We start from the raw sequence: 144,179 nt of genomic DNA, 5'->3' as shown, positions 1-144,179 counted from the left end.
TAGAGGTAGTAGGTAACCTAAAAAGTGCTTGTATTCCAGACACTAACTGAACAGTATTCCAGACATTAATTGAACAATAAGAAATAAATACCTTGGCTTTATTAAAAGTCTCTTGTGCTGGATGAAATTAACGTGTTATGGGATACAAGCACAAGGAGGCAATTCTGAATTTTGCAAAAGTTTTGCTAGTATTTTTGGGCTATGTGTTGATGTTCAGTCAGTCTGGCCTGAATATAAAGAGGTCATCATCAGAAAACCAAATGAAGAAAACACAAGCGGAAGAGCAATAATGTAATAATATCAATGGAATGAGCTTGAAGGTGAGTAAGTTTTGGATTTGTGCTCTTTTAACATACAATTGATCATGAGCATAAAAGATGGAAAAGATGTTAGAGATTCATCTTCATTAACAATTGGGAAGAAGTTAAACAGCAAAATAATTAAATTAGCAGATGATAATAAATCGGGAAGTGTAGTAAATGACCTTTCTACAGCAAAGGCAAAGAAATACAGTATAGAATTTCCTTAGGTTCAGCTGAATGGATAAGATGAAGAAACAAGATGAACTTGTTTTTCAAAACATGAAAAATGAAACTAAAACAGCAATAATATTTCAGGATAGTAAACTGTGAATTACACAGTAGTGTGTTGCACAGAAAGGACTCAAATATGCCTTTGAGCTGCACGTACAGAAGCATCTTGACTTACAGCAAAGAATTTAGACTAAGTATTCAATGCCAAGAAGTATAGTCCAATAGACATTGGAAAACTGAGGGGACCAAAAACATGAAAGTAACGTGAGGGTGTGGAGAGAATAATTTAGGAAACTAAGAAAGACTTAGAGTATGAAAAATCCAGGTTGATTAAGAGAAAATGCCTTAAGTAAGTTGAAGGGGTAGAAAAATGGTATTAAGGTCAAATTAGGCAGAATAGGAGGTTGGGTTGTAAATTTTTAAAGGAAATGAGATCTCTCAGGTTGTGTTTTGTTGGACATCCTTTCTGAAGTTTAGAAAACAAATTGCTGGAAACCATTTTATCTTTGTCAAGAAAAAGATGTTGATTTCTTGCTATCCCATATCTAAATTCACCTACACCAAGCAATTTCCCTATATCCTTCAATGACAAACCAAGAAAAGGCAGCCAGGTAGAAAACCCTCAAGGAAAGAACTGGAAGAATCTGAATGTCTAGCAAAGGCACCAGATTTGCAAATATGTAGTAACTCCCATTGAGTTTAGTGGACGTCAGCTCTAAAAAATCATTTAAATGAGCCTATCTGCCTCTTTAGCCCCTGACATGTATCTCACAAATTATCACTCTGAAAAGTGGCATTGGTCTTCCCTAAACAGGAAACTTCACCTACTCTGTCACTTTTTCCCAGCACTGCTTCACATCTAAGTGCAGAGACCCAGTCTGCCTCACCAAAAAGGTCACAAACTCACCATGCTGATCCAAGACTGGTCTGTCAACAGAAAAACACGTTTTTTCAAATGATCCATAAGCTAGTCTATGGACACACAATTCTAGACATTTCCTTTTCTTTCCCTTTTTCATAAAGTCTTGCAAGTTTAAAAATTATGGAACATGCTTTTGTTACACCATTTCCACTTCTCATGCTATCTCAGAAATGTTTAATTGGATAATAAAACTATTGCATGTCTATTGTGGTAAGCAAGAATTTCTGATAAGAAGATGCTGCTTAGGTACACTAAAACTATAAAATAAGCACTTTATTGCAGATTCCCAGAGAATTATTAATATTGTGCAATCATTGCATAAATATTTTAAGGCAAATTAAAATGTTTCTTGTTTAGAAACTAGCCACATTGCATTGTGCTGAAAATCTTCAAGATAAAGCTGAGATATTTATACCAAATAAATTGCTTGTTTGAGTCCCTTAGACTTCTCATTGCAGTTTAAGATGCAAAGTTAGCAGGAGTTCATTATACTTCTATAAAAATTAAACATTCACAGTCTAAGTGAAATAAGGAAATAGTCAAAGAAAACACATGCATTGAAATGTTAAAGTGAAAATATTTTTTGAGAAGTTAAACACATTTAAATCTTTCTTTTCTCCTCTGCTCCTAATCATGTCCACCAAAAAGATGGCTAAACTTAGCAGGTTTTATTTTACAGGCACAGCAGGTGCCATTAACAATAGGCTCACCATTAACTGCCAAGGCTCAGCTGATTCATTAAGCTATGCTAATTCGATCACTTTCAATCATGGTTGACTACATTCCAATGTAGACAAGAGCTCTAAAGCAAGCACAATTTTTCGTATCTATACCAAAGGGCACGAGAGAACACACTTTCAGAAGGTATATCATACAGTACTCTTAGGGTAATGTAAACTCTCCACAAGCTTGAAAACTCTATTATTTCCCTGATTTAAATCAAAGTGTGTGAGGGGGTTTTCCAATGGAGAATCAATTGAAGATTGTGTTCCATTTTTTTTCATTCCACACTTTCTCTGCTTTTGTTTTCTTCCTTCTTGCTATTTAGAATAGTCTTTCTCATTCAGAATGAAAACATGAAAATGTTAGTGCCTAAGTTTAACACCCCATGATATTTATTGCATATAAATTACAACCAAGCCTCGTGGGTGAGTACGAGACTAAACATCCCATGTCATTCAGTAAGCTAAAGAAACATACATCATATGCAGAACCAAGATTTTCTTGTTAGTCAGGCTAATTAAAGTACTGGCAATCTAATCAAAGATCCATCCACTTACAATAATACTAACACAACTCAAATTTTTACAGCTCATTGCTAGTAATGATACAGTCAAAATGATGTAAGCAAACTTTCTGCTATCTCCACCTTCTTCTCATATTATGCTCAAACTTTCCTAAGTCCCTCATGGTGTTAGGGTTGAATAGTACTAGTCTGTCTCAAGAAGGTGAAAAGTTTTCCAGTGAGCTGTCAGCACCCCAAGATCTTCACCAGGAGTATGAAACTGATAGGCGATTGGGAGATTGGGGGGGTGGGGCGGGGGGGGGGGGGTGTGAGGTTGTTCTTTGTCGCTCTTGGGTTTGCTTGTGGCTATTTTTATGCTTGCTAACGCGGGCCATTTGCTCTAATTCCATGTTATATCTGAGTTTCATTTTGTACGGTCTGTAGAGACTTCTTTGCTCTTTTTTTTTGTCCTTAGAACCAGTTTTACCCAGCTCCCAAGGTTACATTCCTTTAGTGACCTGTAATTGACTGTGATTTGTATTTATAGCCTAGGGACCTCTGTTATCTGTCCATGCTTCAACTTTTAAAGCTCTTGCTGTTTTCCTGCTCTTGTTCTTCTGTAGGCCTATGTTACAATCCTATTTCTCTTCAATGGCCTTTGGGCTGCAGCTTCCTGATAACACACTTTAAAGTTTTATTAGCATAACTTAGGGGCATTGAACAGTTTACCTCTACAAAAATAATGATTCATTAGATGTGTGTACCTACAGACACACTTAGACACAATATTCTGATCTCCACTTGCCACCAATGTCTGCTACACATAGCAAAGTCACCAATGTGTTTTCAAACAGCTTTAGAGCTGACTCAGCTGTGCTGAAAATCAAGTAAAATAACCATGTCTATTTCTGATATTAACAATTTACACCACAGCTTAAAGAATTAAATTAAACTTGAATTAATGTAATAATTTTTAATATGGGGAAGAAACAGGGAGCAGAGATTTTATTACTTGTCAAAAGATAGATGTGTTTGGTGGATGAATACAACTTTCCCTTAATTCCAGGGCAAGTGAGGCTGGAGGGTGCAGGGGAACTGCCCTGCTTCTTGTTTGCTGTAGGGAATAATGGTGTGCCACACCACAGCTATGCCAAACAGCAGTGGATGCATATCGCTTAATCGCCGTATTTGAGAAGCACAGCCCTATACAGCCCACCCTGCTAGCCTAACTAAGGCACACTGGCTTCTTTTGCCATCGATACACTACAGACTGCTATGTTAGACTGCTCCTGTCTGCTTTGAACTACCAAACCCTTGTAACATATATTCACAACTAGGTTGACTGGAATGATTTTATCTCCAATTCATGTCTCCATATCCTTCCCATGATTCATCAAAGGTCAGGGAGTTACCCCTACCCAGGGCCACATGCATTTTGGATGGGAGCCCCATATTTACACAGGCTCTATCAATTCAGGGCTGCATTCAACTGCGTATACCATTCCATGATGGACTTAGCTTGCTGCAAAACCCTAATAGACCAGAGGCACAACAGGGTTTATTGACTTATTATATAATGACTTTTATACAACTAACAAGCCACGATACTCTTATAAAAGTCTTCCCTCCAAAAAATAGGATGGATTTTTACACAGTATCAGACTTAACAATACCAGGGTAAAATTCCTTCTCCTCTGTAGAACAAGGACATCTTGCTATATAATAAAAGACCTTATATTTGAGAAAAAAAGTTTCTGACCTTCATGCTTGCTAGGAAAACAGCAAACACATGGATGAACTGCCCCATTTTTTCCAACTCTGAAATCTGAAGATGACAATTTAAAATGTCAGCATTGTTAGCTACTCCACTGCACAAAGTTCTATAGATTCAAGGATATTAAAGCCAACAGGCATTAATGGGCTAATGTAATCTGACCTGCATAATACATGTCATTGAATTCCACCCACCTGTTTCTGCATCAAATCAACCCCAGGCAAGCTTTCCTGTACCTTCAGAAAGATGTTGAATCTTGATCTGAAAATTTTGCATGATGAACAAGCCATCATATTCTGTAATAAGGTATTCTTGCTGTTAACTAAAAATAAGCCCAGTTGTGTTTCCATGAATTTGTCTGCCTTTATCTTCTAATTAGTAGCTTGTTTCCTGCAAGATTTAAATTACTTCCTCGACAAAGACATTTTCACCACCCAGAAAGCTACTAGACGTGTTTGCACCTTGTAGCTGAGCTCGGTGCAAATATTTCTGAGTTAACGGACATTCAGCAAATCCACATAGTTCACCTTCTCAGTGGGGCTTATAAATTCAGATGTAGAGCCACGTGAACACAGCGTAAAGGCCAGAAGCATTCTTCTGCCTTCTGTGTATTTCAAGAGCCTTTGGATTTGTCAAGTCATCCTGCAGCTGCAGACTTTCAGTGAAAAACACCATTGCTCTCAGTTATTGCATCAGTTTCCTCTATTCTTTATGAATTTCCTGCAATACTACGAGATTAAAAAAAGAAAGAGGGCTCGCATCCCATAATCCTGGCAATGTTATTGTAATCTTAGCTTTCCACTTTGTTCCTTTCATGAAAAGCTGAAGTAAGAACACCAACACAGTCTGTCCCTGATACGAATCCAAGGTTTCTTTCAACAGACCCAGGGGCCTCCACTCCTGGCTATCATTGTCCTAATCCTTTCCTTAAGTAGTTCAAAAACCTTGCTATTTAGGGTTAGTTCCCCAGGTTTAGCTCTCATCCTCTAAATAGTTTCTTGCACAACCTCGAATCAGCTTTCCACCATCAAGTCTATTTCTAATTAAGGAATTACGGAGCACGAGGTTTCAGAGAAGCATTAGATATGCCAGAATGCTTAGTTCTCTAATGCATTGATTCATTTTTCTACTTCCTGGTTTCAGGTTAAAAAAAAATGAAAATCAAAGCAACTTCTCTCTCTACAGTCTCGTTCCAATACACACATACTGTTATCAGTCTTTCCCAGAACAGCAGCATTATCCCTGGCAATGATAACTTGCCTTCTCTTTTTCCCTATCTTTATTTTCAATGGTCAGTTCTGCAAACTGATGCAGTTTTTGCTTACGTTGCTTTAAAATCTTATGTGGGACTTTCTGTCCAGAAAACTGTCTTTTCTTGAGGATCATTCCTCCAATGATGCTGGCTTGTTCTCTTTGTAGCTGCTGTTCTCTTTCATACCTCTCTCCTCCCTGCTGTTATTCTTACTTGACTGACTGTCACTACATTTCATATACATGCAGCCTAATCAAAGAAAAGGTCTTCTAAACTAAACTGACTCCCTAGTATGAGAATGATTTGCTGTAATTGCAGGCAGCATTCAACCCATGCACAAACATATTAGCTTTCTCTTCCTTTTGCAAGATCATCCTTCTAGAGATATTTGTCCTACTTTAAGTTGCCGCTAAGTACAAAAGAGATACATTTCTAGACTCATTCTTCCCACAAATTAAGACTACAAAGAGAAAAACAATTTGATTCCAATTGATTGTTATGTTGGAATTTACCTACAAAGCTCAACTAAATGATATTATGCCAGCACCAAAAACCTGTCATTCATAGTTTAACTGTAATACAGCTTGAACGGTCAGTTACCATAAAAGGGTAATGCTCTGGATGCAGCTGAAGCCAACAGAAAGAAAAATTAGCTCAGACAACAGCAGATTTAATAAATGCTGTGTTCACTACGGTCTAGGTTCGCTTCCTTCAGCAAATCTTTTTCTACTGTATTCAAATTACATTGGACCATGTGACAGGCCTCCAATGGAGCTAAAGCTTCGAGATGAATTTCCTACATATTATTCCTAAAGTAAGCACACCTAGGTCCCCCACCAAATCTGAATTTCAAAAGGTGCATTTTACTTGAACTCAAATTAGAAAAATTTTACATTTTAAATAGAAAAACTCTGACCTGCTGAGTGAGAAAAAATTACTTAATCTCCTGTGTACTTCATAGATCAGCTTTGTTCTCAGCCCAGCAACTTGCAATGGCTTTCTACAATATGTTCCCCAGTTCTGCATTCTACATTCTACAATACATTCCCCATTCTACAATACATTGTCCCATCCCTGGAATCATTCAAAGTCAAGCTAGATGGGGCTCTGAGCAACCTGATCTATTTGAAGATGTTCCTGCTCACTGCAGGGAGTTGGAGTAGATGACCTTTAAAGGTCCCTTCCAACCCAAAATATTCTATGGTTCTATGATTCTCTTCTGGCCCATGGTGAAAAAAACCTACTCTCCATCACAGTTTTGGCTGTGCTTCAGCCCACCTCACTTCTCAGTAACCTCCCAGTCTGGGTCCCATCAGAGCATCCTGCAGAGTGCAAGTTTCTCTCTGCAAGCTCCCTCTGCTCACCTCCATATGCAGCTGCTTAGGAAAGGGTTCTGATTTTCTGCCCTCAGAGGACTCCACCTGACAAAGGAAAAAGCCAGCCCTCCTCTCACTTCCTAATTCACAGCCTTTTAAAGAAATATATTCAACAATTAGATACAGCACATAGTGAACAAACAAATTTAAACACAGGCTGTCACAAACCAGGTAAACGTTATCCCCTGGCAAAAGACCTGGAGGACACATCTGTTCTCAGTACTGTAGGATTATAGTTGAAGCTTTTATAGCAATACTCAGGGCGAGTCAAGATTAATTCAGAACTGCCAACTTGCTCAGGCCTTAGTAATACAAGGGCATAAAAATTGCCAAACTAGGTCAGTCCTGCTTCCAATAGTAGTCTGCTAATAGATGCTTTGGGAAAGATTGTAACAGGAAGAGTAGGAATAGTGTGATCCAAGAATAGCCTCACAGCTTCCAGCAATGAGTGTTTCGGGATTTCATGAGCTGGACGTTACATCTGGCCATCACATTTAATATCTACCCAGGGAACTGCCTTCCATGAGCTTGTCTAATCTGTCTTTGAATCCATTTTTACCCATGGCCTCCACAGCTTCTTGTGACAACAAATGCAATCATTTTAATTATGTGAAAGAAAAGTCTGTCTTCGCCAGACGAAACTGTTTGCTCCTTGCTTCTCATATGATGAAGTTATCAGCCTCTATTCACATTCTCCAAACAATTCATGGCTTTATAATCCTCTACGACATACCTTTTCCAAGTTGGAGTTGTCCCATAACTTCTCCTTAATTAGAAGCTTTTTTGTGGTTCTTATTAAGGGATATTAGGAGCAGATGTTATCTCTAGCAGCTCCAGTCTGGGACTACTCCTGCCTGACCACTGGATCTCAGACCCATATACCTGAGGACCCAGAGTTTCTGCCTGGGTTTGCAGGTTCAACCAGTAGTGAAGCTGAGCACATACCCCAGACACACACACATGCACAACACTCTGACACACTAATGAAGGCACACACATGGCACTCTCCAGAATGACGCATACACACAGATTTACAAGTCCCCTGAATACCAGCAGAGACCTCTACCCACCTGATCTCCCTGCCTAGACGCAGGCCCCTGCGCTCACTGGCTGCTCCAGCCTGAGGCTTGCTAGTGAATGGCACACACAACACAGGGTTTGGGGAAGATGCAGACCTGGTTCCCCCAGCAGCTGGCACCAGGCACATGGGCTGTGACCACAGTCCCGCTCAAGCTGCTAACACTGAGCCACTCACTCACCTCACTCACGATGGTCTCCTCCAGTAGCTATTTTTTTTAGAAGACACACCCTTCCCACCCCAGTGGTTAGAGGCGGAGACTCCCACTTGCTGCTGCAGCTGAGACCCCACTCGCTCCAGTAGCTGACACCACAGACTGCGGGGCACCCACACCCCCAATGTGACTCCAGCTGCTGGCACCCAATTTGCTCACAATGATCCCCTCAGTAACTGGCACCTAGTCCTTGCAGGACACATGGCATAGCAAGTGAGATTACACAGAAAGACAGATAAGAAAGGATTTAACAAGAAGACAGGGTGGACTGTGGTGATCTGCAGACTTAGTAAAAAAAATGTACTGACTAGCCCTGTTTTGAAGGTGACCGGCCCTTTTCTGGCTATTCCCTTTGTTCTTCCCTGATCCCCTTCCCGTGCTCATTCCCCCATCAATCTACAGTCCCACCAACACCTCTCCCCCCCACAACACCCTGGACACTCAGCTTTGCATTCTTATGAGATGCAAAGTGCCAGTTTGCCTTCAGGTTCTGCACAGCCCATCAACTAGTGTATCTGAGGAGGTTTGTTCTTCTCTTTGCCTCACTTATTCTCATCTGTTAGGTTTGTGTCCCTGTATATTCCTTTTACGGCTTCCTCCTTTTCTTATTATCTCCTTTTGTATTGAAAATGTCCTTGATCAGATACTCTCAAGGGAGAAGATACTCTCTCCTTCCACATAACCTTACATTTCTTAGCCTGTTCTTCCCCAAATTCACATTTCTTCTAGGTCTAGTATGTGAAGTTTGAGCACCCCATAAACTGTTATGAAATACTGGCATAAAAGTGTTTTCTACTTGATTCTTACTCTATAATTCATGCAACTCCATTTGATTTTTAATAGTCATGAATCTTATTCCTTATGTCTTTGGAGAACTTTATGCCTCAACTCTCAGATGTTTACATTTATGACCGTGACATTTTATATGATTGTGTATCACGATGTTGCATTATTATTGTACAAAATATTATTTTATGTATTAGATAGTATTTTCCTTTCTTGCAATTATAGTTGAAAATATAGAAACAATAACTCTATTTTTATATAATACCTAAAAGTTGGGTCCAAAGAGTAATTTTAAATATGTTTGCTTTACAAAAAGATTTTTTTGGTAACATTTTCACAGAAACTGTTTATTATGTGACCCAGCTAATAAAAAAAAGGAAAAAAAAAAAAAATTATGGTGGGTTTTTTGGCATTTAAATGGCATTGTTTTGGGGACCCATATCTGACTGCCTAAATTGGGCAACATAATTTCTAATGTCACTATTTCTATCAATCACTGTATGGTCTAATTTGACTACTTGTGAGTAGTCTTGGCTAACCTTTATGCGACTTGAGAACAGCATCTGTTACTGATGACTGAGACACTGAGGAATTTCAGTCACATGGACTTTAAACCTATCTAAAATTTTGGGAGACTGGCAGAGCAGAGACAGTACCAAGATTTAGTTACTTCTCCACATTTTCAACAGTAGAATACCAAGATAACTATTTAAACAGCATGATGGCAAACAACTAGACTAAGAAAAAGATAAGTAACTAATGGTGGGTTTGCTCACATATGAGAGAATTAGGAAACAAAGGCATTATGAGATAAATTCAGGACAGTTAGAACCTTATGTTCATGTGCATATTTCTACATTATTATCAATGCTATCAATTATTATCACTGATATCATCCTTCCTACAGAAGGAATATTAGGTCAAGGATTTTACAAACAAAGATGAAGGGAGGTCCTCCCTAAAGATCTTCTAGTTCGTGCAAAACACAATGGCTTAGAGCAGAAGGTGGGGGAGACAGTATAAGCGGGGGGGGGGCAATGTGTTGATTTGCAAATATCACAAATGTTTTCTGCATTGGTTGCTTGAGTGTATTAGGGGTATATCAAGTCTCACACTTTCTGTGATGAATGCAGTTTTTCCCATTTATGTTCTCCTACTGCACACTGATATTCCTCAGTTGTTAGCAAGGCACGACAACATTTTACTCAGCATCTGTATCTTCTAGAGCAGTAGAGAAGCTGTGGAGCTGTGCTGCATTCCTAGCAGGGCTACCAAGCCAAGAAAAGCCCTGCTAAAAACACACTACCCATCAGCAGCTTTTTTTGCCTGAGAAATGACCAGCATAGGCTGGCGCCTGTGCAGTCTGACAAGTAGGATTTCCCACAACGGAGTTCATAGATCTAGATGAACAAACAAAAACAGAGAAAGGGAGAGGGAGACATTCCAGGTGGGGAGGAGTGGGAAACACCCCTGCTCTTTCTTAAGCAGAAGCAGGAGAAAACGAAGACCAGCAGAGAAGGCTGTCCAAGGCAATTCTACCTCAATGCAATCTGGAAAGCTGAGGATAGCACTTCACCAGTCTCATCATCTGTCATTGGTATAAACATAGTCACATTTTTTTGGAAGAAGTATAAATTACTATCTATTTTTAAAAAGCAAGGTTTGCAACCATAAATTATTTGGCCGGTTTGCACAGAATATTTTTTTATAGTGCTGTATACATATATATATATAAAAATATATATTAAAAAATATAGTGGGATATATATATGTATAAAAATATATACTTATTATATACATAAAAAGTACAGTGAAAATGGTAAATTACTCTAAAGGCAAAATTACTAGAAGGCATAATAATCTTACATGCATAATAACATGCATTTCTAATTAAAGTGATCATATTTTTGTTAAACTTTATGTGAAGACTATCATTCATTATATATTCAATCATATAATTTTGTTTCCTTCCAGAACAGTGTCTTGTTTGTAGTCTACTTCCCTGCCATCAATACTTACACAGGGGCACACCTATAAAATTGTAATATTTGTTTTCTATTTAGTAAACTCAAAGAAAAGAGCAAGAATGAAAAAAACTTATTTAGTAATGTATCGTAAGAGAAAATTTCTTGCCATTAATAGTTTTCCATTTCAAATAGAACTGTAGTTTAACTCTATTCTGTTTGCATTAATAGTTACAGAATTTTATTCTTTCTTGTAATTTAGTCATTACCCTATTTGTACTATTAGAATAGTCCAGAAGAGTAACAGCATGGTATCTTTCCATTACATTTTTGAAGAAAGCTATGTGTAATATAGATTGTTCTCTTACCCAGATTGACAAAGCTTCAGCTTCATTCTAACAACGATGTTCTTTTGCACAAAAATGCAGCAAAAAGCTGCATGTGTCTGATGTGGACTAAAGCAGCAAAAACCTACTACTTGATTTTGTAATTAAGTGATAAAATAAAATGTTGACATGCACAGAGGAGTATACTCAAACAAATGATATGACTGTATATACAGCAAACAGTCATTCCATTATCATCCTTTGGAGAACTGCTTTAATAGTTTATTAGGATGTCAGTCACTGGAAACCTACAGACTGCTACAGACAGGCAACAGAGGGAGTTCAGGTTTACTGCTATTTCTCAAAAGAGAAGCAGTACTTGGAGTTTCACAACGGAGGGGGATCATGAAAAGGCAGTTTCTAAACCAGTTCCATTTTTTTAAAAGTGTTACAGCAAACAGACTTTAAGGATATACACTGACAATCTTGCAGAATCTTAGTCCCTGTGCAGAAAGATCTCCTACATGATTGTAATGCCACATATGCTACTCCTCCTAGGGAGCATGTGGTAGACATGTGGCTAAGAAGCTGCCATAGCAGAAGTCATCCTGGCCTGGCCCACCCCACGTTCCCTGTGTGAGCCCCCTTCCCACGATGGTGAGTGTTCCACCACCACAGCTCAAGGTCTTCCAGGTTGGACCCCAGCTTTTGATAAGCGGTCACATCTTTCATGACACCACTTTGGAAAAAGAAGTTCCTAATCTCCAATATGTTTCTGTCTTTGATCCTGGCTTACTACAAAAAATGCTTAATTTTAAAAAACATGGTACAAACAGTAAGGTTAGAGCACGTCAGCCTGCACCATGTTAAACATGCCATTTTCCACCAAACTTGGATCCGTCAAACGTAGACGTTTAATGACTTTTCCGGCAAGACTCTTGTGTGGCAACTTGGAAAGCCCTCTGCTGATTTGACACCATTTTAACTTTTTGACTAGCTGTGTGGCTTTGTTTCCACCAGAGGATAGAAATGTTCTTTGCAGTTCCACATCACCCCATTCATTATCTCCTTGGGTAAGCCTGCTTTCAGTTTTGACCAGCTCAGGATAGGCACTTCAAGTCACCCTCCAAGTCACACTTCAAATAGGCCACTTAAGTTTATCTGAAGCTACATTGGTCCTTATCTCTGTATCATTGTGGTTACATCTTCAATGAAAGAAACAGGGAGAACAACTTATTTGTTGCTGAGGCATAATTCCTCCAGCATCTCAAAACAGTGCAAGGTTTCCTTTCTTAAGTCCCCATATCCACAGGAGTTGTCACACCATCCTCTTGTAGGAAGCAGCAACATGTGACTTTTACCTAACACCTGCATAATCTAGATTTCCCTTCTCTGTTTTTCTTCTTCAATTTTACAAAATTGAGGGGAAGAGAGGACTGAAACAGAATTTCTTTCAAGCTCAAAAGCGGGAATATGGGCCAGCCAGTTTACTTGAGCAGTTTTTCCTTCTTGTTCTACAAGCAATCTGAGGAGCCACAGAGTAAGGCTCCTTCTAGCCTACAGTCTTCTAAAAGCAGGAAAAAGAAAGAAAAATTCTCTGAGAAAAAGGACTATTTCCGCAAAATTAATCCCAGAAAGAAACCAGCAGATATTACTTTACCTGAACTGTGGTGAAAACAATTTATCCGTTTAGATACAAAAGCTGGTGACATTAATGATACACAAAAGAAAGCAGTTAATACATGCATAATTTATCAAGCGTCATAATAAGGTGGCTTCTTTCCCCAGCTGTTATCCAGTGATTATCATCAGCTCTCAGTCTGAAAATTCTGCGACCATAAAGGAAAGGAAAACGACCTTTTTTTTCCTTTTCTTTTCCTTTTTTTTATAAAATATGCCTCCATAAGTGTGAAATAGGAAAGGAGAGCTCAGTGAAGCACCATACTTTCCTCAACTCTATTTAATCCAGTCGATTTGAGCAAAACAATGAAGATTGCTTCTAATTGTCTCACCCTTAATAACAAATTTTGCTAATCCCCTTTCAGTGGGGAACTTCTCGCTATTTCAAAACACATCCTATCGCTCCATCTCATTCCTTCCTACAATATCAATATAAACGATTTTGAAATCATGTGGCAAAGGTACCCGCTCTTTTTTTTTAACTGATTTGTCAATTCTTCAAAGTCTATGTAGTGGTCCTTCTATGTCTGAGGAGGCAACTTTCAAAGAAAAAAATTTTGAAAGGATAAATAAAACTCTGTTGCATCAAAAAAACTTGAAATCCAGCGTCTTTACAGGTCATTACAAAGTATCTCCTGGGATGGTTTCCTTGCTTCTGAAAACGGTACAATGGTCAGCATGTTTGCCATTGTACAGTGTACCTCTCTTCCAAGAACTTGTCAATTGGTTTTTTGCATCCACTTGTCAGAAGCACCTTCTCTAGAGATAGTTAATTTGAAATAATGGAGCACAGCAAGTGATTTACTTGGTTTGGATGGCTCAGGGTGATCATTACCATCGCAATTGTATGTTCTGGGATTTCATCTGCTCAGAACGGAGGCAATATTAGACCAATTGCATATGAAGAAGAGGCAATATTTTTCTTCCCTATTTATCTTTTCCCCACACACAAATAAAGCAGTCTGGGTTTGCTTCTTATTCTATGGGGCTCATTTCACTAAAAAGTCCTCATCTAGATTTTGTCATAACTTTCTCCCATTTGGTCTGAGTGTGAATACTAAGAGAGAATCTCCTCTACTGCGTTCTACCCTAGATTCTAAGGTAGAATTCACAGAAGACATGATGAAAGTCTATGAAGTGTAGGATGTAATGATGAATTTTATGCTGTAATCTAACATGCAGTCTAATAGCTGGGACTGCCAATCCCAAGGGAGGAAACACAGAAAACGGAATGATTAATAAATAACAATTAAATCAACCTGATCTAGTGGAAAGTGTCCCTGGAACTAGATGATCTTTAAGGTCCCTTCCAACCCAAACCATTCTATGATTCTACAATTCTATTAAATAATAGCATATTAACCATTAGTTTTACCATACATATATACAAAGAAAGAGAGATCTTAATTCCATCCTTTACTGATGAAACTGGGACAGCTCAGAGCTCAGGACTACATGTCTAGAAATCGAACACAACAACACCCTGCCCCTGGGAAATCTCTTTTTCCTTAATTCCAGCTTGAGACTCCAGAATCCACTGTTTGCACACAGCTAATTCTTGTGTCCCCTGGCTAGTAGAACATGAGCCTGCACCTTCTCTTGCCCTTGTCCAGCAAGGACCATGGCAAGCTGCCTGTCCCAATATACAGTCATTCCTCATCTTACCCTTTAAGGACAGGATCCAAGCACCACCTGGGGGACGCACACACTCAGAAGAGAGGTATCGCACCCAGACATGCAAAGGAACAGGACTAAGTGAGCAGGACTGGCACTCAGCAACATCTGCCACTGCTGTTAAGTGCTCGCAAGTACTGGATCAATGGTCATAGAGCAAGCACATTCCTGGGCAAAAACCCTGTCTTCTCTGGTCCAGCCCCCTTTTTCCTCATTTTCATACACACTTTGTCCATCCCAGGCAAGGTTTTAAATATGTCAATCTCTGCAGAACAAGAGTTAAATCTTCAGCTTACCACTCAGCTATCTCCCCACGGTGCAATAAAATTCAATCCAAATTGACCAGAAAAAGTCAAAGGCTTTTATTTCACAGTGTCCATGTGTTGTGCTAGAATGCACTGGTTTGATTTTAAGCCAGTAAATCAACTAGCTAACACCATTCCAAACCATGGGGTTCCTCTATTTTTTCTTTCATTTGCCATTACCAAGATATACGGTGTTATTATAAACTAAGAATTGCATTATTTTTCCAGAAGGCAATATATATATATAAAAAAAAGCACTTTATTAATGAGGTGGGCATGTATCAATCATATAAATGTTTAAATAGATACAATAATTCAGAGTAGCAGGAACTGAGGGCCATTGAGTACTCAAACTGACACCATTTAGAAAGATCAGAGAGGAAATTCCTGGAGCTTTCTGAAGAAAAGATCTTTAAGATCTGTTTCTCATGTTGGGTTATCTAAATTTTGGAGGACTCCAAATTACTACCTGTAGAAGATTAGATCTATTGAGCCAGCTAAATTTTAATTAGGGAAACTAAATTAAAATGAGAAATCTGGATTCCCTGTGTAATTGTAATCAGCCGTGCTTAAGAAAGATACATTCAGACTAGAAGTGTTGCAGAGCATGGTCACTAGGATGATGAGGGAAAAGGAGATTTGTGTAGCCTAGCCTAACAGAGGCTATAATGGTATGCATTAGCAGAACAGAGGGATAACAAATTAGTATAAAGTGACCATGTCTAAATTTAGGGTGGAAAGAAAAAAAAAAAAAGGCTGTCACAAAGTAGAGTACTTTAGTAGAAAACTGCAGAGTTAATTAAATCTATCACATGATAGACTGCAATAGCAGGAACTTTTGAATTAATTTGCCTGCATCCAGAGTCAATTCCTCTTTTTATTTTTCCTAAAAGTGATATCCACCTGGCATTCAAAAGGAACTCCTAAACCTGCAAATCTTTACCAACCGGATTTTGTGGACAAAGGGCTTTTAAGTCTTACATATTCAGAATTTTCTTTGTTTACAGGACTAGGAGATACATTTAACATAATTGTTTGTGAGGTGATGTTGTATCATTCCTGAATTGTCTTTGGAAGGTTTTGTTTAGGTAGGTGAGTTCATACAATCCTGAGATTGAGAGAAATTCCGCAGGCAAAAGAAGAAGTCATGGGGAGCCATGTAAAAATCGTAGGAGGAAATAATTTACTTAAGCCTAATTTAGTTTCTGCTTCAAAACTCTTATGTCTGAGCTTGCTTTACGACTCCTCTGTTACTTAAATGTATGGCATGTTATTATAAATACGACAGCATTTCAAAAAACGTTCATTTATGGCTGACTGCTTTAATGGCTTAGTGAAAGTCAAGTGGATTATTTTTGCAATATGTTCCCCCCTATTAAGCCTTCTGTCCCAGCCTGACAAGAACCAAGAGTGTCCCAGGAGAGTGCACTCTAAACTGTAGTTTGGGGAAGTCACTAATGCTGCTGTGCTTGCTTTTATTAGCAATCTTCACTGGCTAAAAACGTTGGCAAGGAACTTGGCTTTTGTTCTTGGCTGCAATTCTGTGACAAGTGTTTCCAATCTAGTGGCAATTTTTGACCTGTTAAACCAAAAGGATTCCCCTGGTGGCAAAAGGGGAAATTCAGCCTGACATCTATTAAGCTACATTTAGTTGTGCCCTAAATGTTGTCCAGACAGAAGTTAGGAAAGTCAAGAGAAATCCAGAAAAAAGAGAAATGTATTCTTTCCTCAGTTAAAATCTGTATGGTGAGTTCAACAGGCAGCAGTAAACCTTCCTCTGCACTCTGGTTTTAATCAAGGGTTGTCAGTGATCCTAGCTTCAGAGGAAGTCTGGGGTGTAACTGGTTGTTTTTGAGGAGCAAGTGTACACCTGTGGCCCTCTGCTTTAGGTTTCAGGGCATTATGGATGAAGATGGTGGTAACACTGAGGCTTGCTGGATGCTTATAATCACCCTTGCACATAGAGATACCACTGAGCTTGCTAAGATATCACAGCCCCATGTGCAGGTTACATCAGTTTAGCTTCTCCCATCACAACTTCCTTGGAAAGCTAGTACAGAAATTTTGAAATCACACAATAAATTGTTAGAAATGAAAGCAAAATTGGCACAGTCTCCAGTTGAGCTAACATCCCCAAAGAATTGATCCAGCACCTAGACATTGAAGAAACATTAGAAACCAGTCTCCAAGAGCCAGGTGCCCTTCCCAAGATTTAGGGACTGTTATCTGGTCTCTTTCCAGCTGTGTAGTGTTTTCCTGGTTTAGAGTCTCCCTCTCGGTTTGATGCCACACACTGTTACAGTGAGCCAGTGCTTCTTATTAACTCTGTGTTGATTGATATGAACTTTGTACAACCTATCACAGCTGGGTTGTAATAAACAGAAGAGTAGCCGTCTTATTCTTGGATGTTTTTCACAGCCAAAGGCAAGCTGAGAAGTGATAACAAACTCCTCAGTAAATGAGTATTCAGGGTTTCTCATCCTCTCTTTTGTGAATATTTTAGAAATGTATTTGGCTGCTGCCAAACACTGCAGCATGTGCTAAAATTTCCAGCTCTATTGCTGCAGAAAGTAGAGAATAAAATAGAAAATATCCTTTAAAATTGCCCATGACATGACACAGTATTTTCTTCTCACTCTGAGTCAGCATGTGTAGGTCCACTGCCAGCAGTCAGACTTTTGGGGGGTTTCCATATCCACTCATATGGCTGCTAATACCATTCTAACCTCTGACTTCTTAATTATTACCTACTACTTAGATCATTCACCAACTCGGTGTGAAGACCCTGTTAACATATTATGAGACATTAATAGATCTTTTATTACCAATTATATTTCAGGATTGCTTTTCCTATAAATGCCCTATTGCTAAGTGTATGTCATCTCATTGATTCTACTCCAATGTACCAAATGCAGTAGATAAAAATGGCTAATAACTCACTCATGTAATGTTACAGGTACATTTGGTACCTTTCTCTCCTCAGATTATAGACATATCAGCTCATTAAACACTAGTGTAAGAACACTAGCTGAGACCTTCCTTTTAACAAACTACCAGTGTGAAAGTAGAGGCTAAGCCCTTCTCTTTTAATGAATCAGTAGTACTGCCTTCATAATCAGGGGAGGCTGGGAAGAGACGGAAGGAGAGCACACAATGTTTCAACCAGCATTTATAGCTACAGAGGTGGTGTTTTTTCATGTTTGATCTCAAGCATTTTTTTAAAATGTCCTCATGTGCCCTTTTCTGATTGCTTCTTTTATTAAAAATGTTGATGTTCATCATCAGAAAAGTTGCTGTACTTTTGTACATGCCACATTGAACAGAATTACTCCATACAATAATTTAGAAACTATATAGTACTACGGATATAACAACAAACTAGTATAACTGGTAAACATGTATACAATAAATAACACAACATATAAGTATGTACAACGATATGTCCTATAAGTCAGACTCTAATTTGGAACCATTAGATGTCAGGGAGACATTTGTTTCTACAGAGAATATGACATCATTTCTTGTGGTTGCCTTAATGAATAAAATCAGTCATTTTTTTGCTCCCTGTCCAATTACATACTAACTGTAAATTGTTTCACAGTTCTAATGGGTTTCCTCTCCTGAAGCTTTAAAGGGATAAAAAAGCTTTATCTTCACCCAGAATTGAGCCTGCAGCATCTGGAAGGTGTTTTACACTTACTGTAGGAAGTTAGCCTTCCTGCTATCGACATGGAAGTCCTTCCTTTCTGGGTTTATTAGTGACCAGAAGGAAAAACAGATGCAGAACTAAACGCAAAGTGAAACACTTTTCCCTTAGATATTCCCTGGTGGAACTCTCCAGCCTAAATTCAGATCAGGTCACAGGGCCCCTCTGCTCTCTGCAAAAGCACACACGAAAACAGTCACTGCAGAGACAGTTGTTTTAGAGTCCTCCCTGGGCACAGAGGTCTTGAGCCTGTGCCCTCCCCTGTTCCACTTGCTCGTGGATTCTCTTTTCCTTTTCCTTCCCATAAATCTGATTTTCTTACTGGTATGTTGGGGTAGAACTGCTTGATCTCATCACAGTTCATTAATCCTATGTTTACCAGCAGCATGTCTACATAACTGTTCACATGGCACCACTGAAAGTTATAAGAAACATTTCAGCAGAAATTTATGCCATAGCAATACAACAGTGCCCATCTGACTTTTGGCTGATTTTCATGGCCAAAGGCAAGATGAGAAGCAATAACTAATTCTACAGTAGATGAGGATTTAAGATTTCTCATCTCTTCTTTGCCGAAAATTTAGATAAAATGCATTTTATAGCTGCCAAAAAAATTATAGCACATACAACCATTTGCAGTTCCATTACCCAAGATAAATTAATACAGTATGACAAAGTGATTCAGACTTGCTCTGTTATTATTACCTGTTTCAGAACTCCTAAATAAAATCAGTCAGCTGCAATGTATGCTTTGTGTCCCAGAGCTCCATTATTTCGCTTGATACCTTAAACACGAATAACTGCAGGAAAGGGAAAGGTTATATTAATGCCTCTGAATACCATACCAAATAATTAAGTTGTCTAAAACAGAGGTAACAGACTTATTTTAAGACCTTCTCTAAACTAGCAATTTGGTAACATTAGTAGTTAATAAGACACACATCCTCAAGGGCTATTAAATTACTTTACAAATGACAGTCCAGAAAATAGCATCATTTGCATTTTGAACTGAGGAAATTGAGGAATAGAAATGCTATTAGGCAAAACATAAATAGTGAATCACCTATAAGACATGAAAGAACAGAAACAGTGACACAGATTCATTTCACAGCACTTAACTGGGTCAAGATAGTCAGACTACATTCCCTCCATTGAGATAGAGAGTAGCCCAGCAAATACAATTTTGCCATTATTGACAAAAGGCCACAGGCTTTGTATTGCCCTTACAGTGCTGGGTTTGAGGACTTGCCAGGGCTTGTCTTGGCACAGCTTAGCCATGATTTCAATTGTCTAGCAGTGAGGTAACTATTGTCAAAATTTGCTTTAGCTTGGTTTTAGTTCATAATAACGAGTAGTTATTCTATGTGGATTGGACAATCTAGGACTCTACAGCAAAAATTGGAAGGCTGATCTGAGGTCCCAGACTGCAAATACCAGTGACAATGGTTAACAAGCAGTCACTATACAAGTGCAGCCTCACGAGTAATGACACCAGCTGTAAAAAAAAAAAAAAAAAAAAAAGGCAAACATAAAACCTGAATAATCTGTAAACAATTAAAATAAGCAACATGTAAGAAGTCTCTGTGAAGAAAATATAAAAACAAATCTAAGCAGATGCAAAACTGAGGGAGAAACCCATATCATGAACAACATACTCTGTCTGACAAAGACCTCAGGAGTCTGACGAATTGCTATAGACCTCCCTTCTCCATTCTTCTTCAGAAGTACTGAAGGGTCAACCTTGGACCCAGAGGGACATTGAAAGAGTTAGCACAACACCAATGAACAAGGGGAAGATACTGGGAATCCTTAATACAAATATGTTAACAGTATTGATGAAGATCCTCTGCGTTGGTTTGGACTATTAGACTTAAAACATTAACTGGGTTAGCAATAAATTCTTAGCTCTGTATATATGATGTTAATGCCTTTCGCTCATAACTGAATTTGGGGCATAGTGAGAGAGAAAGCCTGGTCATATCCTAAAGCACATGGACTGCCATAGGCTACATGGTCCTCTCTTAACTACAGTGAAGCAATGTGAGTTCTCCAGGAGCTCGTACATTCCTGCCAGCAGTAATACCCCCATTTACAGATTCAGTTATGAATTCTTACTCTACATTTAGAGGAAATTACACTGCTTTCAACATATAATTATGGTACATTTGAATGCAAAACTTATTTTCTAATACAAATTATCAACAAACAATATCCATTTTCAGAAGAAGAAGCTGAACTCCTGGTCAGTTTCAAAGGTAATAATCTGTAAACTGCAAATAACACTTCTCCACAAAAGGGATTTCATCCTTCCTGATAATGGCTCTACTGCTTTCAGTCTTAAAATATATGGTATTGTCTCATTCTGCCCACTCTGGAATGGTTGCATTTCAATAAGAGGTGAAATAACATTCTTCCTAATACATATGCCAAAAAAACTAGAATAATATGTCATTTTTATAATTGGTCCCTTTCCAGATCATTCTTCATAATGCAGAGTTAGCACTTTTTGGCTGACTATCATATGGTAGCATATCATATTGTAGAATATCCTCTTTCTCTCTTATGTTTGGTACCACAAAATGCCATGGCAGATTAATCCTGTTCAGTAGCATGACGCCCCAGCAGGAACATTGAACAAAAAAACACACCAGCTTTTTCAAAACCATAGTTCCTGCAACAGTAGCTTTCATTTCTTTAGAATTCATGATTTCTCAGTAAGCAAGACTAAGACTAGGAAACTATTGACAACGAGTGTAAAACAAAAGGAGACTTAAATAAATTCAGTATTTGGTAAATAAAGTCATGGGCAACGGAATAATGGGGAAAATTATTTTTAGGACGCAACCAATGCAAAAATAAACAGTATTGAAGTCAAACAATTCCAAAAAGGAAATGCAGCTAGACTAATTTGTGCTCACAGGGAGCTATCTGGGTATTTTGGAATCAAAAAGGGATTGTCCAAAAAGTATAAACAGGGAAAAATTGCTTAGAGTTATTAAGAGAGTAGTACAGAAGCACAAACAGATAAAAGTAGGACTGAATAAGTGTAAATGTGTAAAATCCAGCAGTGGATAAGAAGCAAGCACAGGACAGTTAAAAAAAAATATATATACATACATATATATATATATAAAACATTAGAGGGCATGGCAAAGCAAACCGAAATGTCTTGAGCTTTATGGAGAAGGTGAGCTATTAACAGATGACACAGTAAAGGCAGAAATGACCCAGATTTTTTCACTTCCTTTTTCACAAAATGGTTAATAGTGATCAAATGCTTCACAGGATTGCTATTAACAGCAAAGGGACGCGGACATAGGCCAGACTAGAATAAGAATACTTCAGAGAATATTTAGGTATTCGGGAAAGTTATATATATTCAAGTCACAAGGCTTGAGAAAATTTATCGTAGAGCAAAGCAATCTTCGAATTGTTAGTTATTATCTTCTACGCTTCATGGAGAATAGATGAAACCTGAAAGGGGTAGGGAAGGATAAATATTGATCTTACCTTTAAGAAAAGGAAAAATAAACACCTGGTGAATTAAAGATCAGTAAACATAAATCTGTTATGCAGAATGATTCTGAAGCAAATGATTAAATAATCAATTTATAAGCTCCTAAAAACAATGTAGTAACACTAAGCATCCACTATCCATTTCTTGAGAAAAAAAACCTTTTCAGTGACCAACCTGTTGGCCTTTTCTGGCTGTCTCTCCCTCAGTAAACACAGAAGAAGCAGAAGCTGAACTGTGCTAGGGAATGTTTTTGACATAGTCACTCAGGAGAAAAAGCAGGAGGAAATGATCTGCCACGACATCAACCCAGCCATTGAAAGAGTTAATGAGAATGATCAGTGTCTGGCATTTTGGTTCTACCTGAACACAGATGCATAGTAGGTGAAAGTGCCATTTTTAGGGCAATTACCACTAGGTTGCATCACACTGGAAGTTCACATTAGGTGGAGACAACATAAGGCTGCACTACATATAATTCTAGTCAGTGTTTTCATGAACAATATGAATAGTGGAAAAGCTGCTTATGGCATTTGTGGATAATTGAGCTGGGAGGGGCTGCAAGCACTTTGGAGACTAGGTTTAGAAACAAAAATAATGGTCTGAGATCAATATGTCAAAATTCAACAACACCTATGAATTACAACAGGAAGCTCAAGTGCACACACACAACATGGGAAAAAAGTGCCTAGGCAGTTACCCTGAAAAAAAAATACCTGGGGTACATAAGGACTCAAAACTGGGTATAAGTCAACAGTGTGCTGCTGTTGCAAAGAAGAAACGTGCTTGTAGGAGTATAGCATATAAGAAATAGAAAGTAACCATCCTGCTGTACAAGACACTAGAGCGGCATCCACTGGAGTCCAGTTTTCAGCAGCACACTTTCAGAAAGATGCAAACAAGCCAAAGAAAATGCAGAAGACAGCAATAACAATGAAATAATTTAGAAAATGCAAAATGTAAAAAGAGGGTGAAAGAACAGAATATTTTTAGGCCACTTCATGGTCTGTCACAATCTTTATGGCTCAGCTGACTCCTCCTGCGTGTGTCTTTTTTCCTTGTCAGCTGGAAAAAAAATAAAATCATCTAGGCTAAATTCTTCCATATTACCAGCAAACCAATAGCTGGGTGAATTAAAACTGAAACAGCCAATTTACTTTGACAAGCCAATTGTCCCATCTTTAGACTTCCCTACCTAAATCCTGATTTCTTTCAGCTTTTCTTAATAATCCTGTGAGTTTTTCTTTACAATTCTGTGCCTGTAGTATGTAAATTAATGCGTCTTTGAAAAAGTGCAACCAGACATCACCAACTAGATTTAGTTTAGTGCACGATTTATTAATTGGGACATATATGAGCATTAATTGATCTGTCATTTTTAGGACCAGATGCTTGATAATAGGCATAATCCTTAAAATACGCAAGATAAAGATAAAAATACAGCCTGTTATCAGGAAGACGTTCTAAATCAGCTCCAAAATCATATCAATTGAAATGACACTTCTCAGCTGATTTCTGCTTCTTTGATCCTACCTTGCTCCCACAGTACCATAAACAAATTATGCATTTTCAAGGAAACAGCTCATCTGAGGCACTTGAGCACAGTAAAGTTCCTTACAAGACTTGAGGTACATGGTAACAACCCTTACATCAACTGGCTCAGTAAGTAAAGAATTTCAGCCAGAAGATCATACTCCCTCGTTTACATTGGAAGGTGAAGCTGAAGGAACGGTACCACATTAAATCATAGTGTATGTGATGAGCTAGATGTAGCCTTGAACCTTTCTTTGAGTAGGGAGAACATAAAAAAAAACCTTCACTTTCTTTTTCAGGTAAGTATCAAAAAAATTTTGGAAAATTTGCAGACTAAACCCTACTAGACATGCACAACCTACAAAAATGACTGCTCAGTCAAATAATGTTTTTTCCCTTCAGAGACTTTAAGGTAAACTTGTATTTCCTCTTCAGTTTTGGTTTTCCATTGCTGGAGAGAGTGTCTCCAGATTTCACAGCTATTTCATTTGCAGACAAGACTTCTTCTGCCTTCCTGACATCTGACTAAGACAGAGTGATGACCCACTACAACATTGGAAAGTTATTTTGGTTTAGCAGTGAATTTTGGTTTTCTAGTATTTTTTGTTTCCTCTTTGGGCTGCAATCTGACATGACAGCACAAAGTCTTAATTATTTGCTAACAAATCACAGATAGATGGATAGATAAAGAGAGAGAGAAAAGCAGTAAAGTAATTGCTTCTAGTAGGGGGTGGGAGTGGTGGTAAAGAAGGCACAGATTATAAATGCTCCTAAATCACACCCCTTGTTTTCTTGTATCAGAGATTCTCCTATTCACAGGTACCAGTGCAGCAAGCTCTACATTTTATAAGAATTTGAAACATATCATAGAATCACAGGATCATAGAACAGTTTCGGTTGGAAGAGATCTTCAAGATCATCAAGTCCAACATTTGCTACCAACACCACTAAACCATGTCCCTAAGTACAACATCTACCTGCCTCTTAAGCACCTCCAGGGACAGTGACCACACCACCTCCTGAGCTGTTCCTCATATGAGACATGCTCCAAATCCTTTACTAGCTTGGTAGCCCACCTCTGTACCCTCTCCAGCACCTCAATGTCCTTCTTGTAGAGAGGGGCCCAAAACTGGACACAGTACTCAAGGCGCGGCCTCACCATGAAGGAGTAAGAAAACTCTTGAAACAATGTAGTGCTATCAGCTCCCAGGCTTAAAGCCCAGAGTAAAAGGGATAATATTAGGAGAAACCAGGCCAGATCTGGCAGCCTGGGGGAGGTGAATCTGTTGCAGCTCCACAGCGTGGGTCCAGCTAGCAGCGCATCTGAGCATGGACTCCCAGCAGGCACACACAGAGCACAGGTATGCACCTAATATATACAAATATACACAGCTAACCACAAAGATAACATGCAAGGCACTCACACAAACATAGGCAGCACAGTGGCCTCATCCTGCTTCCCTCTTCTGGCTAAGCAGAATGAGAGACCACTAGTGAGAATGTGTATTTTTGTATATATGTGTATATATAGAGAGGCATATACACATATATATATGCACACACACATAGAGAGGGAGATACATGCAGGTGCAATGTGGACCCCTCCAACATGTGGGCTCAGATACTCATTCTGAACAGTGGCTCACTCCTGGACACCCTGGTCTCCCCAGTTGTTGGCACATGGGTACAGATCAGTCCCCAAGGCCACAGTCCCACTCCATTTGCTGGAACATATTCCCCTCACACAGACACAAACACACACAATCTGTCCATGACTCCCATAGTGTGCAGGCCATCTTTTACCACATAAACTAACAAGAAGGCAGGCAGTGACCAGGAATCACATCTAGAGATGGGAACGAAGTACTCAATTAGGCAGGAGAGAAGCCCGTTCAGGATTATAAAAGAAGGAAGGGAAATCTGCAGAAAATTGAGGTGAATTCTGAACTGATGGGACAGGGTTCTTCAATAAAAGCAGAAGAAAAGAGATGAGAATTTATGGACTTGGTTTGGTTTTGGAAGAAGAGAAAACATGTATCCAACTAAAAGTAGTTATGGATTGAGTACATGCTTGTTCACTACTGCTGTATCACAAAGTTGTCAAAACTGCAAATGCAACAATGTGCAATACCATGGACAAGTTATTTGTTTAATAAAATGTTGCCAAAGCACACAGTGGACAGAAGCTCAAAACAGTGTTTGGGAATGCTACTTACTCATCCCAGTTACTTGCACAAATATTTCATTTGGATTGGCAAAATGACATAGTGAAAAATAAAATTCTCGACCATGACTTGAAAAGAAACTCTGGGACTGTGATATTTATAGAACACGGGAGGTGCCTTACAGTTCACAACAAAGAAAGCCTGCCAGATGTTTGCCAATTTATGCATGCCTCATGCCATGGCCCTTCACGGCATTTTGTATGTAATGGAAGAGAATTCTGCACAAGAGGAAGACAAAAAAAAAAAAAAAAAAGAAAGAGTAATAGAAATGGACATTTTGAGTAAGAGAATAGGGAAAAGATGTCAAGTCCATTTTGTCAGAAACCTTCTCTATGCTAATCTACCCTGCACAAAGATACAATAACAACCCTTTTTTCTAATTAAACTTCTTATGAAAATACCAGTGAAAGGTTTATTTTAAAAGTTGTGCAGTCACCATCCTTGGAGATTTAGTCTGGATGAAGCCCCCAGGTAACCTGGTCAGATCTCAGAGACAACCCTGCTTTGTGTTTCAGGTTACAATAGAGACCTCCTGTGGTTTCTTCCAGCCTGAATTGTCCAGTAATTCTGTAATCCTAAAAACCTTTGTACTTCAGAAAGTTCCTTTTTTTATCTGAAAGCAGCCAAGGCAGCAGGCAGGTTCTGAAAAGTTTGTAAACATGTCATATCTAGGGATGTCTCTTTCCACAGGCTACCAGTTACAACTGTGGATAGATGCATGGCATAGTTTGGGGTGGTTTTACCTCGAGAACTTTTGAGTTCAAACCATAGAGTCCATTGAGCCTGAACTCAAATTCTCTTAGAAGGTCATTTTGTGACATCTGTCAGTATAAATGTCATCAAATGATGACACAAGAAGCGGGTGAGTTTCAGGGAGGAGCCATCTACTCAGAGGAGCTGTCAGTCTCTTTAGCCCGCAGGGATGAGGCAACGGATCTTGGACCTGTACCAACAGCTCCTCTCGTGACAACTGTCTTAAGAGCAGACTCATGAAGTAATTACTTTTCTGGGCTGCTGTAATAGTGTTGCTACAAAGTTCATGTTTGCACAATTTTTTTCAATTCATTGGGAATGGAATGGACTTTTCTGTCAGCTACTTTCCACTGTTCAAGCAGCATAAGGGTTATTGCTGGTAACTGTTGAGAATTATTCCTATGCCAAGGATCTTTACATTGGCAGAAAGGTAGCGAAGGCGGAGTTGCCACCTCCTATTTTGTGTAATGGATAGGAAGGAAAAGTTCACAGTAATGGTGCTGAAACAGTGCATAAAGTCAGCTGATAAATATAAACTGGACATGCTGCTTGGGAACTGTTTAACCAGAAATAGGAAGCAAAAATGAAAAGTGGTAAACATCTCACTGCACCTGGGTAAAGCTCAGATGTAGCTAAAACTCTGCTCCTGCTGTCCCTGTTTAATTTGATTAGCTCAAACAACCCTGCTTGTGAATGGTTCATATTTTTATTCTGAGTTTCTTCACCCCATCTTAAAATTTTCTGCAAATGTAGAAAAGAACGTAAAAGATACACAATAATACAAGAATTGTGAGCAATCATAACAATTACCGACAAAACGATGTCACTTCCATAAATATAGCATTATGAGTATTGACAAGAACAAGAAAACTTACTGTGTACAAGATTCTGATTTCCATTCAGGCGAGAAACTGATGCCCTTTAAAAGCAGTCATTCATAACACTGGGGAAAATTCTCACTATGCTGAACATGCAGCAACTGGTGGGATACTCAAATGTCATGCTTTCTCTGTGAGGACATGAAACTATTGAAAAGTAAATATGTTTAAAGCAAAACAGAGTTAAGGAAGGTTTTGTGGCATGGGAGATTTACACTTCCTAAATTTGTCCTGAGAACAAAGTTATTCTTTCCGTTTAAATTATGCCCATGGCAATTGAGAGCTACGAAGCAGTTGACAAAGTATTTGTTACTGGTGGACATACAAGAACCAATAAAGGATAAATACACTACCTTACTTGGAAAGCCATGAAAAAGTTGTGTATAGACTCTTTCTTGTCTTATTAGTTGCCTTCTCAGTAAGGTGGTTATAATGGTACAGATCTTTCCTACAATGGTATGGAATGTCTTTACATTTGTCTGTCAATAAGTGATTCTTATTTCCCTTCTTCCAAGAAACTATATTATATATTATTACATTTTATATAATACTATAATTTGTTTTGCAAAGATAAATACAGAATAGGGGTTAAAAATATTATAAGATGCACATACAGAACACTAAATACAGCTGGATGTCGATCATGAGCCTATTTTCTGCACAGGTTTCCAGACTTTGTATATTAACTTCTAATTAGAATCTGCTGCATGTTTCAAATCCTGTATAAACAATTTCACACCTTTCTGGAAGCTTGCCTTTAGCTAATCTAAAATTTATATTTAATACACATGGATCAAATAATGGCACATATTTTGTTTGTTGCTCAGATGTGATGATTGTTAACATCTTTAGCTAGTATTTTCCATTAACATATATTAGATTACATCAGTTCACTTCATCTCGCGGACTGAGGAGATTAACCATTGTGGGGCAAATGAACCCTCTGAGCCTCATTTCTTATGCCTTCATGAAGGACGAAAGTGGTGATTTGAACAAAAAATCCTCATTTGTTTGCTGAGCATTTTGAGCAAAATCTGCCGTAATGCTTTTGGTTATACAGTGTATTATTAACGGTCCTGGAATCTAAAAAGATCTGACAATCCACTAAAGAGCTAAGTAACATTTAGAAAAATAGTGTCCACAGATCACACTGCATGCTTCTGTCCTACAACGGAGTCATCTTGAAAGTGAAGACAGAAGACTTCATGATCATTCCACCCTTACCCTTTGTGATAAAGCTGCCTGCAAAAGGTGTTAATGATGATGACTTTGAAATACAAATCAACACTCTTCCAATAGAAATGAGTGAAACAATGAACAGATTAACAGATTTCCAAGATCCACTGGGGGAAAAAAATCCCCATGAAATGAAAAGCACTTTCTGATTCAGAGGCAGACTTCAAGGAATTAGTCTAATTTGTAATGGTTATTAGCTCAATAGTAGGCTTTTCCCTGGTCCAGGAAAGGCTTACTGGAACTACATCCAGCACACAGACAGTGAGCAAAATACTTATAGACCATCTTCATAAATTTGTCCAAAAAGCACACAGCACTGAGTACATGCATTCAAATATGCCTACTGATTCTCACCTCTTGCACAAGAACGCTTTGAGGGCCATCCCAGGTTTACTAGTAAGGTATGGAACTGTACAAAGAATAGCTACATGACGCACAGTGGAGAAGGACTCATTTTAGTGTGACAGGGATATTTGTTGGCTAAGCACACTCACCAGTCCTATGTCTCCTCTGTGAAGTCAAAAGCAGGAACCACCGGAAGAGCTTTCTGTAAGTATACTCCAACATTAATCATATAGAACCACCTTTCAGAGGGGCTGCACCAGCTCTTAGGCACCAAAGAAGCATCTGCATCACCAAGGGCAGCAATTTTTCTTGTGGAGTGGTCTTCACATACCCCAGTGTACTCCACAGCACTATCACAGCACCTACAAAGCACCCCAGAAGCAGTACAGTTCCAGGGCTGAATGCAGGCCAGAAAACTTTGGCATCTCTGTGAATGCTTATATCTGTGGTGCACATGGTGATCTAGATTTAGTCATTCATTGCAAATGCATATATTTTAATCGAAATACCTGAAAACCTGATGTATTGATACATCACAGGGGTTTTAAAGTACTGTGTGTTTAATTTATTTTCATTTCTATGGTGAGGGGACTGCTAATCTGCACTTAGTACATTGCATCTGATAAATTTTATGGGTTTGACTGTATAAGGGTTGATTTCTTTGTCAAAGAAAGTATTAATTTAAGTGCAAGCCTCTGTGCTTTCTACTTCAGGGACATAGAGTGCTATTTAATTGGCTTATGTAGATTGCTTGCTGATTTTTGATGCTTTAATAAAACCCTTTGGCATTGCTGTGTTTTCCCATTTCCTCACAATTAAGCAGAAAACAAGTTCTTAATACAAATGCAGAACTTTATTAAACTTACAAATATATGCAATAAAAAAATTCCACAGCAGTGCAGTCCAACATGCTGACTGCTACCAAGGTATAAAAGTGCTTTTTTAAATCATTAAACAATGCTTAATCTAAAAGGGAAAAAAGGAAAAAAGTTAATTAAAATTAATTCACAGTTTTTAAATAACATTTTAAAACTTCCTACAGGCAAACTGAATGGCAGTGACCTCTGTTTTCTTCCCTACACCTACCTTTTCTCTTACACACAGTGTGGACCCGTACCAGAGCTGAACAAGTCAGGAGTATTTGCCCTGTTCCTCCTACAGTTACTCAAGCTGTGCATGCCCTAAAATATATGAATGTAGCTAGTAAATCCCATGTTTGGGTACTTGCTTGTTCCCTACCTGACGGACTACCAATATCATACAGCACCTTCCGTAATTCTCTCTGCTCATACATTGAAACTTTGTGAGGAACCCAGAGCTGGTGAAAATCCAATCCATCTGCAATAGCTGACATTTCAGACTGTTGTACAGATAGAAAGACCACAGCAAAATCTCAGACTGAGGTGGAAATTAACTGCTTTTTGTTGCGCCTTTCAGCTGCAGCAAGCTATATAGGTGCATTTGGGCTGTTTGGATTAGGCCAGTTTTTTGGGCCAGATGGATTAAGCTGAGAGGCCTGACTTTGCACTATCATGGTGATTGACTGCCACTCCACCACAAAGCCAGATGGGACAGTTGCATGCCTGTTCAATAGCTTGTGAAGACTCAGTGGACCTCCAGACATGGAAGCACCTGGGAACTGGGAGACTGGGGGTTTTCATAGGCCCCTCTGGCAAATTGCAGTCCTAATCGGCTCAAAAGGAAGGGATAGGGCAGTTTGTGTAGCAATGTGGCTATGTGCACGCTTTGTGTGTTTAAGTAGGTGCTGATAAAGGCACCAGTCTCTTGCCTGTATTGATCTCTGTTGTATCATGGATACATTAGTATCTTCAAAGTTCATGCCCAGCCTTGCTACAGCCTGGGCCTGGAGTCAGGACAATCAGTGGCTGTGGCTGGCAGACTGGCAGGAGAAACCCTCTGTGTCTGAAAGCCCTCAGGATTTAGCTTCTGTTAATATTATTAGAACCTCAGACTCAAAATACAAGTTCTTCTGGAGGCCCATTTTTCAAGCACACACCAGTGTGACATTGTGATAAGGAGAAACCTGGCAGTGCTGGGAATACTCTAGCATGAATGTGGGTCACCATAAGAGAAGTTCCCAATCCACAGGCAAGCTATCTTGTACTTGCTAGTCTGCGTGTCACCAGAAGTCTTCTTCACTGATGGCGAGGCTGGTCATCTGTCCCTGTAGTGGTTGGCTCATAGTAAAGAATATCGATGTGAACAGAAGTCCTTCCATTTCTGCTGGTAATGTCAGGACTCCTTTCCTTCCTCACAGAAGAAAAAGCAGTACAGTCTAGTTTTGTTAAAACTGCAAAGCATATGTAGTCAATGAAAGGTTTATTGCAAAGAAAATGTGATTCTTCTATTAAAATAAACAAAACAAAACAAAAACAGAGGAGATCACAGCACAGAGACAGATCCCAGGGTAGATTTCAGAAAGGCAGGGTTGCTTATTACCATATTATTGATGGGAGTACAGCATTGCATGGCACCGCAATTCTGCCACCACATGGTCCACACCACAGACCCCATTACGCCTACTCCTGCTCATATCTCTGAAAAGTAAATCAGCTCATGCTGCTGGGCAGATTACTGCTCCTTCTCACATTAGCTCATTGAGAGCTGGCTCAGGCATCTCTGCAGTCTGCAGAGTGTGGACGCCCCGAAGTGCACACAGATCAGCACATTCTGCAATATCAAACTCCTCAGCTTACAGTCTTAGGCACCCACACAGTATTTTTTGTTGTAACTGTGAATGAAGCACGTTAAAATTCTAAGCCTACAAGCACCAATATTTCAACCAAACTCATTTGTGCACTTAGTGGTTGATCCACAGCCCACTAGAGACAATGGGAAGACTGCCATTAACTTCACATCAGGCTCATAAAAAATGAGGCAGATAACTCCCATTAATGTTAATGAGAGTCATGTATATAAATCACCTAACCGCTGATGGAAAAAGAAACCTTTTTCTGTTCTGCTTTTTACACAGTTTCCACAGTCTGTGATGTTCATCCTCCTCTGATAGCATTGTGAAGACAAAAGGTTGTTCAACAGCCACATCTTTCTAATGATTTTGCTTTCTGTCAACATGAGTCAAGCTTCATGTAGATAGAATACATTTAACCACACAGTCATGAAACAATTATATTTTAACTTGGTAATGAACAGACTTAAAGTTGCAGCTTTCCTAGAAGGCAAATGATTATTATTTCTTAATTATCGTATACTAACAACTGGGGTTTTTTTTCACTAAAAAAAAAAAGAAAAATTATTTTCCTAAATTATTTTCCTAAATTTCCATTTTAACTAAGATGACTATTTCCTATTTTACCCCTCTGCTCCCCAAAAGATGGGTATTTCACTTCCTTCTATGATTGCTTCATATTGCCTTTACATCATACAAAATCTCTTGCCTTACAATGAAGACATACACAGACATACATACTCAAAATTTATAGAGTCATGCCCAACAGCATTTGCTTTCCTGTTGCTGTCCTATTTGCTTTAGCTTACTCTTCCTCTCTAAACAGTGGCTATGTTCTGGTTAGGCAAGAATTACTGTAACACTAATTCTGATCAAGTATATTAGTTCCTAGTGGTCTGTTACATAGCTTAAAACTTTTTTAACACCCATTATTTCTACACACAAAGAGCTTTCAGATGTTCATTATTTTCTCTTACTATTTGTATAAATATATATATGTAAATTTTTTTTAAAACTATAAATTAATGTTGTCTTTTTTAAATAGAAGGTAAAAATATAATATGGCATTAACCTCACTAATATTTAAATTTGAGAGGAATTTTAATAGCATTCCAGAGGTTGCATTTTCCTGTACATTTCAATAATGATGGGCGGTCAAGACACAATGCAGAAAAAATGAGCTACTGTTAATGACTTGACACCAGCAGGAGATATTAGGATTCTAGAAAGCATTGCAAATGGATTTTTAGTTTTCAAGACTAGACTGCAGCTGCTTTGCTCCACCAGGTTTAGTCTTTCTTTGGCTGCTTACCCTTAACTCCTTAATGTGGCACATTAATTATAGCTCCTCGTATGTTCCATTCTTTCAGGTCCCTGTGTCTAGAAGCACTGCCACTCAAATAGCAAAGTGCAAGCTTTCCATCATTTTAATAGTTAAATAATGGCAAGGCTCTGCAATCGAAACAGCATGAAAGGTCACCTTGACAATACTCTGACTGGTAAAAAGTAACTTAAGCCATCACAGTGCTTTACTGTGAATGAGTTGACTGAGTTTATGACTATTCAGGATATTGTAATAATTTTCAAGTTTGATATAAAGTAAGAAATGCCATTTTGGAATTGCTGCAGATGACCAAATACATCAAATTTAAGGATAATATTTACAAAGCATGGGGTTTTTTATTATATTGACCAACAACAAAGGACAGGCAGGAGTTTGAAGCAATGATAAAGTTGGAACAGCTGGCAGAGGCAGTCAGTAAGAAATTTAAACCTGAGCAGAAGCCCATAAGAAGTTTCAGCAACCAGCAAGGTTTTCAGAAAGCTCTATTTTCAGGATTTAAGGACCACAGACATGGAGTAGAGACCTTGCACTGGGGCTTTGAGAGGAAAAGTTTTATGCCAAATGCCTTTCATAAATTGCCTTTGGTATGTGTTTTATGGCAGTACTAAGAGCAGGACTGAATTTCACATATTTCTCTGTTGGAGGTGGTACCAGGACCATATAACTCCCACAATTATACAGCAATATGATACCTGGTGAAACAGTAAAGATCCAGATTTTTTGTTACCTGCATTTTGTCCTTACCCAAGTCCTTTCATCTAGGTGTTCAAATTAACTGAAGCTTAATTTTCTAAACTATTTAGCTAGAATGCTTAAGACCAGATTTACCTGGAGAATAACTTCACTAAAGACAGTGGAGGCACAACTACCTTGTACTGCCTTTTGTAATTCCTTTCAGAACTGCTAATTGCAGAAATTGATTGGTTTAAGGTCCTTACGTTACATACTTTAACAAAATGTGAGGTAAGATCCAAGCCATATGGACTTGGGCAATAAACACATCATTAAGTGAACTCCAGTCAGCATTTTAGCTCCCAGTCTTCTGGTATATCTATGTTTCCTTCCAAAGACATAAAAATGGGGAAAATATTTGTTACTTGCCTTATCCATTAGGAACACTACGTAAAGGCCTGAATTTGAGATGTCCTGGGTACTTCATTGCATACATCAATACTTAAGGATCCATCTTTCAAGTAGCTATTAATTTTTCATATTAATATTACTACTGCATGAATTTCTGTATAATCAAATTTGAATCAAAGCAGAGGGCTGGATATTCTGAATGACAGAACACAATCTTACATATAGGAGCTATAACTTCCTTCACTGAGCAAGGTCTAGCTGTTTGCCTGAGAGTAATTAAATCAGTACATCTTCAAGGCTCTTTTACATCTCTGTCATCTAGTTTCTGATGCTGGCACCGACAGAATGGAAAAACCACAACATGCTAATGAATTACTTACAACCCAAAGCGTATTGTTCCTGCAGTGACTAAAAAGTCACTAACCGATCACACTATTTTAAAAGATGCCACCAACAGCTGATGGAGAGGCTAATACATATATAGCACAAATGAATAAATTGCAACAGAATGAACAAATAAGTTGCAAAATACATCTTTTAAGCGCATTGTTCAGACTGATGCAAAATAATAAAATTTTAAACTTTCACCTAATAGTAAATATTTATCCTGTAGCTGTCAGCAAAAAGAACCTGTATAGAACAATCACTGTTGCCCATACAAGACAAAAGCATGTATGGTAATGCATGTTTTCCTTCCTGCTGAGGCTTGTCAGAGCAACTGTTCTGCTCTGAAAGGTGCAGAGCAAGTGGTGCAGCTTGCCAGCAGCATACTGTGCAACCCTGACTTAGAAGAACACTACAGTAACACAGTCCAATTTCAGTAGTAATCGTGGTGGGTTGGATCTGCATTTCTGGAGGCCCCCTCTCAAGACATGACACCAAATCTTGGCTTTAGAAAGAGATATTTGCCAGCAAATACAAACACAGCTCTACCTCAAATGCTACCTAAACAGCCATTTTGTGCTCCTTTTAGAAAGGCAATGACCTAGATGGAAACAACCTGTGGACATATCTGACATTTTAAGGCTTGTAGAGGCACACTATAAGAGATGTCCATACTGTTTCTCTGTGTCTTTCCAATATCGTTTAGGTATGACATTTGATTCAGGTCCATGAAATAAGAGAATTGTTTCTTTAGGAGCTGGGCAACAACGATGTCTGCAGAAGTGTTTCTCTAGGTGGCAGGCCATACTTCACCAGCCACTGCAGTAAAGTCATGGTGTTTGCAGACATCAGTCTATCCATCTCACACCTGTCCACCGGGTAACTTCTGCTACTGCCCACCTCCACCACTGGGACTCTTTATAGTACCCCAAATGCTCCCTGTTGAAACTAGCTACATGGTCACTATTGAGTAAAAAGTAAGAAGAGAAAAAATTTACCATAAACCAGTAAGGAGTCATAAGCGTAATTAAAAAAGTATCACAGATGTCAGTGTATAATATTTGGAATTCATGTATGATCAGCTTATTTTTGCTTTATTTAACTACAGAAAGGGTAAAGAATTAAATATTAATATTCAGTAGTCATTAAAAGAGCTGTGCACTGGATATGATCCCCATCCATCAGTCAGCTGAGTTGGATGAAAGAAATTTTATCGGGTTTTTTCTGAAAAAAAACCCAAGGTATTCATAAAAGTCATTGCATTGACACTGAAATCACAAACCCACAGCCAAAGGCCTGATCCTGCCAAGAGATTTGTATGGGTGGAACTTCTGGTCATTCCTATTAGTGAAAAGATCTTACACAGCTATAGTTTAACTAAATATATGGAAATATAATGTAGGAGACACAGAGCTGACCTCAAATTAGCAGCAAAATTCCCACTAATATCCCTAAAGCCAGGCTTTAACCCATCATCTCTAAGTGTCTTTGAGTGCACTGAGATAACGGCTCCATAAATGGTGATTTCCTTATGAAGTAGGAAGAGTTTAAACTTTCTCCACTAAGTTTGCCTGTGCACACAGGTCTTTTATAATATAAATTTAAATACACAATCTGTTTTACAATGTTTTCCATCATCTCTCCTCTCCATATGTTCTCCCACTAGGAATCTAATGAGTTCTACATATGAGGGATGACAAGGGAATATGCCTGAGAAATAATTCCAGCAATTACGGCATATGGAGGCATTGTTTTTGAGTCGCTTTTGCCATGAACATTAGGCAGAGCATCTGGGACCAAATTCTGTCTACCTGCCCATGGACATTAGCAAAATCATCATCTTCCATTTGTAAATTCTGCTGAGGTAATCTGCCATACAGAGAGGACCATTTCATCAGCTTTATGATCAGAGAGCATATTGAAATACAAACCATTTATAGTTAGGACAAAATGCTTCTATTCAGACAGAATAGTTTAAGCTGGAAACCATTTTAAGAGAAAATGAGAGAGGCACATCAACTCTCTCTTTTCTCTCCAAGAACTATGAAGTGCCTGCATTCAGTTCCACTATTTATTAAAAAAACTTTTCTCATTAATACTGAAGTTTCGTAAGAACTGACTGGATCTCGGGAAAAGAATAAATGGCCAAAGAAAAGTAAAAAGAACAACAAAAAGACCCAAACTCTAAGTCAGTAAATGGAAGGATCATATTCTCTACATCCAAATATTGGCAAGGCATCCAGAATTAATCATAAAGAGAGAAACGGATTAAAAAACCTCTTTTATATCAAGACATAGTGACTAAAACAACTAGCGTACATTTTGTGAGTTCTAGGTATCAGATCTAAACACTAAGACATGAGGCTAGAGAATTCAAGTTCAGTTTTTGTCACGTTTGTTATGACAGTAAGGAGAAAAGAGATCAAGAGATTCAACCAACATGCTGATATGGGGTAAACTTGAAACTCCACCTATTCATCATATTCAAGAAAAACGTCTCAGCAATCCGAGTAACATAAGCACTTTTACATGTTGTTTTCCCAGCTGTGCAGTTGAAACAGTGAAAACAAAGCCATAAATCCCAAACTACAGGGTCTTTACGTTACCTCAGTCTTTCAGGGGAGAAAAGAATGGCCCTGCTGTTACAGAGGTTCTAACCAGAATTTCACAGTTATAGATATAAACATAATTTAAAGAGCTAATGTAGAACTTTTACAGTTAAGTTTACATACGGGCAATAATATTTCTATTACACAAATTATTTCTTGAATGAAGTTGGGCAATAAACTGGTTTTCAGAACTGAAAACCAGATATATTTCAAGTCTTTCAGTCATGGCAAATATTGATGTGATTAGTGATATTTAACAAAGATAATCTCTTATCAAGGAATAACTGGATTCATTTCCCATTGTCACACAGAATTACCTGTACAGTAGAAAGGAGATATTGAAAATAGAGGGAAGGTTCTTTAACCACTAACCTGAATAGGGATGGGCATATGAACTTTAATGAACTTCCTCATTCAGAATTTTTTGAGCAAAATGCTGAATACTCACAACTGCAGCTGAATGTCTTATCCAAACCCCACTGAAATCATCAAAGCACTTTGTCATTTCTGTGGTCTGGCTTTGGAGCAAATCCCAGAGACACATGAGACAGACCTTTCCACCACTCTAGAGAACAGGCCGAAGGACCTGCTGTCACCACCACAGCCCCAGCTTCAGGATGCCGACCATACCCCAGCGCTCCCATGCAGGATCCACATCTCCAGAACCTACATCCCTGGTGACGCAATCGTACTACAATGGGTTTGCCCACCCTGGCATCCCAATAACAGCAGTCTGAGAAAGAAGAACAGCCATTCCCTTACGCAACAGTTTCCAGCTGTCACTATCAGTGGTCCTCCTGCCAGATGGTCTTAAGTTAGTTTTGGATTAAGAGGTGTTGGCAACACTTGTCAACACCTGTCAAAACAAAGTTGTGGGAAATTCAGCCTTTTCATATACTACCTCTTGTAATCACCGCATAAGTAGTGCCAATGAATACAGACGATGCAAAATAACAGCCAGGGAAGACATTTTTGCTAAAGTATTTGCAATGACTGACTGTAAAGTGGTATCAGAAAGTTACATAACCTCTTACAGAAACAAGATCAAAGATGTAATTTGGAAATTTTTCCTCATTCTATAAAAGAATAAACAGAAAAGTTTCTCAGGGTACAAACTGTGTTATAAAGACTAACAAAGCGACTAGGTAATTCTTATCATTCAATTTAATAATGCTGAAACCATGAGAAATCATTTAATGCCATCAGATTGTTCAGGTGTGACATGTTTGATATAGAGCTATCTAACAACTGTCAAAAAGAAACTAGAGATTAAGGCAACACTTCTCTTACAAACCAAAAGTATGCTCCTTTTCCCTGCCAATATCTTGGTTAACAACAGATGTGTAAAATTCAAGGCATGAAGGAGGAGGCAGTAAATCAACAGGAAAGGATGCCAATCACATCTTTCTGTTTGGTTGTTATAGACATCGATGCATTACTTGGAAACTATAAAAGCCAGCTGTACACTTATAATGAGAAAAAAAACCCACCTTGCATATATTTTTAGGAAACCTAACAAAATAACATGCTTTATAGTAGATTTCTAGTTTCAGAACAAATCTACCTATCTGATGCACTCCATCTCCAGTTTTAAAGCGTATAGATTCTACGAGCAACAGAGCAGCATTGGCTTGGCGAAGCACTGAAATGCTACACCAGTAGCGTTCTTGAGCAGAGCTGGAGGAGCCAAGATTTAAAGATAGGGGGTAAATAGGAAGATTAAAAGCATATAGGATAACAGGTGGATTTAAAGGTAGTAACAGTGGTATCTGCAGCAGTGCTGTTTCAAAGGTTAGCACTTACTTATGACCAATAAGCCAGATACAACCAAGATACAGTCTTGAATGTTTTTAAAGTTCTATTTCGGATTGATTAGATCTGATTTGGAAATTTTTTTCATTATGACTCATATCAGGATTTCCTTTATGTTTTGTTGAACTGATCCAATATATTTCATTTTGAAAGGTTTGAACAAAGCAGTGAGCTTTCTCTCCCTGTTGAAGCACTGCCACATGGAACTGCTGAATAAGAACCCACATTCTCCTGCAGTTCAGAGTTCTTGATGATTACTGAATCCAAAGTGTAATATGGATTTCCCACTGATCATAATGCCTGATCGTCTTTGTAATCACAGGAAGCTGGGTATATCAAATAATCTGGGAAGTAGTATATAAGTAATAAAGGTGTAACTGAAGCATGATTAATCTTCACATGCCTACAACATGAATGCCCGTAGCTGATCTAGTCATCTATACTCCTTTTTCAAAGGCAGTGCTAAAACAGGCACTATGGACAGCTGAACTACAGTTCCCAGCTTGCTTTAAGATGCACAAGCAGAGTTCACTGTTGAACTGGCTTTTTTTTTTTTTTTTTTAACCAGTTCAAAAAATTACCTGAAACATTACTTTTTCAGGAATATCTACCATGTTCTGTTGCTACTGAAAGGTCTAAATGAGAATTTTTCAGGATTCCCATTTTTGAAGAAAAAACTGATTTTTATTCAGTCTGGCCTGAAAACAACTGTACGCCCACCAGAATTTCCCATGACAATGCTAGAACACTTGTGCTGGATATCAGTTTCCTTTGGAAAATGACCCTTCAAAGAGGGAGGAGATATTCCCAGGTCTACTGAGGAAATACAAAATCAATATAACCCTTGAGATTCTTATTCACTGAATAAAAAAATTATTTTGTACCATGGGTAAACAGATCTCCAAGGCGCACATCCATACAGGGAGCTCTATTTTATATTACAATTTTATTCACTGGATATGAATATTCACAACATTAATCTACTGCAGATAATCTATTCAGTATATTTGAAAACCCATTTATTTTCACTTATTGATATGCATGTGTTACACTTGTATATAATACAGTATTTTCAGTGTTGGTTTAAGAACAAAGAAACAAAGAAAACAAATATTGAGAAGCATGATGCAGATTTTTGACCAAAGAGAGGCCATATTCAGATTTTACAAAACAGCACATTTACACTTTGCACTGTCCCAGACAATCTCTTTAAGATGCTACCTTCTGTCCTGCACCTGTTAGCACAAATCCATACAATATTAATCCATCCTAAAATACTGATACCTAGTTGCTGCTACAAACAGTGTATCCTAATTAAGTTTTAATCAGAAAATAATATCTTTCCCTGCCAACATTTTTTATTATTTCTCAACAGAATGACAGAATATACTTCTATTTATTCCCAACAGTCATTTATTTTATTTAAGCTCTCCTGTGCAATAATACAGCAGACATAATGAAATGGTTTTGGAACAGCAGGGGCTACTGTGACAGGCAGAGCACTCCAGGGTGTTCATCCATCATGGAACTTAATATATAACTACCTAGCCATGTCAATGGCTTGTAATGATAAAGTAATTTCCCCCTTTTTCTGGGAGTCTGGTAACCACACAAGACTTTAAAATAAGCTTGCCTCTATGTATTTTTGACTACCATTAAGTGTGTGCGGTTTTCATTTTAGTCCATCAAGACATACAGTCAGAACCCCCTCACCCTCTCCAGTCAGCATGCTTATGCAGTGTCGCTAAAAGGAATTGCCAAATTTCTGGTTTATCAATATTACAGATGGTACAATATACATTAAATGGAGTATAAAATTATACATTCTGTAATAACTTAGAAAAAAGCTCATAGATGCTTAAGGCCTTTAAATATTGAGGATTTTTTCATGTAACAGCACATCACAAAGTTCAAAAATTGCTACTGAAACAAAAAATAAAAAAGTAAATATGATTTTGGCAAGGATCAGATCTGAATTGGATGACTGTAAGCAAGCAAAATCCCACAAACTGTAAATCTGGGAGTGCACTAGGACTTTTTTCCTTTATAGCAAACAGACTGAGCAGACGTCTACATAAGCATCCAACAGTACTTAGGGTCAAGCAAGAGATTTTATTTTTTAATAAAAAGACAAAAATTCTGAATGATTACCATCCAATTTCATAATTGCAAAACTCATTTACATCCCTGCCTACCTTCATAAAAAGGGATGAAATACTGTCATAGACTGTTTACCATGAATTTCAATGCATTAAAGGTTGGGAAAGTAAAGTACATATCAAGAACATCCATGTCCTTCAAACTGAATGGAAATGTATATCTTAAAGGTACCAAATGCCTTACAATGGAAGTGGTAATTGAGTTTTGACCACTACTTTTTTAACTGCCGAAGAGCTGCAGTAGTTGGTTAGCCTCAGGGAAACATGTCAACCTGACTATACATTCTAATATGACTGATGTATTAAGATAACTATTACTTGTCAACAATAATTATTAACAATGGATATATATTTCCATTCCTATAACAAAAGCAACTTCCAGATGTTTAAATATGTACCTTTGAGAGCTCCAAGATTAGAATACAAATAAAAATGTCTAAAACTGCGCCATGCCAGAGGACAATTTCTGCAACAGAAATTTAATTAAAGCAGTATGCAGTCCCACCAGCAATCTGAATGGTGGACAAGGGATCATTTTAGAGAGAAGAAACTAATACATTTTGGAGGTTGACTTCATCGAGATGAAAAGCCACAGGTCTGGAATGGAGAATCCGAAAGTTTGCTGCTTTTCTGCACCTTTTGAATATCAACGCTTGTGATTACAGCTGCAAATTCCTCAGCAAGTGCAATTTTACAAGTGTACACAGTTCAATCAGTTGAAAATATTTGTGACACAGAAGTTCAGAAAAACTTTCCAGTAGTTTTGATCTCAAGGCTGTTGCTGATTACAAGCCAGGTTCTCACTGAAACAATTGATTCTGAAGGATACACCCCAGCAGTATAAAATTTCACTTCAAGGATTGCCTGGAGGAATGAAATTCCTATGTGTTGTATTTACTGTTATCAGCCTTGAGACTGACTTGATTTGTCTTTAGCTATCGGGTTACCTGTAAAGAAAAAGAAAATCAGAAAATCAAAGCTGTACATAGAGAATCTACTTCCAAAGTACTGGAAACTGAGACTGAAATATAAGATCTCTGTCCTGCAAAGCCCTTTCAATTGTTTTTAGATAGGTGAATAACTCCCAATGGCATTAGATGGGATTGCTCCCCAACTTAAATTGTGCGTTTAAGTGTTTTGTTGCAATTGGACTTGACAAGGAGAAATTAAAAAGTGACCATACTTAAAAATACAGTAAAAAAGTCTGAAGGTCACAAATTACCAACCCACAAATGTCAAAAGCATTGGTTTCAAGGAAAATTTCTGTATTCTGTTCATCTTTTTTTCAAATTTAGAACTTTGATATGATAACAACTCTGCTTTTAAAATGTTAGCCATTAAATATCACAGTGACTGATGCTGGAGATGCATTCTTCCATTCTTTGCATGCTAATTTAAAACACAACCATAGAATCATAGAGTCATGGAATCGTTTCGATTGGAAAAGGCATTGTCCTGTTAAGGGCTAAATGCATCTTAGCAAGCAATAATCACTTACTGGAGAAACAGGACAAATATCATGCATACATAAACAAGAGTGAGATATATCCTGTTATTCACAAGGTATAAAATAACTACCAAGGAGTTCATTTAGACTGGTTTCACCCAGCCTAACATGAAACAAGAGTGGAACAGAAGGACCACAGAGAAAGAGTGGGAGACAAAGCATTTCACAGTAATTGGACTTTCCCTGTGTTTGATTTTGATTTTAAACATTAAAAGAAAAAAAAAACCTCCATCATATCAAAGAAACACAACTTTGAGGAATATTTCTGCTGTGTCAGTGGATACAATTAATGATCATTTACCATTTCAATACCAAATTGTGTCAGGGGACAACATCCCAACTCTTGAGGAACAACCCATTGGAATGGTCACAATAATACTTTATGACATCAAGGGGCATATGGTTTTCATTTTGATCACAGAGAGAAGGGTCATGCTCCTTAATGGTGAAGCATTCTTTTGCCCTCAGCAAAACTGTTTGCATACAGCTCTTGTCGGCTCTGCAGAGCACGAACATAGAGCAGAATATTAAAAGGACTGTTCAAGGAGTTCATTACTTCTGTTTGCCTTCTCCACCAAGGTGTTTCTAGGAACTGCACTTAAGAAGGCAATAATAAAATTGTGCTTTGTGTTTTTTATGAGACATGGGTTTATTTATTACACTGCTCCTGTTTTGTTTTGTTCTTGCTGTTGGAAACAGCCTCATGTGGCCCCTTCTATAGTTGAAAACTGCCTGAAAAAATAATGAAGAATTAATTTAAAAGTCAGGCAACATATTTCTACGCCGTGCACCAAAGCTCAAAAGGCTGACACAGCATCTTATTGTTATTTATTTTTTGCTTTATTGTAACAAGCTGGAATTCTACTCATGGACCCGGGTGCCACTGAGCTACATAATGTAAAATACACATCTTCTGATCCTATCCGCAGGTGAATTTTTATTAGCTTCACTTGAGATACATATATATTAAAAAATATATATAAAAACCTGTGGTAAATCAACTAATGCAAAGCACAATGAAGACAGATCAAAGGATGTGAGACTCCCAAAGAGGCCATGTAGACGCAGGGTCAAAGCTTCTCACTTTTTCGGAAGCACAGAGTAGACCAAAACCAAAGCAGAATCAGAGGACAGTTTCCTCAGAAGCACAACTGGACAGGCACAGTCACTGAAACTCAGCTGAATTCTCTATTCTGCCTACGTACCCACAGAGTAGACCTTAGCTATTAAAGAGTGCCAGCTGACATTCGAGAGACTAAGTTTATCATGACCCTGCAATGTGCCCTTGCCGCAAAGAAGGCTAATTGTATCCTGGGCTGCATTAGACAAAGTATTGTCAGCAGGTCGAGGGAGGTGATCCTTCACCTCTGCTCAGTACTGGTGAGCCCACATCTGCAGCAGTGTGTCCAGCTTTGGGCTCCCAGTGCAAGACAGACGTAGAGGTATTGGAGACAGTGCAGTGAAGGCAAATGAGGGACGGGAGCATCTTCATATGAGGGAAGGATGAGACAGCTGGGACTGTTCAGACTGCAGAAGAAGAGGCTCAGGGGGGAAACCTTATCAATGTGTACAAATACCTGAAGGGAGGGTGCAAAGAAGATGGAGCCATGCTCTTTTAAAGTGGTGCCCAGTGACAGGACAATGAGCACAAACTGAAACACAGGAGGTCTCCTGTCAGGAAACACTTTTTTTACTGTGAGGACAGCTGAGCACTGGCACAAGTAACCCAGGGAGGTTGTGGAGTCTCCATCCTTGAAGATACTCAAAAGCCATCTGGTCTTGGGCAACCAGCTCTAGGTAGCTCTGTTTGAGCAGGGGTGCTGGACTTCCAGAGGTCCCTTCCAACCTCAACCACTCTGTGATTCATTATTTCTATTACATCCAGCTCTGCCAATGCATGGGCTAAGGTGACAAACTGCAGCTAGGAAGAAAAGTATTTTCACACATACATGACTGCTGATACACACCTCTTTGGAAGTGCAAATATGTTCTCTTCAGTCACAAAGAAACTCAGTAAAATCATAACCTGTCGGCCTATCTGCTTCCCTTCACCTAGCTCTACAACTGTGTGGTGAAAATAAACATAAACTGTTACATAGAATAAATAGGTGATATAAAGAAGAAAAAAATCAGATAGCCACTCAAATCTCTGCTCTATAACAGGTGACTAATCATATACAAAGAAAGGTCATTTTGTTTATACCAACTGCACAGGAAGTCAAGTTGCATATTCCTAGTTTTCACGATTACATGACTGGAGTTTTTAACTGCTTGCCAGAATTTTTATTATTCCACCTGCACTCTTTTTTTTTTCTTTTCTTTTTTCTGTTAACTTACAGGTCACAAAAATCCTACTCTGAGTAACACACACAGTGGTCCACATCTGTTTCTATGTAAGAAGGTAATACTTGTTATATGCAAGCAAGATCAGACATTAACATTAATGGAAGTCGTATATCCATATACACTAGGGAGAGAATAGACCTCTTGGTTGCTAAAGGCAGTTTCATAAAGAAACAATGAAATTTTAGCTAATATCTAGTGATGGTATTCCCAGAAATACTTATTTTTTTATACAGTAAAAGCTATTTGGTTTGAGTGGCTGGGAAGCAAGGTATCGTGCCAAAGGCCTTTATAGGAAAAGGGGGACTGATAGCAATATGTGTCTGATCTTTAAAATCCTAAGAGAACAGTAACATGCTGAATGGGTACAAATCAAGTCTAATCAATTTTTCAGTTAATAATTAATATGTATGGAAAATTAACTTTGCTGCTGTTTAACAATACAAATGAAAAAAGGACATAAAATCTTTAGCATCCTAGGTGTTGATTTGAATTAATTTGTTCATTCTTGGAACATAATTACTCCCTTTATGCTAATATATTTTTTCACATGGTTGTTATATCATAAATGCAATGCATTAGACTCTTCACTTTCTTGTACTAAATGTGCAATTAAAGTATAATTACTCTGCAGTTGCAGACTTTTTAATTTAAATTAGTGAGTGGCTGCTGTAAATTGGCTGTAATTGTATGTGAACTCACATGTTTTATTTTAAAACAACAATATACAATTAAATGCAGCTGAAGTTTTCCACATTTCTTCTGCTCACTAAATGTTCAAAACAGATTCATTCTTGGGGTAGAACATTTTTGCCAAGGGAACCCAGGATGAACCAGAGATTAAAGGACCTCAAAGGCAGCACATTAGAAAAGGTACCAGCTCAAGAGATTTTCTGGACAGCCTCCACTCCAGTGTTGCTGGCAATGGCTAAAAAATATCCTAATTTGTTAAAGTCCCACAGCTGATGAATACAGCTGATAATACCATCTGTTCCATAAGAAAAGACTTCCAATAAGAACCCGACCTGATATCTTTACTGAAGACTTCCTTCTTCCTTAGAAAAGAAAGGGAGCAAAATCAAGACTATAAGATGCAAAGAATGGCTGAGTGAATATTCCCTGAATAGTAAAGCACTTTTCCTACAGAATCACAATTAAGTATAGTACAAATCTTCTGTTTCTTCAGAGAAACAAATATATCACTAATTATTTGCTAACTACAAAATAGTTTATACATGCAAATGAGGTACATAATTAATTATTATTTATTAATGTTAGAAGAAAACAGATAACAATATATGGCATGTTGAAATACATGTGTGCTGGAACATTTCATAACACGACTTTGTACATTACTATTTTTTTGACCGGCAGCTCTTTCAATTTTTTTCTATGTTTATCTCAAACCATACACAAAATCCATATTAAAACAGGATTCCTGAGTTTGTAAAGTCAAGCACTTGAAAGTTAGCATCTTGCCTTTCCACGAGTGCCCTTGCAACTCCAATTCTAATTCTTCTCCATCACGCACAGTGAAGAACATAATTTAGTGGGGGAGAAGTGTTGGAGAGAAGCCTATTATAATGTTGTCAGGACTATGTATCAATGGCAAATACAGAAAGGGGCAAATTTTTAAGCCAGTGTTTCTTCTCTCCACAGATGATTCAGCAGTATGATGGACCCTCTGTTCCAGGTTTTCACCAAAGAATATAAACACAAGAAACAGAAAGAACTTAATACTATTTTTTTTTTCTTTTTAATTAGAACTGTTCCATCAACTATATAGGACTGCGTGTGTGGTCACAGACTGAGTGTTGTCTGAGCATACTCAAGAATCATCAAGCTATATTTTTTCTTTTTTTTTCCCGAGATACGTAAGACAAAGAAAGGAAATTACTTTTTTAAGCAATTAAAGGTGTAATTTTTATTTAAGTGCTAATTGTAATTTTATAAGTGTAATTTTATAAGCTAAGTATAATTTTCTAAGACAAAGAAGAGCCATCTTGGCACCCCTAGCATTCTTCCATAAAATACTAAAGGCCCGTGGGAAACAAAAATTGTGTGGGAATTTCTAGCAAAAGTAAAAAGGGTGTCACAAATATATTTAATGACCAAAATGAGACAAGCTAAACACAGGGAATGCCACAAGAATCCCTTAAATAAATGCTTGAAGAAAGAGGCCTAAGAAATGGCTTGAAGAAATGCCTAGCTATGGATTGTCTTCCAAGACATGGAGATAAGACAAAGATCTCGTACCAAGACAGCCTGTACGCAGCACATTTCCATCCATTTCGTGTCTTTATTTTTGTATTTTTTCTTATACTGTATGCAAACAGACCACACAAAAAATAATAAAGCATGGTCAAGAAAGTGATTCTTTAGCAAACTTTTCCTAATAAGGAATGGACTTGAAGAGGGCTGTATCAGTCTTATTTTTCCATGACATAAATAACTTTGTTTTGGTAGTGAAAACCTAATACGAATATTACAATGCAAAAACAGAAGGGCCCATACAACCAGAAACAAACATCTGCCAATACATTTTTTCCACTTATGCCCTCTGCGAATGAGGTCGAGCTTGGAAATGAATCTTTTGAACAGATGGAAGAGCACTATTTCCTGGAACTTCAAAATCCATACAGTGTGTTTGCCATGCGCTATCATTCATACACAGCTTATGAAAGCAAATGACAGTTTGTGTTGCCACTTGTGCATATTTATTCACTAAAACATTTCAACTTGTAAGTTCGGAAGGTGCTTCTGATCTAATACTGCTACCTTGTACCAGTGACACTCAAAAGTACTTCGCAAACGTTAACTAACGGCAGGCGCACAATTTTGTCACAGCTTGAGAATCCTGTAATTTATTTTCTAAAGAAGTGGGCAAGCTGGACTAAAAGAGCTGCTAAGGACCTTTCTGCAACAGGGCTCCTATATGTATACGCACTTAACAGCAGATAGGCATGCATTTTGGTGTTTATGCCAGATAACTCAGTTTCTGGGGGCACAGGAACCATTTCAATAGTCCAAGAAACGTTAAGGTGATTCAACCGTATTTCAAGGGTATGCTAGATAAAGTAACTGCAGCCGAGAACTGTGAGTTAGGAAACAAGTCCAACAAGTCCTTGTTTCAGGATCACAGACTGGTATTTGACTTGAGCTAATGACAAAAGGCAATATTTCAGTGATTTGTGAGCAGTTTGGAAAACAGATATTTAATGACAACTATATGGATTTATTTACCTTCAGAGAAGGTTACATATCAATAGACATTTTTTCAAGTCTTCAGATGTTTCATTGCTGCTCATAAAACTTTGGTCCTACCTAACTTTCGATAGCAAGATTCAAGAGCTTTAACTTTTTCCCTTAATTTTATTTTAGGCACTGCACTATGAAAAGTGTTAGTCTAAACATGTTGCCAAGCCTCTAATGGAGCAATTTAGAATTCTAGATCCTCAGGTCTGCCCTTTGGCAAACATCTCTAGCTCATTCTATTAACTAAACAGAACATTTCTCAGTACACTTCAACAGCTCAGAAGTTTCCTATGTCTTTGATAATCACCAGACTCTAAAGCTTTTAATTCTTTCATACTTTTATTCACTGTGACTAATCTGAATTACATTTGTGATAATTCTTTTGCTTAGGACCTTCCATTAGAAAGAAACAAACATGTTGAAAACTCATTTCACACAGTGCCATTTGAAGTACAATTCTGTATTTCTTGTGTTCCCACTGCTCTTAATGATTTCAGCAGGAGATTTTTGGTGTTAAAGTGAAGACCTAGACAATCAGTGTTAAAAAAGGCTTTGGAAACCTTTCACATGTAAATTGAACTTTCCACCTGCTCCAAATAATCTTAAAGTTAGGACTTGAAAAATGGGTATAGGAAAAATACTTTAGAGCATGACATAAGTTCCTGAAAATGGCAGAGTTCTTCACCTTAAATGTTTTCAAGATTAAACGGACAACATCAAGCATATTTCAGGAATATAGTGGAAATACCCCTTTCCCAACATTTCCTTTTAAGTAATCCAGTATGGGATGCTGAGCTTTCAACTACTAAGCCACACCTAACTGAGTGTACCAAGACATACTTCCTTTCTAAGTGCTGTTCTCTTCTCTGGAGTATCTGTTGCTTTCACATGATAGTAAGTAAATCAAGTTCATCAACTGGGTCTACCTTTGAAAAGAGAGTGAGTGAAGAAAGATGTTTTAGGGCTCCCAGAAGCATCTGACTGACACACTTAGGCTGCTTAGGAGTGCAATGCAGAGCCTCTCCAACCACCCCCTTGAGGCTCTGCTCAAATAAGCCATGATTACTGGGCATCTACAGCAAACTAAGCAACTACAATGAGGAGTAAGGTACAACAATTCCTGTTAATACTGTGTAAACCTGTATTTGTACACACCTGCTGCTCTGTGATTGGAAATAAACCAGGGCTGGAACACATTTTCTGGAGTGGTTTGACTCTTTATTCCTCAACGAACGTTCTGGCCCTTCCTTAGAATCCGACCAAGACTAGGATTCATCACAACTAGTGCTCCAACGTGGAGCCAGAATATTTTGTGTGTGTGGAAAAATCAAAAATTGTCATCAGGCACAGCAGAAACCTCCTTTCTCTACTTCTCCATTCGGACTTGAGGAGTTTTACACGTTTGCCTAAGAAACAAACACATGTCAAGTACTACACTGTTACGGAATTAGTTACAGAAAACAAAACTGGGAAAGACGGAATTTTCTGTTACACATAAAAGTACAAAATGACAGGAAAAAACATATTTCAGAATAAGCAACTTTCTTAGCAAAAGAGCATGGTCTCAAAAACAACCCAAAGCAGTAACAGTAACCTCAAAGGAAAAATTTTAAACATATTCAAATGCAAATTCATTGATTTGTCACCAAAAAGCAACAGAAACTGATACATAACACTTATTTTTCTCAAGTATATCAGCAATCTTTAACTATGATAAAACAGTAACTGAAAAGTTCCTTGCAAATAAGTCCATGGATAGACCTGTGACACAGAAAAGAGCCATGAAGTCAGAATACAATTCCTTCTAAATGAAAGATTTGAGTGTGCTCTTTCAATAGATGTTTAAAGTAAAAAAAAAAAAAACCACAAAAAAAACCAACCTCACAAAACCAACCAAACAAAAAAACCAAAATACCAGCCCCCCCCAAAAAAAAAGCTTATAGAAAAATGTGAGCATTCTGAGGAGAACTCTACTTACAGTCATTTCTATGGTTAGTAGGTTACAGGAAACACCATAAAAGATCAGATGACACATTGCAAAAGACAATATTCAATTCAGACAGCTAGTTCGTTATTCAGATATTTGAGGTAGTTTTTGGACCTGCTGATAATGATTGCTTCTGAAAAGGGTTACACAGCACCTCAAAAGATCACCTGAATTTCTTTAAATAATGCTTACAAAATTATTATTATTTCCCTTTTTTTTCTTTAGACTTTGTAACTTAAATGTTATGCTGCAGATCACCAGAAACATACAATATTAAACTCATAACATCAATAACTTGTTGCTTTAATAAAATGTCTACACATTTAAATGCTATGAAACACATTAATATGGCTCTGTATTCATATTTCCTTGAGCTTGATAGTTTACAAAATAAAAATTGATACAACTCACTGGGACAGTTATCATAGTGTATATCTGATGGAGACATATGAGTTATGTCAAGGCTAAATCTAATTCATTAGTTTTTCAAATTTACTTAATTACTGTTCTCTTCCAAAAGGTAATGCCACTACAATCCACATACCTAAACTTTCTCAATGTTTCTGGAACTCAGCAGAGAAGTTTATAGTAGAATTGTTTTAACTTAACAAAATATTTCATTTACAGACAACAGTTTTATATTAAAAGAAGACTTAAACATAAACCTTATTTTACTTTCTGTAACAGATAATAACTGTAGCAATTCAGACAAGGATATATCCTCTTGAGGTTTTTGAGGTGATCACAATTCCATAGTGGGACTGCAGCATGGCGGCATAAAAGACTGCAAGACAATTAATTAAATAAATGTAATTTTCTTCTCTTTTACACTACTTATTCCATCTAGTCATCTCAAGTGGGAGATAAAAACAACCTCTTTCCCTTTTACAGATGAGGAAACTGAAGCATTATAAAGAGTCATGCTACTCTTCCAACTGTGAGAAAGCAAATGGAGAAGGAGGGATGGGAACGGAGTCCTTCTGTCTTTGGCTTTATCTGACCTCACTTACCTAAACAAAAGCCTACTATTGTTCTTGACTGGAAAGGAAAACTGTAACAAGCAGTTTCCTGTGTTTAATATTCTAAAAATGAAAAACTAAACAAAACAAAACCCCAGCCTTGGTTTAAAACTAGGCTGAGATTTTAAATTGCCTAATAGGTAAAATGGATTTTTGTCTTTAAATATATATTCCAGAAATTAGGTAAGATTGAACTTCAAATTATCCCCACTAAAAAATTAAGTAGTCTAAATTCATCACATTTTATATCTTTTTCCTCTTCAGATGTTCACGGTGTGTGTGTTATTTTTTCTGGGATTTTGAATGGAGAGTAACAAACCATTTGGATGAGATCAAAACAGAAATGTAAATTATTTCCTTACCTGTAATTTTATCTTCTCTATGAGGATACCTGCTGCTCTGCTAGTGCTGTACTGATGTGTTTTCTGCCTTTGTCCCAAGCTTCAGAGATTCCTCTGGTGATTTTTCCCCACTTGCTTACCAGCTTCCACTGCTGGCATTTTGAGGTAGTGCACTCACATTTGGCTCCAGGAATACTGCCACAGCTGAGGGAATATAAGACAACTAAAAAACAAGTTAGAAAACAGCAGAGCAATATCCAGGCAGGAAAAAAAAATGTTTAAAAACAATGAATCAGTCATCAACTTGAAACCCTTGGATCATTTTCCTCTCTCTTTCCATCCATTTAGAATCTCCACATGAAGAAAAGACTTTCCCATGCTTGGAAAAATTTTAGCCAAAGTAGTGGGTGCCGACAGAGTAATGGATACCCATGCAGAGAATATAAAATTATTTTAAGAGATTCTAATTTTAACTTTCTCCAGTATGAGTACCCATCACGCCATCACTGTAATACATATAAGACACAGAAGAAAGGTGGCAGATTTGGAGGATTTCAGAAAAATCCCTGTCACCCCGTCTCAAGTCTTAGTAGAATCAGGGAAAAGGAAGACTTGGGGATTTTCACCTAAAAGCTGTCATAGATGAACAATTAGAAGGATTTCTCATTGTCCAGGAAAAAAAAAACCAACACATAAAGTCTGGTTCACTAAGAAGTAGTCAAGATTACAGTTGCTGTTTCCCAACTAATAGTTGTAGTCATTTTAGTTGTAGTCTTTTTTGAGAAAAAGAAGGGAAGAGTAACTAGTACTGTCAATTTAGTAAGTAAATAAATTAAACACAAAACAGAGAGTATATCCACCATCCATGTTGAAGATGCGTATAGATGACAAAATTTCACTGTCATTCTCTTGCATTTTTACATGTAATGGTCCTAGGTTCCTATGGCATTCTTGGAAGAAGATAGCATAACACGCTGGTATTAATTCCAGAAAATGATGACTTTGATGCTTTTCCCTGGCATTTGCCTTGAATTCACAACAAACTGATGCACGTTACTAGCATCATTCCTGAACGGATTAGAAATGTCTTCTTGCTTGAGCATTATGGAGATTTCCAGGTGAAAGTTACAATCTCGTGTAACTTCTCTGTACTGGGGATCATCTTGACTTTGAATTTCACAGTACACAGAAAAGATGTATCCTGTCAAAGGAAAACATGAACTCTAGAAATTTAACTAAGAACCTGCTTCGGTATTCAATTTCATTTGTCTTTCCTAAAGAATCTGGCCAGTTGTCTTCATACCTGCATCTTCTCATTATCTCCTGATTACGTGACCCATGAAAAGGTAAGCATGAATGAATCAGAGCAGCTAATCACAATTAGACACTGGTATTCTAAAATCTCAACTAAAGAAGACCAAAAGGCTCTGAAGAGCTTGTTGCCTTCAAACTTCAGGAATGCTAAGTACCAAATACGTGTTTTAAGGCCAAAAGATAGAAAGAAGAATTAATTTCTTGAATGACCCTCCAAAATGAAATTGGCTTTGCAAGTAATCAGCCTCAAATTTGCCAAGTAGCATTCTAGGAGAAAGTCTTTTGTTTCTTTTTCATACTTTGAAAATGTTCAACATAATTATTAACAACTAGAATTAGAACGATGCCTTGAGATGATAAATTGCTATGCTCTTGTTTTCCAAGGTCAGTCTGAAAAGATAACAAGGAGGCAGGAAAGAAGAATCTCAGAATTCTAGAAAAACTACTCTGATTTTTCAGTGCCTTTGACTGAATTTGGAACAGCACAACCACAGGCAAAGTCCTTTGGTCTCCTTTTGGCAGGGACATGTTCCTGAGCCACAAAGCTTGAATTCAAGATGAAGAAACAAGCTTTTGTTTTTCTGGATGGCATCAGTAAGATATTTTCTGGCATTCTTGGACCTGAAGAGGCAAAGATGTTGTGGACCTCTTAAAATATGCAGCTCCATTAAAATTCTCAACTCTTCTATTACTACTGAGTTTGGAGATACATATTGATTAGACACAATCTATTGTTTACTTGCCATCATACCCATCTTCATAAACTGGAGACACACTTGTGTGCACTGCTGGTTTTAGAGGTCTTGCCAATATAATTCTACAGGTCACATCATATAAATAAGTCATGGTGAACTGGATATTTTGTAGCTTCACGCAGAATCTCCACTTCAGAGCTCTATGACATTTCTTAGTGCAGATATGGAAGGGGATGAATGACAGTCAGGACTATAAGATCTGAGAAGAAATCATCTGTCTTTGCTAATAATGCAGCAGAAGAAAGCTCCAAGTCCATTTCATAGAACATACAAATTCCTTTGGAGTCTTTTCTCCATATGCAGCAGTAGTGTCTTTCCTAAGATGAATGTGGTGTTCACCAAGGTAGAAGAAGGAGTAAATTAGAAGTTAAGGAAAAAATGAACAATTTTGAAATTCTTATGGAAATTAATTTTATGTTGGTCCTCTTCTTTTTTAATTTAGTTCTAGACATCAGTCTTCCACTTATTCTTGTCTGAAATACATTTTTTTCTTCATTTTGAACAGTTCTCAGATAGGAAAGGATTATCTTCATTATTCTCACAGAGAAATAAGATTCATAAACATGCTCACTTTGCTCTGCAAGGGAATCATATCTGAGTAATCCGATTTCAACTGGTTTCAGAGTTGTTCATTCCTCCAATGGTGACTGCGCATAATGCTCTGTAGGACTGACCTTCTCTGCTTGGTATTGATTATTATCCAATTCCTTCCTTCCCTGTTAGAATGCAGAAAAGCAGAGCTGTGTCGGGCAGTACTTCTGGGGTTTTCTATAAACAGCCCTAATGACAGCAAGGAAATACCTCAAGAAAATTATGGGATATTGGAGAATTGAAAAGTAATACCTTTTAAATAGCCTGCAGCTATTTAGCTAGTAGGTAATGTGAGGCATCAGAACACTCCAGTCCCTCTGAGCTGAAACACATAATTTTTGACTTGCAGAAATGATCCAAAGAAGCCCTTACAGACTGCAAAGGAGGGTGAGACAAGAAAGAAGCACTAGTTTTAGAGCATGCCAGCATGACTCACATGATACTGGCATTTGAATATCATCTTCCTATATGGTAACTTGTGAGGTAGTAGAAGCTGATAGATTTTCCAGAAAAACTAAAAAAAGACTGGTAGGTATTCAAAGAGCCCTTCTTGCACAGGCTGTGAAAGGGCAAAGATACTGGAAGAATGGAGCTGCAAATGACAGTGGAAACGTCTTTGATTTTGGTGTGAGGACTTTTCCACTTTGTGGAGAAGTGGAGAAAATCAGTAATTTACATACAGCCTTCAGAGCTCATTCTTATTTTCCATAACAGGCAGAAAATTATTCCTCAGACATGAGGTCAATATCTCAAACATGCCAGCAAAGGACAAATTGGGGGGGGGGGAAAGAAAAGAAAGAAAAATAAATCACAAGTTGAATCTTTTGGGACAAAGGCAGAAAACCTCTCGGCCGGAATGATGGAGTGGAGGATTCCCACGTGGAAGGAAGTAATGCTTGCAAAAATCACTGATTAGTTAATTAATGACATGCAACAGAAATCCATTTGCTTTTTTCTTTAAATATTGCAGAAATATTTGCCTTTGATTTCAGAGTAATTCTGTCAATTCTCAGGTTCTGCAGAAGCTAAACTTATGCTTTACAATGGATGCTAGCTGCAGTCTTACCTTAGGAAAAACTATTCCCTCATAAAAATGTATAAACCACAGCATATATTACTAACACTCTGCGAGCGTGATGAAGGAATTGCAAAAGATTTCATTTCTCATGATTCGTACAGTGTGTCTACTCACAAAAAAAATTACCCTTTTGAATAGCTAGAGACAAGACTCAGTGTATTCACAAGCAGATGCAAGGGACAGAAAAAAATAAGGAAAAATTGCAAACCCTCTAGGCAAAAGCTGCTAATAAAAACCCCCACTATTCTGGTTTTATAAATTTTCTTTCAAGTAATGCATTAACAGGTTCCCTCTTTCCAAAAGAGTTGTACCTATAAATATAACCTTTAACCCATTCTCTCTTTTGATGTTTCTCACTTTCAGTTCTTTACATCAGTATCCACAGGAGTCAAGTCAGAACAGAACTAAACAAAATTTGAGACTGAAAATGTCTTGGGAGTTGAATGTTTGGATTATCTTCACCTGCCCAACAAGTTTTACTGACCTTTCAGTCTATGACTTTGCTTATAACATTTCACACCACAACACTTCTTCCTTTAATCCTTTTCACCATAACTTGTGTTTTCCCTTTGGGGAAAGGACTATGCCTTGACTAGATTTCTGTGACTTACGAATGTACAGCATCAAGCTGTAGGACTAAACTCATATCAGATGTAGACTTGCAACAAGAACCTTTTCATAGGATAGAACTAGGCACACCAACTTCACATTAAAGAAGTAAATTTGGTATATGGCAGCTATTTTTGAGAAAAACACTGAATTGTAACACGTGTTACAATTACATGGCTGGAATAAGTTTTTTCATTGAAATGTCCAAGTGACCCAAAAGACTAGTGTTTTGGTGCCCTACAGAAAATACAGAGCTTCAATATGAAAGAAATCATGATGCTAGATCAAAACAATAATTACTAATACAAACAGTCAGCTTGACCCCAGAAGACGTCATCCTATTTCCATTACCAGCTCATTTGCCCACTGAAACTTGTATGTATTTTTAGGAAAATGCATACATACCACTTATTGCTATTTTAATGACAGATTAGATACAGTGGGTCTCTAAGTTAGCAATGAGAAACATGCTGAGACAGCTGCAAATTTCTCTTAGTGACAGATTAGCCAAAGGCATGGTAAGAGATACCATAGCAACAAAGAGGCTGTCACAAGTGCAATCACTCTCTTCCATGGGTAATATTTTGCTACAGTCTCTGCACTCTACTTATATTGTAATCACATCCTTTTTATGAACCACTGGTATTGCTAGTCACTGTATATATGTGTATTATTGCTATAAATCTTCATCTGAAATTAAGGTAGAAGGTGAGGAGTCTATAGACAGGCTCTGAAGTGAGTCAGGGGAATAGAGCAGTTTTGAACCTACAGTGAGGTTGTTTCTTAATTTATTCATACAACCCCTTAAACAATACTTGGAAAAGCACTCCTTGTCATTATTTACTACTGACACATGGCAGATCATTGATTTATCCTGTATTTCATGTTTCATAGTGGTCAAAACAACAGGCAAATTGTTTCATGTGATGGAAGTTAGTAGCAGTTTTACACTGAAACAATGTCATGTAAGAAATACATTGCCTTATTAGCACTGACTGACCACAACTACCATACATCTGGCCTATTGGAAACATCCTAGAATAACCTATACACAACATTTATATGATGAATTTCTCCTTTTTCTGATTATGCATCATTACTACTGCTGTTTTTGAAATGCCTGGAGGAGGAAGAAGAATAAAGACATGAGGGGAGAGGCTACCACAATGGCAGTATTTCTTTTCAACTCTGGCAGAAAAAAACCAGTAATACTTGTTCCATTTTTTATCCCTTTGCTGCTGCTGAAAAAGCCTATGTATCTGTTGCTCATGCGGAGAATTACATATCAACAACTAACGCAGCTGCATTCCTAACACTGATGTGGGGCTCAGTTACAAGAAAAAGGCCATTTTCTTTTCATATCCAGGGACACATTTTAGCCCTCTTGTATTATGTTGTCTAACTTGAGCAGCGGTTATTACAGCACTGGTAGTAGTAGAGTCACCACTAATGCTGCCTCCTGATACTGGGAATCTCAGTAGCCAACTGCAAAGCATTATCATGTGAGGTACCTAACAGAGGTCTCTTCATTCCTTGTGCTGAAACGGTTATGAACAGCATATTTTACAAATTGAAACATAAATAAAATTACTGCCTCTCCTTTCTGCAGCTGTAATTAATTTAGAAACAATTCAGCATCTGCAAGTGAGCAAGAGGAGACAGGGTAAAAATGTAAGCGGTATTTATAGATAGCAGCAGAACTGCATTGATTCAGAGTAGTGGCATGCACATACTGAACACCATTTGGCATCACATGCAGCCAGTTGGTGTGCTTGGATGGTACACTTTCTCCTCTTCCAAGAATGTTATTCAATTTTTAGTTTCTTTTAAACTCTGGATGCCATAATGTAAAATTAGATTAAATGGAGTATTACAAATATCTGACTTCAGGCTCTCTCCAATATTGTTTTGGAATGTAGATAAACAGTCTCAGTATGGATTTCTCTCCATCCTGGCAATATTTCTGTTCTTTTCACACTAGTCGTCTATCTCTGGTATTGATTTGGAAAGCAGATTTGGATTTGGAATGTAGATAAATATACTCAATACGGATTTATTTTGGGGCCTGTAATATTTCTTTTTTATTTCTATCTGTCCTTGTAATATTTATTTTATTTTTTTGCAGTACTCTATTTCTAATATTGGTTTGGCATATAGTTACATAGTAATATATTAGATATTGATTTCTTTCTGTTCTGCAGTGTGCTTTTCCCCACATATTAAAAATAATAGCCAGTTTTCAGAGTGACAATTGCAGATCCTTCTGGCCTTCATAAAAGTGTAGGTGCTCAGCTATTCCAGAAGTTGAATACTCATTTCCAAAAGATGGCCCTGTATGACCTGTTTGAAAAAACTATTTTCACTTGTTTATAGGAAAACATTGTTCACTACCAGCTTCTAGAGATTTTTCAGAGGATAATAATCAATACTTGCTGCACATTACATCTGATCTTTTTGGTTAATTTATATTATTAGTATTAGTAGTATTATAACTATTATACCAATGAGTCAGTTCTAAAAGGACATGCACTGGTTGCCAATTTTTGCTGAATGATATTGGATGTGTTGCTCATCACAATATGATTCACTGATTTAGCTCATAGCTGTATATTTCAGAACATGTACATTCTGAAAACTTCTCTTATATTATATCACATTTTATAGTGGTCAAAGTCCAAAGCTTCCCAAATTGATAATGAATGAAGGGGCTTTTTTGATCATCTTCCTACTGAAGACCACATCAAAGAGAGTAAAGTCTCCGAGCCAGCATCTTCCTATTCAACATTAAGTATCTAAATGTTAGGTGCTAAGGCAGTCATTATAGCTTTCCTTTGGAGTTACTAAGGAGACATAAGCACTTGGAGTTACTAAGGAGACATAAGAAGATAATTAATCTGACTTATCTTAGGACAAAATTAATTGTCCTCTGGAAATTAACAACTCCCTCCAAGACTAAAAAGACAGCCTAGAGCTTAGGATAGTCATCTCACTCTAGAGAGTCCTAACCCAAGCAAAGTCCAGTAAATTCCACTCCACGTATTTGAACCAGAACTTAAGTGTTAAACTATGCCTCATTCCACAAACAGTTCTACCAAATCAAACTAAAAGCTTAAGAACAAGGTACCATTTCATTACTGCCCAATAGTTCAAAGCTGCACCAGGGGAGGTTTAAACTGGACATTAGGAAGCATTTCTTTACCAAGAGGTTGGTCAAGCACTGGAATAGACTTCCTAGAGAGGTAGTCAATGCCCCAAGCCTGTCAGTGTTTAAGAGGCATTTGGACAACACCCTCATTAACATGCTTTAACTTGGTCAGCTGTGAATTGGTCAGGCAGTTGGACTAGATGATTGTTGTAGGTCCCTTCCAACTGAAATAGTCTATTCTATTCTATTCTATGCTATTCTATTCCATTCCATTCCATTCCATTCCATTCTACTCTATTTCATATGAAAAATATCAATGCATATTTCTCTACATTTCCATCAAACATCAGTCCAGGGACACTTCCCCACTCCAGGGCACAAGTGCACACTTCTTCAGTCATGTTGCAGCTCCAGAATCTCAAGATGAGACCCAGGATGCATCACCTTACTTGTGTTCCTGTGCTTTAGTTTCTGCAGGAAAGGCAGATGGGTTTATGGGCTGCCCAGAAGTCACAAAATGCTCCAAGCTAGTCTCAGAGCTGATGCCTGGGGAACTGGGACCCCAGGAGGCATTGCAGCATGCACTTTCATACAGGTTACGTGCACCTTCTGGTGCTCTTCTTTAAAGTCAGACTCCACTATAAAGATAACATGTAATGTACTGTTCTTAAAAATACAAGTAAAGCCTGGCATTGGGATCTGCCCTTGAAAAACTCCTACCCAGAGTCCTCTGATGTGGAATGTGCCCCATAACTGAGAGAAATACTAAATTCTTTCTCCTCAGCTCTTTTCTGACTGCAAAATGTTGTTTTCCAGTCTTTGTACAGGGCTCCATTGTTTAATACAAACCCATAGCATTTTTTTAATGTCATTGCCAATTTTATACATAATACTGCTATATTTTGTAGTTTTCAACTGATGGGAAAATTCCTGTTTTAAACATTTTTCTTATTTTGCAAAAAGGAAAGGAAATACAACTAAGACAGCTTTTTGAATGAAAATAATTATATTAGAAAAAGGCTGGAAGAAAAAATATTTCCAAGGTTAAAAAAAAATTCTTTGGATTTCTCCTTTTTTTTAAAACTTTTGTCATCATTCAAAGAGGGCAATGTGACAAAAGTTTCGTGTTTATTTATCAAAACATTGAGGCTAGCCATATAGAAAAAAAATTTCAACTGCTTCCTCTCACAACAGTTTCTCAGTCTGGAGGAGAATGCCAGCATGTGCCTGGTAAATCTCAGCTATGCACATAATCATTTCAAAATTCTCCTAAAGTGCTCCTGAACATCCTCTTTTGTTGTGGTATAATGCTTAGGATTGCAAACATGCATTTCTTTATATAAATTCAAAAAAATTACTGTTTTAGCTAAACTGTCATTGCCTTTTCTCCCCTCCACTTCCTGCAGGCTACATAGAGCCAAGTAGTCAGTTCTAAACCAGCACAACATAACTCAGTACTCAGCTTATTCATACACACTTCCCTCCCCATATTAATTCCTTTTCCACAGTTAACTCCTAATGTCAGCCCTCTCCCACTAATATGCAGGCAAATTAGGAAAAACAGTTTAATCTTTCCATAATACCTGTTTTTGCAATCTGAGGGTAATTAATTTCCACCTAACTTTTCTCAGCATTTGAATTCTGAGTACCATAACATTAGTGCTAATTCTAATTCATTATTCATCTATTATCTTATTAGATCTCCATATCTGAACAAAAGGCAAAACCTCAAGTAGACCACATTTTTAAAAATCAGTTCGCTTTCTCCCATTATTCACTTGGCCTTTTTGCTTAGTGACTGATACCATAAGTACTAAGAAGTTAGTATCATCATTTTTTACAACAGTGTGATTAAGTATGCTAACAGACGTGGACAGGCAAAATACCTCCTTCCTCCACTGGTTTTATCGCTAGCAAAATGCTTAACTATTAACAGCTTGAGATGTGGAAATGTAGGTGCCGCTTTTGAACTTGGTATCCTGTAGCAGAGAAGACAGTACTTCAGCGTTTAATTGGTTACTTTTTCTGCACATGAAGGAGGCAAACTTACAGAAAATGTTTGGACGTGAATATAGACTTTCTTATGCCTTTCAGGAAAGCTTTCATAAGGCTTTTCTGCAATACACTTAAATCACCCAGGCTGTTCAGTTCTCTTTGTTTCTTTATGCTTTTACATTATACATGATAAACACATATAGGTTATTTCATTTGACAATTAGAAACCTACTATTCACAAAAAAAGGGGAGGTTCAAACCACAGAGCACTTCAGAATTTTTCCATTTATTTTTATAGACTTTGGGGAGCAGAAAGAGGAGCTACAAAAATATTGGAGTCATTACATATTAGGTAAAAGTATGTGCTTTGTGATAATAAGCTACTCTTTTAACACAAAGAATCACTCACATTTTCCAATAGCAATGTATATTTTTCTGGGCTTCAGAATGACATCTGTTAAAATCTCAGCCCCCTGCATCTGGAAAGAGAGTGATCTTCATTCACCTGCCACCTGGTTTCAATGACTTAGACCAACTTTCAGTCAGAAATTTGAATTCAAACTTGCTATTGTCTCAAAACAGCTTTGCAGCCGCGTGGAAAATAAAGAAAGCAGGGGCAACAACATACAGTATCTGGACAGATCAGAAGGCAGAACAAATAGTGGGAGAATTAAGAGGATTAGTATTTTCCTTTCAGTGGTGGTAGGTCTGCAAGCAGGTTATGGTAGCCATTGTAGTGAATCAGTGCCTGTGGTAGCAAATAATAGACAAAAGGATTGGCTTTTTCATAGCATCACTTCTGAAGGGGCGCGAAATGAGTCCTGAGGATTGCCACCATCCATGGAGGACAAGAAAAGTCCAACTCCTGCAAAGAGCCAGACCAACAGAGGCATAAGCCCTTGAGGACCAGAGCCTCGGGCTTCTCTAAATTCCTGTAAGTGGACAGAACTTCATAACCTTGACCAATGTAGAAAAACCTATCTTCTGACAAAGCGTTAGGAAAAAAATCTCCTCAAGGTGATTCTAATTGGTATCTCCCCTTTTTGAGACCTCTTTTTTTCCTACAGAAATGTAATCCAACCCCATATTTTATTTACTGCTTGTTAAACACTCACAATAAATATAAAATGGTATGCATTCTTTAACACTACTAGCGCCGTGTAGTAGTAGCCAGGACAAATTTCAAAACACACATGCATAATTCTTTCTCTATTTCTATTACTATTATTAAATTCTATCTAGTTCCATTTGGTAATATTATACATGCACACACATTTTACATGCATATAATCAGATTTGCACTGGCATGTACAAAGTTAGGTTAGCTTCAGAAGAAACACATTTGAAAGAGGATTCAGGAGTGGAATTGTATATCAAACATTTAAGAAGTACCTTTCCTTCAAAGAACGTGAAAATGTTTTAAAGACTTATGCATACTGAAACTGAGACATGTAGAGCTCTCTGTGGAACAGAAGGAATATAATTCAGCCAGTGCACGCTACAATCAAGGTGTACCAGAAATTTAGTGCCTATGCAAGGAAAACTTCAATCAAATGACATGGACACTCAAACACCTGCACAGAGTAAACACCGCACTAGCAAATTATGGCCTGACACGACGAACAATTACTAAATACAAGCAAAACCAGTCATCAGTATGTGTGGTGAGGTGTAGGGGTGAGGGTGTTTATGCTGACTCACAGGCATGTGTGTCTTCAGAGCACATTTTAATCTGTTTTATGTTGATGAAGAACTGTGTTGACCCTATAGAGATACAACGCTACAGTTCTAGGAAGATTTGAGTGTTTAATGCTTAACTGAAGAATTTGTTATTCTTCTGTTTCTCTCAGTCATTAAAAAGCAAAGATGACAGCACGTTTACTTTGTTTTCAGGCATTGTATATGATGAATGTTAGATGTATTTCTGTTAATGTAATTTTGAACCAATAATATAAAGAGTGTCAAATGGAGAAAAGGAACTCACAGAAACTCTGTCAAAATTTATTAGTAAATCCCAGTCACACAAGACACAAAAAAACAGATCATCCTGTAATGACACATCAAATGCTTACCACACTCAGCAGTTTCTATGTAGAAACATGGTAATTCCATGTTACTGATAAAAATGCACTTGCTTGCTATCCTGTGAATGAAGAGCTTAGCAAAGCGTATAGACTTTGTGAAACAGGTTTCAGAGAGAAATACATATCAGATTATAATACATCTGATCATCACTGGTAATTGAAAAAAGGGGCAACTCTACTATCTCCACTGCTTACCTGAGAAGGTCTGGCACACTGCTTACCATGTTCAAGCAATTGCAAAGTATGCTGAGAAAAGTGTGCAGGACCAGGAAGTCCAATCCCAGTATGACTCTCTTCCCACACTTGTTTAGTCTTCTCAGGTCTTCTATGTGCACCCAATTTCCTGTGCACTTATTTTTTTAACTTGTTGGTAACATGTCAGGTTGGTATCATACCTACCCTAGTTGTTTTCACTTTATTCCCAGAGGAACAGCTCCATCCCTTACGATCTGGAAGAACTTTACATTCCTCCCCTTCAAGACACGGTTGCATGTGGCACCACCATTTCTGCTCCACTATCGAAGCTAAAGAGAGGAAAACAAAAACATTTGCTTGTTGTTGAAATGGACACCTTAATATGTCATTATTTTGCAACATTTCTTTTATTTTCCAGGAAAATTTTAAAAATACATTGACTGACTGCTAGTCTGTGATTTCCAGCCAGCTCAGAACCTTCATAAGAAATTAGGTCTTAATTTGTTCAAGGTGCTATGGGCTTCAAAGTCAATCTCTTTACTGTGTTGGGTTTTTTTTCTAATTTACTGCAGTTCAGGAACTAATTTCACAGCATTTCTTTCCAATCCTCATTTTTTCCTGCTCAGCCAGATTTCAAAGTTTTAAGTAGAATCTCTTCTTTTGAATTAGTATATTTTGCCTGATCTACTATATAGTCTAGCACATCCTGATTAAATTTATTCCCCAACGATGACGCATTTATAGCTTCTCTGACACTCACCAACATATCAACAGTAAAGAGATCACGTGAAGGAGGAATCCATTCTGCTCCTCTTTCAGAGAAAAAGATGTGAAAAGTCAGCTAGTATTTTCCCAAATAAAACACACAAGCCTATACTAGATTTGTTAAGTAAAACATTAATATTGCACTGTGACTCGGAAAAATAGTGTTGGCCTAAAAAGACCAAGAAACAGCCATAACCGTGTTCTGCTTTTTTGCTTGCTTGTTCCTGTAGGATAAAAATGAATATATAAATAAAATTTAAGACATGAAAATTATACGCTTACATAAATTTTGCGTAAACATTTTTAATTAAGTGAATTTCACACAGCACTGAGGGCAGTCTCTTAGTTAGATCAAATTTAGCTTCTCAAGAGGTCTCTTTCACTGGCATTTAATAATTTCGCTCAGCATTTCCACAGAGCAATAGCAAATAATTAATTTTTCTCATCCTCCTCCCATTCACCTTGGGCATGCCCTTCAAAATGCAGAAGCTTTACTACTCTTATTTTAAATAGTTAACTGGAGTGGTTCTCCCTGATGACATTAAGCCAGCAAAACCCCTAGGAACATGCGATGAAAGGAAGCAATAGAAGTAGTCGCACCATCAACACAAGAAGGAGCTGCCCGGGTGGTACCTGCTACCTGCCCAGGGAAGCAGGAGCACTTCACCGTCTGTGATCTTTCTTCTATCTTGTTCTTATTGCAACATCTGTGGAGTGCCACCACTTCACAGGTCCCAGTTTTAACATGGTGAGCTGCGAAAATAAGAAGATGAGCAATTTGATAACATTGCAAGGTAGCATCATACTGTTGGCGGGGGGGGGGGGGGGTGGGGGTGTTTAATTAGAAATGGATTAAACTTGGCTCTGTAAAGCAATCTGCCATGCATGAAACTAGAATTACAATACTACTAACACTAGAATGTAAAGCTGCTTTCTTTTCCAAATGTAGTAGCACTATCTCAGGCAGAAACAGAACAATTGGAGAAGGCTGCATACAGGACCGTTACAGTGCAGTGGGAAGCAGGAACATTACAAAACTAACCTAGAAACGACATTAATTTCTGGACTCCTATGAACAGATGTGAACCTCTACCAAGATTTTTTTTCTTTTCCCTGAGGGAGAAAATTTGAAATGGAAGTGTATCCATGTTAAAATATTCATACATACATATATTTTCAGAATCTGTATCTCCAGACTTTATGTCCAGGGCAGATGCAGTTTTCAATATGACATCTCAAAACCTTCCTACAGATGGACAGAGAAGAACTGGCAGGATATAGGGACAGCCCTCACACAAAACCCAGAAAAAAAATCTACTAAGGAATCATATTTTAAATCTGTCTGCCAGCATTGCAAAGTAAGTCTGGGAGCACAGGGAACCAAATTTTTCAAACATGGGAGGCAACAGGACAATCTCCATTATCCCATATCCAATACCCATTACCCCCACCCATGCTACTCCAACTGATCACCAGAATCATGCTACTGGAGTCCTATGAGAGGACCAATTTGGTAAGAGGGAGCTACAAGACTACCCTTTCTGGTTCAGCATCCAGGTACCAAAGCACCTGTAGTCACATTAACTGAACTTTCACTGGTTACTGATACAAGACTAAATATTTCTGGGGATAGTTCATTTCTATCAGAAGAAAGAAAGAAATAAATCTGAACTTTAGCTGATATTGACCTACAGCCTCATACAGAGAAGAATATTAATTATGCAAAGCAATACGTGTTTTAATACTACCCCTAAGGCCTTTATCCCTGCTACTGTTTAACATTTGTATGCAAAGCCTATGTACGGAATGCTTCAGCTACATTTTATATCCCTAATGGCAAACAATAAATGACAGCTTCCATGAGAAGAAGGCTCTACGAACAGGCTTTCAGGAGTTCAACACTGATCTCTGGATCCACTCAGTTGTTATTGCACAGTATCAGCTCCCAAAACACCTGAGCAAGGAAACCAAACTTGATGTAGGCTATGGACCCCAAGAACATGCCTAGAGGCAAAAGCCACAGGCAGCAATTAGACTTTGGGCTCTCATCAACAAAACATAAACTACTAAACATTTCATTCAGTCAATTATGCATTTTTCAGTAGAGCAAAGTCCACTGAACAGTCTGTGATCTTTGTCATCACTCACTGCATTGTACTATGTCAGGTTAGATTATACTCCATCACATCATGCTGTACTACAGTTGAAATGATATATCACAATGTGAACAATTAACCCATGACCATATTGTGATATGCTGAAATGTTACATTCAAATCAGCAATCTAGGAGAAAGAATTTTTTTTTTTTCATAAAAATGCTTTTCTTTTTTTTTTTTTAACTATTTCTCATTTTAATTCAATAGTGGATGAAGAAAGCAATTCATCAGCCTGACCTTTGAAATCTCTGGTATTTTCATATCTTTGATGACGAGCAAGTATTTTTACGGCTACTAGTAGAGTCTGCTGTAAAAATTACTTTTAATTATTTTCCAAACAATTTCACTGGTATACATGCCAATAAAACAATTTAAATAAATACATTCCTTTTTCTCAATAAAATGGTTATAAAGGTTTTTTATTTGTGAATATGGTAAAAAATTATTCTAGGATATATTTCAAAAGTATAATATATACTAAAGCAAACACATGATGCTTTTGTGAGTTCACATTAATTTTTATTTTGATAGGCCATTATACATCTTATACTCACACATGCTAACACAAATTCACTAATGTGTATTTTATGAAAGGTACATAAAAAACCCAGACACTGAATCTACAAAAGTAACTTAGTAGTAGGATGTGAACTTCATCACACTTCATTTTTCACTTTATTAGTTTTCAGTCCTTATTTGTATTCTGATGTGTATCACTGATCCCAAAATTCTGTCTCCTTCCTATCTTATTAAATAGCTTTACACTGCTCTACCAGGTCTACAGAAATGCCATAATATACCTGCTAAAAGAAAATAAAGTACAATGTGCACCAAAAGCCATCTGGAATGGAAGCCAGATAAAAGCACTGTTGTACAATTCTCTAAGGGAAATGTTCACAGTGGAATAAAACTTTTGGAAGACTTGTTTTGTAGTAATTAGGGAGAGAAAATGGAAAAAGAGTGCAATTAAATGAAATGGTCACATTCATGTACAATATAGAAAAGCATTTCAAAGAGTGAAAAGATACGTGAAAAATGGGAGAAAGAGAAAAATAATCATATACTATTGATAGTATTTGGGGTATCTTTAATAAAGCTGCTTTGGATTTTTCTAGGTATAAAACCGAAATAATGTAGAAAAGTATACAAAGATATTTCAAACATTTAAAAACTAGGCCAGCCATCCCCTAGTTTTTATTTACCATCTAGAGCATGCAATGAATATTCCTTGAGAGGAAATGTAGGGGTTTCAGCTCCTTATACTATCAAATAATTAAGTTCCATTGCAGTAAGTACAGTATCTGTCACATTCATGTGAAATGAAAGTCTCTATACAGTAGATAAAGGATTTCCCACAACCTAATACAAATTAACCTCATTAAGCCACTGAACCATTCCACGAAAGGAGGATAGTACTTTAAGAGATTCACATTTTGGTTTTGTTTCTTTTTCTCCTAGCACAGACTTCAAAGTATGCTGCTTGCTTTGCAGAAAATGTTTGAGGAACTGAATGTCATTTCTGTAATCCTACAGAAATTCATTATTCAAAACCACTGCAAACACTCAGTCCTCCATTCTCTGCTAATGCAAGTAATCCTTCCAGAAATCAATGTGAAGGAGGACTGAAGAAAGAGACTCAGCAATATCTATGTGTACAGACTGTAAAGTTTTCCTGATAATTACGCATAACTTAATATATGTATATTTTATGTTCCAGAAGATGTAACACTGTATTATGAAAGCTTAACTTGGAAAACAGACATAACCGTATCTCACCCATTAACAGTATATGCTGTAATTAACCTGCCACTTTTATGGCATTTTTCATGTAGTGAAATCATGAACAGCTATCTCATAAATCAGTGATATTGGTACACCAAAAACTTAAGTGTTCATAATCATGCTCCTGGAAAAAATAAAGCTAAGTAATTATTATTCCTCATTTTACATAAAACTGAATTCATTTAAAGAGTATGTTTAAACATACTCAGCAAAGACCTTTAAATACCTATAAATGCTACCTATTCTTGTTCCAACTCTAAACGTCTTTCCTTCAGGGGAATGACATTTCAGTCATATTTGCAAAGTACATCTAGCCCTAAGTTATGGCCCTTACTCCTCTATTTCTGTGGGAAGTTTGCTGAGGAGAAAGTTACTGTTCAAGATTATTATTTTGCAACTCACAAATAAGAATATAAGGTATTTAGCATAGACACAGTGTTATACACAAACCCAGCATTAAATCAAAGAAAGTCTTCTGAATTCCACTGTTCGTTACGATCGCCACATCCTGCCCTCGCCACTCAAACATTCATGTTCAATTCTGATGTCCATCTGCTCCGCCATTTGAATCTTTTCTTTCCTGAAAGTTGCACAGGTCGTGCATTAACACATACACTGGCCATTAACAAAGTGGAAGAAATCACGTTGCCATGGCCTAGATGAAATAAAGTCACAGACTGTTTCTGTCCTCAGGTTCCCCATCATTGCAGTAGCCATGTACAAACAGTGAAAAAATAAATCAAAAAGGCTCTATTATACACTCTCTGCAAAGATGCTGGCACAACTGGGTAATACAGCTAAACCCATCTAATGACTAACAGCTACTGGAAGAAAAAGAAGATCCTTTGTCCCTTTTCCCGCACTCTTTCATCCCTTGCTTGCATGAACACTGTCATTTGACAGTGACAATGGTAAGCCAGGGATTTAGACCGGCAGAAAAATATCCCCTTTTTTTTGTAGGGTTAGTTCTTTACTGGTTTACCTCCCAAAACTAGGTGCAGAGACTAGTGAGAAGCAGTTTCAGCCATAGGGAAGCAGCAGGAGCAGGCAGCCATGGGTACATGATTATCTCCTTCTGCAGAAACCAGCTCCTAGATCTGCTTACGAGCACTGCAGCTCTGCACTCTTACATGAAATAAATGTATGTTATTTTATTCCATTTCAGGTAATTCCTCTGAGCTCAGAGAGACTATGTAAAGTGTGCAAAGCTTTGTTTGCTTGTGTCTGTGTGGTTTTCAAAGCTTTTCACAAAAACAAAGCTTTAGTTGAAACAAGAAGCAACAGATCAGCAATAAGGAGAGGAATGGAAATTACTCTTAGCCATGAGTTTCAATTCATATTACATCTAATATTGGCCTTCTTGTCATCTTGGGTATCATAAGGAAGATGTCCCATATGAAATACTATAGTGACCCAGTCTTTCAAAGCAGGCACATAAGTAGTCTTTATTCATGTAAACCATATCCACATGAGTAATTGCATGAAGGACTATAATGGAACTACATTTTTTAATAACTATCTGCAAGGAAAACCAAACAATGTATTAGCAGATTATCAACCTGATTCATCCATTTCCCTGAGTAATTAGTCTCTATTCTATACCACAATATTCAAACAAGTGTGTGAGGGGGGGTTATTGATACCAGAAAAATAAATAAAATTAGTGGTTAAAAAGTACCATTTTCCAGATTAGGCTCTAAACTACTGTCCTACTCTTAAGTGAACAAGAAAAAAGTGGGTTTTCTTGTTCACATAGTCTATTTGCTTTGTTTGTACTGATTGACATGGAAAACAAATGTAGGTTATCTTTCTGCTACACTTCAGCAATTTCAATATGTCGTATCAGTCTCAATGTGCCACTGTAGATAGGAAGGATACAAATAAACTTGCAAAATCTCTTACACACAAAAACACACACTCACACACAGTATCATTGCATTAATAACTGTAAAAGCTGTCACATCTAAGCAATCAAAAGCTTATGCAACCACAGCTAAGCCAGGATTTCCACTAAGCTTTCTCTGTTTAAACATCAGACAAAGATATATGGAAAGAAATACACTGTTCAGTTCCTTCATTCAATTAATTTCAATTTTTTCAATATTTTCTGTTATATCCACCTAATAGCCTTGCAGAGGAAAACTAGAATTTAGTTTATTCATACTCTATCAGTAGTGGTGGTGATATTGCTGCAATTGTGTGATCTAAGAACATAAGCAATGTGACGCTTTATGTTAAAGATAAAATCTTTGATTTGACCAGCCATTAGTGTAACTGGGAAAAAAGCAGACCAGATTTTGGGAACACAAGCTTCAGTTTGCTTGTGTGAACACAAAATAAAGCACACCTTTGCTTCAGCTCCATGGGCTAGAGGGAAAACTGGCAGCACAGATATCAGGAAAAGCAGAGGCAGATCCCATATCAGTCATTATCTCGTTACCTCTGGCATGCAGCATGCCACTGACTCCCAAAGAAGCACTGGTAGATACACACTAACAGGAACCTTACTGAACACAGTCTTTAAGATCGGATTCAAAATCCCTCAAAATCAATGGTGTTGGTTTAATCAGTGTGTTTGGATCAGAATTTCAATGACAGAGTTATTTTTTTTTTATTTTCAATAAAGGTGACATCTGGATTGCAACTGAGATTTATTCTGATGATTGCATATGTAGCACCTATTACAGTGATTGAGCAAATGATGACATATAGTCTAGATATGTGACTGAAAAGTACGATGAATTAAGATTATTAAATCATGTATTAAACCACCATTAGAGTTGTCATGGGTTTTTCATTGAACAGTTCATTTACTAAAAGTACAGTATCCAAGCAGTGTGACTATTTTCGAGATCTAGTCAAATTTGGTTACACATTGAACCTAAAAAGTAGGCATCCTCAGGGGAGGCAAAAAATAACTTGTTTCTACGTTTTAGGGGTTTTTTACAATTTTTTTTATTGTGACGACAAACTTAAGCGATTTTTAAAATTTTAAAAGTTCTCAAAATAAAGCAAAATATTTTATTTTATTTGGAAAAAACCCTACTTGATATTTTTCTTCTTTTTTTTTTTTATCCCCCTGTTTGGCCAGTGAACTGAAAAATCAATTACAGACACAGCAGTAATTCCTGTGTCCTCAGTGACGACAATGAGGCATGCCACAGTTGTGGTGCATCTCAGGAAAGGCACTCACGCTGTTTAATTTTCCAGATGACATGTGGAGTTGCGCTATAGAATCAGCAGGAAAAAATGATAATTTTGTGCTGTCTTATTCAACACTATCATTACATTTCACATAGCTACTTAAAAATTTATGTAGCTATCTATTCCATTGATGCCACACACATTTAAAACATTCACGTAGTTCAAAAGTAGTGTACTAAAAACAAATACGAAATTTTACTTTTAAAGAGAGAATTTTCTGTAGCGAGAAGCTGCTTGCTAAGTCTCTTGATGATCCCATTTCCAAACACCTAGAACTGAGGATGTGCCAAACCGCCCTCACCCTAGCGTGGCCCTGGGCTAAACACAAAGACCCTTGGGCTCCAGAGGAGCCCCAGGATGCTAATGAGCATCAACAGAGCACTCTGACCTGGTGCTCCTAGCACCATCCACAGGGCATCATCAGCCCCTGGGACTTGTAGGAAACCCACGAAGATGAGTTAACACAAGAAACTGTCCCCCCAGAAAGCCTTTGAAATTAAAGGGGTCTATGACCTCTTATCAGATGAAGGGGGAACAGAATTTTGAGATTGTGTAAAATTTGCCACCAGACATGTTGTGCAAATGTGTGAGACTCATCATGGGATGCTTAGCGGAAGGACCAGGGGCAGGGAATGGGAGGGAGGGGCTCATGGCAGACTAGGAAGGAACAACCATGAGTGAATAAAGGGGGCAGGATAAGAAGGGCCAGTGAGGTATAAAGAGCAACTGATGATTACACTTGCCTGGCTGAGCCTTGTGCTCAAAAACTGCAAGATAGCCTACATTCTCATTAAATCCCGCTTCTGTCTTTTTTGTGGGTGAACTCAGGGATGAGCAAGAGCATTGGGCCATTCATGGTGTGACTGCTGTGTGCATTAATGTGGGTGTCAGGAAAAGCATGTTGTTCTGTCTGCACTGATCTGTGCGTCCGGCTCTGTGTCTACTGTGCGTTCGTGAGTCCGCTTGTCTATGTGTTCATCTATCTGTCTAAGGAGCACACATGCTCAGCCTCACCATTGGCAGAACCTGAGGATAAGGAGCTGCAGCTTCACATCTACTCAGCTACTGTATTCAGCAACCTCTAACAGATGTGAGTACTAGAAACCTTTTAGAAAGAAAAAATAAGCAAGGAAAGCAGAGGCAGCGTTTGGCAAAATCACATTTAACCCTCAACCTTTGTTTCTAAGAAATGTACAGACTGTCGAGACAATTCTCTCATATTAGGCAGATTACCTGCTAGATCAGCAGATCAATAGCTGTCAAGAGGCACCTGCCAAAACACCGCAATGACTCAAGCGGAAGAGTTGCCCTATTCAATCATAACAGTCCATCCCGCGCCAGAGGCCATGCAGATCTCTTTTTTTCCTTGATTTGGGTAATGCTGTGATGTGGACAACTCCTTCCCATGCAAAGAGAACCCTACAAACACACCTTATTGACTGGGCCTTGAGGTCTTATTTACTGCATTCACATTTCCATGCCTTGGGCCTGGGGTATTGAAAAAGTCCAGACAGACAAAGCACACACTACGCTCTACTTACACCAGTGGAGAATAAGTTCAGCTTAAAAGTACAGCATTGCTTTTAATTTCTCTTTTACTCTAATGTCTCTTGCATCATGGGACAGGTTCTCAGGTGAATTGTTAAAAAACAGAGCTGATTTCTTGGACAGATTATTTTTGCAGTGTCACCTGTAGGCAACACATACACAAAAGATCCTGCTAACTGCAGCCCCTCCCAGGCTTCTTGGATTCAGTGTGGTGTTTTCTCTCCTGAGAGAAACATTTTAAAATAACAAGAATAATTCTTGGTAAGTGTTTATTCTGCAGATGTTAGCTCAGCTCCTCTCATTGGGCTGCCTCTACCGTGTAATTAACCCGGTTAGTCCACTTGAGTGAAAGAAGGTAAGCAGAGTTCATATGACAGCACTATGCAGACAGCATCTCTGGTAGCCTTTAAAAAACGAGATAATGAATAGTTTGCCACAGTCACATTGCCTGGCATACTTTTCTGCACAGTGCCAAAGAAAAATCTCATCCATCAGCTTGTCTGCCAGCCACCAGTTACAACCATCTGTGTGGGAAAACTTTTTCCCTTTTCGAAAAAAAAATCAAGGAAAACTACAATGTAAGCATTCCCCCGAGAAGAGCTCACTAATGACCCTGTGAGATTAAGCCTCAGATATTCCCATAGCAAAACCTATGCACTGAAATGGACCGAAGGATTGAGTTATCCCCACTAAAAGAGACTTACTGGAAGAAGCTGGCATGATCCCAGCTGGTCACACAAAATTTACAAACATAAAACCACAGATGGAGCACTTCTTGTAGGCTCTCTTGTACCTGGAGAGCTCACAGCCATCTGACTTTATCCTCCTGGCCTTACTGAGGCTAATTTTATCCAATCACTCCTTTGGCAGGAGTAAGACAGTCTTACTCAAACAAGCTTATCTCCTCTCTCACAAAAGTCAGAGCCTTTTTACGGCAACGACTACAAATGACACCTTCATGCCAAACTTCTAGTCAAAGGCACAGGAACTCAAAACACAACTAATTTTCCGGTAGCCTGAAGGACAATTTAATCTTCTTCATATGACCCCTAGGTTGTTGCCCTCCCTAGGTCCTGCTTTCAATTTTGAAATCACAAAGCATTTGGAGACAAGATCACAAGCAGCGATCATTCAGGATCTTGCAGCTCTTTATATGTTCACCCACTGGAAGAGGAGGAGAAAAGGAGGCATCTGCATGTTCGCCCAGTCCTCACAGCAACCTCAGCTCCCCACCTGCAGCCGGCCTGCCAGGGTTCTCTTAGCCTACCACCGCAAGTGGCCCTGGAGGCTATGGCTGCTCGGTAGCCACCCTGTTTGCTGAGCAGCAGAACAGACAGGGGAGGAGGCCGACAGCAGCAAAGGCTGTGTGTTGTCCTGCGGGACAAAATGGAGCCGCTCTGCTTTTCACAGGCAAGATGCTTCCCACGTTTCTTCTCTAGCGGCTGCAGGCTGACACTATCCACGAGACAAGCTTGTATAGAGCTGGCAGAGAAACACCCAGGGCAAGGCGCAGTTTATAAACACTACAAGAAGTAAAAAGCCCCAGTATCTCCAAGGTTGTTATCAAACATGTTAAGCAAACGATATATTAAAGTGTGCAGACATTTTGTAAATTAACAGGCTGAGGTTTGAGATTAGTAATTATATGATTTCACAGAGAAAAAAGACCAATCCAGCTCTCAGGCACTCAAAAGAACATTTGGCACAAAGACATTTTATTCTCTCCTACTCTCTCTGTGGGCCTTCTGCCAAATATCTCGACTCAGCAAGAATCAGTAGCACATGTCTCAGAGCAGCCTTCAGCATCTGACAGAATACAAAAAATCCCACATTTTTTCCTCAGTCTCAAGGCTTCAGAAGCCGGTAGTTTACACAGTTTATGGGGAATATGTTTCCCCTGTTTCCTTAGATGACTCTCATTATTAATTTTATTTTCTTACCAGCTGACCCAAATGGTCTCAGGGCACATTGTACTAGACGACAAATTAACATGTTCTCAGGGACACATCAGGAAACAAGAAATGAAAGGTTCTTCTACCCCCACATATTTCAAGGACCCTCTGGCATACAACCCTCACCTGAAGTAACATCTTAAGAAAAGTGCTGTGTATGGGAGTCTCTGTGAAATAGGATTAATGTAACAAGGTGAGGAGGTAAATTCAATATTCCTTTTCAACAGTCTGCTTTCAGGCTTCTCATGCTTATTAGAAAACAGCTCAAGGACCTCAGTGGACTTTAGGTGCCTCTGAAGACAGCAGCTGAAGCCAAGGGAAGGACAACCCTATGCTCTATTTCCAGCCCAACACACATCTGGCTCCTTACATGTGATCTTGCTTCCACAGTTAAGTTATTTACTTATTTATTAAGGTGCAGAAACTTATTTAGGGAATAGATCTTGGTAATAAGAAGATCAATTCATATTTAAACACCTGAATGTCACTATGAATTCCATTATCAAAGTCTTTATGTTTTATATTCTGCTTTTCTTTTTAAAAAATTATGCTTAGTGTCCCTTATTCACCCCATGCTTAGATTCTTCAGGTTAGAAAAGCAACAGCACCTCCAATTTATTTGGAAAGTCTTTAATAAATTCCACCAAAAAGAGAAGAGCAAAGAGAAAACAATGACTTTCAAAGTAAGAAGCACAAAGATTTTTCTGTAAGGATGGATATGAACATCACTTGTTTAACATCTGTATTGAAGAACTACTAAGCTGATCAAACCTAGAGTACACGCTATAACAGAAGCACTCTGAGACATTAGTGATGACATAGTAGAAACCACACAGTGAGGTCAAGATGGACTTCCAAAAACTCTGCCAACTCCAAGATTCCCATTGTGCAAAATTTTTCCAAATGTAATATTCATATACTAGGTCCCTCTGTATCCCTCTTCCATACAGAAAGGCAGTTATGGACACCTGTGCGCCCATTCATCTAGAAAGGATATTTAAATGAAAATGTACCATAAGATTCTGAAAATACTTTTTTACATTCATATGTGTGCATACATTAATCACATAAACATGTGGTGAAATTTTACATAACTTATCTATAAAAAGCATTTCATTTTTGAAATTCCACATTTCTAAAACTCTCCAAGATTTTGTTTCTTGATTCCTTGCTTGGCTGGTTGGCTAGTTGTTTTTTACAGAGTTTTAGTCAGTGAGTCAATTTTTTTCTTTTAGGGTTTGTTTTGGCTTTGTTTTGCTTTGCTTTATCATGTCGTGACTGGATAGAAAGGTATCTCTGTACTAATTTAAAGTTTCTTTAATTCTGTAACATTTTTCTAATACATAACGTTCCCTTTTGCAGCTCTGTAGTGCATTTTTACTTAATCTGTCAATTAAGCCAACCTATCAAAGATACCTTGATATATTCCTTCCACAAACTGCAGGCACATATATCCGTACTCGCCTTTCTGAAAGCTACATAATTGTGTGGGTTTTTTCTTTTTCCTTTTCCACCCCAGCCTTCTAGGACTTCCCCACAGTGCTTCAGACTCCCCCACATGTGTTAAGAGAAACTCTGTAGGATGTCCCAGCACACAGTTCACCATCTGAAAGAAAGATCTTAATTTTAAGTTTCAGCTTGCTTCTGTAGAGCCCCAGGCAAGCTCTTTGAAGTGCAGAATCAGGGGAGGAACTTAACTCAGGCCCTTAGAAAAAAAATGCTAACAAGGCACATGTCTGCTCCTGTGAAATCCCCTCTTTTAGAGTGATCTCCCCCGCTACAACCTTCCCACTACATTATTGATTCCATATAAATAGCCAGTCTCTAAGCCATGGGCATGATGAATCAATAAGTATCTAGACAGTCTATGAACTGAAACTGGATGGCCTGGGAAGAGGCTGGCTATTCTTCAAGACAGAGGAAAAGAAAGCACATTTCAACAAGCAAAATAAGAGGAAAAACCGCCAGGAGAACCATTTAGAGCTGTGCAATCAGGAATATTTTTGCTCAAGGATTCCCAGAAGATAATACTTTCAGAGTCTTTTCAGATTTCAGACTGTTGCTGAAAAGGTATCTTTTAAGATGCTCCTAGCAGAATCCCTGGCACTTGTTTCTGAAGGAACTCTGGTTAATAGAAGCTGTTGATAGGAAACATATATACTAGTCTCATTGCTATCCAAAGTCAGAAGCCGCGAAAATATCACAGTTCCTGGAACTCCGGAATCCTGCTTTGTAAAAACTGTCAGGTAATGAAAGCATCTGAAGTAATTCACATCTTCAGGAGAAACCTATTAAAAAACAAGATATAGGAAAAAAAATCATAATTATCAGGGACTTATTCAGAGAATGAGGACATGGCTTCAGGCTTCGCATTTTACCCTGTATGTCCACGGAAGCTCATACAGTGCATCCAGGGATGCAACAGGCCATGCCAGGCCAGCTCATGATCCCTTTTCATTACTGTCCATCTATGAAACAAGCCAGGCACCTTTTGTATCTAGACTACTGCTGAGATGCAAGCGCAGAACACAGCAGAGCTTGCTGGGCAGCTCTTGAGCAGGAGCTTTCCAGGACCAAAAAAAGCACAGCTGAAGCAGGATGTAAGTAAATTATTACTAAACACATTTTAGATGACCCCAGACTGGTCAAGCCTCCTGCATCGGACATAAGACTCACAGACCAGCCAAGCAACTATGCCTCCTACCATGGAGCAGGAGGAAGGCTACAGTGCTGTGCTGCTGCTGCTGCAAGGGGTGGTGAAGGGGCCGCCCCTTCAGCAAGTTCAAGGCAAATTCCCACCCCTCACCAGGTCCAGCTCCCACAGCTCCTCCTCTGCCATGTTACCTAACACCCGGATCCATCCTGCCCCCACAAGAGCAGGACCAATGCTCCCTCACCTGCTGGGAACAAGGCACCCTCCAACGTGTTGTGTCAGTGCCAGAGACTGCTCGTGCCAAAGGCAGAGTGTCCACAGCTCTCACATTTTTCTCACCACTGTGAAAGGGGTAGGACCTCAGGGAGCAATGAAAATTTAAAAAAAAAATAAAAAATAAAAAATATATTGTTATGGTCAAATTTTAATTCAAATATTGCTAACAGGAACTTGCAAGGAAGCACTTAATATATGGGAAAATTACCATCTGCACATAAAATGATAGCATCCATACACTAGCTGTACATATTTTTATGGCTGCATATTCTTTGATCTTTTTGCTACTTTAATGTAGAATTTTCCTCACAGAGGTCAACATTAGAACCTCACAACTTCAACCCTCAGATCACTCTGAAGACTGAATTTTAGTTAAATAACTGAAAGATCAGTAGACTGAGAAGCAGTTGTTATCTGTGGGCTAGTTTGCATATACTCTTTCAAAAGTCCCAAGTGCAAAGCTGAATGCCATGTACAATACAGAGTAGTGAGGTGTATTTGTCTTCCAGTGGCTAACAACGTGTCAACAGTGACAACAGAAGAGTGGCCATTTAGAAACAGCCATAGAGCCATGCCTCTTTTCAAGGTTAGATGACATTGTTATGAGGAAATAACCAACTACCCACAGTTCCTTACAAGTAGCTACACTGACTCATGACAAATATTTTTACTGCTTTAGTTCTAAAATGCTCACCAGAAAAAAAAGATTAGCATTAAGTAACTGTCCAGGTCCGTGGCATTGATATGTTGTGAAGGGAGCCAAGTGTAATCTTCTCTAGTGTGTGGAAGACCGTCACAAAACAAGAATTGCCTTCCCCTTCGATTCACCACCTTAAAAGCTGAACAGCAAGGGGATACACCGTAGGATTTGACAAATGCCATTCATGAGATATCTTGTCTGATCACACACACAAATCTAGTGGGAGTTTTATCTTCACGGGGCTCACAAGTCAGGGAAATCTTGAGAATAATCCTAGTGCATATCATCCACGTGCAGCTGTAATTAGCAGAGCATTGTAAAACAAAATAAAAAGATGAGGAAATCAGAAACTGAAGAAGCAGCGGAGTGTGCCAGCCTTTCCTGACTTCAGTCGTACAGCCTTGCTTTAACACCTGATTCTTTTATGTGAAAGTGTTGCATTGCCTAGGAGTTATATTGCAATCGGGCACCTATAATTTTTAAGGAATAAGAAAAATAAAAAAAGTAAACATGGACACTGTGAATTTCCTTTAATTTCACACACAACTACTCTGATATTTGTGGTTTGTGACTGCTCTTCATTTGTATTTTTACTTCAGTAAATATGATGCATAACATGGGTGCTATCTGCTTATTTCTGATCCTCTGTCTCACCTCTGTATGGCAGTGTCTGAACCTGCAGTCTGGAGAGACTTCTGGAGTTTTGTCCCTGCTTATTTTGTTCAAGTATTATACATATGCATACATACATACATGCATACATATACAGTCAAGCACACATAAGAAAGCATCTCTAAGTAGAACGAACCAAAATATTAACACATTTGACATTTTCTGAATCTTTATACCATCATTTATTATATTATTATAACAATAAATAAATAACAATAAAGAAAGTGGGGTTTCCACTCTTCTCTGCAAAAGCAAAGACACTTGTCACCATACATTAGATGTCTACAGCTTTGGCATCTAATCTAAGCTGGACATTCCTGTATAACCAATGCAGAGATAGAGAAAGAAGCACCCCTAGGAGGTAATACCTGAATTTTAAGCATGCAAGATTAGATCCATCCCTAAGGGAAAGAGCTACATCAGCAGAGACATTACTTGGTCCCCGGCTAGTCATTTCTTTTGGGAGATTGCCCTCATGAATCTAACATGACCACAATCCTGAAACAGGCCTAACAGAAGTCAGTGCTCCACAACCATGTCTGTGCTAGGACTGATAATATATATGTATAACTAAACTAAGCTAAAATACATCCACTGATTTGTCTTCCACCATAAAGTTGACCTCTTAAGATCTCAGATATTTGCCAGGACTCAGCAGAGGAGTGACTTTCAGATCCAAATATAACACTAAAGTCGGAGGATGAAGCAAAAGGACATTTAAGGAACATATTCCCCTAGCTAGTCTTTCAGGAGCTTTTAAAATGTTACTAGTTATGGTAGCAGCATACCTAGACTGATTTTCAAAGCTCTCTTTAAACAGTGAAATTTCTCCTTCAAAGAAAAAAATACTGGGACACTTAGAGGACTCAGACAGACTTCCTGGATTTAAAATACATCACTGATTTATTTCCTTGTTGTAGACAATTCACTTCAATAAAGGGACACAGAAATAGTCTGAGGCTTATAAATCCCACCCTATAGCTTTAAAATAACATTTCCACATTTTTCTCCAGGTTGTCTGCAAGAAAAAAATCTCATGTGTCCCACCTATATCCTTCTTAATTATTCATTTTTGCTATGCATGAACCTTGGAGATTTTTCCATTAAATAAATATAGTACTAAATAAATGCCAAACATAAAAACTTCATTAAAAATGACTGAAATTATTACCCCTTAGTGATCATTGTCTCCTCCTACAATGACTTAGGATAAGCCATAATTTGGCATTTTCTCATATTTTTAGTGCGGGTCATAATGCTGCTTAAGTGTAGACTCTTGTATTCCTAGCACCCAGCAGAAGAACAAATTCGTTTATAATCACTCTTACAAATCTTTTCAGACAATAGAACATATTTTTAGGAGAGCTTTTCTGGCAGCCAAGATCAGTCTGACAAGTGGGACTTTTTAATTTTTTTCCTTACACCACTGTTCAGTGTGATACTTTTAAATGTGAGCCATTCACAGGATTTATTGTATACCCAGGTTAAAAAATGCTCATTAGACTAAATTATATTTGAAAATAGAAGCAAGAACTAGACTTGAGAAAGGTATTTGCTTCAGCAAATTCATTATTTTTATTAAGTACTTTCAGTACTTACTGTCAATAGTACCCAATAGACTAGTATTGTTTATTTCAGAAAGATGAAAAAATAATGAGAGTAAAATGTCGCCCATGATGAAATAAACCACATGAACTGCAAAAAATAAGAGTATGATTTCCATATGCCATTCAGACTACTCTAATTTAGTTTGTCTCTGACTTTCAGCAAAAAACCCTCAAGTTCTAAATGCCTATAACATGAAGATAAAATCTTGATAATCCGTTAATGGAGAACTTAATCCAAAACAATTAAATTATTTTTGTGGTTTTCTATTTCCAAAAATACCTGATGGATTCTGAACTTTTTTTGGGGTACTTCTATAACTAAAGAACAGCTGTTCTAGAATATGGCATTTTTACAGGCAATAATATGCAGTGGTCCTTCTGGTATTTATTTTTTAAAAGAAAATTTAAAATTACACCAGTTTAAAAATTCTTTCTTTTTCTCTAACACATAGGTTTTACTTCAGATTTGTGAAGTACCATATAACTAACCCCTCTCTGGTAGCTAAGCTCTTTCCTTCAGTCATGTTACTCTACACAAGCTGTTTTTCAGAGTAAACCCAGGAAAATGTAATGACAGTAACATCGTGACAGAAAGAGGGTGGGAAATATGTACTGTCAAATTGCTCAGCAAAACATGCATCTAATGAGGCAGGGCAAAAACTGGAAAGTCAAGAAACTGCTGAGCACTGTCCTTGCACCTGTGTAATGGGGATCCTCCTAACTCCCCATTTTTTAGCTGTTTACATCCCATCCCATTTTCTTCCCTAACATTAGGCAGAGGGCCTGACTGCACTTGATTCCTGCAACTGCCAAAGAGCAGCTTCCAGGGCTGGCATGACAGCAAAGAGTAAAGAAGCTTTTGCGCTCATCTAAACCATACTATGAACAAGAGTGGCACAAGTAGGATGAAAAGTTAATTCTTTTCTCAGATGTTTCCAGGGCACAACCTCTGCAGGATGCCCTTTGCCTTCTGCAACTCAGCTTTCTAGTACACTATATATTGTTATGATGAAGGACAGAATATGTAAAAGTATGGATTATTTACTTACTTAAATGAGCTTTTCTGAATTTTCCCATGTCCTGAAAAGGTAAACATAGGCATGGAAACAGTATTTTTAATCTCCTAAAGTGTTTGTGAACCAAATCTAGAAGGAGGAGAGAGATTTACACAGCCTTCATGTGCACAGTGTGCATCAGTGTAACAAGATGGCACAATATTACTCTTCCTCCTTCCTTATTTAAACTTGTATCTTCTCTCAATACAGTTATATTTGCTCTTAATATCTCTGGCAGATGTTCTGGGGTGAATGATGCAATTAAGAATCCAAAATTCTCATTTCTTCCAGATGCTTATTTTCTCTATATTCACTCACTGGAAATATATTTACTTTCCACTCTGCGGTGTCTAGCAGTTAGCACACCTTCTGGGTTCCATTTCACAAAATTTCCACAGTTAAATTGACACATGCCTATGCATCTTAGATGAATGTTTAGCAGCAGCGATCTTTTTTTTCTATCGGTAATAAATTTACATAACATAATAAAACTCAGCAAAGTTTTAAATACATATTTCACTTTTAAAATCTTTTCATTTTGTTGTTCATAGGTACAATACTTTCTTTCATCTTTTCAAAACTGGTTTTCCTTAGTCTTCCAGCTCACTGAAGGAATCTAATGATGATTTCAGTCTTTTCTATGATTCATTCTTTTCACTGAGATTGAATTACAGGCTTAACTGCTTCATCCTTGCTCCCCTCTCATCAGACACATGCATAGTCTTGGGTTTAAATTCTGGATCCAGAACAATTCTGACCTTCCCAGCAACTCTGACAGTCTCCTACAAGCCCTAGCTCTCCTCCCACACATCGTCCTGGAGCACAGACTCAGCTGAAGCAATTCTAATAAATTGCACCTAAAAATACAATGGCAGAATGCACCCAAGATTTGTGTTGGTCGTAACATAACACTTTTCTCAGGCATATCCTTTCTGCAGCTCTGCATTCACCCGGAATAACCCATGCATTCAGCTTTATACTTCAGTCACTCAAGGACACTTGATATTGAAGCCAGAAGTATTTTGCAAAAAGAATTCTAAGTCTACTGCATTTGCTTGAGAACAATTTGAGTACAAGAGTTATACAAATCTATGGGGAAAAAAAGAACAAGACAGACTTGGCAGCTCCTGCCTCAGCCTCCTCATCACTACAGACAGAATTCTTGCTCAGCCTGGTAAAAGAGAGCTGCACAAAGCAGACTGCTCTTTTATCATTTTCCTGCTTTCTGTCATCTAAACCCCCAAGCCAGCCTCCATTCTCCAGTAAGTATGCCGTGGCTTTGCTCCCATCTATGTGGAGAAGTGTTTTTTTTCTTGGTCAATTTAATAGGAAGGTCAAATTTTCTGTATTATCCCTCTGCAAATTTCAAGAATTCTTCCTGACTTTCTCTGTATTTTAGCTCAACAAGGAGAAAAAGAGCAAACACCAAATCCAGATTTTACAACCAAACCTTTTTAACACAATGGAATGACATTTGCAGAATGATATGCAGATATAAATGAATCTGTCACAGACCAAATTTCAATGGCTTCTGAACTGCAACACAAGACTCCATTTGAACAGCAGAAATAAAATAAGACCTTTACAATTTTATTTGGACATTATGACCCTCATACAGGAGAAGAGTTATTAGGCAGATAAAAGAACAATATCCAAACTGAGTCCTCCTGCTAAGAGACTTTCCAAAAGTTCCAGAAGGTTTTCAATAGGTTGCAAACTTCTTGGTATATGAATTCAGGGACATATCCACATCTACACTGAAAGCTTGACTTCCCACTTTGTGAAAACAATGAGCTCTGAAGGTGTTTCAGAGCACCTAAGAAAGATGTCTAAAACTGAATGTTGTGGAAAATTCCCTGAGTTTTCGGTTATGTTTGAAAAGCACCTAGTATTTTGTGAAGCTCCCATAAATAAATGATAAGCATTTTAAAAACACTAAAATGGTCCACATAAGCTGTTTCATCAGTGATGACCTTGCATTTTTCTCTTTCATCCAAGGTTCTCATATCTCTGCATGCATACACATGTACATATGCATGCATACAGACACACGCTTTGCTGCTTTGGAGCTGTCGTTTTGTGCAACTTGGGCTCAGATCAATTCCCTGATCTTCTGAAAAGATGAGACTCTTTTACAAAGTCTCTACTACAGTGGCAGACTGCCCCAGTGAGCCTTAAAATGGTAAATCCCTCTCAGCCCCACAAAAAACAGAACTAAAAATTTTTGTTCAGAAAGAAACTTTGTAAATTGTAATCCAAAACATATAAAGAATTTTTCTCCTGCTATTCCCCAGAATAGCTGTCTGTTTCTGAACATTTTCTTGGCACTTACATGACTAAAGAACAGCTGTTCTAAAATATGACATTGTACAAGCAATCACTTAACACTGCTATAGAGTAAATTCAGTGAAGAGTGTCAAGAGAGAAGGGCATAGACTTTAGACATTATCAGCAGAAAATTAATGCAGATGAAACTTAGATTAACATATCCCCTGAACGCTATAGAAATAATCTCCACACGGGATGCGATTTTCCAGTCACAAACCTCCCAACCTGAATATGTGAAATCCCCTGAGTCAGGCAACAGGGATGTGCAGCTGATACCAGCATACATATGGGGCAGTCATCACTGCATGTACGGAACGTATGTTGGATGTATGGAATGTGTATTGGAAAGCCTGAGGGTTAGTGCAGAAAACCCTAAGATCAGCATTGGGGTATATGGCTTCCATACCTGAAAAGAGATCTAGACTTTGAAGATAGAATTGGACGTAATCCTGGCATTATACTAATTTTACATATCTGGATACTGTTAAGGACCAGACTCTTAACTATAGTGTGGTATTGACCCATTGTATTTGACCTATGAAAATGACACAATCTTAACATATTGAATTTGGAGAAAACATAATATAAGGGAAACTGTATATTAATCAGATTTTCTTTTCAATTACATTCTTGTTTGTTAGTCACGGACATTAATAAAACTTGATGAGAGTTTCTCTGAGGAAAAAGACAGAAAAAACAATGTTGTCATACCAGTGTAAAAAAATCTGCTTCGTTTCTCTGATAAAGCAAGATGCTTTCAGGGTCTTGAACATAAACTTTGTACTAGCCATGACCTTCCAATATACCTCAAGATAATCCTACCACCTGGGCTCCAAAGTCAACAGAAGAACTGGACACAGCTCTTCTACAATGTGTATCAAAGTCCAAGGCTGGAAGCTTCAACCAGAAGGCACATTCAGAGATTTCCTGCACATAAGGATTCACACTTTTGCAGTAACTCAGTAGACTCTTGTTATCAATATTAAGTATTTATATAAATAGACAGAGAATGGCATTTCCTCAAAAGGTTTTATTTGTGTAAACTCACTCTGATATTTACCATGAAAATTTTGTAATTGTTTTCCCATTTTATTACTACCTGTCTGTACTGGAAGAATTCTCTTTAAAGACAGCGTAGCCACTATAGTCAATGAGTAAGAATGTTTCCAGAAAGGGAGAAGGGTCTGCGGAGCGGGCACAGGCAGTTGCAGCAACCCCATCGGCTCACTGTGGCGTACCACCCTGCTTTACGGTCTAGGATAGGACTCTCCGGGTTACTAAACAGTCTTTCTCTTCCTCCCTGATCACAGCTGCATCTAACATCCATTGCTTCCCTTTCCTACTCTAAGGAAAAGTTTATTTAAGAAATTATCTATGACATGATATACATTTAGGCAAATGAAAATAATTTTTTAAATCTAAGAATGCTAACATAAATATATACTACTATATGCTACAATAATTGAGCACTTAACAAGTTAATGAAACAACAAGGAAAATTCTGATCAAGAGATCGGTACTATTAAATCAAGACTAATTGAATAAAGACGACTATCTAGGAGGCTAACGATTTCTTTCACACTATTTTTATGGGTTTAGTCAAAACTGGGGCATGCAAATATAAGCACTCTGTTTTCCTAGGTATAAGGATGAAGGAATCTAGCAGAATGCATTACTTAGTATATATTACAAATCAACAGGACTAATTTGAAACCAAGAATATAAAACTGGAAAGGTAGATCTGATTCCAGTATTAGGGAAATGTCAACATTTACTCATGATAGGAAAAAGTAACAGCAGGGTAAGCATAATATCAGAGTTTTTTCAGTCCTAACATCTTCCAATATTTTACTAACAAAAAAGTCAAGGAAAGCTTAATCTTCCAAAACAGAAAGTAGCTAAAAAACAGATGACTGGCAGGGCAGCTATCCAAGGGAAGAAAACATTAGTAATAAATGAGAAGGCTGAAAATGTTAAAAAAGTTTGGCATTTCTGACTGTAAAATTAACTACGTAACTTTTACAAGAATATAATCTTTTGTGCAATCATCTCCTTTCCACTGCAACACGAAATCTGAATGTATTTAAGGAAAAGATCTAACTCACTCATGGAAAGTTACTAAAAAATTGACATTGGTATTACAAGATCAGGCCCAAAACAAAGAACTGCTAAGAACTTCCCTTATACTTGTCTTAGAAAAACATCAAGAAATCATAATACTTGCCAAATACAAACAGAAATATTTTTAAGTGATCAGTATAAAGGAAAATGTGTGATATCTCATTGGAACTCTCCAATTTCTCCCTCCATGGCTGCCTCAAGGACAGCCAAGTTTCATTGCCAAGGTGGTGGTGGGAATGGGGGCAAAAATGACGGCAGCCATGTGCTGTTATGAAGCTGGCAGCACAAGGAAGAAACAGGCAGAACTCTGCTGTTGCTATGATTTCTGCACCCATGTCCCAGTGAACCATTGGAACTATTGGCCTCAGCAATCAAAGAAAATTATTTTCCTTTATGTCCTGGCAGAAGGCCAAGGAATGTTATCTACTGTATTCTAGCAGATATTGTATTAACACTTTAGATTGCAGTGACAGATACTGATATGAAAGTGTTTGACTGACTGTCCTATTTTATCTTCAAGCAAATGGCAATTTTGGGATCAGGTTCTGATCCTGATATAACTGAAACTTTCAATTAATGCCCAAGCTAGATAAGAACATCTAATATCTTTCTTCCCCACGTCTGCTAAAATAACTATCATCTTCCTTTGTTTCTATATTTAAACATTAATTACACTCAGAATTAAGTTAGTGAAAGCTGCACACAAAGCATTCTCATTTAAGAGAATTTATCACTGAGACCAACTTCCACAAGAGATAAGATTATCCATGGTTGAGACATTTAGCAAAGATGACAAAAGAGTTTGATGAAGCAGGACTGACAGATCAAGAAGAGAGAGGTGGATGCCTCCATCTAAGATTCGGACAGACCCCACTGACATTTTCTAGCCTCACCTCGTAGCTCCTAAGGCATCCATCCACACCCATCTCTCTGCGTGTTTGCAACTTCCCTCATCTGAATATTAGACAGTTTTCACAGAATCACAGACTTACAGAATGGCAAGGGTTGGAAGGAACATCCGGAGATCATCTAGGCCAATCTCCCTGCTAAAGCAAGTTCGCCTAGAGCAGGTCGCACAGGGCTGCGTTCAGGCAGGTGTCTCCTACCTAATTCCAATAAAGAACCTAGGAATATGCAGAACAACTCTTACATCCTTTGACAGGCCCACACATCCAGAAAGTGCATGTTGAACACATACAATTTACCCATAGGGTCAGATCCCTCACCGAATGTTAACAGTACAGGCATTTCAAAAAACTGCAAGGTGAGGAAAAAGCAATACTGCTGCTGCCTATCCTTTGTATCAGAGCCCAGTTCATGGAACTGGGAGATCTACATTTGGTGCCCTCTTCAGCTCAAAGAGGTTCAAACCACATATCTTATGACCCCAAAGAATGCCATTACCTCCAATAGGACTCCTTCAGGAACGAAGGAGAACAAGAGGGAGCACGTGGCTAGCTAGTGGTTACTTAGCTGGAAGGAGGGTTGTCTTTTATCTGGTTTATGTCCCCTTCACCAAAGGTACTTACTGCTTTTAAAACTGAATACAAACACCCTCTATTTCTGCATTACGAATGCTGTCTTCTACACACTGTAAAATTCTCAACAGGAAGGACAAAGATACATTCATACTAAAACACTATAACTTCATGATGAAGGCACTTTACAGAAATACTCAGAGGTCTCAAATGTATCAGTTAGGGCTATTCTTATCTAGACACAGTGACTCTAAACACTAGGAATGTATATCTCAAACACCAAAATGATAGGCAACCCCCTGATCTTCCTGAATAAAGTAACCTGGACAGCATTATTTAGCTGTAATGCATTGTAGATATTTACCCAAGCTTCTGAACATTGTGTTACTAACCTGCACAGTCTTAATGCAATAACAAGACACCAGAGTAAAGGGCTGATACAGTCCTTCACCAGACCTTCTGAACAATCGTACCTCCAGTGTGATTCCCAGCAGTAGAAGCTGTTACATATATTCTGCAATGTTCCAGCTGATATAACATTCAAGAAGTTTTGATATGATTTTCCATACCAAATGCAATGAGACCAAAGTCAGTCAGAGGTCTGTGATGGATCTTTTCTTACAGAGTACCCTAAAACTTCAGGACTAATAATTCAAAATCATTGTTATAAACTAGACACAAACATATTTTAAAACAGAAAAATCTCATTGTTGCTGAATAAAGCTGAATTAAAATAAAAGAGCTTATAAACAAATCTGCCCTTGGTGGGATAGATGCCTGTTTCCAAGTCTGCCCTCAGACTAGAATCCTTCGACACAGTCACTTCTGGCTCCTTAAGTCCCTTTGTTTCCCTCACCTCAAAAGGCTAGCTGTCTGTCTCTTCATCAGTTTTCTCAGCTGTCCCCGAGGCTTTGCTTCTGCTGTAGACTTCCTGCAAGCTAGTCTCTCCCCTTATCTACCTGACCACCCATGTGCTCTGAAGGCTTTTTCCCAGCCCACTCAAGCCAGTTTCATTTGGCCTATAGCAAGCAGTCAGCAGAAGAAAAGCAATGTCTTCTGCTTTGCTGCTTCAGATCTAAACATACAGCAAACAGCCAATCAAGAAGACAAGCAGAACTAATCATTGGTGCTCAGAAGCATCTCCACTTAGGCATCATTGTCTTTAGTAAACTTCAAGGTACATTTACCCATGTCTGTAATATACAATACTTCTGGTAATAAAGTTTTGTCCTGGGCACCTAGGGAGTGCAAGCCAGTACTGGACTTTATATACTGACATCTGAACATGTAGTCTCATGTATGAATATATTCTGTACAAATGTCACTGGATAACTGTAAGGAGAAAGTTTGGCTAGAGGAAAATCTATTGCAAGAATCAGAGTATCAACGGTATCTTTAAGGCACAATTCACAACAGTAAGAGTTTGGAAAGCATTGCACAAAATTCACCAGCATGCCTCAGGTCCCTCGCACTGCCCTAGTGATACAAAAGAACTATAAATATGGCATAAATCACCTATTAAGCCATCTAAACAGCTGTCCTAACTCACCAGTGAATTTTACCCCCTGTGCATGAAACAGGCATGAGGGCATTGAGGCAATGCACACAGGCCATTACCATAGCTTTTAACAAAGTGCTATATTATCTCTCCTCAGAACAAATCAATTCCACAGCCCAGGGGTCAGGCAGAGCCAGGAGCCTGTCACATGCTGATTCAGTGCAGTGTTAGCATTACTGCATGTGCTAAGAAAGCCCCGCTGAATGCTACAAGCCAAAAGAACAAACTTGCACCACTCCGTTTGTCTGCACGGCCTATGAGTCCTTCCACTCGCTCTCCAGAACCAGGCATACTACTGCCCATACTGGCCTACAGTATCACATTTGATTAAATTTGTTCATTACTATGACATTTCTTCCCCTAAAAAATGTCTACATTCTCAAAGATACACACGTGGGATGTGTGTTAAGAGCATATGGATCCCTGTTCAGGGCTTGCCACCTTTTGGTTCATTTTCCTGACAGAAAACACAACACATCTAGACACAAAAGCTCTTCCAAAGCAAACAGAAATGATGAGTTATCCAAAGAAAATGACATACCCGAGGACAATGATTACAATTAAGCTGCACTTCTACTTCAGTCCTGTAGACAATTCCTCGGGCTTTCCAGGACTGTCCTGCACATTTTATTTGTACTCTTTCCACAAAACAAAAAGGAAAGCGACCTGGTGAACAGGGAAGAGGATGACCAGCTGCTAATGAAAGTACAGCCATGGACATAAACTTATCAATACCACATGAAAGCATGCCACTGATAAACACTGGGTTTCTCGCTTCTCATAGTCATACCCATTCCCAAACTCCAGACACACGTGTTGCATAGGCCATATCCTACATCACCACACTGGTGCCAGCAGTGCTTCTGCCCGGGCAAGGCAGCTGAGACAGGCAGAGTCATCCAGGAAGGGTAATCTAACCAGTAGCTTTAGAGGCTCAGAGGCTACTTCATTCAGCTGGTCTTCAGAACAGCTGCTCCTTTGCAAGGAGAAACCAAGATTCATTTTCTCCTTGTGAGCAGCGAGACATTCCCTCAGATTCTAATTTAGTGTGAATTCTCAGACGAGTAGCAGCAGATATTCTGCATCACAAACGATGAAGAGTCGAGTTTGTTTTAACTATATGATAGGCATCAGATTAGTAAGTTCAGCTTCTCAGTGAAATTTTTAAACAAATATAAATTATCACGCCTTTTCATCTAGTAAGTCCAAAAAGACTCAATTACTTTATTTGTCTACCTGGGGTGTTTTCTGGTTCCATAACAAATTCCTTCTGGCAAGAAAGCATTCATGATTAGCCATATTTTTAAACAACTCATTATTTTGTCCAGGGATTTAAAACTAATATAAAGGTTATTGGTTTGTATTTTGAGGAATATTAAACTATGCTCAGATTCAAAAGTACCCTTAATTTATTTTAGATTATCTTATTGCATTATCCATGTAAAAAAACTTAGTAATCACAAAAAGCTCAAAGAAACACGAATTTTGAAAGAGTTTTTAGTTTTAGGGTAGAAACTGTGTCTCATGGTAGCCTCTTGTCTGCAAACAAGTGCTTGTAAGGGGCTATCAGTATATTTCTTTCTCAAGAGGACCAGTCCAACACTTGAAACCGTAAACACAGGCCGTGATGCAATGGTTGCCAAATCAATTCATGTTCCCTGTGACAGAAGTAGCAAACAGGCAGTGATGCTGAACTGATGTCTGCCTGCTGTATCCATCAGTGAACACTACATGTTTGCACGTTTATTTCTTTTCCAAGTGCTAGCAATGAGTAGGAGGATCAGGATCAGTCTTATAATAAAACACCCTTATGGATTTCTTTCAGCCACCCTCAAGGTATATCAGTTTTTAGACTCACAACCTTGAAAACACCCTTTTGGAGATTTATATGGCACTCTCTACTTTTCTTCTCATACATAGCGACTGCAGCACAAATGCATCTGGTACCGTGGGCTGATCCACACATGCATGTGCTTGGGCAAGGCACATATAACCAGAGTATTGGAGTTCCCAGCAAAATGAAAAAGCAAAAGCAGAGTTCCTGTTTCTTTTCAGAAGATAGGATAAATGGAATATAAGTATGCGCTCATCCAGGAACTAGGGAGAACTCGTAATCCTGTGTGCAGCAAAAAAGTGAGCTTTGTGTTTTGGTTTAAACTCTGCGAGTGCTTATCTATTTTAGCTCTTGGATTTTTTGTCCAGACTGATGAAACTGTAACAATCAGCCAAGATAAAGGAAGCAGACGTATCTTCAAATCAGTCTTCTCAAGTAAAAGGATGGACTTGGTGCCCACACACCTGAAACTGAAAAGCTGTACCAGTTTGCAACCCTGGTGGTTGCTCAACTGGACCTCAGAACCTGGTTCCCCTTGCCCTGCCTCTGCCTCTGCTTTTCTTGCTGCTGACGGGTTCTCATTTGTGGCATATCCCTGAAATAAGCACAACAAGCCTAGAGATGGCCTCTCAGGGTCAGTTGTTTATATCCTTGATGAAGTCTGTCTGGAGAGCAGAAGGCTCATTAAACAATTTTTCACACATTGATGATCTCTCCTGCTTTTTCCTTTTCTTTTCTTTTACAATAGCCTTCAGAAAAGGAGATGGGTTTAAGAGTTGGTGCAACTGATGCATAATATGACTAAGTCAACAGGAAAGTAAAGATTTTTTAAAATGGAGATTATCGATCTTTGAAATTGTAAAGGCTCTTCAAAGTCATTAGGGTTTGTCATGTCAATGTGTAAGGACTTCCATAAATGAAGATTAACGGTGCTAGGGGTAATTATTGCTGAAGAAACTCACATATTTCTCAGTATTTGGAAACTCATGCAAAGGTGAACAGTGTCATGTTTTCCATGACTGCACCTTAGCTCCATTTCTGCTATTAGAGTAAGGGGAAGATTTTCTTTAACACAATGGGAAGTCAAACTCCCAGTTTCTTTGGAAATCAATAGTAGCTGAGCTGTGTAACTCTGATTTGTGCTTTTAAAAATAATCTCCCATATACAGTGAGTGCAGCTGATCTGCAGATTTACTAAATCCACAAGCCAAAATCCTTCCAAATATTTTTTTTCCAAAAGAATCTGAACATATACAATAGTTCCTTTTCTAAATTAAACAACCAAGTCATCCTTCTTCTTATTATTGTTCCCTGCAAGACTCCATGTATTTTGCTAAAGGGGTGAAAAGTTACAACTTAAAGAAAAAGAATCAAAGCTTTTTGTTAACTTGCAGGAATGTAAAGAAGTCCCTACAGCTAATAACCTGATTTTGCAGCGGGCTCATGTGCATATTGTTTTTATCTAAAAACATCAAATTCAATATTTCTCAAGTTATTTCTGTTCTCAAATGAGAAGTACTGTCCAGATAATTAATGGTATAGCTCTGCTGGCATCTCCCTTGCATGAATATATCTGGAAAGCTAAAACTGGTGGGGTATCATTTGGTTCTCAATTATGAAGCCCTAATTCCCCACACAGTCCTTAGGATTATAAATTGTTTCCATTAAATACTTGGTGAAAGGTTTTACTCATCATTTTTTCAAAAACAGTAGCAAGCATACTCTGGCAAAGTTTGAACTGGATGAAGGCAAACACGGCTTGACCAGCTTTTGTAGATGTAAACAAAATGATCTGGAGATGGATTTTTATATTTTTAAAGAAAGATAATCAAAGACAAAAGAATTATGAATCCAGGCTACGATATCTTGGCTCTTTTCCAATAGCTGATTAAACTGGCAAGCCACAGCACCAACCCATATTCTAGTTCAGAGTGGGAACAAAGGCTGAGCAAAGGGTGTCAGCACAGTTCCTGTCTGTCACGATGCCCATCTTTGGTGGCCCGCAGGACCACATCAGAATCTTTTGTCTGCACCAAATTGCAATTCACAAAAGACTTCGCAGAAAGTGCCTCCGCATCCCGAAGTCCTTAATCAGTAAGGTATCTTCACACAGCAGAAAACTATCTAGCAGTTAGATATATAAAATACCTGCTCATGAAATCCTGTCATCAGAGGGAATATAATAAAATGTACATGAGAGAAGAACTGACTGGTCTTACTGGAATCCTTCCCCAGTATTTACTCCTTAGCTCTTGGTAATGCTGATGTCCCACCCTTACTTTACCCAAGTTGTTTATTCTGATCTCGAATAAACAGATAAACAGACAACAGACACTATATGAAGGCAAGAAGTGGACTTCAAAATTGTATTATATTGCAGATCACATTTCAAGTTATATTAGCCTATAAGAAGAGATTGGTACATGAATCTGGAGAGTTTGTTCCTTGCATTAGGGTTTTACAGAAACACACACACACACACAAAAGAAACCTTTTAACAAGCTTCAGTAAACCATCACAGCGTCTGCTAGTGTGTTTACGTTTTAAGGGCTGGAATGACCAAGAGGAAACAAATATCACATTGTCACAAGCTACTGAAGTTCCTGGTCTGGTGTTAGGAATGAAGTACCAAAGACAGACAACACTGCTAAGCAATGGTCTTTTTTTTTTTTTGGTGATGAAAAAATCACATTCAGCACACAATATCCATGAAGTCAGCCTTGACAGATAACTGCACACAGTAGGAGCACACATGTTACTAAAAATTGTTTCTTTCTAAGGTTCATTCCAGGAATTAATTTGTAGCACACATACATGCTATCTGATATAACTGTTTTTATGAGACAAGCAGTACTCATTATTTGGTTTTTTTTTCTTTAGCATCTTTTTTTTTACCATCTTTTCAATTGTACTATCATTACAAAATGACCTAAAATCAGAGAATGCTGAAAATGGGACTGAAACACTTAAATTCTCAAGAAATTAATAAAAGTCTATCCATTCAAAACTCTCCTCCTTTGGGACTGATTAGTGGATCAGTATCAGGAGACACAAATACACATAAGGAAAAAAGGTCGCGTAGACTGGACTTTTCTGAGTTTGTTGACAGAGGCCACAGCTACAACAGTATAATGGAACAAACCAAAATTTCTTACCTTTATGATGATTTGCCCCAGACGCTAACTTCCCCCACAGCGTTACAACAAATATTATTATTAGCAGTTTTCCTTTTGTTGCTTTCTGTAAGTATCTCTTATTCATCCTGAAAACAAAAATACATGAAAATAAGTATTTATTTTAAGACTTTAAAAATATTTTTTTATCTTAATTTAAGGAGAATTCAAGAAGTTTTTTATAAGTGTCTGGCTGACAACTCTTAAGTCTTAAATTCTGCTTAGCTGTAAATGAGATACATCACATAGAGCATCAGTAAACCTCCCTCCCTGGTCCGCCAGCATTCCTCCACCCTGGTCAGCACCAGGAGAATTCAACATGTCCACTCATCATGTTTCTCTCAAGGCACAAGCAGTATTCATAACCACTGAAGACTCCAAAGCTGGCAAGGATGAATCAATGCAGTTATGCTGCAGGTTGATGAACAGAGCAGTTCTGCTAGCATGTCTGGGGCCAGTCATGGTCAACGTGGTCCTATTTGACCATATAGTGGAGTTTTTAGCTATTGGGATTGCAACTCTTCTTGGATTCTGCTCACAAGTCATAAAGAGATAAAAGATTTGAATACATCTCCAGCACGCATACCAACCCTCCTGTGGAGAAATCCTGTCAGGAAGACATGAGTGGTTTGGAAACGTGGATTCGCACAGGGCAGATTCACTAGTCTCTCTCCTGTCTATCTTTGGGTAATGAAAAGATTTGATTTAGTGCACCAATGGAAATTGCACACAGCTACCCTCATCTCGCTCAGTGATGTTTTCACTGTGACAGCAAGCCACCATGGTGGTTCAAGCACAAGGTAACCCATGACTTATTTCTCAGTAATAACTCGGTTTCTCAATAACTTTGTCCTCCAAAGACAAAATACCCCTCCACCTGCCAAAAAGACAAGTTCAGGAACATAGGCTGCAGTGCTTAAGGATTACAGTTGTGCAGAGAGTGGCAAGAGGTATAATAATGAAACCTTCTCTCACTTTTCATTCTCTGTAGAAAAGCCCTAGGGAGCTGGCTAAGAAACAGTTCTGCATGACGGTCATGTTTCTGATGACAGGTCAATAGGATGATGAGTCCTATTTCAAATCACTTATACTAGAAAATCTGCAAATTTGATCACTTGAACAAAATTACTGCTGTTTTGTAATGCCTGGATCTAGAGTGCCCTTCTGAGCAGAAAAAAATGGCATTGCTTCAGTATTGTTGCACATTTATTTCCTATTATGTTCATAAGAAGACCAAAGAAATTTAAGAGCATCTCTTTTGCTTTCTTCAACACTATCTTGGGCAACCACAATTCTGCAAAAGGCTGATTGTTCTAATACAGAATTAATCAGTAGCATGTTCAAAGTCCCAAGTCTCTTTCCATTCCTTCAAAGCAATTCCTTTCCTCCAAGCAAATTGCTTTCTAACAGAACACCACATGCTGATAAGGCAACCCCCTCCCACACCCCACAACTCCACTTATGATTTCCTGACTTGTAACCAGGCCCCTTCCCCCAAAACTGCCAATCTTGCTCTCCAGGAGATTGATGAGTTCTTGTTAAGCGCCAGTAAGTTTCCAGACCAGGCTGTGTGTAACAAAACACTACAACTCAAATTAAGAACCCACTGAGGAGTGTACCAAATCCTTTTAAACCTGAATTCAGAGCAAACAGAACTCAGCATCTTTTGACAGAAGTCACAAATCCAGTGTGTCTCCCAGAGGTTCAAATATCACATTCATCAGTGAAGAAGCGAGAGGAGCAAGCAAGTGCTACCTCTAGAATGGTGGTTGTGCCCCTGAAAGCCTGACTGATTAATAATCACAGTGGAGGTCACAGAGTGCTCTGAACCACACCAAGCTCTGCTTTCTTGCACTGATTCCAGTGCCTTTGGAGTGAAAACTGCATATTCATCATCAGCTCCAGGTTTATGAAGCACTCAAAGCTAAAGGGAAATACATTATTTGTCACTGTAAATAAGAACAAAAAAATGAAAATGGAATGCACATTCAGCATATGCTCTTTCACAGCTATCTCTGTGAGGAGAATATGAATTAACTCTTTCACTCCTGGGTTCTCATATTGCACCTGTTATGATGCTGGTGCCAAGTCATCTCTCATTAAAATCAAATCTTTCTTCCTCACCTGCCCAACACTGCTCAAAATCCAGTGGGACTTGCACCATTAAGCAAAGTTGAATCTAATACAGATCCTTCCTGTACTCTGCTGATACCAGATTCACTGCAAGGCTGGCACCAAATGCAGAGCAGAAAATACAAATACGTAAGGGAAAACAGTAGCAGCAGGGGGAAAGAGAGGAAGCCAACCTATCTGCCTGTGAACAGCAGCCCCTCAGGGTAGATGGCAGAATGATGATACAAACCTCTGCCCACAGCCCAGCACACCAAACAGGAGTAAGCCAGCATTCAATACAGAAGAGATTGTTCTGCAAAGTAAAGGAAGGGTTTCAGCTTTGACACAGAAACTCTGGCTCAATGCCACTGCCAGGATTTCCAATCATGAGAAAAACAGTACACTATTTCTGTACCACAAGCCTATTACACTATTCTGCATTACTTATTTGTGGTATTCACCTTTAGAAGGACAAAAATCCTAACTTTGTCTTACAGCAGTCCCATAATAGGCACAATTAACAGAAAAGTCAGTGCAAGCAGCAGTTCTAGCTTGGGACTAATAGTTCAGAGGCCATCAGCAGATGTATAACAAAAAAAATCTCAGCAGTTAAAGCATTCGTAACATGCAGCAGCTCAAATAAGAAAAAGTTGTAAGATGGTAAGTTTCAAACTGATTATGCAGTATAACACTAGACCTGCAGTGGTGTGCGTTGGCCGCTGACAACGGTCAGTCCAAGGACAGACAAGTGGCTGCACAAGCACAAACAAGGTATGAAGCACTATGCTCCCAGCAGTCTGGCTACACACACAGAAGCCAATCCGTAGAAACACAGCCCTAGAAATAAAAAATGAGGGGTTCGTAGTCCAAGAAACTCAGGAGGTTGGGATGGATGTATCTCATCAGCAAAGCAGGCAAACAGCTAGATAACAAGGAGAGGTCATGAGATATGCTCAGTATCTGAGTGCATGTATTATCACCTGGGCTCAGAAACTGGTTATTTTTTGTGGATTTCCAGAACAGCCCATGATAGAGCACTGAGAAGACACAGGAACTAGACAGCATTTGGCCTCAGCTCTGAAACATAACTATTAGCCTCTTGCAACCCTGATCCATGTCAAGTTAAGTGCATTCAGGAAATAAAATTCAGTCCATTACCGTACTCTTACTACACTAACATAACAGGCTGTGTTAAATAGAACAAATGAGCTCTGAAATGAGGTCTACTTTTACTAGAGGTGGTGCAGAGCTCCACAGACAAACTATAGCTATTAACTTGAATGGTTTTCTCTGTGAGATATTTTCCGCTTCTATTTACCTTCCTTTCTGCAGAACCTCTCCCTTGCTGTGATCCTTACAGCCTTCAATAATGCCACATGAGCCAAAGGTGGTCAAAACTGAGAACAGCCATGCTATAGGACATGCCCACATTTAAAAATCAATTTTACACAAAAAATACAAACTTCATGTGTAACAAAAATTTCCTTCAGTTTCTAACCCCAACATAAACCCAAGGAATTCTCGGTTCACACAAAAGAGATTCATACAAAACAGGGCATGAAAGGCTGCCACGTTTGAGTTTATTTTTCAATGCGCTTAGAGACAAGGAAAAAGAAAGAGAGCTCCTTTTGTGTTCCAGGGACACATTAAAAATCAAACAAAAAGATGTCATCCCCATAATTCAGACAGGCAGGGGCTGAATGTGAGATGATGCTGTCATGACCATTTCTTCACTAACACCATAACACAATGAATAAAGTCATAGGATTTGTTACTTCTGTTCCATAAGATTCCTTTTCCCTGAATCACACTCCATGAGACCATCACCAGTCTAGTATCACGGACCCAAGAACAGACTGTTTTGGTGACTAGTGACAAAAATAGTTAGAAATTGTAGGATTTTTTCCTCAGGGTGAAACCACATTTGATGCTGCAGAGAAGCTTCACAAACTGCTGTGTCAGCAGAAATCCTTCTCCCTTGGCCTCCGTCACTCATCAAAAGCAAACTTTAAATAGACCCATAGGTTGCACAGGCTCTCTGCATCACTGCTCCACCTCACTGCCAGCCCCCTCCCAACAGCAGATGTGGCGCAGGTATTCAGCTGTACTGAAACTGCCACATGCCGATGTATATTTTGAATTTCACTGCAATGTAGCATCCATAAGCTTCTGAGTTTCTACTTTCTTCCTTCTTTGCTTCTGGGCTTGAGATCAGCCACCTTTCCAACAGTTCAGAAATAGAGCAGAATCACATGGGAATTACCTTACATTGTATGACCAGTGCTAAATTGCCTTTCTTTCCTATTTTAAGTGAAGCGTAACCTCATGTAATCTTTATTGTTGAGGAGAAAAAAAAAAGGTAAGAAATAATAGCTTTCCTTCTTCCCTTAAGAGCTTATACACAAATAAAATTCTCATCTGTTTCCTAGGAGTAACAGCATTTTTCTCTGTTGCTCCTTTTCATTCCTTTCTTTTAAAACATCAGCTTCTGTGAAGCTGTTCAAAATTCATTCGTTCCTGTTTTACATATGTAGAAACTTTCAGTGTTAGTAAGATCCATTTTTCTTCTGCAAACACCTATACCCTGTGAATGCAAGTGTTCATAAAGAGAAGCATAAGCCTAGTTCTCTACTGAATCCTGATGAAATGTTTGAGAGAAAAACCTGATAGAAAATTAATCCCACATTCTCTTACTTTTCTTTTTATGACAAATATTTTATTTGCACTTCAGAGAAACCCTAAATGAATAGTAGAAATCACTTCTGACCCCAAGTCTCTTGTACAGAAAAAATGCAGCCATTTAAATTATGTTCTGTACTGTGTTGAATCTTACATTATTTATTAGTTGTGTTAGTTTCTACATCCCACACAATGCAGGAATTTGCAGTTTTATTTAGCCTTTCCTGTGTAAGCTAGCGCAGATTTAAAAACGCCCCTCTGGTGGATAAGGTCACTTTGTAAAAGTAACATAGATGTGACCCCCATGTGTTTGCATATATATAAATTCCCTCTATGACATTCCTGTCATGTTTGCTCAGTGAACAAGTAATTTGCCACTCTCATTACTTCAGGTACAAGGTAGCTTGTGAAAATCAATCTTCTTTCTGCTTCATACATCACAGCCTGTAACAGACACAAAGTGCATTCTGATTCTGAAATGAAGCTGGGGGAAAGACACAGACCCATTCTCATAAGCTACTTTCTTTGATCTAGGTGGGCAAGGAAAGAAAGAGAATAGGCATTCATCTTAGCAAAGCACGCAGGTCTTACGTAGGAATCCACATGAAATCCCTATATGCAAAGCAAAAGGGGGTAGGTTTTGTGGGGTTTTTTCAAAAAAAAAAAAAAAAAGTTGTCTTTTTCAAGTGTGGATCTTTCAATAGCAGAATAAGTAGCCCTAGAGAGCTTAGCCCCACTATTGAGAAATATTTGGAAATAGTTAAAGCACTGTTGGCAGATAAATACAGTAAGGTTGTCACTTTCAGCTGAAGTGTACCAGTGGAAGCAGATTGCAGAATTTTAGGCTTAATGCCATAAGGAAGGCTTTTGAAAGGCTACTGTGCTAAGACTTAAGACACTGAAGCAAATGAATTCTTCTTCTCAGAAGTACTTAAGCATATGATTGACATGCATGCCCATACTTGTCTTTTATTTAAATAAGTGTGACTTAAGCACATACTTAAATTTAAGCCCAAATTTTCCCAGAGATGTATGTACACAACATGAGTTCTTGAAAAATGATTAGCAAGTGAGCTTTTATAAGAAGAGACAGTTTCAAGAAAAGAAAATATCTCAAACATCTGGAAAGGAAAACGTTATGGAATATATGAAAATATACAATAAACGAAAGAACATTTTTCTTTACATACTGCAATTAGTTTCCCAGTACCGCAACACTGGAGACAGATGCACATACAGGTAATTACATTTGCCAACAGTATCTCATAACACTTGGATATGAAATTTACACATATATTATTGTTTCCAAAATCTGATAAGCACGGATGCTTAAATTGCCAGAAGCATAAAATGCTTTAGCCACCTAGCTGCATGCCACCTCACACACAGAAACGCTGAGAGATTATGGCAAAATCTTTTTTGTTCCAAAAGTGTTATGTATGGTTGTGATGATACCGCCTTGAAAACCCAGATGTTAGTCAGGAATGGCCTTCCCTCTAAACTGCTACCAATGATAATCTCCCCTGCTTCCAGATTAACATCCGTCCTTTGTAGACACAATTGACTGTAATTTTCACCTTCATTAATTTTCAGCTGCAACACCCACATGAATGCAATAAAGAAAGCAAATAAAGTATAAACAAGAAATGCACTGTCCTCCTAGCCAGCCTCAACTCAAACAATACAGATGTATTTAGCTGTGTATATACACTAAATTTGTTTCTTGGTCATTTCATCAGGACCAGCAAAAGAGTGTTCACCTGATGAACATTGATGCTGACACATTACTAAGTACACAGAAAGAAAATGTCAAGGATTTTTATGGGGTTAGATTCTGTATTTCTACGTATTTATGAAAAGATAAAACTACTAGTAATAATATAGCATTAGACCTACACGTGTGATTCCCTTTTAAGTGCTAACATAAAACATTACAGAATATTTAATCATCTGAGATATTCTAATATCTTTAATCTGCTCAATGATGTCCTACGCCCTTGTGAAATAAGCACTCACAGTTAAGTGTTCAGTATTAGAATGTACTTAGGCTCCAATTCACATCATTTTCTCTGACATTATTATGCCACTTAAAACTCTTTCTCTCCCAGTTTCTGTGGTTAAGGGAGCTTTAAATAGTAGGGGATACTCTCTATTCACTTAATCATCACGGCAGTAGTATTTGCTTATATCTTACATGTGATCCTCTTGCAGATGGTTATTTAATTTTTTTTATTGATATCTCACTAACCAATGAAAAGTTTAACTGAAAAGGATAACAGTTCAATGGGCTTCGAACAAATGTCTCGCTGAGACCTGAATCACTAGGTATACTGTGATTTCATAAAGGCCATTGCAGTGGCAGAGACAAGCCTCCAAGTCTATCAAGGCAGAGAAAGCATCAAATAGTAGTGGAGAATGGGAACTGAAGTGCCCGTGTTTAAAAGCAAGGACAAAAATGATCTGGGCAAGCATAAGCCTATTAGTCTGACCTCTTCAGTTTGCAAGAGCTTAGAACAGGCTTTGAAGAAAAAGATAAGTTAAAGACAGAGAAATAAATAGAACATAGGATAAAATGTAGCAGTGTTACCAAGGGTAGATTGTGCCAGACTAACTTGACAGCCTTTTTGATAAGATAACTGATTTTCCAGACAAAGAAATGAAGTAGATATAATTTGTCTGGATTTAGATAAAGCATTTTCTACAGTGGCACTCCGGAACTTACACATTAATCCGAAGACTCTGTGGATTACTACAGGAATTGAAAGGTGGATCCAGGTGTGATAACAGCAAGTAGTACAGAAAGGGGGTATCAGGGATTAATGGCATTTCTGCTATGAATTGAGATTTCATCATTTGAAACAACACATTTAAAAAACTAGTTTATTTTAGTTGATCACCAGGAGCACATCAGTATCAATGTGACATGAGATGGCCGTGAAAACGGCAAATCCTGTAAACAACTAAATGATATATTTCTAATAAAGACACAGAAGGACAAGTATGAATTTTCTTAAACTATCATTCAGAATAATCTATACAAATCTGGATGACCATCTTCATGGAAGAAAAACTGAACCCACAAAACATATGGGGAAAGTCTTCCATGATGGTCATAGGAATGAATACTCTACCACAGGAGGAGTTTGAAAGAGCTTGTCTGGTGGAGCAAAGCAAAGGAAACAACCACAGTGAGGGCAAGAAACATATCCACAAGAAATGGATTAGATGATATCTTGCCAGCAGGCAGGATCAGGACATTCAGTTCAGTGATTCAGGAAGTCTCTTCCAGTCTTGGCTCTACATCAATATCATGATTCCTTTTTCGTACATTAGTACAGGAAGACAAATGCTATTTTTTTTCGCGAAGAAAACTATAAGCGAGTTCTTTCCACGTGCATCAGTGTGGTTTTTTCCAAGTGATTTCACTCTCCTCAAAAAAAACAAAAGTCACAGCATTTCTCTCTGTGACATCCTATGTGAAAAAAACTGTGAGACTCCTCACTAATGACCTGAACCCACACCGGGTTCCATCCAAAAAATGGCCATACTGATGAACATCTGATTAAAATGAATACTCCTCCTTATTTTTCAACATCTTCAAGGCCTAACTGCCATCTCCATGCCATAAAATTTAAGATGACCCAAAACAGTCACAGTACTGCATTGGTGCACATTCAGTAATAAAATTGCTTTTTGACTAACTTCAGTGAATTAAAGTCATACTGTTGAGCATGGGTGACTTTCCATGTTTAAGACTCCCTCACTTTTTATAGAACTCACTTTCTTTTCTATCACTCTTGCTTTAAATTGAAAATCTTCCCATTGTCATCCCATCTTTTAACACTGACATCATGGAAACATAAAAGTCTTGTTTATCACAACAGTCCAAATGTAAGGAAAAAAAAATCCATGTACTTTCAAAAATTAATTAAGCATTTTAAGATAAAACCAGAAGAAACAATACCATTAGAAGTATTTTAAGAGTGTGAATAAACAAATTTTAAAATTTATGTTATTATTAAATCCATTTAAAGTGACTGCCATCTTAAACATAGTATCTCTCAAGCAATACTGAAGGACTAATTCTGGGATGTAAGAATATGAATGAAGTGCTATGGCTATATTACATGATCTTGCCAGACCTGAAATGTAGTATATTCACAGAAACCATTCAGGTTCTACTGCATTACCACCCTACTGAAGGTTAAACTTTGTTTTTCAAAAAAACTCATCTGGCAAAAAACACTGTGACAGACCTCTGCAGATGAACAGGGAAGCAAAGACTCAGACTAAGTTTCCTTCTGTTATTTTCATGACAATTATATCTGTCAATAGGCATAATAACACTTTTGACAAATAATAGATAGGTCTGAGCCCAATCTATGTTTTATACCTGACTCCTACACATTTTGGGCCACATTTGAAGGCAAGGGTTCAAGTGTAAATAAAAAATGACAGGTTGCTCAAATCACAGAAAAATACAAAGCTTGCTTGTGCAATGACCAAAATAGCTCTAAGAGCTGAGATAACACACTAGGAAGACACTCTGACAGATGCTAAAGGAAGCCAGGCTGCAGAAACAACCTTCAGCTACCAGCTGGGGAAAAGAACATGAAGTCCAGCAGCTAATCCAGATACAGAGCCTTGTACTCAGCAGAGATATGCCCACGTAGGCACACAAGGAAAAATCTGAATTTTTAACTTACTCATAGAAAAGTACAGTGGCTTTTCTGTCTATGCACAGGGTTTTATCAAAAATTCGTGGGTTTTTGGCCCTGGCATGCTATCTAATCTGTCACATAGACTATAATGACTAATGCTGTCTTGAGAATCATGCTATATGCCACACAATTTTGAAGTCCTCTCTCAGTCTCTATTTCCTCATCAGTGTTCTGAAACAGTAAGAAATTATTTATAACCAGCTCATGCTAACAAAAATTCAGAGTATTCCTGTGATGGCTTGCTAGGAATGGATTCAAGTCAGATGAGGATTTGCTTAACGATGGCTGGAGTATCTAAACGGCACCCAGTCTTCCTTGAAAAATCAAATCAATTTCCCAGTCCCTTTCAAAACACCCTGTTTTGAAGCGTACCAGCAGCTATATAAGAGCCATATTGACCATACAATCCTGAGTTTCATCCAAGAGAGTGTACCTCCAGAAACAATGCACTCAGTTTGGCATGTACTATGCCAGCCTTGCAATGGCATTTTAATATGGTCAGAAGCTCATTAAATAGCCAGTCATGCCCTGAACCTCCTAAAAGTCTATACCCAGCTTCCTGCTGCATGATATGTAGCTTGGGATTTGCAGGTAGAGCACAAAGGAGGCTGAGTAACAAAATAAATCAATAAATAAGTGTTCGGTTCCTCTAGTGCCCTGGATAAAAGACTCTTCAGAAGTGCATTTATGTTAGCATTTCATTTTGGAGCTGGACTTCACATTTGAAACAAATTTTCAAGTTGTCTCCATTTCCTATGATCTGGATCACATCATGGAATGATTCTGGAGGACAAGAAACTAATCCCTTTTAGATGAAAATAAAGCAGAAGATGAGCCTGAGAGTGCACTTAATGTACTCCAGCAGTTTAGGGGTGTTCAGTTCAGGGGACAAGAGCTAGTCGAAAACAACCTCCTTCTCCACTAAATGAATATAATGTGGACAACATGCCCTCAGCAACAACAGTTTGGGTCTACAAAATCACTTCTGCAGGGATAAACTATTTGCTAATGTTTATCCCAATGTCCAAAACATAGCCCCTACTAGATACTATGAAGAATATTAGCTCGATCTCACCCAAAACCAGTACATAGAACAGAATCAAAGTACTACTCAGCTTGACCGGAAACTTTTTATAGAAAAATGAGTACACATTCAGAAAGTGTTGGAATGCAAATAGGTATCTGTGCTGGACCAGAAAGAGGCTCTAGTATTTGCAGTAACCCGAACTGCAGCTCCTGGACCCCACATTACCTCTATATTTCACTTTATGTAATCAGTTGGCAAAATACAACACTGATCCTGGCAGCAAGGACTGGACCTGAAGACTTTCAATGACCTAAACAATTAGTGACCTGAAGACCTGGCAGCCCTATAGTCTCATGAGGAAGGAGGTAATTGTCATCATTATTTTATAGTTGGGTAAGATGCCCTTTTGGTTGTGATTAATCTGAAAAGCATTTTCAGATCCTCAGCAAACCTCAACGGCATGTTGAAAGGGAACTGTCACTCAGCAGGCCCTCAAACAAGTTCTGATCTGCATTTAAGGCCATTATTCCTACCATGACACCACAGCAAAGGGAAGGACAGCTTGTGCGCCAAAATCAGGGAACAGCTACCTGCAGTATATCCCACTAATTGAGAACATAGAGCACAGAATAAATTACTTCAAATTACTCAGTGAATTGTTTCTTTTTGTGTAACAGCAAACCCCTCATCTTTCAATGCAGAAAATTAAAGACAAAAGCTTTGCTGTCTTTTTTCACATTGAGTACGACCTAATCTACAAGCAACTCTACTGTTGAAGAAAATACAACCCATTGTAAAATTGTCAAATTGGATACTTTACTGGCTCCATACTTGCCATTCTCAGTCATTGGGTTATTGGCAGTTTTTCCCTAAGTCTGTAGCCATGCTACCAATAACCACGCTTTTAAGATGCGTAGGTTGACCTTTCTAGGTAAAAAACGAAAAACAACAGGCCAAAAGGGAAAGCCTAAGAAATTACTGACTGCAGGTGGGACAGGACCTGGCCAGCAAGGCCCTGCCCTGCATATCCCCTTATATTCCCTGGCCCAGAGGGAAGACACTGGCTTTGCGTTGCTCTGTCAGACAGGACTTCAGTTAATGACCGAGCCCAAGTACATTTCAGTTGACCTTATCAAAAAAAAAAAATGGTCATATTCATAATTAGATTAAAATTATTTTACTCCAGACTAGCAAAGTAAAGTGTCCTTAAATTAGAAGTTTATTAGAGTAAATTAAATCTGACACAAGAGGTATTTTGTTCCCTAATACAGATTTGGCCGAGAAAATCCTCAGATCTTACTATATTTACAACAGGATTAACTGTTTCTAACAAACTCTGCATTTGCATTCTTATGCATACTCAGTGGAACAAAAAAATTATTTACTTTCATTTGTATTTCATTATTAAAGAGGGTTGTGTCATTATACTTTCATAACAATTGCATTAACAGAACCAGTATTAGACACAAGGATGTTTAGGATTCCATGCACCTTGTTTCAAAAGAATGGGTTACAGCCAGTGTTTGTAGTATTTATAGTTAAAGAGACTGCTTTTTTTTCTTTTCATTCTTCATTTTATAATGATTAATTGGAACTGTCTAGGAACTAAGCCAAGTAATGGGTATTCTGCTGTCAGTAACAATCTAAATTTTGTAGCACACAAGAGCAGTACGGTCCACTAAGATTCTTTCAGCGCTGTCTTAGAACAGTTTTCCATGTGTCTTCTCTACTAAGCAAGCATTATTCTCTAAACGTGCAAGACTTGAAAAGGGTCTTTAGATAAGAATGAGAATTAGCTAGTGCAACATAGGAAGTGCCATAAATGAAAGACAGCACAAAATTACCCAAACTTCTAAAGATAAATGGTGAGATAGAAAAGTTTAGAATGTTGTATCTGTGAAATCATGATTTAATTTTAATAGGTAAGCATTATAATTTACTAAAGCACAGGTATAATACTGTACATACTTGCTAAGAAAAAACTGATATAATATTTACATACCATTTCAGCCACAATTATAGATATTGCACTGCCACCACTACCAAAGGAAATGATTATGTGTTTGTCAGACTTACAGAAAATGGTATGTATGATACTGAGATCAGCAGTTCATTATGTGCTGTTTTAATTTTGCAAAATCACCTCAGCTTTCATAACCTGAAGAGAAACAAAGCACAGTCTAAGCCAATGTGTATTTCCTTCTGCATCAATTCTCTGAAAGCTCCTAGAGTACAATAATTAGATAAGAACTGCAATTTTAATTATCCTTTGTAGTTGCAGAGAAAATATGATTTCTAAAGGCAACAAAAAAAAAAAAAGGATCCCTTTTCATGTATTAAAGTTTTCAGGGCTTGAGAGAGACGAACCTAAATTTCTGGACAATCAGATTTGGCAAGTATCGACAAATTATTTTGTTTGGAAATAATCACTGGAGGTTACATCTTTATTTTATGTTTCTTTTTTCAAATTATCTACAAATGCTGCATGGAAGTTTATTCTGAATAGTTACATTAACTTTGATAAATTAACTTACATCATTGTCGTTCATGTCTAATTAATACAAATGCCCAACTGGGAACACAAAGAACTTTCATAAAACAAGTCACAAATTCTGGAAAGGGAAAATTTCCCCTTATTTCCCTATGTAAGTTTTGAAATTTCACAGAAAAAAATGAAATTGAAATCTCAAGATGGCTTAGCCCACAAGTGAGTTAAAAATGCTGCCTAAACGATGAAAATTACTTACCACAGAAATACTTATCTTTCCAAAAGCCATTAAGATAAATGGAAACAAAAGTGTATTAAATAAGACTGCATCTTTGGTTTTCTTCTGGTTTTTTAATAGGTTTTGCTGGTATCACAGCAATACATACTTTGTTTTCACTGTCAAACCAAATGCTGCTAAGACTCAGTCTCCTGTGAATGGCAGGAATGAGGATGAATTTATCATAGACATATTTCTGGAAAAATGAAGAGCCATGAATTTGTAGTTATTGTCTTCAGGTATTTTCAGTGGTAGCTGGGTTGCTCTTGTATATCCAGTCTAATATATTTTATTTGCTAGTGGCAATTCAAGCTTCTTCAGTAGAACAAGGAGGACCAAACTCTAGTTGAAAGAAAGTAAGTGTCTAAAGGACATTTCTTTGCACACTAAATGAGACCACTCTCATTTTCCAATCCTACATTTTCATTGTACTTCACCTAAGATAAAATAGAGCTGATGAACCTAAGTTGTATGCCATGACCTGAAAGTTTAGCAGTCATCTCAAACTATTCATCATCTCATTCAAACTATTCATCATCTCATTAACTGCAAGATGTGGAAAGCATTTACATGAACAAACAATGGAATGTAGTGGGAAAGCAACTCACCCAAAATGTATTGCTCCCATAAATATAAACCACTATATATTTGCAGCATACTGTCAGCCAGATTAAGCTCATCAAATACCAATTCTTTGTTCAGCTATAATGAAAATCTTTTACGTGAGGCAAAAGATAAATGAGACATTTCTCATAATTGCTGTAATTCAGAAATACTCATCTACAGGCAGTATGAGAAGGAGCTTCCACACCAAAAAGTTCTTCTCTGCCCCGCAGTATAACTTTTTCTTCCTAGTCTGGCCTGTTCTTCTAAATATGACTGTGGCCAAATACGGTTTAAAAATTAAATGCTATGTTTTATTATTGTTGTCTTCTAACTTGAGTGATGCCAATAGGTGTATATGCATTAACAATCTGAAAAGCAGGGGATAAATTAAATATGAGCCTACACTAAAACTTGAGATCAGAGAACCACAGTGCTTTAGCCAAGTTCAAATCCAGAAGAGAATTTTAGGTCAAACTAACTTCACCCTAACTCTTCTTTTCAGCTTGTGAAATGCACTAAAGAGGGATGGAATCTATTTCTTTATAGCAGGAGGAAGTTCTAAAGCTTACTTGCTGAGAAAATACAGTTTCTTTGACTAAAAATTATGCAAAAATTTGCACTGAGGTCACATAGACAGCTGTGAGAAAGAAAAAAATAAAACAAACTAGATACACAAAATGAAGGACAGGGCAATGGAACTTTTAATTTAATAATACTGCATAAGTCATTCATCCAGAATATGGAAAATCCACATTCAGGTCCTTGAAGGCAGCTGAAAGAATATGAACCTTCATCTTCCAGAAGAATATCCCGATGAATATGCATTAGGGTATGGTACTCTCCGATTCTTTAGCTAATGCTGCCCCTAGAAACCTTTATATTCATTGCAACATCAAAAATACATATTTCACCTCCTAGGTGAATGTCCCACCCACCAGACTGCAGTCACTCTTTCTCTGAATAATTGTGATACAAACCAGAGAAAGTATCAAGGGATAATCTTTGGAGCGAGCCATTCACAACTTCACTGTATTATCAAATTTCTCAAGGTAAAAAGAGAGATCTAAACACAGGTGACCTATGTCTTAAAGGAATTTTGTACAGAAGCAGCTGTTTCTTCTGATTTTTGAGGACTGAGATTAGGCCTCTGTTTTGAGATTTTATACTATCTGTAAAATAAATGATATTTTCTTCTGGTCAAATATTGTCAATGGAAACACAATGCATCAAAACCCAAAAGAAGTTTTTCAGCAACAGCAAAATAGAAAAACACTGATGAAAATCTTGAGATCTTGAGCTTCCACAGAACCTCACCTTTTCTGCCCTTTCCCCTGTATATATCTACATCTGCAATGCCCTGGGTGTGTAATGGTCACTGCCTCCACCTGGCAGGGCTGAGGGACTGGTGAGGCAAGTAGATAGACTGTCAACAATGTGAAAATGTTTCAGTGTTTCCACATTTTATTTTAATCCATGTGCATCTAAATCCTTGATTCTGAAAATTATCTAAATACAAAATATTACACTCTTATAATCCCCAAAGTAGTATTTTTCACTGCAGGTGAAATTAATTTTTCAGGCCATTTATGAAAAAAACATTATTCAAAATCTACACAAAGTGATAAAAAAACACTTGTCATAGAAGCTGTGCCTTAGTTTCAGTTAGATTGGAGTCATATGTGAATGTCCTGACATACTGCAGAATATGGTTTCTATACATTGGAAGAAGCAAGTTTTAGAAATAAAACACAGGTTCACTTCATGTTCAGCTTTTGGTCGCAATTTGTTCTTGAATTACATCAGTTTTGTAAAATCTCTGGTTGAAGGTGTTCCAGTCTGAGCAGATGATTAAATATTCATCAGGACAGACAGAAAAAACCTGTATTCCACTGAAATTTGAATGACCTGAGTAAGGCAGTCATCACACCAAAAAGCCATTTCCTAATTCAAAAACTTATTCAATATATATGTAGTGTACTAACACCATGAGGACATACTGCAGGAGACATCTCAGAAGACCCTCTGCTCTGGTGGTTATAACACTGACTTCAGGTAAAAGACTCAGTTCAACTCTGCCTCGTGCAAGGCAGAAGTGAAAACTATATGCTGCAGTCATTAAGATAATGACTTAATCATGAAAAAGTGAACTCAAATCCCTTCACATAGAAGAGGAAAGTGGTCCTGCATAATTGGAGAAAAACCTTAATCTGTATGGTGCAACCAGGAAGCGTTATGATGAATCTGTCTTGCAGGATTCTTTAGCTGTCCTACTTCCTTTTCTCAGCACTTCTGGGGACCAGATTCTACTATCTACAGATAGTCTTAGCTATGGACATTGTAGCTAAGCATGTGTGAAGGAAGAAGGCGGGACATACCCATGCCATGAAAGCAGTAGATAATGCTGAAAGAAGCTACTGCCACCTCTCAGAACGAGACTCAAAAGACTAAGTTCCAGCTGCCAATTTTTGACCAATCTAGCCCAAACAGTCGATGATTCTATATACATGTTAATCTAGCCCTTGTAAAATTCCATATGCAGTTTCCCCTATTTTTGCATAATTCTAGAGTACCTGTAGAAATATGAATTAGTGGGCTAAAGCTAAGCAAATTTTGGAAATACAATTCAGAAGTCAGTGCACAGTACACTTCAAGTACTAAGAAAAGGTGTTACAGCTATATAATAATAAAAAAAAAAATTTAAAGTGAAAAATATCCCTTAACTATATTGTCAATAATGCATGCCAATAAATCAGAATGATTAGAAATTATTCAAATTGACATTCCCAGAAGTACTATTTTTCTATCAATAGAAGAATCAGTAGAAAGCGACTGCTTATCCCACAGTTCATCAGAAAAAGAATCACCTAGCTACATTTCAACAAAAAGACACCACATGAAAATGACATTATAACCCAAGAATCAAGGAAATAATTCATCTCTCTATTTATGAGCCTATAATGTAGCTGGTGTACTGTGCAATGCTGATTTAAAATCTACTCAATGTCTCTTCAAACTCTGATTCCTGAAGAATATTCAGTGTGATTACAAAAAGTATTTAAGTTTATAATGGCCATTATATTAAAAAAGTGAGAGAAATCATATTTATTATACCGCTAGCATTTTTTCTATGTTTTTTTTTTTTTTTTTAAAAAAAAGGTTTTCCAAAAGCATCAAAGTAAGGTGACCCAAGTGTTTAGACTTACTAAAAGGAAATCTGAGCCATGCATATCTACCTACACTCTCAAATGTACTACTTCACAATGCGGAATGGCTTAGAATTTATGAACAACATAACCAGGAAAGAGACAACATTGATCCTGCTTCCACCATAATAACTACCACTGTGAGGCATGGAGGAAATGAGACTTTTCTTCATGGACTTGAAGAGTCCTCATTAACCAGATACTCTGTTCATATCAGTTGACATCTTGTAAAGTAAACCTCTGATGACTATGCCATGCAAAATTCCAGTATCTCTCATTTTAAAGTTTTAACTGCATATGTAGCCTTTGTCTGGCAGGCCAAATTTAATTTGACAATATATTGGATTGTCACAATTTGAAGAAGAGAACATTCAATTCTATAATCCTTTACTTCTCCAGAATAATACGTAAGTGCTGTCAATATGCTTTAAATAAATATGAATTTTTCAACTTTTCTGCAAATACTTTGACTTGCTCTTACATTTTGTTCTGTACATCCATTGAGCAAGAAGAGAGCATTTACAACAAATCTTTGAATGTGCCATAATGGTTGACGCATATGTTTAGCATTTCTCTGAAAGTCCATCTAGATATCTTGTAGACAGTAGTTTGGAGGAAAGTAGTTTGGGAAATGGAATCACTGCTTCTGATTGTGCCATTGAATGTCAGAGTAGTATTAACACAAATTGAAAACATACCCAGTGACTACAAGCTTGTCACCTTTTTATGAAAATTGCAGAAATCTTCAACACTTCATGAGATGAGAGAAAAATTACCATTGAGAAGGCTTCATAGAAACTACACGGCAGACACACACTGAAGGTTTGAAATAAGCACCCAGACATTACTTGCAAGTTTATTCCCCTGAAAGCAGCTCTTTAATAAAAGATTATCAAAGATCTATTTGAGCTTCATGGCTGTGGACTCCAATGCACAGTATATCAAAACCATGGAAGTAGTCACTTTTAAATTATCTAAATTTTCCATGTGTCTTTAGTGAAGTAGGTTGATGCAATGTTTGTAAATATGCAACTAGATGTATTTATAAGACATTTGTCTCAGCTAAACTGAAGAGCTAAGCACAGAGTGATCCCCAAAACACTGAAGAAATCACCTCTAAGTAAAGAAATGAGATCCATTGCTGATTGTGGGCAACAAAATCATTTCTGGATCCAATGAGAAAATGCAGATAATCTCTGAAACACAAGAGAGATTATCAGGGGACTTTTTCAGCTCAGTAGCTGACACACTTGACTATGATGTGCAACAACATTTTGACTGCAAAGATTGCCACTCTCTCCCAGTCAAGTCAAGGTCAGGTATTTGATCTCAGTGTCACATCAGAATTTCATAAGTCAGAGGGAAGGCAAGCCTATAACTGCGGATGCATCTGGCACTCCAGAGATTGTAGAAGCATATTTCAAGGGCTGAACATCCAGAAGAAAAGCTGAGTTTAATAACAGATTCCTCCACCTCCTTCCCCAAGGGACATAAAACTGTGAGTGTCACACCACCAAAAAGGATCAATAGCTTAGAATTGGCAAGAACACCTTCAGACAAACTGGTTCAGAACAATTAAGGACATGTCACCAAGTTAAGCTATGTACAAGTAATCTTTGCCATATTAATCATAGCAATTAAACTTTATCCAGGAAAGAAAAGTTTGGAAAGGGTATTTGGAAATAGTCTGCAAGCACAGTGCTGGAAAAGTAGCTGCAGTCTCAACCACTCCCTAGACCACTCTGACTACAGAGCCAACATAGTTTTAGCCACATAAGCTGGAATTCACCTGTTCTAGCTAAAACATTTTCAAGATTAAGATTCCAAATGTCTACATTTCTCTTATAGTTGATGGAGGGGAAAAGACGGGTTCAGGAGCTGGTTCACAGCAGCTTAACACAGGTTTCTAAGGGCTGCTGAATCATCCCTGAAATTGCAAGTTTCCATCCATTCATTATAAAAAGAGTTAGAGAAACTACTGTAGACAGACAGATCTACCTTTTAGAAGTCTAAGGCTGGATGAGATGAAGCTCACTCATGGAGTCTTTTACTTAGACAGCAAGAGTATATTAAACAGCTGCGATCTCCTCCTTTCACAGGGTGATGACAACTGCCTCCTCCTGGTAGGAGCAGCAGCAATGAACTGCACACCTATGCCAGCTACTGAGTTTTATTTGTTTGAGAACATTACATTCACTATACTCTTCTTCTGCTATACACAATGTTCTCCGCTGAAATTATTCTTGATGAAATACCCCAAGGCACTGACTCTGGAAATTGAACACCCCACTGAGATTCAGAGGAGAGTCTATTCCTCAACACCATTTTCCAGAATATCTGAAGTCCTGACATATCCTTAGAAAGTATTCTATGTTTGCTAGCTTTCCTTTATTACTGTAAGGGGCAGAAATGACATTTCAGTCAGTGAAAGCTCTGATTTCACTATTCCAAGAGCTGGAGCACTAAGTCTACTGCGTCTCTGTGCAGACCTGAACCTGTGTAAGATCACAGAACTGATGAAATTTCTGCAGGTTTTGCCATCCTCTTTAGAGCCAGAAAAGCAGTCTAAATAAACCAGCACATAATATACGGACATATATATTTTACAGCCTTTTAAAGACTTGAAATAAGAAAGTTGCTTTTTGAATCAGTTTAACTCCTGTTGCTTTAAAATTCCTCACTAAAAATCTATTCCAATGAGGGTGTTTTACAAGTATCAAGAGTTTCGTTTTTACCTGGTAACCAGATGGCAGCTCTTTCTCTGAGGTTTTGGTGCTATTTAGCTGGATTTTAGTTTTTGTTCTTAATAGGTATGGCAAACATTTTATCCTGCTACTACAATATTTTAGAATATTTAATTGTCAAGTTCACAAGAAACTGACCCACTGCTTTTCCCAAGCAGATGGTGGAAGTTGCTTTTAAAACTGTAGTGAGACTTCTTTTCCAAAATGCTTGCATAGTTCCATGAAGCCTAACTGCTGTTCAGTATACACACAGAAGATCAGCTCATGATTATGTATGCAGTTGGGGGCCAAATATGCAAAGTGTTGAGCACTCTAGCCTGGAACTCTACACTGGGACAACTTTTTGTATCTAAAATTCAGCACATGTTCCAGTATCTGTGGAACTGGGACTACACTTTCATTTCCTGGGAGACACGAGGTCTTAATAAACACTGGTGCCCATTTTGGAATTTATTATTATTATTTACCCTTTCATTACACATATCTTTTCTCACTAGTTTCTCTTACATTAACTTCCAAGCTAAATCTATGGGTGCTGCAAAATGAAGAGTGACCTAAAACAATGGTGTAAAAAATAAATTTACATAAACTAATTTTTTGTAACTTGGCAAATAAGAAATATGAAAAAGCACAGTAGGTGACATAAACCAGAAAGTAGGTCCAAGTATCTTCCAGCATTCTCTGAAGTTCAAGTCTGGATCTGAACCCAAACACCATGTCTTGCCAATCATTAATAACAGTAAAGTATTATTTTAGAAAAACTTGTGTGCAAATAAAAAAGAATTTAAAAAGCAGTAGAACCACCTCTTGCCAACAGCACAGAAATACAGCTAGGGACATGAGTTGGAGCAGCCAGCCTGCCCTGACCTGATGTCAGAGCTCTGTCCCCCAACAAAGCGAGCTCCTGCCACCCCACCAAGGCATGAGCAGCCCTCAGCCAAGGCTACATCAGCAGCTACAGTCCACGAGGTGCACTCTGCTGGAAAAGAATTGCTAGAAGCAAAGTGCCCCGGTGACAGCACCCTAAACCTCCCCTTACTTTGAAGGACCTGGCCCATATATTTTATAAGAGAAAGTATTAAATACAATTGTTTCACAGAAACAAAACCCTATTCACACAGAAACCTCATGTAAATGTCCATTGGTTATTAACAAATCACACTTATTTTCAGTGAGTTTGCAATATTTTTGAGACTGTCAATCCACGGCTTTTGCACCACGCTTAGCACAGTACTAACTCTAACAGCTGATGCCCAGAGAAATAAACTAGAGCTGTAACGAATAGCATCCAAGTAACATGAAATCCCACCAACAACCAAACCATCAAATTAACAGGTCACTGATATTAATTGGGATCTTTGAATATTGCAAAATGTTATTAATTTTACAGTGAGAGTCTGATTCCTTACATAGTTACGTAAAGACTCGGAGAGAATAAATATAATGGATTAATGAATAATATGAGAGAATGAATAGTATGCATTATGCTATGGGAAGATAATGATGTGCCATTAAATAGATCGGCCATTATGCTTCCTAAATTACAATAATGTAGTTAAGGAAGAGCAAATAGGGCAAAAAGGAGTGAAAGAATGTAATGTTGCTATTTAAAATGTGTGCCTAAAAGGACCTTGTGTGTATAATCCTTCACAATTTAATCTGATTAATAAAAAGTAATAATTTTCTGCTCAGTGCTACTTGTGAAAAAAAAAAGTTTTCGCCTTATAAAGATTTTGTATAAAATGCTTTTCAGCCACAAGATAGCTAACAAGTTAGTTATTAGAGAGTCTGCATAATTTTATGACACAAAGTAGGGCTTATCACACATTTCACATCTAGACTGTATTGTAAAAAAATTGTATCCAGTCATTGCTAGTTTTGACTGACTGGAACTAAACATGGTGGGAATAAAACGCACATTCTTTTCCAAATGCAAGAAGAAAGGACGCTCTCATAAAAATGATTTGCTGATATGACTTAAAACAATTTATTTAATCTTCACCTTTTTTATGTAAATATCCTTCAATTGAGAATTTAAAAAGTATAATTTAAAATAGATTTTGTAAAGTATAATGAGATGCTCTGTCAGATGGGAAGACAAATTAAAAGTGCAATTCACACTGTTATAGCAGCATTGCCACCACGGAGCTACTAATCTTTTGCACAATGCTCACAGTAGAATGTACTTCAGTCTCTGTAGGGCACGTGATTATAGACTTGCAGGGAGACTGGGATTTAAATTATTCATCAATGCGGATTTCCTTTTGCAGAAAAACTGGTGTGCCACATAAATAGCCAACCTCTTAATTCTTGGCCTTTTGCAAATTAACTGCCTGGTAATAGCATCAGTTATTACCGGTTAGTTTCCCTAGCAGTTACAATAGCAATACTCTGTCAAACAGAAAGCTGTATATGAAAATAATGCTAAAGACAGAACATCCGTACAGCCAATTAAATGCTCAGAATGCATCATGTCCTGTAAATGTAAACAGCCGTGCATAAGCCTGTCAGGAGATCTAACGAATGCCAGATTTCGGCCACAACCTACTTGTTCACAGAACAATGCCATCTTAGCTACAGCACGTCTTTACATATGAACACCCAGAGGGAATAGGATATCAAAATAATTTGCCTGAGAAAGACTTGCAGTCTTCAGAACTGTCAGGTATGGACTTCAAGTGCAGTGATACATGCTTTCATCCTCCTGTTAACCACAGAACACCACAAGCCCATTATTTACAAAGTCAAACTCCATTGTCATCTAAATGGTATTATTAAACTTTCACGCAATTGGTACCTGCCCCAGTTGGGCAGTAGAGGATGGCATGGTTTGTGACATGCAGGCTCTGACAGCCTTTCGGCACAGCAACACCAGAAAGTGATTTCTTCTACATTTGGGGGAATTGCCACAGAATTTCCAACCTATGGGATGGATTTTAATAACCAGTTGCCAGCAGCTTCACTGAAGGTATTCATTGGGCACAAAGTTAAAATTTGGCCATGTCCTAGGTTACAGTGTAAAATGTGCCAAAAGAGAAAAAAAAGTATTCTATTACCATCTTCAGGAGCTGTGGAGACCAGGTGGGGCGGTGCTCCCTGCCTTCCCCCTCTGGACTATCTTCTGTTAATGGGCACAACAAGGCCTTATCGCCTGACCCATCGATAACTCGCTCCTGGACTATCTCCTGTTAATGGCCCATCAAGGAACTGCCTTGCGACTCCCCATCCCATTGTGAGATGCTCCGCCCGGGGGGAAGGAGCCAAGCAGTCCATGCTAAATAAAAACTGAGATCTCGAACACCCTGGCAGCCTTCTTTCACTGGATTCACAGAGGAGTTTTTTCCCCCCACTGGAGTTCCAGAGGACAAGAGCTACCTACCTACCACCGAACCTTCGGAGGAAGACCAGACCCTTTTACAAGATCGCTGCTTCAACAGAACTACATCCACCGCTTCAGGAGGACTGCAGACACCATCTTATCAGACTGTCAGACTGCTACTGCCACCCTAACAGGGTGTCAGGTTGTATTTCTGACTCTGTCAGTGTAAACCAGTGGGTTGGTCTTTTTTTCCCTGCCTTGTGTTATATATATATATATATATATATATATATATATATATATATATATATACATATTAGTTAAGAACTGTTATTCCTATTCCCCATATCTTTGCCTGAAGGCCCGTTAATTTCAAAATTATAATAATTTGGAGGGAAGGGGGTTGCATTTTCCATTTCAAGGGAGGCTCCTGCCTTTCTCCACAGACACCTGTCTTTCAAACCAAGACAGGCCATTACTACAGAAGTGGCAAAGCAAATCTGTGAAAGAACTGTACTGGTTCCTTCCTAAATGCCTAGAATGGTTCTTTGGACTTATGACTGGCTCAAAAAATTGTAACCTACAAAAAAATATAAAAAATGAAAGACTTCATAGGAAAAAAAATTTTGACAAATCAAAAAAGCAAATATTCTTGATTTTAATATGTAACTGATTTCACCGCTTCTGCTTTAGGAATGAAACATTCAAAAGTAAGAAATAGTATCAAAGATGAAAATATGAACCTCAGCAAAATCCAGGTGAAATACCAACATTAAAATTAGAGGGGAAAAGAATTAAAGACATTACCTAAATAATTAAATGCAAAGAAATGCATGCAGGTTGATTCTGGGCCACCATCTCCAGTTCAAAATGTGAAATCTTTACCTTTGCAGCCTGAACAGGAAAACATACCTTCTGCCTAGACTCAGGTCCCCTCTAGTTACACAGAATTTGAAGCTGTCCATGGTTGACACAACATGGAAATTAGTCTGTTACGTCAGATTGCAGTTCAAACCTCAGTTCATAGTTTTGAGAATTCACATACCAAAACTTTGGTCTCACAGGGCAAATTGCATTCTCATTTTCAGTATTGTTCTTTCGGTGCCACCGTAACACTGCAATGGAGCTATAATGGATGTGGACCGGTTCTATGTCTGACCAATACATCTGAACATTTCAGTTATTCTTGATCATTCTCTCCTGGAAGGCCAAAGACACTACATCCAAAAAGCTTAGGGAGCACAATCCATCTTCTCCAGAAATACAGTTAGATCTGGTCAGCCTCCTCTTCTGCCCTGTTAAGGACACACAAAGAATATGCACACAAGCCAGGACTCCTCCATTTCTCATGGCTATCAATGGAGGCAGTCCGGCAGGTAATGCTTTCTTTTTATTCCCACAATAACAATGACAATACAAATGCTTACAGCTCAGGGAGATCAGTCTACAGGAACTGAAAATGACATTTGGGACACAAACCAGACACTTCTAGAGAGAGGACTTGGTCACTTATGCACTGCTTTTCTTAAATGCTGACTTTTTTTTTTTTTTGCAAAGATAGTCAGCATACTAAAAAAAGATTCATTTTACTGTGTAAGAATAAGGTCGATCTTATTCACTAAACTAGTAAACATCACTGATTCTACCTTGACAAAATCCATGGGGAGTAAGTTTCCACCACCAGCAAGTTCTACAGACCAAAACACTCCTTCCAGGAACACAGACCTGAACCTGAGCCAAGAAGAAAAATGCACTGCGATATTCTTCTCAGTTTTTTGGCCAGACAACGTTATGATTTAAAATATATCAGGTTTCATTACCTGGAAGGGGTTCATTTGCTACTATAAACAATTCTGTTTTTTTTCAAGAACAGTATTCAATTAATTCACCTTCCCTCTTACTCAGAGACAGAAGCAACGCAAAATAGCACCCACATGTAAATCAGTCCTGTTTCCTAGATATTTTATCACAGTTTGTAACACTGACAGATGCAGTGCAGTTTTTGTTTCACTTAGGTTTCAGGTATGAAGTTAAACATTTTCTTTCAGTGTGTATGAATCAGAAATTTCAATTCTGAAATTATTATTAGGAAAAAACAATTCTAAATAAGATTCATTGAAATCTCTTTCACACAATCTACCTTATAAAACTCTTTCAAATTAATCTAACTATCTGCACAGGGATACAGCAGGTGTATTTGACTTCTAATGGACAAAACCCCACATAGTGGTGGTGACCTGAAGCATTCCTCCTGCATGTTCCCCTGCTTCCAGCCTCTTATCCGTTCTGTGCTTGGAATGTGTAATTTAGATATCCTTCCAGGAGAGCTCCAGAATGCCAAAGCTTTGGGCACATGTTAAGATAAAAGAATGAAACACAATTGTTTCTAAACATAATCTTTCCCTTTTAAATGTCATATATTTACAAATATATATCTCAGTGATTATCCCTTGCTTTGCTGAAGCAACACTCAAAAAATAAGATAATTACCTTACCTATAGTCTCACTTGTCCCTCTGGAACTAGCAATCACAGTGCTTGGGATAGACCTGTACATTGTATGTAATGGAGCAGCCAGCCTAAATATAGCTCCATGCCACTGCAGCTGGACTGCCTCTGCTACTCCAGCTAGTTCATTTAGCAGGAGATTAAGTATCTCTACATTGCACAAAGGAGGCTGAAGGCCAAGTCCCTTGGTAACTTTAAAGAGAGTCCAAGCACAGAGGAAATTGCTTGCAGATAAAATACAGCTGTCAGACTATAAACTTTCCAGTTTTTCTATTCCCTTTCTTTCCTCAAAGGGAGGAGAGGGCTGAGCCTGGATAATTACATTGTCCTTTCAGCATAATTACCCAGCTTTGTCACTGCTTCACACATAATTAAGTATTAATATCACCCTATAAGTAAACAATATGTACACGGTATCTCTGCAATGTGCGAGAAAACATTGCTTATATACACTCTGTTAGCTGGAGTAAAATTGTAAAATGCATGCTGAATCTAAACCTATACTTGCCGTCAGATATTCTTGGTTAAAATGAATGTGTTTGCTCTTCAGTACAATGAACCATTAAAAAATAATTTGCACAATGCTAAAAGGATTCATTATTGAAGGGTTTCCTACGCAATGAACAATGTGTCTAAATACCTGAACGATCACTGAAAACAAGATACTGGACTCAAGACTGCTGTTTGGAAACATGATAACATGTGTCAGTACTGTAAAACTGCCTGTTGTGGTTTAACCCCAACCAGAAGCTCAGCCCCACCCAGCTGCTCACTCATTTCCCCCCAGTAGGATGGAGGACAGAATCAGAAGGGCAAAAGTGAGAAAACTCATGGGTTGAGATAAAGGCAATTTAAAAGGTAAAGCAAAAGCCACACACAAGCAAAGCAAAACAAGGAATTCATTCACCTCTTCCCATCAGCAGGCTGGTTTCAGCCATCTCCAGGACAGCAGGGCTCCATCACATGTTAATGGCTACTTGGGAAGACAAACGCCATCACCCCAAATGTGCCCCCTTCCTTCTTCTTCCCCCAGCTTTTTATGCTGAGCGTGACTCATATGGTCTGGGATATCCCTTTGGTCAGTTGGGGTCAGCTGTCCCTGCTGTGTCCCCTCACAACTCCTTGTGCCCACCCACCCTACTTGCTAGTGGGGCAGTATGAGAAGCCCAAAAGCCTTGACACTGTGCAAGCACTTTTATTAACTAAAACATCCCTGGGTTATCAACACTGTTTCCATTACAAATCCAAACCACAGCAATTTACAAGCTACCGTGAAGAAAATTAACATTATTCCAGCCAAAAAATGTACACTTCCAAAGAAGAGTGGCACCATATTAGATGTTCTTTGCATAAGTGCTGATGACTGCAGGGGAAGGGTGCGCAAAGCTGTTGAGAATGAGGTCCTCCATGCTAATTTGTGAAGTTTCAGACAAGTCAACTTTAGAACTGCTCAAGTCTAGCCGCTGTCCTGTATTAAAAAATCATCAACAGAGGACAGAGGTCACACAGAATGTTTCCCTCATACAGCAGCCAGCAGTGTAGGGAGTCACTGGGTCTGATGTTGTACCAAGACCATAACAAATAGTAACGATAAATGACCTACTTTCCACAATTTAGTTTCATCACTTTCAGAAACCATCTCTGTTTGCCTTTCAAAATATCCTATAGCAGTGAGTTTTATAATTTCCTTATCAGTTGTAGGAAAAAGCACGTCCACTTCTTTGTCTTAAACTGCTAAATTAAGTTGGTGCTCCTTAGTTGTAGTGTAGCAAGAAAGAGTGATCATTTATGATTCCGTACATATTTTTACATTTCTTCACAGCTGTCTGTTTTCCAAAGGAGAGAGTCCTAACTTACATTGTCTGTTCTAATAGCACAGATGTTCCATGTGCCTGTTTCAAATTTGGTTAAATTCCCTATACCCCTTCTAGCTCTGCCACACCTTTCTGTGATAGAATGAATGAATCTTGCATGTAGTATTCAAATTAGCTTGAGCAACATGTAATTGCAGTAGTTTGACGAAGTTCTGGTGTTTGTTCTCAAAACCTTACCTCTAAATTTCCAACACCTACTTCTTTTCAGTGTTCAGCATTGAGGTGACGTTCTGTACGAAATATTTGCTATGAGTCTAATATTCCTAAATGATAATAGTAATGGTAATTTTGAAGTCATTATTCTGTATGTGTAGTTAAGACCGTTTCCTCTGCATGCATCACTTGGTATTTATTGACATCGAAATTCATTTGCCATTTTATTACCCAGTAATTCAGTACTGTACCATCAGAATCTCATCACAGACTTTTAAATCCTAGGCATTCCTTTGTTTTGTCTGCAAACTTTGTCGCTACAATATTCATCACATTTTCTGAATAATTAATGAGTTCCTGAAATTCAAATTTATGAATATGCTGAACAGCACAGGCTCCACACAGAATTCTGCAGGACTTCATTTGTAACTACACTCCATTACAAAAACAAACCTTTGATTTCTAACTAGCAATCTTTTAATAAGTTGGTAATACGGGTATTTGTTTTCAAATTTGTTTTTTTTATCTCGTTTCCAAGCCTTTTTGGTGCTTATTGCATATATTTATATGTGTGACCACTAATTGTACTGTTTATAATAATGTCTATCAAATTGCTTAATGCAAATGTCAGATTTCTTCGTATGTAATTCACAGGACCATCCTGAGACCTCATTTTGAAAACTGGCATCACATTTTCCACCTTCTCCTCATCTAAAATTGTAAGTTGCATATTACTATTAGTATCTCAGCAACTTTACATTTAAGTTCCTTAGAACATTAGGATGAAAGCCATTTTATTGACTTGCTCCAAAACGTCTTTTATTGACACTTTAATTTGAGACAGTTCCTCAGATTTATCATCCATAAACAATGACCTTCCTGACCTTCTCTGCAGTGAACATAAATGCATACAATTAATTCAGATATTTGCACAACGGCTTATTACACTCAATGACTTTGATTATCTACTTACCTAGCTATCACTGACATTCTCTGGCAGACTTCCCAATTTGGATGTATGTGGGGGGAGCAGGAGTTATTTGTAGCTTTCTGTTAGCAAGTTGTCCCTCAAAATGGTTTTGGCTTGTTTCATTGCCATTTTACATTTATACTGCTAAGTTTACATTCATTTCCAGTTTCCTCATTTGGACACGACATACATGTCTGTGAGTTCTAACAGTTTCTCTCTGGTTGCTATTTAACATATTTTTAGTATTTTGAAATTGTTCTCCGATGAGTACATAAGTTTACAGTTCATTTAAATGTATCAAGATTATCTGCAAGCATTTTTGTCCTTGTTGCTGCTCCCTTAAATTAGCTTCTTTACACTTTACCTTTCTCACAATCCATCTTTTCAGTGTTCAAAGCTACAGTACAAGTTTTAAGATTTTTTTTGTACAACATATTTGGAGGCAACTGAAATCTCTAAACATTACTGTGTTTTCTGCTTTTACAAATTCTGTACTCTCTGATTATTCATCTAAGGAATGCCTGTTTACATCTCCTTCAGTACAAGAAGTACAGGCATCCACGTGAAATTGTCAAGTAGAAACTTAACAGGCAACGGGAAGGACCCTTTTCATCCAGTATTTCTTTGGACTATGGAATTCGTTGTCAGCATTTAGGCTAGGTGCTCAGTAACACATTATAATAAACCTTTTCCTACTTAGGCATGCCAAGTCAGCTTCTAGCAAAACTGTGATTTATTTTAAAAAAGATATGTTATATGACTTAATGCTCCCACTCATCCACAACATGACTTACTGTGTTATTTTATTTACTTTCTACTCCAGCAGTATATATGTCTCTCTGACTATCTTCTCTCTATTTTACTTCAGAGGTGCCTTTTATACCAATACGCTCATTTAAAACTAGCTATTTTCATTTCTCCATTTGGGGTTGATTCTTGAACTGTAGAGATGGAACTGAACATGGAAGACATACACAGGGAGGTATATGGAATATCACTGTCTTGCTGATTACTCAAGATATGTGCAAGATCATTAAACAGTTATTCCAAAAGCTATGAACAAACATTAACTGGGAAAAGGTGTTTATTTACAAGACATTAACTATATGAGATTAAATCCTGTGTGGACCTTCTTATTCTAAAACAAGAAGGACTTATTACAAAATAGTTTATTTCAAAAAGAGTATATAAATGTATACATGTCATTAATCAGAAAGACTGCACTGCAAACAACTTTTCAGAAATACCTCTCATCAGCCAAATTCTTAATTTTCTTAGTTCATAAATATTCAATGCAGCTGGTTTTACTTTTCTCTAACAATTTATACAAACTAAACTCATTTCATGTAACCAAACACTTTACTGACACTAAAATAGGCTTTGTACAGACTGCTGTGTACTTACAAAAAATTAAGGCTGTGTATCTCCTTCTCCGTCTTCCCAGTTTAAGTTGTGCAATAGTAATTTATGTTGAATCTTCTAACTGAATATATATCTCAACTGCAAATCTCAATTACAACAGTGAGCTGGTCAAACTGAAACTAATCACATAAAATAGCGAAGTGGTAGGCAAATAAAATGGAAGTGTAGGTTTATACTACAAACACCACATTTCAAACTGTCTTCCAGAGGTTGAATAATTACACATGCACTTCATTGGCTTTCAGTCCTCAGTATGTGCTATTCATGTCATACTAGGAGGAGAAAAGTCTCCCTTTCAAGAATACATCAAATTATACTGATTATACAGATTATAGTGTCAAGGTCAAGATAACTATTGTGCAGATATATAGACAGATAGACAGACAGAAGGACATACAACTCTTCAGTCCAGAAATTCTGATCTGCTCTTAGTTGACAAGTGAACATGGAATCACAAGAAAACATTTCATCTTATTTCCCTTCATAGGAATAAGACATAACAAAGGGAGAAGAGGCATATATGTCAGATCAAATGTTCATATAACTCAATATCCTGTCTCTGGCAATGATGAATAATGATACCTAAGGAACAGTATAAAATAAAGCACATAATGGTAATGTCATAATAAACTCTCCCTACCTATAGAAAACTTCAGCGCAGGGCTGGTCAAGTGTCTCTTTTTCAGGTTGAAGTAGATTGGCATAGTAAGTCACTCTTCCTGTATTTAAAGAAATCATTACACACCTTTCATGAATCACACCTTCCTTCTCTTTATCTTTTCCAATTCTTCTATATGGTTTTCAGGACTAGAACCCTAGAAGTCTACAAATTATTAAGGACGAAGACAGACCAGAGATTTGTACAATGCCATAATGATGTTGCCTTTGTTCTCTATTCATTTCCTAGCCATTCTTTTCCTTTTATGTGCCGCCTTTGTGCACTGTTGAATCATTGACTATTTCTAAGCACTGAGCTGATTTTTTCATAGAACGATCTATTATAATTCCAAGATTTCTTCCTTGCATGGAAATAACTCATTCATAGCCTATCATTATGTATGTAAAGTTAGCTTTTTCTCCCAGTGTGCATCACTATCAACACTGAATTTCATCTGGCACTTTATCACACAGTCCCTCTGTATTGTGAAATCTTCTGCAACTCTCCTCAGTTAATTTCCATTTTCACCTCACTGAATAGATTAGTATCAGCACACTTTGTGGTCTCACAGATCATTTATGAACATCTTGAACAGACAGGCTTAGCACAGATTCTTCTGGACTCCACCAATGATCTTTCCCTAATATATTTTTTTTTCCTACCATTTAACCATTTTAGTCCAAGAAGTCCTTCTTATCTCATTGCAGCTTAATTTCTCAATAGCTTTGATGAACAATCTTCCTAGAAACCCCTCTTCAGAATGCAACTGAGAAATAATTTGCAAATATTTTCTGTGACTTTAGTGAAAGAAAATTTATTTGTGAATTTGAACTTCTGATTTTTTGACCAAATGCATTTTCCATAAAATTACATAAGTTAATTTAATATTTTTATGATCATTTTAATTTCTGTTTTCTTCTTGCTTACTTTGCTGCCTCAAAATGATCTTCTGGTAAAGTTTTATGCATTGCAGTACAAGCACATTTAAACAATTCAAAACACAGGATCAAATAATCCTGATTTCATTATGTGCTAATAACAGGAATAATTATCAGTTAGTCTTTTCCAATTCCCTAATAGAAATCTTATGCCAGTAAAAATGTTCTGTTTCCTTCTTATGATGGCCAAGTAACAGAACTAATTGCAAGTAAACGGCTGAATCACACTGGCCAATAGGTGAGATGGACAAATATGACAAAAATCACTTATGGGTCTTTTTGTACCCTAGCAATTCATGTCACTAGTATTACACCACTTTCCTTTTTTTTTTTTTTTTTCCCTGAAAATTTGGTAAGTAAAGCTTTCTCGTAATATTCAAGGAAAGTAGAAGATACATTATGAATCCAAGGATAAGGCCATATTCATAATAATATGTGTTCTGGAAGTGCTCCAGGGGCCTCTTTGAAAGTTCTCTGGTCTTTACTTGGCATGGAGCTTAACTTTAAGAATATATGTGGTACTATTCAATTAAGAACTTCAAAAAACTACTTCACAAGAATTAAATTTCTATGAAGTGGACCAAGCAGTGAGGTAATAAAAACCAAAAAATGGGGTTTGCTTACATGGCAGTGGATGCAAGTTCTCAGTCCTTTCAGTTTCCACACATTGAAATGATCACAGTCCATACAATATCATTCTTTTTAGTAATTTACTAGTGAGATAGATCATAGTTGAGAAGACTTTCTAAAATTTATCAAAGACAAAGCATGGAATGGTCAAATCCCAGGACATGTGGAAGTACCAGATAAAGACCAAAGAATGCAGAAAAGCTTACAAGCTTTAGCTTTAGCTAAGTTCTAAAACCAGCAACGCTTATGGCACTGGCCTCTCTGTAACAGGAAGCGTATCAGGATTTTTTTCACAGGATATCGCTGAGAACTAAAGTTTACTGGAGAAAATGCCAAGTCAGCAGAGGATGGCAAGGATTCCCTACCAACAGGAATCCAAATAGTCAAAAGGTATCACTAAGAAAGCAAGGCTCGTTCATTACATGAGAATCCAAGAAGATGCGGGAAATGTAAAACGTTGGCATATGCACACAGCCCAGCAGCTCAAGGAAAGAGTCACAGCCAGCAATTAGTCCCCTCTGGACTCATACCATTATAACCCTTGCTCTTCATGTGTGGTGAATGCTGCTACATTAGGAGTTAGTAGTTTGTCCAAGTTCTAACGTTCCTGTTATTGCTAAAAATGGCAATCATGCTATAGAGGAAATCTGTCATGAACTATTGGTTCAGTGGTTACTTGGCTATTTGCTGATCTTGGAAAACATACCACTGATTGGTGTCTCTCTTCTCTGTCCCATAATGTCATGCCCACTTCTTGCGTTACATACTCACAATGTTGCCTTAACAAGGTGCTACTAGTCAGTTTCCAGACTAATTCTCCACAATGATAATATCACTCCTTCAGCACCCACTCAAAAGACCATTTACTACCTATCTTAACATTTCAGTTTCTCAAAGCAGTGACACAGTTTTCCTTTCATCTTTTTTGAAATGAGGTGGAGTAAACCTTAGTAACAAATAAATTGATTCTCTGAAATGCAAGAAAATGCACCAATAGTAATCTGCTAAAAAAACTGCAAGCACAGATCGGTGTTACCTCCTATGACTTAAATGTTCACTAGTCCTGTACCTTCAGGCTGTTTTATGCTAACTTGATTTTAATTAAGTACAATTCAAATATTTATAAGACTATGCTGGCACATTACGAACATGAACCCCACAACACTGAAGGATTTTTATCAAGAGATTTAGCTGAACTTTTATGACCATTAGTCTTCTAGAATTTTTAAAACTTGTTTAGTTTTTCCATTTGGTACTAGTCAGATGATTTGTACATCCTGTGCTTTCATATTTACCTTTTCCAGATTGCCAGATACCAAACATGGATGATCTGTGAATGTAACAGTTCTTTGAGCTTTTGCTTTTCAGATAAGCAGCTGAAGAAGGCTGGAAACTGTAGTGCTACGTTTTATAAACTAGATATAAATATGATTTGTAAAACTGGATGCAGAGATTTCTGTTTCAGTCACTGAAGCGTCACAAAGGAAAGATGAATTGGTAGTACAACACTATGTCTCTGCTTGATCACAGGCTTTATAGTCCTAATCAATAAACAAATTGAGCTTGGTCAGCTTGCTGTCTTGCACTCTTCATAACGAGGCAAGTATCTAACCAGCAGTTGCTGCAAGACAGCTCCTTCACAGTAAATCCAGGACTTTTAGCTATAGAAATTATTCTGTAGTGCTTGAATACACTACAGGGCAAACTAACCTTGTCACTCAGTCCAGAACAGATAGTCTTTCCAACTTCCCTTCCACGAAGGGAAGCTGGAAGAATTGTTCTGGTTAACGACATCAGTGCCGAAGCTTCCCTTTGCTTTCCTCAAGAGGTGTCTTCTTTGCTTTCAGACCACAGGGATTAGCTGTATATGACCAAAATACAAAAGACTGGAAGAGGTTCAAGCGCAATTATTCACCTGTTCCCCTCAAACCACCAGTGATCTTAACTGCTCAGTTTTCTCAATATAAAAATGAACCATGCACCTCAGGGTACTTTAGTTCAGAAAAAAAAAAGGAAAAAAAAAAGAAAAAAAAAAAAAAGACAGTAACTCACATAAACAAGGTTCAAAAGGCTGTAGACAATGGAAACTGAGGGTGCACTCAAAAAAAATGGGGGGCCGGGGGGAAATATTTTTAGTGACATGGAACAGAACAGAGAGCAGACTTGCTTCCTTCCTGTTTCTCTTGCTTTCCACCAGAAGCACAGCGAAGAGACATGGCACCTAAATTCCCAGTATCTGGCCAGTTTTAGGAGAAGAAAGAAAAAAAACAGAAAAGGAATGAAAAGGGGTGGACTCCTCAAATTACAAAGAAACAAGGCTAAACCATGCTGAAGCACAGAGAGGTGAGGATGGGCGGGCCAGGGTCTCAGAGATGAGGAAATAAAATGAGATAACACAATGAAGAAAATTTGAAAAGCATTATCATGAATCAAAGGAAACCGTAACTACAGTTCAGTCTGCTTTGTGTCAGCACTGCTTTCAGGTCCTGCACTGCTGAATGCAGGGAACTTTGCAAAATATAATCAGTAACCTATGTAGACCCTCCAAGCAATGCCTCCCAGCATCAGCAGTCAACCAACCTAAAAGCTTTTTGGACCTTCAGTTTCTCCAGGGGCAGCCAAGCATCAGAGCATACGGCAACTCCTTGCTGTGAGCTGAAAGTCTTCAGCCCTGCAAGTTCTATTCTCTCTCTGAGTGTCTGGCTGCTAGTTTCAGACTTTTTACTAGACATTTGTTGTTTAAGTTATAGCTCTGTTGTCACATTTTTTTTTCTTCCTATTCTAATTCAGTAGATTTGCATAGGTTCCTAAGGCAATAAAAGTATTTTAATTTTTACTTTTTGTTTAAATTTGATTTTAAAGAATAATAATCTAATAAACGTCCATAAAATCTGTTAAAAGTGCCATGAAAAAATCCCTAAGAAGGAAAATACAATCCTGTATTAAAGAATTTTCATTTAAAAATCTTTTAAAGGTACATGAAACGTCACCTGATTTTTTTTCGTTAAATATTCTGAGCAAAGTAAAAGAAATTATACAAAACATTCTAAAAACAAACAATGTTTTAAGTGTGATGATAAGCTCATATCCCAAACTGTGCAACATGTCGTGATCATCTTTGTTTCTTTTTTCAAGTCCTGTAAAGGGTAAAGAGAATACTACGAATACAGCCACTAAGTGTCAGCTATGCCAATTCCCATTCTATCATTGTGCTCTTACTTAAATATATCATTGACAACTGAACAATTCCATAGAATCATAATATCATTTAGGTTGGAAAAGACCTTTAAAATCATCGAGTCCAACCGCAGAACGAACATTAACAAATCGCAATACACTTGATGAATGAATTATTGTATAACATTTAAAAAGTGCTGAGAGTCAGTCAGACTAGATGTATATTGGGTTAAAAAACTATGTAGATATAATTAATCCTTTTAAAAAAGAAAGATAATGTGATGACTCTTGTTTACTTGCAGATCAGTATAGTTGAATGGTTAAAAGGACTAATGAGACACTTGCCTTCCTGGAAAAGAGTTTAAAAGTTCAAATGCAAAGCAAGATCAAATTTTATATTCAAATATATTTCCATCATGCAGACTTGAATAGGTGATTTAGGGAGAAAATCCTTTGGGCTTCAAATCATCACATTGTGTATAACAACAGGGGAAGAAACACTTTAAATTTCTCTTCACGAAAAAAAAAATACTCAAAAGGATGCCTTAGAATTTAGTGGTTTAATTCTGCCCCAAAGCACAAACATAAATACTTCACACATGTTTATATCTGTAAAATCATCAAATATTTTCTTCAGTTGATTTCAAGAAGTAATTTTAAAAGTAGTAATGATTTTCATGGTTAATTTTGTTGTAAACCTGCAGAGTCCATTTCATTTATGATCTAGTCTTGACTGCATTAATACTGGGAACAAGAATGATAGTCAATAAAAGCAGAGAAATCCAAGATTCAGCTTTGTAGCACATTGCAATCATATTTGGGTCACCAAGGAATGGCATCTAGTGATTGTGTAAGACAACTGCATCTATGTAGGCGTGTTACAAATTTATGATATAGTCCATGAAGCACTCATGAACTAACCCTGAAATTTTTAGTAATCTGAACTACAAATGAAAGAAATTTTACTTAATTTTTATCACAATAGGAATACAAAATATCTCTGATGAGATATCCCTAGAGACTGTCATTTTGCATTAGTTATCGCACTGGCCATTTGTAAATCTTGGAAAGTCTCCAAATATTATTTCTCAAATTGCAGTAAGGCTTTCTCTGCACTGACAGATATTTTGCAGCACACATCAGACAGCCATAATTCCAGGAACTATTGTTCAGCAAACCCTATCTTTGTCAAGAGATAGCACCATTTCCCTTACAGTTGTTCAGGATGCAGGTAACAGTTAAACAACACTCTTCCTCAATCCAATTGTGCAACAAGAGAACCTCCCAGTTAGGATAGTGAAAGGTTAACTGAGTCTCCCAGGACAACAGCAATAATCACACCACTTCAATGTCTGTCAAGCAAAGAAATGAATTCCTTAAAAAAAAAAAAAAAAAGGAAGAAAAAAAAGATCAGGCCACTCAGTCTTCTACTGTGATCAGCTAGTCCTTGCAGCTCAATGGAATATTATTTGTGTTAACAAACTCAGATGTCTGGAGCAGAAGCAAAGAGATTTTATCAGCAGCTACTGTGATTCTGCAATCCCACATTTTCAAATCTACAAATGCCTGAGCCAGTGCCTGAGTACTGGGTTCTATATAAGTGTATATATATCCATCCCAAGAGCTTAAACAGTCTATCTATCTATACTTGTAACTGTTACCTACAGAGTAATACGAATGGCAGCAATTCTGGACAGTGTTACCACATACTCCTAAATAGTTTAAGAGCTCTCATAGTGGTATATGGCCTTAACCTGAGCTCCATAAATCTCAAAGAAGTAGCCTTTGTTACTCTCAAATTTGGAAGCCACTGCTAATCATTCCAGATCTAAACCATTATTGTCACCCGCCAACCCATGCTTGCCTCCAGCCATGTATTTTGTCTTGAATAAAACTGATCTAAGACAGTCTTTCAGACACAGTTGTTCTGTGTGCTCCTCTTCCACATGCTGTGCTTGCTCTCCATCACTCTATTTCTGCTTCAGCCACTACAAGCAGCTGCCAAAACTACTGGAAAAGCTGTTCGATACTGGTAGTAAACATTGTATTTAAGCCATCTGCAGACAAACAGCAAATGCATCACACAGCTCCATAGTTGCAATAACCATTTGTCCATGCTGACCAGACACAAGTTGAAAGTAATGTTTGCTAGCAAAAACACATACTTGGAATAGCAAGAAGTTAATGAAAATTGTGTAATTTGGCCCTAGATTGAAGAATTTCTATTGATTCTTGCAGATTTCCAGTTTTGCTAAACCTCTAACATAGCAGGGCATCCAGTAGTAGGGTAAAAAGACTAAGATAACTTGATCGGTTATCTTGCTTTCACTATACAATTTATGTAATTATAGAAATTGTATAACCAATTATGAATAATCTATAGAATGAAAATTGTTCACCTAAAAGCCCTGTACAACATACAATGAATTCATTTAGGGAAACAAATTATTCTAAATCATAAGTTATTTGCCAAATAAATTATTCACTGTGAATTGTTCACCCCCTAGTAATCAAGGGATAATCTGTTCCTCCAAAGACCAAGTCAGCGGACGAATACAAAATAATCTGCAAATTGTGATAACCATTGATTCATCTCTCTGGCATATATAACAATGAAACTTGATACCGTTTCCTATTTCTTTATAAATTCTATATTAATTCATTTGATGAAGATCAAATCAAAAAAGTGGAAATGCTCAAAATAAAATAAAAAGCAGAAAGAAGAAAAAGTTTTTCTTTTGTAACAAACAGTAATATTCTGCCTAAGCAGAATTCATTCTAAACAGTTTATGTGCTTACACTTCCATTGTGGTATTATAATCCTCTTTGCGCTCTCAGTTATTCACTCAGATCACCTACACAGCTTAAATTCTCTAGGTATTATATTGAACAAGTATTCTTTCTCAAGATTTGTAGTGAAGGAATTTGATATCTGTTTGTTTTAATTTCACCTTCACTTGGAGAGATAATTTTGGAGGCTGCTGCAAGACAAGGAAAACCCAATGTCTAAAGGCAGTTATTTTGTGCCTCTCCAAGGAGAAGGACCCCTAAGGCAATACAATACTTGTTAAAACGATGCTGAATGTTTCTCATGAAATCATACCAGAAATACAGTAGTGTAAATGATTTAAGTATGCACGGTTAGGTAGCAGCCTTGCACTGAAGCAGGGGTTTGGATTAGCAGACCTCTTTTGGTTCTTATTTTCTCTTATTCTGTACTTAACTGAGTAGGTCTAGAGAGTCCTACCTTAGCTGGAATACCTGTATTTCTCATTTCTCATCTCTCTTCCCTGCTACAGTGTCCCCACCTTCTTTATGTTCCTTACTTTCCCTATGTTGCAATATGTTTGTCTCCTGGCATACCCTTTAGCTTACCCCACTGGCAGATTCCTAACTTTTCTACATTTGTCCCTTCCTATCTCCCGAACTACACCAACTTATCATAAGTTCCTATTTTGTTTTCCTCTCTACTGGCAGAGTACTTGTAATTCCCTAGGAGGGCCAGCGTCTGCTCAGACCTCTTCCCATGGCATGCCAGGACATCATCTGCCAAATCATCCAAGGGCAGTGGGCACAGACATGCTGTTTGTGGAGCGGTTCATAGATTCCTGATTCATGTGCCATCAGTGGAGAAGGGAAGACCCTGACACACATGTACCCCAAGAGCTAAAGGCCAGTGTCACCTTTCCAGCTCCTCCACGCATAGGTCTCCTCACCTTTTCCACTTATGTTCTGAGGCCCCACAAACTCATTGCACCACCTTGTCCTCCTTCTGGCTCTAGCATGCTGGCCATCAATACCATAAGGAGGAAGAAAATAATGGCAAGGATCCTTCACCAGCAAATCACCACCAGATGTCTTCTGAAAGCGATGGCCTCTCCCAGACATGCTCTGCTCTATGCCTTTTTCCCGAGCCCTCTCAATCCATTTTGGAGCCCTTGACTCTCAAAACTTTTTTTTTCCCCTTGGTTGTTTCCCATCATCAGTTGCCTATTCTCCTTATGCTTGCTCAAGAGACATCTAGGCACATTAAAACAGGAAGGCTCAAGCAGTTTGGGAAGGTCGTCTCTTCTTTTGACCACATATGCCTCAAGCTCCAATCATGTTTATGTACTCAGTGAATTCCTTAGGGTAGCTGCATGTTATCTCTTTTCATGTCTTGTAACAGATCGCAGTGGGAAATTAATTTCCTACTCCACAAAAATATTCACAATTTCAACAGCTTTCCTCTCCCATAGACAAGAGAATAGAGGTCAAAATCTCCAATCTTTTGCAACTCAAAAATGACAACAGAAGACATACTTTGGCAAGCCAAAAATATTTCATTTTCTAAATTCTCATTCCATTGCTGATAAACAAACACATTTCAAAACAATTGTTTCAATTAAGAAAGACTAAAATCTTCATTTGGAAAATGGCAAAGTGGGTTGTTCCCACAATTTTGAAACTTTTTCAAAACAATTTTAAACCAGGAAACTAATCAAAAAGCTATCTCCCACAAGTAGTTCAAGTTCTATCCCATCAATGTTTTCCAACTAAAAATGATTTAATCAAAAATTGCTCTCATCTACTCTGTGTTGTACATTATTGATGATGTTTTGATATGTAAGTCTTCTTATGTGATTTTTTCAGTTTGCTTGTTCTAAAAATTTTATATTAATTCAAGCAAAGTATTTATTTTTTCTGATTAAAATGCAAGTTTTTTTTTTCACCACATGCACAATCCATAGGCCAGAGTACAGTCATAACTGAGTTTGATATGCAATATCATTACCTTTCAGATAATTAATTCTTATTTTGATGTGTATAGCACTTAAGAAACTCTTGGTATTTCTTGCTGTGTATTAGAATGCAACGTGAATCTTATATTAGGCTTCTAATTGCATAATTTATACAAGGTAAGCTGATGTTCAAAGAATCGAACGTTTTCAAACGTTACCTCTAACACAAAAGGCAGTGAGCTCTATACTTTAAAAAAATCTGAGAAACAGTAAAAGATTTATTTTTTATTATACTTCACATCCCATGCTTGGTGAAAGCTTAACAGGTAATGCTAGTGCTTTGGAGAACTGAGCCATAAATTAAAGCTTAGAACTATAACATATGTTCTCCTGAAAATCAGATCCTACAAAGGGATCAACTCCAAATACAGACAATTCAGGAAGTTAGCACCATCTAGTATCAGCTCTTTAGACTGTAAAATCTTGCCAATAGAGTCTGGACAGAATATATGAATGTGTGAGTGTGTGTCTACGAAAGCACAATAAATAACAGCAGAAAATCTTTCTGATGAAGCAAGTGGCAATTCCAATAAACACTTTCATTGCTAAAAATTCATTTTGATAAAGATAGATTTTTTTCCTGAGATAAGGGTATCTCATTGCTGGTTTATATAATGAATCGTGGGTTTTCTCAAAATAAAGGAACAGAATACGTTGTCTTTAATTGGCAGGAGAGATTAAAAATTCACCTACAGAGATATCTACAAAATTGTGCAACCTTTCATATAAATAAAATTAATTTAAAGGAAAAACAGTAAGTGTGCAGTTCCACTTGCATTTAACATGATATGTATCGACAAAACCTTTTTCAAATAAAGTTGATTTCAAAAACAGTATGAAAGCAATCCAAAGGAAACACTACTATGGTTCATAGCTAGATATTGCTGGTTTTATGAGTTAATCTGTTCAACTGATCACTGCAAAATTATATTAGTGTCTACATTATGTTCAATGAACACTGAGATGCAAGCTTACGATTATAACTTTGGTTTTTTCCTCTGCTCTGTATGTAGATTGTTGAAATTAGAGAAAGTTATCTACAGGCTAGACATTTGGAATACATGCAGATGAACTCAGTATCCTCTACTGTAAATCCATGTGATGGCATAACCTGTTTCCTAGGATTGATGAAAAACATTACTAAATTAAAAGCCCCCACAACAAATCTAACCTATTACTTTGTTTTCTGAATTTCAGGACAGCAATCTACAAGTGATGAGCTCTTCTTTTATCAAAACCAAAAGGCTTCTGAGCAGAGAGATTTTATGTAATAAAAAATAAAGCCACTTTCTTTCCTAGCCTCTTGTTTTTTCATCCTGGCCTTTAGCGATAGCAGCTGAGGTTTCGCAAGGATACAGTTGCCAAAGCCTTGTACTCACATTTCCCTGCAAAAAGACCTGCAGTTCCTCACATAGTCCATAACACCTGTGACACAGCTGCAAGGATCTCTCCAAGTGCCTTGCTGATTTCTTTGAGCAGCAAAAGCCAGTGCCCACTGTGCTATATTGTTTTCCTTCTTTTATGACAGTGATAAGTGAGGCCTGGCAGCAGGAGGACCATTCATCCTGCACTGTTAGAGACAGCCCTTATTTGGTACCTAATGTTCCATGACCCATAAGCATTAAAGGAACTGCTAAGAAGTATTTGATCAGGTAAAAGGTATATTTTTGAGCCACAGGCATGCAAAAGAACATATTGGAGAACAAAAATGTTTCATATAATGAATAGAATACGGCACAGTCAGGTAATAAAATAACAGAACAAAAGCACAGTCTGACTTGGAGGCAAATTCTTGCACAGAAAAACCACCACCATCTTTGTGGCAAAGCCACAGAGACAGTCCGTCCCAGGCATGAGAACAGACAGCCTATCCTGGAAACACTGCTTGACCTGAAGGTTGCAACACTGATGCAGGATAAAAGTAAAAAAATCATGTCATGTTTTATATTAGTCCATTAGTGCCTGGTTTCCTCTGGATTGTCAATAATCCCCTGAGAAATAGACTTTCACAAAACCAGCCACAGGTTTAATCCCTCGGGATTGCATCGGTCTGGCAGACTAGCAGAATAGTACAAGCCACAGGCAATGGCAATACTGCGTCAAAGCCGTATCTGGTGGCCTGGGCAAAAAAAAAAAAGGGATATACAAGCACAGTTTCTCTCTTCATCCTCCTTCATCCACTTCCTCTCCCACCAGCAAAGGAAAGGTTATTTTAGTCAGGCAAGGCTGGAAGGGACATCAGGAGGCAGGAGGTCTCTAGTGCAGACCCCTGCTCAAAGTGGGGTCAACTCTGAGCTCAGAGCAGGTTGCTCAGCAGTTTATCTGGTCGGGTTTTGAAAAACTCCAAAGACAGAGAGCACAACTGCTCATGGTGAAAAAAAGGTTTTCCTTATGTCCAGTCTGTACCTCTCTTTCATCTTATGGCCATCATCCCTCAGTCTCCCAAAGAGCCTGGCTCCACCTTCTCATTAACCTTCATGTAGGTACCAGTAAACTGTTGTTGTTAGGTGCCCCCCAAGCTGTCTTTTCACTAGGTGGTGAACAAGCCCTGGTCCCTTAGGCTCTCCTTGCAGGGCAAATGCTCAGGCCTTGACCATCGTGGGGGCCCTCTGCTGAATACGCTCCAGTTTGTGTATTTCTTTGGGGGTGGCCCAAAACTGGAGACAGTGAGACAAGGTCTAAGGAACGCTGAATAAGGGAGGATGATCCCTTCCCTCTGTCTACTGATTGTGCCCCTGTTTGTGCAGCCCAGGAGGCTGCTGGCCATCCTTGCTGCCAGGGCACAAGGCTGCCCCATGCTCAGCTGCCTACCAGGGCCTCAGGAGAGCAGCTCCCCGGACAGTCCCCCCGCAACAGAGCCTGGGCTGCTGCAGGGGTGCTTCCTTCCCAGGGGCAGCACTGGGCATTTCTCCTCATTGAATTAATATGGATCTAAACACCTTGCTAAAAGGGGTAACTGAGACCACCACCAAGAGGAGGAACTGAACCTCCTGCAATAGTTGTCTGCCCAACAGAAACACTTTTAGCAGGGCCAGAGCAGCAGAAGCAGCTGCTGTGCCTGTCGGACTGGCACCGGCCCTGCTGCAGCTGCAGCAGCAGCACCTGCACAACCAGGTCCAACTGCTGTCCCTGCGCCTGCCTGCTGGCCCAGGCAAACCAAAGATGGGTGCCGGCAGCAACTCAAAGGCTTGCTTAAGGCTATCAAATGAAGTGGCAATGGCAGTCTCAATAAGCAGAGTCCAATGAGTAGCTGAGGGAGAAAGCAATCATCTTGTTAGCCCTTAATCTGACAAGAGCAGCACAGAGCCCATCCTGAGAGCTGAACATGATTAACAGTTATTCTAAGGTACCTCTGTGCAATCAGGAAATGTTTTGACAACAACTCCAGAAGGAGATTAAGGTCTTTGCCTGCAAAACAGGTACGTGCTTCTTCAGTAAGCTCAGTAAGGGAAACACCTATTTTGCAAGCAGGCAAGGGCTGGCCCTGCTCATGCTTTATGCAGGCTCTCTAGCCACAAACTGTGGTTGGAGTTTTCCTATTGACAAATTTTCTTAACCAGTCCTATGGAGAAATGGGATATGTTGGTTCAGACCTAGTGTTACACCCTTCACATGCACACACAGAACAGCTCATGTCTGCTCAGCAAGCGGCAGCTAACCAGTGGATCCCTCCCGCTCTAATTGAGCCACGGGACCACAGCCCTGTCCCTTCCCTTACTGCACTGCTCCCTCCCAGCATGTCCAAGCAGAAGCCGAGACCGTAGTTGGCAGTGCAGACACAACCCTACAGGGAGGCAACTGCACGTGAGCAGCAGCAGCAGCGTAAGGAGCGGCAGCAGCACTGAGCCTGAAAAGCTGCCCGTCACCTCTGCCAACCAGTGCCCTGGGGAATGCACCCAACCCAGCTGAAATAGTTTACAGGAACCCCAGCTGCCTGGCCAAGTTTATTTTGTTGCTGCAGCAACCATTTGCTATAGCCCTGCTTGGCCCTACCGCCTCCTGCATTGCCTCTAAAAAGAGGTTTCTCAGTGGGCGGAGTGGGAGGGAGAAAGCTCCTATGGAAGAGGAAATCTGCAGGGAAAAATCCATTCAGATCTATACAAACTGTACAGCCAAAAGATCCTCAAGGCATTTTAAAATAAACAACCACTTGAGCATTTAACACTGAACCTGGAAGAAACCAGAAAGGAAAAGAGAACCAAGTGCAACACAAGCCACAATGTATTTCCCTTTGAGCTTTGTTTTCTCCAGAAGACAATGGCATGTACTTTATCACTGCACCACTCCAAGAGAACGAGTTTCTTTTTTTTTCTAGTGTATTGCTGTGCCAGCTGATGAAGCTAGTAACAGATTTCAGTAGCAAATTTTGCAAATGTACTAAGTTTTACTCACTAAAGGTTGAAACTACACTGTGTAACTCCCTACAACTGCAGTAATCGTTTAATGTCTTTTATTTAACAATACCAACAAACCGGCCTATGTTAAAAGCTAGCTTTCATAAAAATGAGGCAATTTGTTGACTTGGCAAATAAGAAAGATGAAGAAAAAATACCCAAACGAGGTAATAAACAATCAATTTCAAAGAATCAATCACCAATTTAGTAGCTTACACAATCAAAAGAGATGGTGATGTAAATATAGTGTAGCTGCATCTACAAGATGTGATTTAATTGGTAAAATGAATCAACTAGAGAAATGACTGTGAAAAAATTCTGGTTTCGAACGTGAAACATTATTGCTATTGTGTTCCCATTCTACCAAAAAAATGTCACAGATGTCCACTGGAAGCCTGTCAAGTCCCAAATACGTAATCAATTCACCTTGCAGAGCACTAATGAGTTTTTTGCCCCAGACCTGTATTCAGTAAATGCTCACAATTCTTGTTCATGTTGTAAAAATCCCTTTCTACATATCACAGGCACATATTAAAATTAAAGTTAGACCTCTCAAAACTCCATTATCCTATCCTTTCCTCTGTTTTGCCTTCTTGGCCAACAAAATTGATGTACCCTGAACTGAAATATTACATTGAATGCAAACATTAAGTGGAATGCAAATATACATGAGAAAGCACCAGAGGAAACAGAAGAATAGGGTTAAAAGAAGAATAGCCTGTACTGACACCCAAGGACACAGATAACAGCAATGAAACACTCAGGGACATTGAGACTGGCGCCTGCACCCTGTTAAGACCACAGCACAGATGACTCAACATTCAAGACCCTACGCTTTGAGAAAAGAAGGAGGACAGCAAGGTTATAGTACGTCAGATGAGCTGTTCCTCTTCTTGCAAGCCCAACAGGAAGATAGGTTACAACTCTGAGATACCCAAAATCAGGAAACATAAACAACATCAAGCAAACTTGCCTAAAATTTATGACAGCTCAAGTAAGAAAAATTCTGAGGCAAAAGGATCATGCCATAGTAACTGCTGACTCCTGAAGGACATCAAAGGCCTGGTCAAAACCCTGTTTGTCATCACCAAACAAGAAAACCCAAATGCTGTGATGAGGATTCAGCAGCCAGCATCCCATGTCCTTTGTGTCACAGCTAGTCATCTTGGTCAAACCACTTCAACAGACCTATCTCAGTCCCGTTGAGTATGTGGGGGTGAAAGTAGGAATGAGTGAAATCTATGACAGAATGAATGTGGACTAAAAAGTGTTGTTTAAAATAAATGCAGTTAGATGCTATTTCTCTCCCCTCACCCCCCCACCCCCCTGAGCTGACTCATTTTTAGCAAATCCAGAAAAAAATGTAATATTCCTCCCACTAAGTTATGAACTACCTGTTACAAGATGCAAATGCTTCTTCAGTGGACCAGGTACTACTCTTGTATTTAATATCCTGCTTGGTCAATTTGGAGTAGAACTTTCCCCATGTTTCAGCATGAATTGCATCCATCTGGTGAACCTTCTATTTTGCATCAGTCTGCAGTGCAGCAGAAACAAATATATAAATGTGATTCATGCATGCAACTTTTTATTTGTTTCTTCACTGAAATCAGACACATGATAATCAACCATTTGAGGTGACTGAGAGTTTGAGATTGCTGGCCTCCCAAGTCTTTGAGGAGAAACAGTTTTCTATACAGTAGAAATTCTCATCCTGAACCTTTTGTATGGCTTTTTTAAGTTAGTGTTGTGGTTGTTCGAGTCTTGAAGGTTTTTTTCATTACTGATTAAACAGGTATTTGGCATGGTGACAGCAGCATCTGACTGTCAAGGATATCCTGACAAAGTGCCTTAACAAGGAAGATCGCTCACCGGGGATATGAGGGAAATTTTCATGTCTACTTAATTCTTGTCTCTTTATTGAAACTTGAAAGACCATAATTAGTTCGAGACAAGATGGTATTTTTGCGATTTGGACAGCTATTCACTACAAATTTAAGACTTCCATTTCACATAGGCCAAACAAAAGCTCTGAGGGGATAACTCCATTCAGACAGTGCCAAACTAGCCTGGGACATAAATCAACATCCTAGAGGTGAAAGTCTTAAAATCCTGTTACTATTTCACTAAACAATCCATTCTCCCATCCTAAGGATCCTTGGAAGTTGTAAATACAAGGCGATAACACAACCTAGATTGAAGAACACATTTTCACACATCCTTTAGTATCCTCTAGTGGTCAGCTTATTAAGATTGTCTGCACGTATCAAACAGAAAGAAATATTTGGCCATCCAACTGCAAAAAGAGTTCACAAAAATTAATGGCAGCTATAAAAATCTCATCACTTTATTTAGACTGAGTCTATTCTTACCATGAGCTTTGGAATGTGACAGCTATGTATGCTGTACAGAGGATGAAAAATGCACTGAAGCATAACTGCAAGAAACTTCCCAGGAAAACTTTTTTTTGCAGAGCATTCCCTAAGCAGAAAGCCAGCCAATTCATGAATTCATGTTGAATAAATCAAAAAGGTTTAAACAAACAACTACTTCAATTTATAACTTTTTAAAGACTAACCCACTTCAAAATGCATCCCCAAATTTTTTTTTTTAAGTTTAAAACATTCAAAAATCAAAATATTTCCTCAAAACACAAGTAGTTTTTTAGTTCAAAATCACAGTGTGTTGGTTTGTGATTCTTCTTTTATATTTTCAGTAGCCCTGGTCAATCAAGAACACACCTCTTGCCAGGCAGTCCCCATTGCTCTATATAGTCCAAATTATCCACCACCGCATTACTTCTCTGTTAAAACGTCCGGCTTTGATAGGCTCAAAGAACCACAGTCATCCAACCAAATAAAATAAAGGTAAGGGACATCCACTAATTTGTGTGCCCTAAAAAAAAAAAGTTACTGTTTCTATTTATATTCTGTGTACAATATTTCAAAATATTATTAATAGTTAAAGAAAAAAATGACAGAAAAACTGAAATATTGAAAAATAATTCCAGAACTAGAATATCAAATCAAATTGACTGTGTGACAGAAATTAGCCTTGTCTAGTATACAGTAAGGCATTTTTATTTATGAATACAATTAATGATTATAGTTTGCATTTAAAAGAATTTGCATTTTCAGACCTCAGCTGTAGCAACAGTCACTTGTGTGCTGCTGGCAGAGGTGGTCATGTAAGAGCTCAGAATTTGCTAACAACCTTTCCAGCTTCCAGCTTGGTCCTCTCTGGTTCTTTAGGTCATGTCAAAAGCAAAACGCTCTGCAGGATCATGGAAAGAGCAGCCAGGGCACCTCGTGCACTGCCTTGCAGCAGGGCAGCTTTCTTCCCTCTCACAATGGGAGCCCCGCAGCAAGCACAGCTGTTTTGCACATGCGATGGTGCAAATGTGCTTGCAGAAGCTGTGCTTTTCAGTTTTCTTTCACAACTTTTAATACTGCCTTAAGACATATCAGCATTGCCAAACCAGTTAATCCCATCTATATATAAATAAACACCTTGAATATTTGGAAGATATTTATTAGGATAATGTCCTAGAAGACATTAAGGTAGATAGGATAGGATAAGTATTAGGATAATTTACTAAAAGGATAATACTTTTTGAAAGTAAGGGAGGATAAGCAGCCCTAGAGAAAATAAGTGGATTTCAGTTCTATAAATGTGTGCTAGTGAATGCGAGACTACTCTTACAACATTACCTATAAACTATGTATACAGAAATACATATTTATTAATCACTGGCATTTCTTGATCAAGCTCAAGTGTGATAGAAACATTCTTAAAGACAGAATGTAGGCACAACAAAAGAAAATACAAAAACTGCCCAAGTTTTCAGATATGAAACTCATCTCTGATTTTCATGTGTTGCTCTGAAAATCTCTTCGCTAAGAATTTTATCACAAATCAGGCAATTTCCACACTTTTTTTTTCCACTATAATAACACACAAATGTTTTCAAACTGCACAAAAAAGTTGGAGTATGTCGGATTTTTTTTCAAAATATTTCATTTTGACAGCCGTGCATTTAAGCCCCATATTAAGCAGCACAGAAGACATGGATTTGGGAAAATCTACAGGAAAATAATATGATTAGATAACTATGCTTCTGAAATAATTCCATTACTGATGTTATCTCTTCTGCCTCACACATACTTATTTCAATAACTGTTTCCAGCATAATGCTATGTCAAATAATTTAACTAATTATATTAGGCAAATTCTAATAATGATGTTTGTCAAGAGTCCTGATCATAGAATTATAGAATGTATTGGGTTGGAAGGTACCTCTAAAGGTCATCTAGGCCAACCCCCCTACAATACGGAGGGACATCTCTAACTAGGTAAGGTTGCTCAGAGCCCCATCAAGCTTGACCTTGAATGTCTCCAGGGACGGGGCTTCCACTACCTCTCTGGGCAACCTGTTCCCAGATCCACCACCCTCATATTAAAGAACTTTTTCCTAATGTCCAACCTAAATCTACCCTTTTCTAGCTTAAAACCATTACCCCTTGTCTTATCGCTACAAACCCTTGTGAACAGTTCTTCCCGTGCCTTCTTAGAGGCCCCTTTCAGGTATTGGAAGGTCGCTATAAGGTCCCCCCGGAGCCTTCTTTTCCCCAGGCTGAACAACCCCAACTCTCTCAGCCTGTCTTCATAGGAAAGGTGCTCCAGCCCTCTGATCATTTTCGTGGCCCTCCTCTGGACACGCTCCAACAGGTCCATGTCCTTCACGCATTGGGGGCTCAGAGCTGGACACAGTACTCCAGATGGGGTCTCACCAAGGCAGAGTAGAGGGGCAGAATCACCTCCCTCGACCTGCTGGCCACGCTGCTTTTGATGCAGCCCAGGATGCGATTGGCCTTCTGGGCTGCAGTTGCGCATTGGTGGCTGATGTCCAGCTTTTCATCGACTAGTACCCCCAAGTATTTTTCCACAGGGCTGCTCTCTAACATGTCTTCTCCCAGCCTGTATTGATACCAGCAGTTGCCCCAGCCCAGGTGCAGGA

The 144,179-nt window shown here is 38.1% G+C and overlaps 1 protein-coding gene across 1 annotated transcript; it reads right to left on the bottom strand.

Annotated features, from left to right (window-relative positions):
* Nucleotides 1-29,453: 29,453 nt before the first annotated feature.
* On the bottom strand, nucleotides 29,454-94,570 carry TAFA2 (TAFA chemokine like family member 2). Its single transcript, XM_086462009.1, has 5 exons — nucleotides 94,465-94,570; nucleotides 64,985-65,137; nucleotides 63,824-63,948; nucleotides 30,562-30,659; nucleotides 29,454-29,661 (listed from the first exon to the last, which is right to left on the bottom strand). Exons 1-5 carry the CDS (start codon nucleotides 94,568-94,570, stop codon nucleotides 29,454-29,456), a joined length of 690 nt encoding a protein of 229 aa, XP_086318135.1.
* Nucleotides 94,571-144,179: the final 49,609 nt, after the last annotated feature.

This window comes from Leptosomus discolor, chromosome 1 (assembly GCF_034619465.1).
Source record: "Leptosomus discolor isolate bLepDis1 chromosome 1, bLepDis1.hap2, whole genome shotgun sequence".
NCBI lineage: Eukaryota > Metazoa > Chordata > Aves > Leptosomiformes > Leptosomidae > Leptosomus > Leptosomus discolor.
Note: the sequence above shows the minus strand (reverse complement) of the source record. Positions and strands in the feature narration are given on the sequence as shown.

What these genes read in the sequence shown, in the direction of transcription:
- TAFA2 (XM_086462009.1), bottom strand. Translation starts at nt 94,570, where the DNA reads ATGAATAAGAGATACTTACAGAAAGCAACAAAAGGAAAACTGCTAATA. An exon ending in TGGGGCAAATCATCATAAAG is followed by an intron (nt 65,138 to 94,464) that starts GTAAGAAATTTT and finishes TTATTTTCGCAG; the next exon opens with CTCACCATGTTAAAACTGGG. An exon ending in ATAAAGTGAAAACAACTAGG is followed by an intron (nt 30,660 to 63,823) that starts GTAGGTATGATA and finishes TCTGTACAACAG; the next exon opens with TCTGAAATGTCAGCTATTGC.